This window comes from Phodopus roborovskii, unplaced genomic scaffold (assembly GCF_943737965.1).
Source record: "Phodopus roborovskii unplaced genomic scaffold, PHOROB, whole genome shotgun sequence".
NCBI classification, from domain to species: Eukaryota; Metazoa; Chordata; class Mammalia; order Rodentia; family Cricetidae; genus Phodopus; species Phodopus roborovskii.
Genome location: NW_026126470.1, coordinates 27334807 through 27477375, shown reverse-complemented (window position 1 = coordinate 27477375; position 142569 = coordinate 27334807). Strand labels below are relative to the sequence as shown.

Genomic DNA, 142569 nt, shown 5'->3' with positions numbered 1-142569 from the left:
ACCCTGATGGACTGGAGGCCCTCAGCCTGTGAGTCAGGAGGGGGATCGTCACAGCCGTCAACAAGGAACTAACCCAGCCTTTTCCTGGGAAGATGCAACACACACCTGACTTCTCACTCCACAAAGGGAAACTGTAACAGACCACAGTAACAATTACACCAGTAGCCCACCTGGCCAAACCAGTGAGTTGGTTTTGTTTTGGTTTTTGTTGGTTTGTTTGGTTTGGTTCAGTAGTTCAAGACAGGGTTTCTCTGTGTAGCCCTGGCTGTCCTGGAACTTGCTCTGTAGACCAGGCTGGCCTTGAACTCACAGAGATCCACCTGCCTCTGCCTCCTGAGTGCTGGGATTAAAGGCTCGTGCCATCTGGACCACCTGGCTACTAGTGAGTTTTTATTGGGGCTACTAACAGGAATAGGGGTGAAGGGCTACACACAGGGTATAGGGTTGACACAAAAGGACCTGTATCATGGGAAAGCCCCAGCCAGCACAGTGGCTGCAAACGCTGTATCGTAGGCGGAGAACGCTGTAACGTAGGCCATGCATTTGCAGGCAGCTTCACATGCTCAGTTGCTCACTGTTCTTTAGATGCTGGAGAGAGATGCCTGGAGCATCATCCAAGTTTCTGTTCTCCCACACACAAGGCCTCGCTTTAGCTCCCAAGCCTCCCCTCCCTCCTGAGGCCAGTCTGTCAGGGGAGGGACTACCCTCAATGGGACAACAAATTAGCAAGGCTCAAAGCTTGCCCTTGCTGCCTTCTGCCTGCTGGTCAGAGTAGCTCCTAGGCCTGGGGCTCTGGCATTTGTTCAGTTGTTTGAGGACCTGGACCCCCAGGATCCATGAGAAACCACAGTTTTCAGGACAGGAATAAGCAGGTGAAGCACTGGTTATGTGAGCCTGAGTTCAAGTCCCTGGAGCCCCATAAAGCCAGTGGTGGAGTGCATACACCTGTGGCATCAGTGCCCCTACAGAGGGGTGAGAGGCAGACCACAGGAAGCCTGGCCATCTAGACGGCAGGGGGAGGGAGGGGGAGGAAGAGAGAGAGAGAGACAAACAAGGTAGAAGGTAAGATGCCTATCTGAGGCTGTCCTTGACCTTTACATGAGTGACACAGCCACCCCCTCCCCAACACACACAGAGACCTTTTTAAAAGGTGGAGAAGAGGAAATGTTTGTTCATATACCATTGGTTAAACAATCCCTCAGTATAGTGTTATTGTCCTGTTTTCCTATATCTGACCCATTCCGGTCCTGGCCATTTTTTGGGGCCCTGGTCAAATGCTACCATTCAAATCCCAACCTTCCTGGCTGCTGAAGATATCCCCACCATCTCTAAAATGCATGTATTGTTTTGTTGCTCCATCCACATTTTTCACAATCAGCTTGGATAGAGTTCCTATTTATCTCCATGTCCTTTAAGTTTCCTTGTACAGTGCTTGTGTGTGTGTGTGTGTGTGTGTGTGTGTGTGTGTGCGTGTGCGTGCGCGTGCTCAGGGTTTGTGGATGGATGGATAGATGGGTGGATGGATGTGTAGATGGGTGGATGGACAGACAGATGAATAGATATCAAGGGTAAGATATTATTCTCTTAGGAATATTGTTACTCCATGTCCAAATGACTTTATGTCCATTTCTCTAGTACCATTGTGCTTTACCTTAGTGAGACCCTCCTCCATCCATCCGACTCCCCCCACACTTAGTGAGACCCTCCTCCATCCATCCGACTCCCCCCACACTTAGTGAGACCCTCCTCCATCCATCTGATTCCTCCCACACTGAGACCCTCCTCCATCCATCCGACTCCTCCCATAGTTAGTGAGTCCCTCCTCCATCCATCTGATTCCTCCCATACTTAGTGAACCCTCCTCCATCCATCCGACTCCCCCCACACTTAGTGAGACCCTCCTCCATCCGTCTGATTCCTCCCACACTGAGTGAGACCCTCCTCCATCCATCTGATTCCTCCCACACTGAGACCCTCCTCCATCCATCCAACTCCTCCCATACTTAGTGAGACCCTCCTCCATCCATCTGACTCCTCCCACACTGAGTGAGACCCTCCTCCATCCATCGACTCCTCCCACACTGAGACCCTCCTCCATCCATCCGACTCCCCCCATACTTAGTGAGACCCTCCTCCATCCATCGACTCCTCCCACACTGAGACCCTCCTCCATCCATCCGACTCCTCCCACACTGAGTGAACCCTCATTCGCTCTAAAGACTGGATGTTAGGTCACAAGAGTGGACCCTTGATGAACGGGGTTAGTAGCCAAAGAAGGCACTATGAGAACATGCCTAGAAGACTGGCTGTCTATGGGCCTAAATGTGCCCCTCTACCCCATCCGACATCGAATAGAAGGCTGGAGTCTCCATCTTAAATTTCCCTGTCTATAAAACACTAAGAAACACATTTGCTGTTCTTAAACCACCTAGTTTAGGACATGTTGTAGCAGCCCTAAATGGACTAAGCCATGGTTTAATGTACACAGATTTTTTTTTCCTGTTTATTTATTTTCTGGCTTCTAGCATTTAAAAAAACGAGTTAATGAGAGAGGAGAGACTTTTGGAACAATCACAATTTATACCAGCTGAGACACTTTTACCATAAGTAACAATCCATCAGGCCAAAGAGAGTGGAACAAATTGTGGATGTAAAAATATCGAGGCGCCTCCTCGGTCTGCCATTAATCCATCCAATTTCCTGCTAGAGTAGAATTTCTTCCATTTGTGTCTCTCCTTTGGGGTCAGTCTACAGCAGTAGTACCCTCAGTTTCTTCTGGAAATTTCCAGGCTACAGCCCCAAAGAGACAGGTTCTCTCCTGCTGTGTGGTTAATAAAACCGGTAGGCCAGCAGCTTCCTTCTGGTTGCCACGGAAACCACCAGGCCACTGGCCCTCTGGAATCGGAAAAGAACAGCAAGTGAGAGACCTCGAGACCACGCATTCCACCCTGGCTCGGCTTGCAGATTAAACCAGCTGTCAAGCCAGGGTCAAGGAGCAGTGGCCAAGGACAAGGAAGAGGTCCGCAGGCTGCGGGCAGGCGGGAGAGGCGAGGCCCTGCGGTGGAGCCGGAGCCGTGGAGCCCAGAGATGTAAGTAACGCCTCGCTCTGTTTACAGCGCCTTCAGGCTCTGGGCTGCTGGAGGGGCTCTATCAAGCGCGACCGCCACAGCCCCTGGATATGTCACCCGAGGGTGGTGGGCGCCGGCAAACACTTTTCGGGTTTCCGAGCAACTGACTAACTCTCTACCGTCCTCTGTGGTTGAAACCCTTTCCAGAACATTAAGCAAAGAATGGAACGGACATCTCGTTAGTCCCTAAATCTGAACTTCTATTTTTAAACATTTCGCGAGTCGCTTCTGTTAGTATTTTCTACCAAGTAAGTGAGTCGTCTCCTCTCTGTAGTGAATCGCAAGGAACACCAAGGGCTCGGAAGCCGATGGCCTAGAGGCTTTGCTTGTACCCTTTTGTGGTGTCTATAGCCACTCACATGCCAGGGTTTATGGCATTTACTCCTCAGGAAGCACAAAGTGAAAAAATTGGAAGCATACTTCTTAAATAAGCATTAAAAGACAGATTGGAAATCAAAACTTAAAAAAAAAATTTGGTGCTTTTATGCAAAAGTGGAAAAGTGTGATTAATGAACAACTAAGACAATTTGGGCGTTTTAATGCAATCCCATTGTCCATGCAGGCTCCTGCATCAACATTATTGTTTCATAAACAAGCTCTTGGCAGATTTTAGCAAAAAAAGTATGTTGATATATTGGGGGAGGAGAGGTTCAAGATTTGTATGTGATATTTATGGGGGGAAGGGTCCTTATAAAATACTGAAAACCCAGACTTCAATTGTTTGCAAACTTGTTTTGGATTTGTGTGTGTGTGTGTGTGTGTGTGTGTGTGTGTGTGTGTAAGGGTTATTCTTGAGAAGGTCTTAGTTTTTTTGTTTGTTTGTTTGTTTTTAAGATTGAATAATGCAGTATGTTTGGAGGCAAAACAAGTTTTTTTCATGACTTTTTTTTCTGACAGAAATAGGGCCGTTTCTGAGAATAACAGTTTCAGTGAAGTGTCTATGGAAATTAGTGCTTTTTAGCAGCTATTTTCCAACTGTCTTTTCCACACCAGATTTTGGTGCCTAAAACTGGCAAATGGTCGGTCAGCTTTGAAGACTCAGCTCCCAGCGCTGATGCCTTTGCCTTTAAGAGATGAATGAGGGGGGTCACCAGTGTGGACAGCAGTCAGTCTCAACAGCCCGACAGCGCCTGCCCAGTGGGCAGCTGGGCAACGCCATGGGTTCAAATGCGTGCATAAATTACCTGAGTTCATTCCGGCTCACTCCAGAGGGAGAGTTGAAGGTTTTGCTCATCGCCGCCAAATTTGCCGTGTCCGATGGCAGAAGAGGCAACCTCCTGTTTTAGTGAGGGGTTCCTGAGGCTATCACTGTTCTTTGCATCCTCTACAGTAGCTGAAGCGGGACTCCGCTAGCCTCCTTCTAATGATGAACTTGAAAGGGACTGTATCTTTTTACAGAGAAACACACCTGCTTCTTTTACAAAGAGTGTTTCCCACGTGTTTATATATAAGAGGATCCACTTAATTCATCTCATTAAACATAAGGTTTCCATAGACCGTTCGTTCAGTCAGAGGCCTCAGAGTCTGGCAGGGGTTAGGAGGTGTAGGACATCCTGGAGTCTGCTTATGACCTTGGGCTCAATAGCAGAGCTACATTCCCACTGTGGCTCTTTATGGAGGATTTGGCTGTCTGGTCTAAAGTCTGAGCCATTATTAACTAGATCTTGGCTCTTTGACAGGTTATCCAACCACCTTGTGTCTCCATTTTCTCATATGACAGTGGGGATTTACTACCTGTTTTTAGGGTTATTGCAAGTAGTCAGTGGCCTAAATATATACCCAGTATTTGGAACAGAACCTGGCACGTTCTATGTTAGTATTACTACGTAAAGCCAGATGTGGGCCTGGGGTGATGACTGATCCTGTAGAAGGTTCCATTGAGCTCAGGAGTTCAAGACCAGTCAGGGCAACATAGTGAGATCTGTTCTAAAATAAAAATTAACAATTTACTGAATACAAAATATAGAGTGCCTGACCAAATTGATCAAAAAAGGATAAAGTTTAAGCGTCCATTGCTTCCAATATTTGTATCTCAAGTCACCCAAGGAAAACTTCATTGTTGCTTTTAGAGACTGGGCCTCTCCATGCAGCGCTGGCTGTCCTGGGACTCGCTCTGTAGACCAGGCTGGCCTTCAGTTCCCAGAGATCCTCCTGCCTCTGCTTCTCCAGTGCTGCAGTTAAAGGCGTGCGCCATCATGCATGGCAGGATTTTGCTTTGTTGGAGCCAGAGCCTTGCTGTGATGCCCGATGGCTTGGCTGTTCCTGCTGCCTTAGCCTCTGGAGTTACTGACACGGCAGGTATGTGAAACCCTGCCTGGCCTGCTTACTGATTTGAAGGTGTGGTGCATTCCACCATTCTAGAGTATCAAAAACAAAAAGGAAACAAAGACCAAGCAGGTAGGTACATCTTTGCCTTAGCTGTGGTGGGAGAGCATTAGAATGAGGCTCCTGGCCATGGGTTCTGCACTAATGGCTGGACAACAGCTGTCAGCAGGAAAATCAGGGCTTTGTCACAGCAGAGCCTTGATGTCCACAGCACACCTGCCAGCATCTCCCAAAAACAAGCAAGTGGGGTCAAGTCAGCCTTAAGGGCTGGTTCTTTCTGGAAACACCCAGTAGGCTCTGTCTTTTGCCCATTTGGCCATTTGGTCCCCAGCTCAGGTTGCTATTTGGGAGACACTGTGGAATATTCAGGAGATGGGGATTAGCTTGCTGGGCACAGATCCTGACTCTGTGAACTTATATGTTACATTACCAGGGGCGGGGATAGAGGCACCTTCAGGGCCACTGTTCGGTCTGCGTATCATTGTGGTGGGAATAGGAGATCAGAAATTGTGTGTTGGAACTAGTGGAGTGGTTAACAGCACTTGCCGTCAAGGCTAACAAACAGAATTCAAAGCTGAGGAGACACACGGTAGAAAGAGAGAGAGAGAACCAAGTCTCCCAAGCTGCTCTCTGACCTCTGACCTCACCACTGCATGTGGACACCCCCACCCCATACACACTAAAGTCACTAAAGGTAATTTACAAATAATGAATTTTATTGGCATCCGTACTCCCGCAGTACCTTTAAATATTCCACGAACATCTGAATGAGCAGATACGGGAATGGACAATTAATTCCATCAATCTCCAGGTTAGCTCACTAGTAATTTCAGAACTCCCTACTTCCACAGTTGGTTGTAAATCTGAACTGACTTGTTACAGAGAAGTATGAGGTGAAGAGGGAGCTTCCCCCTGGACCTGGCCTCAATCAAACTGTTGGAACAAGATCAGTGAACACGCCACTTCCTTCTGACTTGAAGTGGCTTCTGAGCGTATGTTGGCAGGGCGTGCTGATAGAGTCCTGAGACCACTGGGAAACTTTACCGTTTGTGGACAGAGCTGAGCACCACGGATCTTACACGCACTTATAGCAGTGATAGTGCTCAGGACTAGGACCCTCCGAAGCATTTGTTTTGCCCTATTTCTAACCTGTGTGGTAAGATCATCATCCGGCACCACATAGATGGACACGGCAGTCAGAATGGCTCCCAGGCTGGCTCAGCCACCCACAGCGAGACGAATGTGAACAGCCACAAAGACATTTTAAATGGAGTTCGAGAATGACACAGATTGTATCCTGGAAGCTAGTTTTGCCAAAAATCCAAAATCTGAGACATAAATTCTGACTTTCCTCTTTTTCATACTAACAAGTTTGTGAGATGATAGCAAACAGTTTGCTAAATCAACCGACACGCTGACTGCGTCGGTGATGGCGTGTTTGGGTCCTGCCTCACTGTGAAGCACAGAGCGGTGACTTCAGTGCCTGGCACTTGGCAAGCCTTGTGAAAACGCGGTGGCTGCTGCAGAACGTGAGAAAGAAAGAAGGGCGGCACTCGTCACATGAAGGAGGCATCGGGAGAGCAAGGTCACTGGCCTTTCCACTCTGTGAGCTTTGAGAACCAAGGACATCGTCCCCTCTCATACCCTCCCCGTTCATCTCTCACGGCAGTGTATTCCTGGAACACACCCAAAGAAAGGTGCTAAAAACTCAAGAGGCCTTCCAAGATCCCACACTAAGACTTTGCCAATGTCCCCAGAGCTCCTCGCCTGCTGTTGCGTGAGCTTTCCCTGGGGAGACTTGTTCTTAGGACGCGTCAGCTACCTTCCTTAAACACAGACCTCTCCCCTTCTACAAACCTCAGCAGCCCACGTGCGCCTCCTTTAGAAAAGCTCCGAAGGCGTGTGAACGCTGAGGAAGACGCACAGGCCAAGCCAGGAGAGCAGACGGAGATACCAAAACTTTCATTTTCTTTTCTCAGATTTTTAAAATTCTGTTTGGGTACTGTTTACAATTAGATGACATGTGCATGGTTTTTGTAAACAAAGTGTCATGAGTATTTGGGAAGATTTTCCAAATTTTTTACTGATGAGACGACTTTAGACAAATTTGGAGAGCAAGCGGCTGTCAGAATAAGCCAGCAAAGTCCTGTCTAGACTTGTGTGTGTTCTTAGCTCATGGGCCCATGAGCTGACATGTGCTCTGAGCACTCCACACACATTGCATGTCTCTCCTGACCCAGCCCAAAGTCCGAACAGTGCAGCACACCCATGACACATCGTCCGCATCCTTAGCCTCCACCCATGACACTCCGTCCGCATCCTTAGCCTACACCAATGTACTGTGTCCACATCCTTAGCCTACACCCATGGCACTGTGTCCACAGCTGCTAACGGCTCATCTTCTCATTGGCTGCCTGGCTGCCGTTTCCGAAAGTGCATTGTCCGTGGGAAACATCGAGATCTGTGAAAGGCGTGCGGTACCTTCTTTCTTTCTGACTCCCATGACTAAAGTGTACTGCATTAGCCTGGGAGTGACTAAATTCTCTCTGAACATTGGTTCATCATTGTCTTTTGAGAGAAGAGGATCTAGTTGTAAACATTGGCACCACCAATCAGTGCCGTCTGCCCTGAGATTAGCACCTGCACGCAAACGTCCAAACACCTGTGGCTTACAGCATTACTGTTACATCACAGCCCAGTGACATTTAGGGAGGGGTGTGATCACTCCAAGTCATTCTGAGACTTAAGCTTTTCTTGGTAGTTTGACATCTAGGGCTCTCTGGTCTTCCTCAGAATTCTCTTCTCTATTCCATGGGTTGGAAATCAATTGCACAGCACCATACCATTCAAGGAAGCTTAGATATGAAGGCAAGCATGCTGGAGGGCTTCGGGGGGGGGGGGGGAGCTGGGGCACTGGTGGGAGAGGACGTTTCTGATATACCCAGGTCAGAAGGCAGATAACTGGAAGGATGACAAAAACTTAGTCTCAGCAAATCCGAGCCTTTCCCGCAACATGGTGAAAACTGTGTCCTTCGTGAGGTCTGTTTGCGGATAAGATTTCAAAGCCAGAGGTACTATTAAGATTTAGTTGAAGAACTCTGTATAGCAGCTAATAGGAGAGACAAGCCGTGTGAAGGCTAAGACTTTGAATTAAGTAGATACGGACACCAGTTGCTTCAGAACAAATTCCACAAAGATTCCTTCTCAATCTGGGGTTACACCCAGCATTTAGAGCGTGTTTATACTTAGCTCCAAAAGGACTGTCTTAAACTGGATGAATTACACTTGTAAGAAGAAATCCTGTCCAAGGGAGGAGAGCTTCTGGGCTTTGCATCCCAAACACAACTGGGATGCCGTAAATAATGATGTTTTGAATTCTGTAAACTCAATGACTACAGGGGACCAAAGAATGACTGGAGAAATGCAGTACTATTCTTCAAATCATTGCAACAATTAAAAAAAATCAAATGTGATTTAAAAGTTTAATTCATAGGTATATTTAAATTGAAGTCAGAAAGGGTTTTGATTCTAAAATGGAAAAGCAACTAAGGAAATGGCTGCAGGAAAGAAAAACAGAGAAAATGAAGAGGTGGAGGCTGGTGAGGGCCCCAGTAAGAAGTAAATGATTTCAGCCTGAGCTGTGGTACTGAGGGGAGGTAAGGGCAGGAAACAGGCGGGGCCCGGCACCCTAAGAAACACATTTTAAAGCTAGTACTTGGGGAGCTAGCAAAGAAGCCTGCCACAAACGCAGTCCCCCAGAGTGTTAATGCAAAAGTATTTGGATTCTGAGGAGGTGGGAACGAAGGGTCACTCAATAGAGAGGACACTAAATGAATCCCACAGTGTATATCAGTTTGTTTTCTGTTCCTGTAAGGAAATACCTGAGGCTGAGAGGCTTATGAAGAACAAAGGTTTCTTTACCTTACTCACAAACAGTACTGCACCAGCTCTTCTAAGGCCCCATGGCTGCTGGCGACACGGCGGAAGTTGTGGTGAGAAAGGAAGCCAGGCTCGTTCTTTTTTAAACAGGCTTCTCACCAGAACCAATCAGAATCCAACAAGAACTGCATTGCTGTCCGAGAGCAATTCCCTCAGTGGTCTAATGACCATCCAGTCAGGTCTGCCTCTGAAAGGCCCTTACCCCTGTCCCCACCACACTGGGACGCACTGAGACACGAACTCTTAGTGGCGAATCACAGAACGGAACATATTCCTGCATCGTGACACACATTTATCAGTGCTTGCTGAGAGCTTGAGTTACACATGAGTTTGAGGGCATAGAGGGTCTGTTACCTTGTCTTCCTCCCCCTCCCCCCAGTCTACTGCTTCTCCAGTCCCTTACCCTGCTCCTCAGTTCCAGGGTAGAGTGTCTGACTCAGGGAGACAACACATTTTTGTCTCTATCTATCGGGAAACTGGAAAGATAGTGGGGGGGGGGTGGCGTTTCTTCAACGTACAGTTTTCAAGGCTAAAGTACAAATTCCTCTGGAGGTTGCTCAGCTGGGGGGTGGGGTGGGAATCTGTCTCTAGCAAGACTCTCTTTTCTCTAGAAGGTATGAGCTTGTCGGAGAATCCAGCCCATGGAGGAGGAAGACTTAAGCTTGGTAACCTACCGTTCTGAGCAGCAAGACCAAGGCATGCTTAAAGTGCTTCCATGATTCTTCAGACAAGTAAACCCATTATTTTTGCTCCAGTAGTCTGAACTGGCTCCCTGTAGCTGGCATCTGCTGAGCTATGCTTTCCCACTCCATCAACAGAACTGGTTGAGTCCTTGCTAGAGGCTAAGCACCATCCTAAAACAAACACAAAGCCAAACAAGAGCGCCTTCATCGGGCAGCGGGGGCTTCTCTGCTAGAAAACACCTTTGGGTCAGCCATCAGTGGGCTGCCGCCATCCCCAAGTGACTGTCTGTACAGCATTTTAAGTCCGTGAGTAAGTACACCACAGGTGTGAAGATGTCAGGTGAGCTTCGCCGAGGAGGTGACAGTTGAGGAAGGGACTATTTCTTCTCTTCTTTCTAAAATGAAGCATACTATGTTTAATATTGCATATGTGTAACCCCCATAAATCTAAGAGAAGTCATTTTAAATGGTAGTGTTCTCCTAATCGAATTACGTTGCTTTGATAATTATACACAATGGCACATGCGTGTGCGTGCACGCACACACACACACACCACACGTTTTTACACACTTCCTCTGTCTCTTCCTACTCCCTCTGATTCTGAGGAGGGGAATATTTCTAAAGTGGGGGAAAAGGAAAAATACCCATAATATTAGCATAGAGTGACGAGAATTTGGAAAATCTCAGGGGACAGAGACGGAGACCGCAGTAGGAGTGTGGCATTGGGGAGGGAGAGCCAGGGGTCCCGTTGGGCTGGAAACCTCTTGTGACAAGACACCTCTTTTCCAGTGTCCCATGTCCTGCTGGCTCCACTGTGGAGCATCTGTCCACCCCTCCTCCGCTCCGCCACAGATGGACGGACTCCTCGTGCTACCATAAAGCACAGGTGATGTGGTTTAGCGTAGCATGGGTACAAGTTAGTGACCACGCAGTGAAACTGAGGTACTCACAGTCTGCATAGCAAGCATGCAGAGAGAAGTTCATGGCAAACTGAAGGAGAAAAATGTCGGAATGGGATGAATCGGCTAGCAGTACATTTGCCCCAACCTGTATGCCATTATGGAAGCTTCTAGCAACTGGCCTCCTCATCCTGGCCTCTGGGCTCCCTGGTGTCCAGTGGGCAGGGATTATCTGGGTGCCCAGTCAGGCCCTCACCATTGCAAACAGAGTCCCAAATCTCCTTGGAAACTTGTGTTGTCCATTTCCCAGCAAACCACCATGCTTTTCCCTAACTGTCCCTTCTCTTCCCGACATGCCCTGTACAGGGCCAGCAGCCAGCAAATGACAGCCAGGTTGTGGCTGATGCGCAGATGCCCTCTCACTACCCATGTCCCTGTCACGGTCTATTTTAGGCAGAGATCAGAGAGAGCCAGTGACAGTCACAGTATTCCCAGTGTTGTGAAGGCAAGGTTACTGGGGTGTGCAGTCCCAGAAACCTGGTAGAATCTGGGACAACTGCTCGTCTAAAAGTAATCTTGTAGCTGGTAAAATCCCTTCTGTCCCTTGCAAAGTGGGGCAGTCAGTCAGCTATGCCTACTGATGACACTTAAAACAGGCACGCCTCTTGCTCACAGAGCACACTGGCCCCAAGTTTATCAGCGCTCTTTACTCACAAATACAGCTTTTAATAAACTCTTCAAGAATCTCCCATGCCCGCTTCAGAATTAACTCAAGGCACTGCAAAGTTTACCCAGTCCTCCAGTAAAGTCAGCCCACCCCTCTGCTGTGCCTGTAGAGCCATCTTTGTTCTGTGGACATTCCCGGTTTGCCTCTGTTCATCTTCTCCCACCGAGAATAGCCTGGGAGGACAGCTCACACTTCCCGTGGATGTGGAGTTTTCTGCCGCTTGGCCTGGCTCGCGCCTGCCTGGCTCCTGACTTGGCGGTCCTCCTCGCTGCAGCTCTGGGTCCTCCCATGCGGGTCTGGCTTAGCCATGGGCTCTGATGTTACAGGGAAGGGTCTGGAATCAAGTTCACTGGAACAAAAGCTCCATGCAGGCAGGACCCCCCCGAAGGGCTGGCCGTGAGCGTGAACTGGCCGGAAGGCTGTGTCACGGCTGCTGCCAGCGTCTGTCCTTCAGGCCTCCACTTGGCTGAGCCCATCTCTGTCCTGCCTGAGACGTGTGCCTGTCTGTCCGAGCCCTGGTGTCTCCAGCTTTGCCTCCTTCAGTTTCTGGGTGCTTGCCGCCCCAGCGTGTCCCCTTCGGGCTGTCACCGTACTCTTTGGACATAGATCCAGCACCTCAGAGTGGCCTTCTCTGCCTCCTGTCCCTTCTTACGGCGGTCCTGCCCACAGCTCTGCCCTTCCCAGTCACAGATGCCAAGCCTTCCCCAGCCCCTACGGTGTCCAATAAGCACAGGTGTTTTTGCAAACCGAAATCTGACACCTTCTGCCACAATTCTTATTTTCCTATGGAGACATCGCAAGAAGGGACACTCATCAACTATATCCCTGGCCAGTCCGTCATTGTCCCCCAGTTACTCTTTAAAGTACAAATGTGTCCCAGTTTATTTTTCCGTGCTTATTTATTGCTTAGTTTGGGACCCCACAATAAATTATTTGACAAAATAAATTCATAAGATTTGTTATGGGATAGACGCAGATAACAGATTAAAATTGGCAACTGAAGCTGGGCAGTTGTGGCGCATGCCTTTAGTCCCAGCACTCGGAAGGCAGTGGTAGGTGGATCTCTGTGAGTTTGACGCCAGCCTGGTCTACAAAGCCACACAGAGAAACCCTGCCTCATAAAACAAAACAAACAAATGGCAGACTTAATCATAATTAACATAGTTACGGTTGACTCTGGTACACAAGTGCCCTGTAGGACCTGAGAAGGCATTATTGTGTTGGAGGAGATGGGGTTTGTAAGGAATTTTACCATTAAATGCTTAAAGGCTGTTCACATTGTGCTGGTTATCCAGGGTGCGTGCGTGGGTGGGCAGCCCGCGTGGGAGAAGAGCATGTGCTTGCTCTGGGCTATGCAGGCACAGGTAGGCAGTAACTGGTCGGTGGCAGGGTGTGCTCACTGCAGTAACCGGAGTCCCTGCAGTGAATAGCATGTGCTATCTACCCCTTGGCTGACGTCCATGCAGTGAATAGCATGTGCTATCTACCCCTTGGCTGACATCCCTGCAGTGGATAGCATGTGCTATCTACCCCCTTGGCTGACATCCATGCAGTGGATAGCATGTGCTATCCATCCCCCTGGCTGACATCCATGCAGTGGATAGCATGTGCTATCCATCCCCTTGGCTGACATCACCCCAGCTCCCCAGCATGTGAGTCTTGTTGTCAGCCTAACACTGGGAGCTTTATGCCTTGACTGAGCAGAGTTCAGAAGTCTGGCTGCTGCTTCTCAGGAATAAGAGCACTGCCTGTCTGGATGAACTGCAGGCAGCAAAGTTCCCGGCTGGTGGTTTGGAGTGGTTTTCCAGCAGGGTATGCACTTCTAAGCAGGCTGTGATAGTAAAGCACCGGGTTTCCTTTCAGGTGACTGACATCCAACGGACTGCCCCATGAAGGAGAAAAAGGAACACACCAGTCCATGCTGGACAAGAATGACACCACCTTCCAGCCTCTGCCTGCTTCTGCTCGGAGCCGTAGGCATCTTTGCACCGGGCCACTTCACGAAAGGTCAGAAGAACAGCACCCTGATTTTCACAAAGGGAAATGCCATTTGGAACTGCAGCTGCCCTGTAGACATCAGGGACTGTGACTACAGTTTGGCCAACTTGGTGTGCAGCTGTAAATCTGTTCTGCCTTTTGCCACGGAGCAGACCAGCTACCACGACGACCTGACCATCTGGTTCACAGATGCAGCCACACTGGGCCGGCTGCTGGAATTCACTCTGGTCCAAGACTTGAAGCTCTCCCTGTGCGGTTCCAACACTCTCCCCACCAAGTACCTGGCTCTCTGTGGGCTGAAAAGGCTTCGCATCAACGCTGAGGCCAAGCATCCCTCCCGGGAGCAGAGCTTGCTCATCCACAGCAGAAGGCAAGGCAGTTCCTCGTACAAAGGCTGCCAAGCATGTGTGTTCATCTCAGTCTTAGATATGGCTCTTTTCAACAGGGACTCGTCTTTAAAGTCATACAGTATTGACAACATTTCTAGCCTCGCCGGTGACTTCCCTGGTTTTCCCTACTTTAAAACTTCCCCAATGCCAAACAACAAAAGCTATGTTGTCACCATCATTTACTAGCTTCCCGTGTCCATCCAGCAGGAACCCTGGAAAAAAAAAAAAAATGATGGGACCATCTGAACAAGGAATCTGGGAATAAGGCCACGAGACAGGTGTCCCCTTTCCTTCTCGGCCTCCATTCACAACAAAGCCACACCCAAGAGCAGCCAGTTGCCTCTGCTCCACTCCCAAAGCTGGGGGCTATTTGATTCGTGAGATATGTCCTGAGGGCCAGCCAGTAGCTAGGTGTTTGCACCAGGCAGCCCGTGGAGCACTGTCCACTTAGAAGGGAGAGAGGAGCGCGCACCAGGAACTATTTATTGGAGCCCAGTGTAGGCATGGCCCCAAGGAAGGGATCCTCTTTCAGGATACAGTAATCCTTCCTTAGCTGTGTGTGTACGCTCCAAGACCCCAGGATGCCTGATTGAGCAAACAGTACTAAAACCTATGCATACTGTATTTTTCCTAAACAGAAGCTTACGACAAATCTAACTTATAAACTGAGACCACTGTGGGATTAACATTGTAACATACTGTAAGGAAGTTATGCAATCATGCTCACACACTATTCCACAGTACTCATTCTTTCTCTTTGGCATAGCCAAATTGCCAGCATCGCTGCTTTGCATGTGATGGCAATTGCAGAGTAAAACATGGGTTTCTTGGATACAATAGTCTGACAACAGAGGCAAGCCACTAGGTGCCTGATGGTTGGTAGTATGCAGAGTGTTTCTATGACAGGCGAGGGATGGTTCATGTCCCAGGTGGAATGAGGCAGGGCTACATTCTTCACACTCCTCAGAACAACTCAAAGATGGAAACTTCTGGCTTATAAATCAACCTACAGATCAGGGACCACTGTGCCTTGTTTTAGTTTTCATTTTGTGACAAAGCCTGGAATTCAGAGATGTGGGGAACCTAAGTTCCTCTAAATGGCAGACTTCCCAAATACTTGTTAAAAACAAATGCATTGAGGGGTTGGGATTTTAAAGGCGTGTTTATGGAGATTGGGAAGGAATGAAGGAGTGGGTGGAACCTTAACACTAATGAAGGCCTTGGGGTTCTAAGAGAGGGCACGCCTGTGAGAATACATGGACAGCCACGCACAGGGCACGCCTGTGAGTGAGAATACACCGACAGCCACGCACAGGGCACGCCTGTGAGTGAGAATACACCGACAGCCACGCACAGGGCACGCCTGTGAGTGAGAATACACCGACAGCCATGCACGTACTATCCTCAAGCTTCTGCACAAAGCCCAGTGCCAGGGCAGGGGCTCTTTTCTGGCCCCTCCCTCTCACAGAGCACGGTCTGGGCAAGGCTCTTCTGGTCCTTTCTTTCCATTTCCCCACTTTTGTTCACACATCTTTGTTCTCTCTATACGCCGAGCCGTCTCTTACCAATTGCCCTCCCATCCTTTGCCCTCTCGACCCAGAAATCAGAATCATTGTCAGTAGAATTGTTAAGCCACATTAGTGATAGCTTGGGAATGTAATAATCATTCCTAACTCAGGGCTCAAATTATAAAGACTTAATTTTAAAATGAATTTTGGGTCCTGAGTCCATCTGGAAGTTTAAGATGAGAAAGTTAAGACACTCCATATAAGACAGTATTTAAAAAATAATTAAACTGGTTCACAATTACACAAAGAAAAGTTCCCCTCATAGAGAACCAATTTACTATTAATTTTCAGCAGTTTTCAACCCCATGCCAGGATAGACGTGTGGTTCAAAGCCGAAGAGCACATGCTGCTTTCTCAGAGGCCAAGTCCAGTGTCTCCCCCCCTCCATCCCCCCGTCCAGTCCCCCCCATCCAGTCCCCCCCCACCTTATTTTTGGTTTGCTTACAGCCATCTGCAGCTCTGACTACACAGGGCCCAACACCTTTCTCTAGCTGCCACAGGGACCTGTACCTATGTGGCATGCACAAAAGTCACGTGAATAAAGACTAAAACTAGATATTTAAAATCCATGCCAGTTGCTGGGTGTTGGTGGCGCACACCTTTAATCCCAGCACTTGGGACGCAGAAACAGGTGGATCTCTGTGAGTCTGAGGCCAGCCTGGTCTACAGAGTGAGTTTCAGGACAGATAGGGTTACTCAGAGAAACTCTGTCTCAGGAAAAAACAAAAACAAAAAACCTTCCCGGTTGTCTAAACTTAGAATAAAACAAAGTTGGAACTTAACTGAATTCATGATAACAGAATGGTAAGAAATAGTTGTATTGTAAGATCATAGGTTTGTCACATTTATAATTTTTCCCATCTTAACCTTAATAATAAGGTAACTCAACCTGAAACTTCTACATTTGCATAATCGACAGGGGATTTGACCACTCAGACTAATTCACATGGGTCCATAATGTCGGCATTTAAATTAGGCCAAACAAAGTTTAAACTATGGATTTTAATAGAAAATGCAATGGCCTCGTTACTGATATAGTTCAGAGGCAACATTTAAGTGAGGAAAGACAGGGAGTTGGGGGAAAAGAGATGGCAAGAAAGATGTAAGCAAAATGCTAAATTACATCTATTGACCATCATTACCGACTGCATTACAGACTGAATTTAGATGGAGACCTATCAATAGTGTAAAAGAAGTGAAGTTAGAAATACGCGTGCCTGTAAATTCCTCCCATCTGGCAGCAGCTGCTGGTTCAAAACCCTTTCACAACTGTTTATATGACTCTTAGGAGGAACTGTGGGCCATGTGCTTGGGGCCAGCAGTTTGTCACCTGCAGCCAGCTGGTAAAAGTTTAGCCATCGTTTTGAGGAAGAGAAGGAAGATACATGTCTTCCTCGCACATTCAAGGGGGCATTAAATACTGTGCAGCAGGCAAGTAGAGGGTAGACAGCAGACGGTGCTGAGTTCATCCGAGGGAGAGCAAGTGCGTGGGCCGGCAGGAGTGGTGGGTTCGGGTCCCAGCTGCACTCATCAGGCAGGTGGCCCAAGCGGAGAGGCAGCGAGGAGGGTTATTAGAAGTCGTCTGGGCATCGGGAATGTGAGTGCCCACTGGGACACTGATGGGGCTAAGGATGAATGAAAGAATGTTCACGAGCGGCGCTGGGAGGAAATGCAGTTAGAGCGTAGCTAAGGTGTAAGCTGTGTACAGAATCGTCTCCGGTTTTAAAATGCGGCAATGTTTTCAGTTAGAAAAGGTTATTTAAAATTCCACTTCAGTTTTAATAAATTCCAAGTCCTATCTCACTCTCTCCCTATAATCACGCTATAACCTTACTGCATATTTATTACATAGCTTTGCTGGCTTCTGATAAAACTCAAAATATATATACACAAAAAGAAATATTGTGTTTTATACCCATATAGGATGTTTATAATCCTATTGTCTTAAAATTTTTATGCACTTTAAAATTCTCCCGCAGCGGCCTGTAATGTAGGCCATGGTGGGTTCTTAAGAAAGGATGCATTGATAATTTTACTTTTGCACTGGTCACACACGCATTTAAAGAAGGCATTATGAGTTAGAGTGTATTCAATATATTTAGACTATACTGAATATAATCCAAATCTAAATGATTCTAAAAGTAAACCTAACCCTAAAAGCATTCTGGTTCTGACTTAGGCTTTCCTGTACAGAGGGTGGGTATGTGAGGTTCTGACTGGGTAAGTGTAAGTACTGTCAACACTCATTTCCTACGAGACACTCTAGGAAAAGCTCTTCAGGAGGTGGCTACTCTGGAGTTACTGTGAACTGTTACACTGGACAAATGTCCTGTCTCTATCCTGGACATCCTTAAACACCTTCTAAGATACTTCATGGCCACTGGCACCTGTGTTCAGAGACTACATTTGCTAAAGGCTGGTCTCCATTCCAGGAGCTAAGGCTGAGTCAGCAAGTCAAACTGACTTACTATTTGACAGGATTTCTCAGTCAGTTAATTCATGTGAAATCACGATTTGGTGGGGGAAAACAACAGATTAACATTTTAAACAAAAGTTGATGTAGAAAGTTCTATAGAGACAATGTGATGGTGTAGTAATGAAACATTAGTACCCAAGTTAGTTGCTTGAACACTCAAAGTTCCCAGTGCTCTTTCAAGTAATTCCTTTCGATGTAAGGTATAGCAGCAGACGGGGGATTTGAACAGCTATTCAGTTTTCAGAACTTAATGTCCTCTAGTCTAGAGTCTGGGTGGGGGAACTTTGGCCGACTCTGGCAGCAAGATAACAGTGTTTAATTCTGCTGTTTACCACCTGAACAGGTGGAATGGTAAACTTACATCTTCCTTATCTTTAGTATTTAAAATGACAAGTTTTCCCTTCTACACACACCCAGTCCACAGTTTTACAATGTCTTTTTAAAGCTTCAGGATGATAGTTCAACACAGTCTGTCTTTCTCTTGATGTTCTGGGGAATCAACAGGGCCTTGCACACAGTAGGCCAGTGTCCTCACAGACATGATGTGTATAGGCCTTACAGGGCCTTGCACACAGTAGGCCAGTGTCCTCACAGACATGATGTGTACAGGCCTTACAGGGCCTTGCACACCTTTGCTGTCTCTATCCTACTGCAAATCTGTCTCAGGGTACAGGTGTCTGGGAGCTGACCAGGCACAATTTAAATCTTTTGTTATTGAAAATGGGAGTTCAGTTTCACCAAGGATGCTGTGACCAGAACTTTACCAATGCTCAACAGCCAGAACACAAGAACCCAGTGTAGTAGGAGTAGAGTAGAAGTCACGTGATACTAACTTTTCCTGATCACTGAGGAAAAGGGTGGGAGAGGATGCTTATAACTGCACATCTGGGTCCTAGGGCAGCAGATCTCAAGTCTAACTAAAGGGAACTGGAAAAAAAGAACCAGAGTATAGGAAACCAAAATTACTGGCAGACGTTGTGGAACCTTCTGCTGCAATGTCGAATTTAAATCTCATTGAAAATGGAGGGCGTGGTGCAGGCAAAAACACACAGTCATGTTTGCTGGTACAAGTACAAACCACACAAAACCACACAAGTTCTACACGGGGCCCTGGCAATTCTAATCTAGGATAACCTTGTGGATGTGACAATTTTTCAGAGCTCTTCAGGGTAGAGTTGACTATTACAGAATAAGGAGGAAGATTTCTAGTCTCAGAAGTTTCAATAATTGTGTATGTTAGAGGTGAGTCTCTTAGGTGATAAAAGTCATGTCGGAGCAGCCCATCTCAACAGGTGATGGGACCACCTGACACGGCACTCCTATGGCCTCTCTTGTGATGTAATGCTCCCTAGTTGATGCGATTCCCTGGGAGGAGACTTAGACAATTCTGTGTCCTTTTGGGAACTCTATCTTTAGGTTGAAAGGAGACTTCAGAGAAAGCCTCTCTCTGTGTTTCTTTTAATGGAGACAGTGTTTTTCAGAGGGGTGCCGGTTCTCCTTTAAAACACCCCACAAGCACAAAGCCCCATAGTTTGAGTTGTTTTTTCTGTGCTTTTTCTTTTTAATGACATTTTCAGCTCACAGGTAGTGATATACACCTTTAACCCCAGCACTCGGGAGGCAGAGAGGCAGGCGGCTCTCTCTGAGTTCCAGGACATCCAGGGCTGTACAGAGAAACGTCTGTAAAAAACAAATAAAAGCCATGTTTTCACGTATCTCAGGCTGGCCTTCAACTGGAGGGTAGATAAACACGAACTTCTGATTTTCCTGCCTCCACAGTGCTGGGATTACTTCCAAATAAGTATATATACTTTAAATGATTTTGTCTTATTCTCTGTGTGTTCTTGTCTTCATGCTTTTATGTGAACTGTATGTGTGGCTGGAAAGGATTTAGGTTCCCCTAGAACTGGAGTTATTCATAGTTATTCATAGTTGTATATGGTGGGTATGGGGAACCAGAACCAGGTCTTCTGCAAGAGCAGCAAAGAGCTCTTAACCGCCCCTAACTTGCATGTTTTAAATCAGTCTCCTTTTTATACAGACGGGATGTAAGGAAAGTGCTTCTAGCGTGCATGCAGGATGGCACGTATAGCTGGGCACCATGGGCCTGGATTAAGTAGTTGCGAGCTGCCCCGTGGGTATAGTTACTGCAGAGCCACGTCTCCACTGGTTTTATGGGTTCTGAAACAGGTAAATGGATGACAAACACATCTACCAGGATGTTTGTGGTTCTGTGAGGGAAAGACAAGATTCAGGCTTGGTGATGAACAGGAAAAGTGTGTTAGCTCAACTTCAGGCTTCAAGGCCTCCTAGGTTCATATTTTTCCTCTGTAACATAGCCTGAAAAAAAAAAATGTCAGATTTTCTTTCCATTTTTTTCCCTTAGGGTTTTTTATTGCTGTGAAGAGAAACCATGACCACAAACTCTCATAAAGGAAAACATTTGATTGGGGTGCCTTACAGCTTGGAGGTTCAGTCCATTGTCATCATGGTGGGACATGGCAGCGCGTTGACAGACTGGAGAAATAGTTGAGCATCCTAAATCTTTCAGCAACAGGAAGTCGACTGAGACACAGTGTGGTACCCTGAGCATAGGAAACCTCAAAGCCCGCCCTCGCAGTGACACACCTCCTCCCACAAGGCCACACCCACTCCAGCAAAGCCACACCTCCTCATAGTGCAACTCCTTATACAATTATGGGGTCAATTACATTCAAACTACCACAGATTCGTTTCCGAAATTCACCATGCTGGTGGGGGGGAGCAGTTGTACTGTTGCTAGTAAACTTGGCTTTTTTTTAATCAACTTTGCTTGCTTGGGAAGAATGGTTGTGGTAGCAAGAAAGGACATGGTCTGGTTTTTTTTTTTTTTTTTGTTTGTTTGTTTTGTATTTTTTTTTAAGACACGGGATATCTGTGTAACCACCCTGGCTGTCCTCGAACTCACAGAGATCCACCTGTTTCTGCCTCCTGGTGCTGGGATTAAAGGCGTGCGCCACCACCGCCCTCCCAGGCAGGGTGTCTGTACCTTCTTGATTTCTAGGGTTTAGGCCCCCGCCTCCTTGGTGTCTGTGTTTTATGCTTCGTGGGGCGCGATCGCCCTGGGGGCGTCTGTCACGGAAGAGAGGCGGCGGAGACAGGAAGTGGGAAGAGTTCCCGACGGCAGCAGCATCCCCTCCCGTTATCGGGAGGATCGGTAGCCATGGGAACGCGCTGGCTAACTGTCTGCCCCCTCCCCGCCCCGCCCCCAGGCCTCTGTCGCCCCACTTGCCGCGTGGGGGAGGCTCCCACACGTGAAGGCTCCGTGGGAGCGCGGCCAACGCACCGTGCGCAGCGCCATCCAGGGAGGCGACGGCGACACTCTCTCTCGCCCTCCTCTCGATGACCCTCTTTGTGACCCATGGAACAGCGCGGGAGTCGGAGGGTTCGGCGCCAACAGTCCTCCGGGCCGCCAGGGGGCGGCGCGGGGAGGCCCCGCCCGGGCGCGGGGCGGCGCATGCGCAGGCGGCCGTGCGTGGACGCCAGCGAGCGCCGCGCGGCCCCCGGCTGGAGCCCCGGCGAGCGCGCGTGCGCCGTGGCGGAGTCCGCGCTCCGCCGTCCTCGGAGCCTGCGAGCGGGTGTGCGGAGGCGCGGCGCCGGCGGCCGGGATGTTCCGCAAGGCCCGGCGGGTGAACGTGCGCAAGCGGAACGACTCGGAGGAGGAGGAGCGGGAGCGCGACGAGGAGCAGGAGCCGCCGCCGCTGCTGCCCGCGCCGCCGGCCTCAGGCGAGGAGCCGGGCCCTGGCGGTGGCGACCGGGCCCCCGCGGGGGAGTCGCTGCTGGGCCCCGGCCCGCCGCCGCCGCCGCCGGCCTCCGCTCACACCCCAGGCCCCGGCGCCGAGGCCGGAGGCGGCGGCCCCGGCGGCGCAGAGCCCGGCAACGGGCTGAAGCCGCGCAAGCGGCCTCGCGAGAACAAAGAGGCGCCCAGGGCCAGCCTGCTGAGCTTCCAGGACGAGGACGAAGGTGAGCCCGGGCTTCCCGGCCCCCGCGGCGGCTCCGCCCTGGCCCGCGCCTCTCCTGCCTCGCGTGTTGCAGACGCCCCGAGTCCCTCGGTTGTCGCCGGCTCCCAGGGCCCCGCAGGCCTCTGTGCCCGCCCCTTGGCCGGCTTCTGGGCTTAGGCATCCTCGGCCTTCCTTGGCCGGGCTGTTGGAGAAGGGGACCAAAACGGGGGCCCGGGACCCGTGTGGAGCTGCAGCCCCGCTGCCGCGTGACCTTGAGCCAAGCAGCCCCGCGTCGTGGGGCTCGGTCCTGGCGGGAGGAAAGGGGCGGAGCAGATAGATGTCCGCCGGAGCGTCGCCTCTCGCGCTCTCCATGCAGGAGAAGGGAGGTCGGGCTGCAGGGCGTTTAGGAATGATTTTACTTGAACCTCAGTGTCGAGCTAGGAAAAATGAGATGCGTTTCGAGAGGCTTGAGTCGAGGATCTGAAACGCTGGCGTGTTTTTACAAACATGCGTGATTTATCTTTGGCCTCGATGCTGTCGTGTTTGGAACGGAGGTGCAGGCCGGGTTTTGGCTTTGATGATGAGGGCGGTTTGGTGCAGTGTTTCTTTCTTTATTTTTTTTTTTTCTTGACTTGGATTTTCACATCAAAGGTGAGGAATAAATCACTCGGACTCAGTTTTGCAAAGTGATGTATCTGTATTGTTGAAATAACTCATTGTGATGAGAGTTACTCGGCTTGGGAGGACCTTGTAGGGATACGTTGTTTCGGCTTCCTTGATTTAACATTTTAAGGAAACATTCTGCTTATTTTTTTCACCTTGGATAGACGAAATAAGGCAAAAATTAACATTTTTGTGAAGTTCTTTATACCCAATAAGTTTTCAAATTTTCATTTAGTTTCTGGAGTGGGTATCAGTTTTCCTTTCTTTTCCTTCCTTTTCTTACTTCCTTTTTTGTTTTGTTTTTTTTTTTTGTGTGTGTGTTTTGTTTTTTTAAGACAGGGTTTCCCTCTATAGTCCTGGTTTTCCTGGAGCTTACTTTGTAGTCCAGGCTGGCCTCAAACTGAAGAGATTCACTGCCTCTGCCTCCCCAGTGCTGGGATCTAAGGTGTGCATCATCGAGATTGGCAATGCCAGTGTTTGAGACTATGGTGGATCGAAATAAATTTAAAATTTCTTAGTGATTTTTGCATGTGAATATATTTGGAAGAATTTGTGCAGCATGAAAATGTGGGAAAAGGGAAACATTTTCTATGTTTGTTTGCCTCAGACTTCCGTTTTTTTGTTTATTTTTTAAGAAAATGAAGAAGTCTTTAAAGTAAAGAAGTCAAGTTACAGCAAAAAGATAGTTAAATTGCTTAAGAAAGAATATAAAGAAGATCTCGAGAAATCGAAAATCAAGACAGAACTCAACACATCAGCTGACAGTAAGTACTAAATAATTCTTTCAAATCACTGGCAAATCAGAACTCTTTCCCACAGGGCTCTGCAGTGTGTTTTGTGAATTCACTCTGCTGACCAATGTCCACATTAACTTGCAGTCCTGTTCTTTGTTTTCACACATTAAAAAAAAAAGGTAGGCTGCTGTTCCCGAGTTCCTGCTAGTGTACACACATCAGGATGTTGTATGGAGAAGGGAGAAAGGTCTCCCATTTCAGCCCTAGAGACAGACTTACTCTGTTGAAAGTTTGAGTGCTGCTATTTTGCAGAGACAAACTTTAAATCCCTTTGGCTGTATTTCCATTGTAGATTTTACTCTTACAGTACTTTGTGGAAGTGCATAGGCTAATGGGATAATACCAGCCAGCACTCAGCAGCCTTACCTGACGCTAGACCAGACACCTGAGTTTCAATCTGCTCTCTCTCACCTCTCTCCTCTCTCTTGGAGGCAAACGTCATTAAGTCAGGCCCAAGGCTGAAAATGTTTCATGCACTTATTTTATATGATTAATGCGCGTAGTCACTATAATCTAACGTTTCAGAGAAGTCTTTATTCTGTAGAATTAAAGGGAATGTTTCCTAGATCCTCAGCTACAGGTGTGACACGAATAAGAATGCTGCCATATCTCAAACTTGTGATGTAGTTGTGGAGACAGTGTTATGTAAACATCTAACAGAAGTGTTAGCAAAATGTCCAATGAGTAGGCCAAAGGATGACTACATGGGGGGGGGGGCTCAGGAGGAGAAGGACACCTTCATAGCAAAGTAGGACATGAAGCTGGATAGTTGATGATAGAATTCCCCAAATAGGAGAAAGTATCTGAATATCACCAAGGATTAAGAAAGAGCAAGTACATCTGAGTGGTCATTTTTGAAGTAAATATTTTTTAGTGTTAGAATGTGAAAGACAAGTTGTTGACACATTGTAGAAGATGACTAAAACGCAGTAAGGGGTTTAGAGTTGCAGCATTTAGTGAATTGCCAAGATATGACATGATAAATAGCTTTTGAAACCATAACCTGGTAATACCAAGCATTATGGAGTGGTACAAGGAGAGATTGGAGGCCTAATAAATACATTGGCCAACTTTGATCCATTAACAGTGCCCTTAGTAAGTTGAGTAAGAGTGATATGTTTCATGGCTCTGGGAAGTTGTGGGTAGGTTCAAAATGTTTGCTGATGCTGGGTGATGGTGGTGCACGCTTTTGATCCCAGCCATTCAGGAGAGATAGGAAGGTGGATCTCTTGAGTTTGAGGCTAGCCTGGTCTACAGAGTGAATTCCAGGACAGCCAGGACTACACAGAGAAACCCTGTCTTGGAAAACCAGAACCAAAAACAAGCAAACAAAAAAGTGGTTGCTGTGGGTCTGGGAGATGTGGAAACTGGCTCATTGGAGAAGCATTCCTAGGAAAAATTGTTACACTCTGTATGCTTTTGCTGCTAGAAGAAGCACCCAAATAAAAGCTTTGTGCCAGGTGAATGAGAACTGTTGTGTATTGTGCTCTGATGTCAGGAATCCCACCAGGTGGAAAGAGAGTATTTTAGTAGAACTTAAATGTTTTGCATTTTGGAAACTGCTCCATTTTCCCCAGAGCCTCATGTATTGCCAGTGCACCGAAGGGCCTGGTGATGGTTGGCCACTTACTGTTGGGTTCAGAATTGTAGTAAACACGAACGTTTTAAGGCCATCTTTTGTAATTTTTCCAGTCTTCTGCCTTCACTGGGTTTGGATACTCATCGGAGTGTGATCATCTTGATTCTGCCTCCTTTCAGATGTGGTTCACCAAGCCCTAGGCCATGTGTTCCTGGGGTCAAACCTAGTGCTCCATGCACTCAAATAACTGAGCTGTACCCTCAGCTTTTTAGGTGGAGTCCTCAATGTTAATTTAACATTTCTATGCAGAGAGAATTGCTACAGGAACCACATAAGCACTAATGGAAGTGTTGAGTGTCACCATGCTTTGCCCTTGTAATTTGCTCAGTCATAATCTAGTACATGGGAACTTGGTGGAACCTTGAAATGTACAGAAATTCCCAAATTCCCTGAAGACAAATTTTGACTATGTTAACAAATTTCACTTGCTAATAAGCTTTATTCCTCATTTATTTTTCTTCTCTCTCCACCAGAATTTGCCCTTCATAGAACTCAACATATACATAATTTCGAGGTGTAGTATTGGAAGAAAAAATCCATATGTGCACACTGTATATATACTGTAGAGTAATTTTTCTTTTAACTGAGAACCAGCTGGGGTTTATTTACCCCGGTATACCCATGCCTGTTATTAAAAAAAAGAGAAAATAGCAAATGTTGATAATATAAAGAAATTTGAATATTTATGCACTGATGATGAGGAAGACAAACGACAAATATAGTATGATTTGGTTTCATAATACTTGATACTTAGAATAGTTAAAATTAATAGCTGGAATTGTTGCTGCCAGGGACTGGATAGAAGTAGAGATGGGTATATGAATAAACTAAAAGATCAGGAAGGCCACTTATAATCCACTGAAAAGAAGCCAAACCACATTCTTGAAGAGGGGGTTTTTTGAAGATGGTTTGTGTGCTAAAATTCATAGCAGTGACAACTGCTAGCACATGGGACAAACAGCATGTCCATCCACATATGAAGAACTTAGTTATATGTAGTGTGTGTGTGTACATGCACTGGGACGTGGAAGCTTGGGAAGGAAAGTCTGACACAGTCTATAATTGAATAAACTGGGGGACAGAGTACCAAAGCAACTATGGTCAACAGATGCAATGTGATTCCAGTTATGGAAGATAAAACAGTCAAAGATGGAATGGAGGCTTCCAGGGGCTGGACAGAAGCAGGTGGGGATGGACATCAGCTGTTATTGACTCATAGCGTGCATAGTTTCAGTTTAATAATACATGAAGAGTAATGGGAATGAGTAGTGATAGCTACACAGTATTGTGAATGTATGTAATACTGAACTGTACACTTAGAAATCTTTCAAGTTAAAATTATTTGAAGTATGTGGGTGCATGTCCACAAGGCACATCTGGAGATCAGGCTGACTTGTAGGAGTCATTCTCTCTCCCCACCATATGGGTAATGATGAGATTCAGGTCATCAGGCTCGCAGGACACTTCTCTGCTGAGCCATTGTCAGATATATTTCAAGTTATGTGTATTTTATTTTACCACAGTAATAAATTGTAAAAATGACACAAGGACATTAAAATATCTATAGAATCATTCATTATTTGAGTGCATCAGATCTATTTTCAATCTGAGAAGCCATTGGACTCAGAGGCGAAGGGAATAGGTAGACCAGAGCTCAAAATGGCTGAGTGGATAAAGGCAGTTGTTGCCACATGTGGCCAAACTTAGTTCAGTTCCTAGAAACCCACAAGTAGGAGAGAATTGACTCCTGCAGGTTGTACTTTAACTCTATATGTACACTGTGCTTGCTACCTTGTGCCCACATAAAAAAATAAATGTCAAAATAAAATTTTAAGTAAAAAGAAAGAGGTACTTCATCTAAGCATGTAATTGGTGAACTGCTAGTCTTGGCATTCACGGTGCACTTGGAAGGGGAGTCGGTGACTAGCAAGGTAGGCAGCGTGTTGAATTCATCACCATTCCAGGGCTGAAAGAGGATGATCGGAGTTTTTCTTGGCCAGGTTGCGCCGTGCATCTTTCCTTTTAGAATAAAGTATTGCTTTATTCTTTAATTTGTGTTCATTGCTTGCAGAATGAGTTTTTCAAGGTTAGTGGTCAAGTAAAAACACTTGGATTTTCTTCATTTTTGCCTAGAACAAGTGGTAATAGAGATTACGTTAGTTCTAAGTGTTATAAAGCAGAACAGTTTATCACAAAGATGAACTTAGAGTGGGTATGCAGCCTTAAATCAGCCTTCAGCTTAGACTAGAACTGATAACTCAGAAAACTGTCTATATTCCAGAGCTTACTCCCTGCTTTACATGTCATTATTTGTGGTGTCTCTGTTCAGTTTCCTGTCTCAATTCTGGGCTTTATGGTATATACACTGAGTTGTGACAGTTGGGTCAGGCTTACATAGTATAAATGTAATTGTTGGGGTCTTCTAGGTGAACAGTCATTTATGTGGTCACTCTCAACCATAAGATATTTTGTTCTCAACAGAAAAGTGTCTTGAATGGGTATCATTAGTGAGGAACTGATGTATAGTGGAAAATGAAATGATAAAATGTGTGAATAGGTACAGGAGAGCCGGCTCAGCACTTAAGAGCAAGCACTCACTGCTCTTGCTGAGGACTTGAATTCAGGTCTAGCGCCTACGGGTGACTTAAAATAGCCTGTAACTTCAATCCAGGGGATGTGATGCTTCTGGCCTCTGAGGGCACCTGTATTTGTGTACGTACCCACATGCAGACACACATACCTGCACATAAGTACATAGTTTAGAATAATAAAAGTAAATTATAAAGATACAAGTGTTGATAAGTTTCTCTCAAAATTAAAATGGCATTCTATCCCTGTTTCCTCTATATTTTGTATTACCCTTACCCACATGTCTGCTGTGTTATTTCATATTCATGCTTGAGTTTTTTAAGTACTAGAAATAATGTAAGTTTTAGTGGATTGAGCTCATGATTTAATTAAAAGTACCTTGATAATGATAGTTTCTGAGTTTCTGTTTTAAATAAATTTCAATCGCTCTTTTCAAAAACTCAGATGACCAGCCTGTGGACAAAGCTTGCCATGTTAAGGATACGAATCAAGACGATGGAGTTGTCATCAGTGAGCATGGTGAAGATGAAATGGACATGGAGAGTGAGAAGGAGGAGGAAAAACCCAAGGCTGGTGGCGCCTTCTCCAATGCTTTATCTTCTCTGAATGTTCTTCGTCCAGGTGTGTGTTTAAGTAACTCCTAGCTTCACCCTCAGGGTAACTATGATAGTAGAAGAGTTAAGTAAGTGTGTTTCTAATTGGGATGTCTTTTTAAGTAGACTCTATGCTTGCAAATGTAGAAAATAAAAGCAGAAGTTTTCCGGTTTCCCCAGTTTATTATTGCTTAAAAAATATCTATGTATGGGTCCATCCACATGAGTATGGATGCCTGAGGAGGCCAGGCCAGGGTGTTAGGGTTCTTTCCTTGGAGCTGGAATTACAGATGGTAACAAGCCACCTGATGTGGGCGACAGGAACCAAACTGAGGACCTCTGAAAGAGCAGCCATTTCTTCAGCCCCTCAAGTGAAACAAATGGGCTTAAGTAAATGCCAGATGCTAGATGGTCTTAAAGTCTTTATCTTAGGTGTTTTCTTCCCACCCCCCTCAGATAAAGACTTACTCAGCTACAAAAAACACTACTCACCACTGTCAGTTTTGTTTAGTTTCCTATAGGAAATAATTTGCAAATCAATACACTAGCTAATCTATTTTAAAATCAGTGCTTTAAGTAGCCAAATTGTTAAATTATGAAGAAATACCAATTATATTTATAGACAGTTAAGGATGCCTTTTGCTGGGCTGGGGACATTGTGACTCAGTCTGTTACTCAATTCATCAGTCGGATTGCATGTAGAGTTTAGGAAGGTGCACCAGTAAGCCAGTGTTAACTATTGGATTGTTTTACTACTCCCTGTTTTTAATAAAATAAGGTTCATATCCGGTACTCCATGTTTTATAATTGTTAACATTGTTTCCAGGGGAAATTCCAGATGCTGCTTTTATACATGCTGCAAGGAAAAAGCGACAAATGGCCAGGGAACTGGGAGATTTCACCCCTCATGATACTGAGCCTGGCAAAGGCCGCCTTGTCAGGGAGGATGAGAATGATGCCAGTGACGATGAAGACGATGACGAGAAGCGCCGCATAGTCTTTTCTGTGAAGGAAAAGTCACAAAGACAAAAGATCGCTGAGGAAATCGGTAACTGATGAACCTGATTGCAAGCATGCTGCATTGCTTTTAAATGTGACCTGAGAATTTACGTTTTTAACTGCTTTGCCTTAGAGGACTGTTCCACAGCTGATAGCTGTTCAGCGCTTCTTGGTTAACCAGTATTGCACATATTTTTATAATTCTTTTTTTATATTCTTAAGCCGTTGGTTTTGTGCTTCCCTTTGTAGAGTTGATGTCAAGATTAAGTTAAGAAACCAAAGATTGTAAACATAACATTAAATACTATTTTAGCTTTAACAAAGGGTGCTGTCATTAAAACAGGCAAGGTCAGGAGTGTCAAATAGATCAAAATGGATGAAGTAGCAAGGTTAGTGTTTGTGCTCAGCTCTTGTGAACAGAATAGGGTCTTTTCCTCCCAGCCGTTGGATGTTGATTTCTTTTGTTATGGTTGCAGGCATTGAGGGGAGTGACGATGATGCATTAGTAACTGGAGAGCAAGATGAAGAGCTTAGCCGGTGGGAACAGGAGCAGATTAGAAAAGGAATTAATATCCCTCAGGTAAGAAGACTTAAACTTTGAAAATGATAAGAGAAATAGATTGAGGGTTTTGTTGTTGTTGTTGTTAAAGTCTAAACATTGTCATATTGAGTCTTCGCTACCATTTGCATATCATAGTTAAAAATTGGCATATATTTATGTAGTCATACTATCTCTAGAAGAAAGAGCTTTATTTATTTTGTTTTTCTAAACAGGATTTCTCTGTAGCTTTGGAGGCTGACCTGGACCTCGCTCTATAGACCAGGCTGGCCTCGAACTCACAGAGATCTGCCTGCTTCTGCCTCTGCCTCCTGAGTGCTGGGACTAAAGGTGTGCGCCACCACCACCTGGCTGAAGAAACAGTTTTAAATTTAGCCTTTTGTAGTAAGAATGGTGGGAAAATGTCCAGCTTCTCCAGTTAGTCCTTAAGAATGGTGAACAAACATCCAGTTTTTTCAACTAGTCCTTCAGCAGCAGCAGCAGCAGCAGCATCTGAAAGCCCATTACAAAGATACAGTCTAAAGTCAGAAGTTGGGGGTTGGCCCAACACTCATTTAGTAAGTTCTGAACAAATGCTAAAGTTTGAGAATACTGCCTTATATCAAATATTGGGATTTTTGTTGTTGCTGCTGTCTTAATTTTGAAGATAGTTTCCTAGGTATGCAAACTAATGAGACTGACCAAAAATATCTTCCAAAGCAGTTCCAGTAATGTGTTTGTTGCAGTGTGGAGAAAGTTGCGTAATGTGAGTCTTTTCCATTGATGTGTTGGGTACTGTTGAGAGCAGACAATATGGAAAGCCTTGGATTAATTGCAAGAATCTCAGTCATAAACTCTCATTGCCTGCCTGTTCTCTGACCAGAGGCAAGTTGCTCACCCAGATAAAATGTTACCTGTATCATTCCATCTTTAAACCGAGGGTCTGTTTTTCTAAAATCGTTAGAAATAGAACTGGTGGTTTTTGTTAAGATCTAAGAATTTAAAGCCGGGTGTTGATGGTGTACTCCTTTAGTCCCAGCACTCTGGAGGCAGAGGCAGGCAGATCTCTGTGAGTTCGAGGCCAGCCTGGTCTATAGAGAATAGGCTCCAAAGCAATACAGAGAAACCCTGTCTCAAAACAACAACAACAAGATCTAAGAGTTTATACAACTCTTCATTTGATTTTGAAGAATTCTGCATTTAATTTTAATTTCTATGTGGGAGCTGGGTATAGTTTTGCTTTTGTTCTAATTTTGTTCTAAAGGGATTTTATATTTATCCATTTCTTTTCAGGTTCAAGCAAGTCAGCCCACTGAAGTGAATATGTACTACCAGAACACTTACCAGACAATGCCTTATGGTGCATCCTATGGCATACCTTATAGTTATACAGCCTATGGATCATCAGATGCCAAGTCTCAAAAAACAGATAATACAGTCCCTTTCAAAACTCCCAGTAATGAGATGGCTCCCGTTACTATTGATTTGGTAAAGAAACAGCTTAAAGACAGGTAGGGCAGATCAACTTCTTAAAGACCTGTCCGCTTGCTTTCTGGTCCCTCAGGCAACTTGTAGTCTGGGGTAGCAGATACAGAATGCCGGCAAAGAAGACTCACGGGCCCACCTTCAAAAGCTAAACAGAAGATGACTTCATGCTTTGCTCTGCTACCTTCTTGGATTACTTCTGTGGAAGCCGCAAAGTTATTAAAATGCCACTCCATGAGCTTGTCGAAGACAGTGCTGAGTTTGCACCTTTTGGACTCTGAAAGTGTAGTCAAGAAATGGGGGGAGACGCAAAGCAGGAATCTTTGGTTAGCCCTCCAAATAACTGTTTGAAGTCTGTAAACTGCCTTTTTAAATTCATTTTTTATTTTTATTTATTTTTTTATAAGAAAGCAGTACAGACGAAAAGACGCATTCCAAGTATTTTTATGTTCTAATAGTGGAACTAAAATGCATTATAATGTTGCAAGAGTCCTGACAACATTGAGTTCTAGATGTAAATGTGTTATATTTATCCTTCTGTGTTCTTAAGGTTGGACTCCATGAAAGAATTGCACAAAGCCAATCGACAGCAGCATGAGAAACACCTGCAAAGCCGAGCGGACTCCACCAGGGCTATTGAGAGATTAGAAGGGTCTTCTGGGGGTATTGGTGAACGGTATAAATTTTTGCAAGAAATGCGAGGGTATGTCCAAGACTTGCTTGAGTGTTTCAGTGAAAAGGTAAGAATGCAAAATTACTAATCTTTTTGAATAAGGCAAAAATAGGGAGGCCTAGATGAATTTTTGTAAAGCATCTTGTAATTCTTAGGAAATGATACACTCACTCAACCTTGTAAGTGCTGAAGCCGTGCTTCACTTTCTTTACTCCATTAGTTGAGGGCAGCACGGTGCCTTGTACAAATTAAAGAGAGCACCTTTTTGCCATGTTCGATCACTGGCCTGCCATGAATTGGTAGAATGAAGAGGGTTCGCTCAACAGTTTTTGTTTCTGTGGTTCGGGTCTGAGCATTTTTATCCTATTTTTTTCAGTAATTGGAAACAGTTATAACTTTTAGTAGTGCAATACATGACAGGCTTTGGCTAGTTTAACTTTTTTATGCTAGATATTTTGGTGCTGTTTCTGTTAGTAGTTTTCACTTAACTAAACCAGTGCTTGCTTCATTCCAGAAGCCATTCGTTATCATAAGTTTCTATTCATTGAACATTTCTCATTTCTTCTGGATTCATTGCTTTAGTATGGTAATTGATAGAATCTTTTGAATACATTTAAATAGCGCATATGCTAACTTCTCAAGTAAGTTCCTGTGTGTGTGTTTGTTCTCTTGTGTTTAAGGTAAATGTACTCCACACATGTCGTGCACAGGACATGTACATTAGTAATTAGTCATTTAAAAGGTGGGAGGGAGAGGGTAAGGCGGCCCCACAGGTAGGGACGCTTGCTGTTAAAGGAGAGAGCTGACTGTAGAGTGAGTTGCCCTGGGACCTCCACACATGCACCATGCATGTGTACACAGTAATGAATAACATTAAAGGAAGACTGATTTGTAAGTGTTCATGTCCTTCCCTTATGCTTGGAAAATACTAACATGGTCCTTAAATATTGTTTCTCAGAATCTGGGATAGGAAGGCGCGGTTTCCTTTATCTCTAACTAGGTTTTCTCTAGAATCTCATAAGTATAAAGTATACTTGGATGATTTTTTTTTTAATGTTCACTACAGTAAAATCAAGGGCTTTCAAAAGAACAGTTAGACTTGTCTCTCTGATGGATCTTAGTGGTTCATTTATGTGTAGTCAGATCTGGGACGGTAGCATCCATCATACCCTCTGTAGCACTTAGCATGGTTTGCTGAGTTTTTGGAGAAGCATCTGCAGTTGGGATAGTCCTTGTCACAAGTCAGTTGCTTGGGACCAGGAAGGAAACATGAGATCAGCTGTCTGCTGAGCAGGGGTTGGAGCAAGATTGGAAGTGGGACCTGCATGGCAGAGCCATCTAAGAGTAAGGACCTTTGCCAGGAGCAGGACTGCGTGTGTGGGAGTGGTCTCTTGCACCTGTCTTGACTTTTGCTTTAGAGAACTTATAAACTTAAGCATTCAGAGTTGCAGACATCATGCTAACATATATAAAGTTAGAGCCTGTCATCCCTAGATGAAGAAGAATTAGTAGGGCATAGTGTCTGTTATTGATTGATTAGTATGCCCTCTCCTGTATTACCACGTTCCTGGAAAAAGTCTACTTCAGGTAGTACTATGTGGCCACAGAGTCACTTAGATATTTTTGTAGCAGATCTGAAGTCTTACAGTGAATAAAATTTCAGTGAGAGGAGCAGATAGTCCTGAATCCTTCATTCCCACATCTTCATATGCATGCATCCAGTTGTGTGTGCTTCTGAATGAAATGTCATGAGTTGTCATCCTTAAAATATTGGAAGAGAAAAATGTAAAAATAGGGACAGTTGGATATGAATGCTATGTTTAGTTATGTTGTATAAATACTCTTTCAGAGTAAGTTAAACATTTTTGTTTGTTCCATAACTTAGTTTCCCCTCCAGTTATTTTGCTAGTTTTTTTTTTTTTTTAATCTTAAATTTGTTCCTAAATATAGTAATAATGATTAGTTTGGCGAGGATAAAGAAGCTGTCATGGTGCAAACTAATGAGATAAGTGGATGTTGTAAACCTCAGGAGAGATTAAAATCCAGTTTTAAGCTTTAGTTCCAGAGTTGTCTTCTGAGTTTAAAAAGAGACATTCCATGTAGCTAAGTCAGATAACGCCTTATGATGCCAACACAGGCTTGAGCTCTCATGATAGGGGATGCCTTATCTAAGAATAAAAGGATGCATCTTAGGTAACTTTGTCTTCTGCCTTACATGATTGTAAAAACGATATGGCAGTAACTGGGAACTAAAACATTCAGACAGTGACTTTAAACTACTGCATAATCATTGCTGACATGGGGACATGGTTGCCTATGGTGTGGCATCTTACAGAACAAAGTACCCCAATCAGTTTGACCTTTGTGTGAACATTTGCCCCTTTGACAACAGAAACCATACAAGAATATAAAACTGCTTTATTACAGACTCCTTTTTTTATTTTTCATTTACAGTCTGTTCAGTTCAGGAAGATGCTAGGAACACTTGTGCCAGTGTTCGCAAACTGTAAATAGCGTGTTTTCTAATTGTACTAACCACCATAGAATTTGGTTTCCTTAGGTATGTGTGGTGGTCCTTAGTGTTTTATGAAAGTTTCATAGCATTTGACTTCGAAAACTGGTAATTTATGTGGATTTTTATTGCAAAATAAAGAAAACAAACATTTGCTAGGAAAAGAGACATTTCATAGTTTTATTTCTGATTGGTTAGTGATAGCTAGAAATTTTATTCACCCTTTTAGTGTGATTGTGAAGTGTCCGATAAAGCTGCAGACTAGCCTGACATTATTATAGGACATTTGTGTATACGACTGAGTAGTGGGTCAGCGTAAAATCTGACGGTCAGACAGGTTCGTCATCTACCATAGATGGAGCCATTGTAGCAGCACAACAATCATTTAAGCCAGAGAAGTGTACCAAATGTGTGTGCCTGTAATTGCAGTACTCTGGAGGATGAGACAGGGACAGCTTGGGCTCATTGAGTTCTAGACCAGCTGAAGCTACAGAGCGAGACTTCATCTTCAAAAATAAACACAGAAAAAGAAACCTACAAAATTGCCATGTAGGTCCTCTTGCTGGAAAACTAAAACTATAAACTTAAACTTGTAAATACACACATTTTTTTTCCCGGAAGCTGAAGCACCAAAATTTGGCTTAGACTTTGCCTTAACTGTCTTGTTAACACAGAAGCGTTGTGTTTAAGTCACCTTGGCTGTGGTGACCAGACCCTGAACACACGGTTTTAAGAAGTGCTGCTTCCTCAGTCGCAGAGTGACTGTTGAGGATTCTGCTTGTCTTGTCCATAGAGTATGTGTTCAGAAAGCCGGAAATAGCATGGAACCCTCAGATGAGTGAGCAGCTGAGGAGTTGGGTGTTACGGAGTGTGTTGTATCTTCACAGGTGCCACTGATTAATGACCTTGAATCAGCAATGCATCAGCTGTACAAACAGCGAGCTTCCCGCCTTGTCCAAAGACGGCAAGATGATATTAAAGATGAATCTTCGGAGTTTTCAAGCCATTCAAGTCAGTCCATCTTGAAGGTTTTTATTTTTCATTAAACAACCTTGTTTACTTAGTGCAGCCTAATTGAAAATTAGATCTTTTTCTTTTAAAGAGCTTCCTTGTCCACTAGTTAGGTAGATCAAAAGTTGTAATGCATGGACTTGGATTATGTTTAAGACTCTGTATGACCTAACCAAGGAGCTGAAAAATATACTAATACTCTGTCAGTCTACTCTTTCCTGGATGTCCTTTAGAGCCTACAAATACATGATCAGTATTTACCTTAAAACCACTGACTCTGCCCACCCCTACTTCTGATTCCATTCTATTCCTGCCATTGGTGCAAATGCTGGTTCTGATCACAGTAGGAGATGCTGTGTTTAAGGACTTGGGAGCTCTGGGGGAAGGAAGAGGGAGGAGCCAAGTTGTGTGACACAGGATAGCTGCAGGAGTAGAGGAGTTTGGTGCTGCCCTTTGGGTAAAGCGAATGCTTTTGTATTTCTCTTAAAATGTGCTTTTTTTTCCAGTTTACTATATGTATATATTCTGTATTTCCTTTTTTAGTCAGCCAATGTCTACAGTTCTTGAAATTTTGCGGAAAATGTAGAAATTGGATTATGTTACATATGACATGAATTATTAAAAAAAAAAAAATTGGGAACCTTTTTAAATTTTTGAGGTTAAGATTCTTTAGCCAGATGCCTTTGAAAACCTTTTAATTCCGTTTTGCTCATTACACTCTGAATTCTTGGGTGTTTGGTGGCAGTTTTCTTAGTATGGGTTCTTCATGGTTTCTTTGTACCTGTGCTAGCAGTGTGTGTGTATCACAGTTACCTAACGTGCTCATTTAAAATGCAGATCTTCCGGTCCATACCTGGAGATTGTTCCCAGGTCCTTCCTATCCAGAAATCTGCATGTTAAACAACTGCTCCAAATGGTTCATAAAGGAGCCTAGTGCTGATTTTAGAACAAACATAACCCATCCGCCCAGTCAGGCCTTGGATCCATGGGAAACATCCTCCTGTGTGTCTGATGGGTGTTGGGCACCTAAATGACTAATGCGTCCCTCCCAGATTACATTTGATCCAGAGAGCCAGATTTCGGGGCAGACTGCAGGTAACCATTATACATCTAAAGGAAACAATTTCCTCCTAAGTTATATGGTGTGAGCTGTTTATCACATTAACTATCCTCACTGTTTATAATCTAGTCTTCATACTACAAGGCTACCTGGAATTTGAAGTGAGAGTTATGGGATTCATGTTAGACTGAAAACAGAAAGTATTACAAGAAAATGGAAATGTGAAAACACTATTTTTGAGGGGTATAATTGACAAAGATTACATGAGACATTAAGGAATCAATCCATTGTCCTTTTTTAAAGAATAGCATCAGGTCAGGTTTATTTTATCTGTTTAGATTATAAGCTCTTAGTTGCAGTTACTTTATATAGTTTTTACACAAATGAAGGAAGCCAAATCAGGATTCTTTGATTTCTCAACTAACTTGTAAGCTTTAGAGAATACTTCTAATGTCAGCTATTTTGAAGGAAGAATAAAAAACTCAGTGTAAAAAAAAAAAAAAGTCAACTTTTGGCAATAGTGAGCTCTAGAATAGTTTGGAGACATTGCAGAACAAAATTTACGGTTTCTTTTCCTGTTGCTCATTTAGTAGCAAAGATCTACATGAAAAAAATCTGCATGAGCTTTAAATGATGCCATTCATTACATGTGTGTCTGTCTGCCCACCGATCCCTTGTTTTGTTTGTTTTGCTTGTTTTGCTTTGCAATAACTCTTCTGTATTTTCCAGAATGTCTTAAGTAGAGATGAGGGAATTGCAGAAGACATTTTCCTTTCACCTCGTACTCTAAGCAAGTTTGTAGAGCCACTGGCGGAGTTGTCATTGCATCAGTGGCCTTGTGGAAGCACCTTAGTTCTCACATAGTTCACATAGAAGAGCTTCCGTTCTTGCTTTTCCTTTTTAGAAAAGATTTGTTTTTTAAATTACGTGGATTTGTATGTGTCTGTGCATGCATACGTGCACTGAGTGCAGGTGCCCTTGGAGGTCGGAGGCATAGAACTCCGTAGCTAGAGGTGGGCTGTTGTGAGCTCCCCAATGTGGGTACTGGAACCCAAACTTGGGTCTTCTGCAAGAGCAGTGTGCACTCACAATTGCTGGGCCATCTTTGCCGCCCCCTCTGTGTCTTCACATGGACAGGCACTATCACCAGAAAGGCCAGGACTAGTAATAGTTCAGAGAAGCGGGGGAAGCTGACTGCTGTTTACAATAGGGAACTTCAAAGCTAATTTATAGCTTCAGGGAGATACTTATGGGGTGTCCTCTTCTTTAGATATGCTGGGGATTGAATCTAGGACTTTGCCTCCAGGCAAGCTGCCTACCAGCTGACCTGTGTCCTTGACCTACATAATCTCTTAACAAAGGTTGGGATGCTGTGAAGGAAACTAAAATGATGATGTGGGAATATGAGCATATACAGTACCTTGGAGTTCTCAGGAGGGCTGGTTATTACTGAGAGGAATTTAAAAGTGACAAGGGATGCATGGTGTGGAAAGAGCGCTGAGCGAGAAAGTTCCTGGCTCAGGTGTCAGTCTACCGTGTTGCCTGCCCTAAGAGTGGTGTTGAGCAAACTCCCGAGGGCTAAAAGAGCACAAATTATTAAACCCTTGGACACAAATCTGCTACATCTTTCTACATGTTTCTTTGCTGTCATTTTATATCATTCAGCATCTTTCTTAAAAATACTGGTTTTTTTTTTTTTTCATTTTCATGGATAATGTAGATTTTTTGTTTGTTCATTGTTATAGGATAAGCTAGTCCTGTTCTTTAGACAGAAATAGTAAGCCCAGCTGTAATTGGCTCTTAGAAATCATAGTCTTAATTCTCCTACTCCCCCCCCCCCCATGGAAACTCAATAATTCCAAGATTTGTTCTATACTAAAAAACCTATCTAGTTCTATATTAAAAACCTATCTAGTCATTGCAGAATCTTGCTGTTGGGGTTAGCAAGCAGTCTTAACATAATGGCTTGTTCTGTGCAATTTCTTTCCTCATGATTGTTGAAGGAAGATTGTTAATTTTAACCATTTGTTGTTTTACAGATAAAGCTTTGATGGCACCAAATCTCGATTCCTTTGGACGTGATCGGGCACTTTATCAAGAACATGCAAAACGTCGGATTGCAGAGCGGGAGGCCAGGAGGTGATCTGAAAATATTTGCTGTGCATTGTTAAGGAAGCTGGATTTTTTTTTTTTTTTTTTTTTTTAAATCTAAATTCAAAAATCAATGATTGTTGTCTAGGACTCGACGAAGGCAAGCCAGAGAGCAAACTGGTAAGATGGCGGATCACCTTGAAGGCCTTTCCAGTGATGATGAGGAGACATCTACAGATATTACTAATTTCAATCTGGAGAAAGGTTAGACTTTTATTTGGAAATGACACTGACAAATTTTCCCTACTTGGTTGTGCTCTAAATTAATTTTTTCTTTTTGATGACATTTTTTTTAAAAATTGTGCTTAATTTGTGTGTATGGCTGCATTCCACCATGCGTTTGTAGATGTCAGGGCAAGTTGTCAGTCTTGAATCAGACTCAGGTTACCAGGCTTGGTGGTGTGCTGGAGTCATCTTGACGGTTTTTAATCGTGAAATGGATAGAATTTTTGTGTCTTCTGTAATAAGCCAGGTGCTGTTTTATATCTATTTTCTTTATATTGAATATTACAGTTCTCAGTGATAAGAGTTAAACAGTGTTAGGAGTTTTAATTAATACTTGTATACAAAATCATGTGTCAGAGCCTGTGGCCCAGTTATTGAAGCTGTCTGCTCTGAAAATGAAGGCTGGAGAGTGATGTTTTACTTCAACCAAGATTAGTAGTCATTTCTAGCACACTCTCTAAGTAATTTCTCTTACCTGTCATTGGCTGTAGTCATTTGGAATTATATTGACTATGAGCCATTAGAGAACATTAATGGCTGTGATTCCCTCCTACCCCCTCCATTTGGGTACTAGGGATTGAATTTAAGGTCTCACACTTGCTAGGCACTAGCTATAGTCTCAGCGTTTAAAAATAGATTGTGAGACAGTCTTGCTAAGTTACCTAGGCTGGCCTTGAACTTATGATCCTCTTGCTTCAGTGCCTTAGTGTTACCAGGCCCAATTTCTTTGGCTTGTGGTTTTTGAAATAGGTTCTCATAGCCTGTGTCCACCCTGAGTTTCTACTTGTTACCTAGTCAAGGGTGTTCTTGAAATCCTGGTCTTCCTGCCTCCACTCCCTAAATGCTGGGATTATGGATGAATGCTTTTATAGTGCACATTTCTGGACCTGTGGGAAATGTGAAAGAACGCTGGTACTCGAACTTGTGGCATCTGTTGGAAGATGCTGACCTTCACTGCTTTGCTTTACCTCTTGTGTGTTGGTGTATGTGTTGCCCATTTGGAAATGGCTCACTGTAAACATCATGACATTGAGAACATGTTTCAGTTCTCCTGTCTGTATGCTTGTTCTGAGGATTGTCTCCAGGTCTTTGGGCTTGGGGACGAGCTCCTTACCTGTGTGCTTTGACACTAAGTGGTATTCTGCTGCTTTCAAACTTGTTTCATTCTAGATCGCATCTTGAAAGAATCCAGCAAAGTTTTTGAAGATGTCCTTGAGAGTTTCTATTCAATTGACTGCATTAAGGCACAGTTTGAAGCATGGCGTTCAAAATACTACACGTCCTATAAGGACGCTTATATTGGTCTTTGTTTGCCAAAATTGTTCAACCCTCTCATCAGACTGCAGCTCCTCACCTGGACTCCTCTTGAGGTGGGTGGTTGCTATCACTGTTCAAAAGCAATGTGACCTAGGACTTGGATACTTTTTGCCTTAAAAGCTAGAAAGGGAGAGAGAGCATAGTCTATAAGCGATAGACCGTATCTGAGATTTATCTGTTTTTAAATAAAGTTTTTTAAAACCACTCCTCCAAAACTTTCTTTATGATTTCAGTTTATATATAAAATTTTATTCTTATTGAAAATTATATGTGTTAACACTGGGTTATGAGTATGAAGAGCAAGAAGCTAGTCTTTTTCATCCTAGGAGAACTTGGACCCTGATGGGAAAGTACAGTAGAGTAGTTGTAAGATGAGGATTTGAACTAAGTGGTTATGAAACAGTGAAAAATACGCAACAAGCTGGTCCTCACGTATGAGTTGGAGGAGTAGAACTACTTTGCCCCTGATTGTAACAGTTATGACTGAGTCTTTAAGTTACTGACATAGAGAATTTCAATACTGGATGGTTACTGAGTGAGGTGAGCTAACAATAAGGAAAAGGGGGCATTTGATGAACACTTTTAACCAGCTAAAAGGACTTGAGTTCCGGAAACTGCTTAGTTCTGGAGGTGCCTGGTGCAGTAGGATTTCATCCTGTGTGTGTGTGAGCTTCCGTAGACTGCAGAGCTCAAGGCTGTGTGCCCTGGAACCCTTTTTGTGTCTCTTCCTCTGACCACAGCCTTTAGCACCCATTATTGTCCCAGCTTCACAGAACTGCTGTGTCCCATGTGGGATTCAGCCCAGCCGAGTGCTTCATATGCTCCTTTTCTGTTTGTTTATGGTCCTGTGCCTCTTGCCTCTGAAAGCAGTGTTTTGTTTATTTTGCGCAGTGCTTGCTTGTTACAGCTGAAGGATACCTCTAGCATGGCTGAAAGTAGAAGTAGATATTATTTTAAATGTTGAATAACCTTTTTAATAATTGTAGGCAAAATGCTGTGACTTTGAATATATGCTCTGGTTTGAATCTCTGCTGTTCTATGGTTGTGAAGAGCGAGAACAGGAGAAGGATGATGTTGATGTTGCTCTGCTGCCCACCATCGTGGAGAAGGTGATTCTTCCCAAGCTGACAGGTAAATATCAGGGGTGGCCTCATTATACTGGGTTTCTCAGATGTACTTAGAGTCCTAGTCCACTGACCATCTCATCATTGATCTTATATAATCGATGTTAGTTATCAGCTGGATGGCCCAGGGATGTTAAAGATAGAAAATTCTTAGCCTGAGGCTTGAGGAGCTCTTTGCAGGAGACATAGAACATTGAGAGCAATAATTGATCAATAGGTTGGTTTCAGAGACTCAAGATTGCTTGATTGCAAACTGAATAGATATTTTAGGGAGTTATACACATCTTTTTTGTTCATTTTCTTGAAAGATTAGAAATTACTGTTAGAGAAACCTGTTTAATTGTTGAGAGGTTATCTGGTAGAGTTGTAAGTTTAAAAATTATTAACATAATTAAAAAATAATTTAAAATAAAGTTAGAACTTAATTAGAAACTTGGTTGTCTAAGTAAGATTTTTTGGGGTACAAGAGAATACAAAAGTAGATGCTTTTGTAGACGTAACGAAAGGACGATCTGACGTGGAGAGTGAGCTGCAGTCTTAACGTCTTGTCTCTTGTTTTGCAACAGTGATAGCTGAAAACATGTGGGATCCCTTCTCCACAACACAGACTTCAAGAATGGTCGCGACCACACTAAAATTAATAAATGGTTATCCGTCAGTAGTCAATGCAGAAAATAAAAACACACAGGTACTTTAGCTCCTATTCTTGGGAAGGGTTTTGTTTTTTTGAAAATGGGCCAGAGTTTAATGGTTATTCTGAGCCAGCCAGATCGGATTCTCCCGGTTGGGTGATCCAGGCTGTTAAAGCCTGGAGTAGATAGAGTGCAGATGCTAGTTTTCACTTTTACAAATCTCTGTGGCAGAAAGTATCACCAGCACAGCCCCTCCTAATTCCACTGGTCAAACACCCCTGTAAAAACTGTACTGTGAGGGAAAGTAGAAAGTAAAACCATTAGATAAGTTCATAATTGATGATTGGAACATAATTGATGATTGGAATACTTAAAAATGGCCGGATACTCTTAGAGATACCCCCAAATGTAAACTTGCTCTCACTGAGCTGACTGGAAAAGCCTTTCGTTGTCGAATTTCAATTAACCTCATTTTGATAATGGTCTATGTTGATTTTAAATCTTTAGTAGATTTGGAGCCAAAAAAATTTGTAAACTGGTTTATTGATTAGTAGCTGTTGAGTGGTTATCTAGTAGAGTTGTAAGAATTAAAATTATTTCACATAGTTCAAATGTAACTTTCCACTCTGTAGGTGTATCTTAAAGCACTTTTATTGAGGATGAGAAGAACTTTAGATGATGATGTGTTCATGCCCTTATATCCCAAAAAGTAAGTAATACTCGCAGACATGGAGCATAGCATTCATTCCATGTTTGCTTCAAGTATGAACTTTACCCGTGTGGCAGTGTAAGAATCCCTCAGAGAGACTGGAGGGATTGGTGTTTTGAACAGAATAAAGTAAATAATGCTCTTTGTTCTCTCTTAGTATTTCAAGAGTCAGTTTTGTTGTTTTGGTTCATTGCGTGTATTTGTTTTGTTTGGGCTATTTCTCTCAGACTTTGCCCGTCTTCTCTCCCTTTCCTCTCTCCCTCTCTGCTATTTCTCTCCTTTCTTTCTCTATCCCTGCCCCTTTCCCCTCTCTGTCTCCCTGCCCCCTCCTTCCTCTGTTCCTGTCCCTTTCTTTTCTCCCTCTTTATACCTCTGCCATGTGTTGCTTCTGGGATGAATGTTAAGCAATCACTGCCCTGAGCCTTGCCTGAGTTGCACACTCCTGAGTTCTGATCTTGTTTATTTGTAGACATTCTTATTCTTGTTGATAGAAATGAATGGTTATTGTATAAGCATTTACTTATACAACATTTGATTGTGTTTTATTTTCTCTTTTAGTGTCTTAGAAAACAAAAATTCTGGGCCTTACTTATTCTTTCAACGACAGTTTTGGTCCTCTGTCAAGGTATGCATTCATAGACCATCTAAAAATATATAATCTTTTGGACTTTAGTATATTTTGAAAGAATTTTTGTTTACCTCTGTAGGCTTGTGTTATTGACACACACACACACACACACACACACACACACACACACACACACACCCCTACCTACCTTTATTTTATAAGCAAATATTCTAAAAGTTTATTTCAGTTAATGTTCTCACAGGAGGTTTTGAAAGTAAGGCCCAGGCCGTCTCTCAGGTTGCTTAACTGGGGCACAGCACCGAATGCAAAGATAGCTGTGTTCAGCAGCTAGAACACTAGCTCTCTCCTGAGTTTCAGTGTGTAGCACTGGCCAAGCGTTTCTGTGGATTTGAAGTACACTTGGCAGGTAGAAGGCAGATGATTCCAGCTATGGTGTCAATGAGGGAAGTCCTAGGAGGTTCAGATGGACAATTCTGGTGACCTTGAGATTATAACACAAGAGGGTTAAATAGAATCCAGATAAAGGAGAGCTGGCTTTCATAACGATTGAAATAAGTACAGGATGGCCAGGGTTAGGAAAGCCGAAAGGTCATGTAAAGGCTGTCTTCATCCTGAAGATTATAAAAAACCATCAAATTCTGCCTCTGTCCATGGGTAATTTACAAACATTTGCTCTTCAGTACATAGATAGCTCCATGAGTCTTCATAAAATACCATTGTAGACTTGTCACCACTACCAAGATGAAAGACACAACTCCCCCAAACTCCCTTTTGTAGTGTGGTCCACTTCTGACCGCCTGCTGACCGGATTTTGGTCTGTGGCCGTCTTTGCAGGAATGCTTTGTCAGTGGAAGTGTCCTGTAGGGACCATCTACGTCTGGCTCTTCAGCAGGGTTTGAGATTCGTTTGCACTGTGTGTTATCTAGTTTGCTGTATTTTGCTGCTGAGTTGGATTCTGTAAGGTGCCGGGTTTAAGAGTTCTTGTTTCTGTTTAGTTCATTTCCTAACTAGGACAAATTGAAGTGGTTTCCAGTTGGAGTCAGTAGAGATAGAGTGTGTGTGCTCACTTCATTTCACTTGAGAGAAACAGCAGGAGGGCTCTTTGTGGTGTTTGTGTTCACCAACAGCACACGAAGAGATTCGGTTTACTCTTTACTCCATTTTGTGCATTGCTTAGTGTTGCTGAGCCTGGTTTCATGTACTTGCCTTCTGCTTGTTCTTAGGTGTATTCTCCTAAGTTGAGTGTGTCCTTACAGAGCTTAGAGCTCTGTACTCTGGAGGGAGCATAGGGAGATGGGGTTTCAGCCTTGTCTCTGGTCTGTCTTTTGACTTGACATTCAGACTTGCTGTGTAGCTAAGGGTGGCCCTGAATGCCTGTCCTCTCACCTCAGTGCTAGAGTCGGAGCCGCGCTCTGCCAGCTGAGCTAAATTCTCAGCACCATAGCTCCGATGTGTCTCCTTCTGTTAAGGTTGTTTGTGCTTCAGAAGCCATGCTTAGAAATCGTTTTCTAACAGTGGGCCGTGAAATTTCATAGTTGTGGGTTTTATATTAGCTGTGCCATCTGTTTACATTTTTATTTTTGGGGCTGGAGAGATGGCTCAGTGGTTCAGAGCCCTAAGGACCCAGATACCCCTGGTTCACAGCCACCCTCATGGAGCTCCTGTTGAAAGGGATGGATGGAGCTCCCTCTTCTGGTCTTCTCGGGCACTGCTCTCATGTGCACAGACACATGCAGGCTGAATACCCATATACATACGCAAAATTAGGTTTTATTGTAGATGTAAGGCCTGCACTGGATCGTTGTTCCAGTGCTTGTGTTGTAAAGACAGTCCTCTCCATGGAGTTGCTTTGCCTTAGTTGAAAATTGGTTGAGTGTAGATGTGAGTCAGGTTTTTAGTGTGGCCACTTTTAGAAAGTCTTCGAGCAGTGTGGAACTAAAGTGTGGAAGAAGGTTGAGAATGTGATAGTGGAAATTAGAACTCCTTTGTCATCTGTTTATTGTGTACAGCCTTTATGTTAAAGCCTCAGAATGTCTGTCAAGTAGACACTGGCTGTCTTTGTGTGGGCAGGGAGGCGCAGTCTTGTTCCATAGTAAGACAAGATGTGAGTCTTCTGCAGGCCAGTCTGTCTGCATAGCTTGTCCTCACAGGGTTCTGGGAGGGAGTTAATTCTGAATACCCTCAAGCCTCCATTGTGTAATGAGTATCCTCGTAAAGGGGGCTGAGCAGCTTTATGCTGTCCTTAAGGAAATTGAGTGGAGAGACTTGGGTCATTTCTATAGGTTTGTTTCTGTTCTGCAGCGCTGCCTGAGAAAAGGTACACTGGTATGCTTGCTGTAATCATTGGAGCAGTGTGGAATGGACAGTGGCTGACATTTGTGCAGTTAGAGAGCTGACAGGTTGGGTCGGGGTGGAGGCAAGTTACTTGACGAGTGGCTTCTGGCCTGTGTAGTTAGCTGCACAGTGCTGTTTAGGGGAGACTGGATGGGCTGGGCTGGGCTGGGCTGGGCTGGGCAGGGCAGGGCAGGGCAGGGCACTCACTTTATGACTATGTCCTTCATTTTATTCACATACCCAGCTGGAGCTGCTGCAGCTGTCAAGAGGGTGTGACTCAGTAAAGATGGGGAGGGTTGTCAGCCCTGCCGTGCTGGAGTCACATAAGGTCCTGCTAAGGGCCTACTGATCTGGGAATTAGCATGCCTGAGAGTACTTCCTGCACTGACAGGAAAAACATTCTCTGTGTATTAGCTACATGCTGCCATTCATGTTTTAGCTAATTAAAATAGGAAATTCAAGGTTTTTTTTTTTTTTTTTTTTTTTTTTTTTACAGCAGGTAACATTTAGATACTTGAGAAGTGTTTAGTAATACTTAGTCAAGGTGTCCGTCTTGTTTTATTTGGTGTTTTACTATGTAACTAGTTTACGTTGTACTTAATAATAACTCCTTGATATTGCCTCTCAATAACTCTTTCTTTCTTTTTAGCTATTGGGAAATTTCCTCCAGTGGTATGGCATTTTCTCAAACAAAACTCTTCAGGAGTTGTCAATAGATGGCTTGTTAAATAGATACATTCTCATGGCTTTTCAGAATTCGGAGTATGGAGATGACAGCATCAAAAAAGCCCAAAATGTGAGTTGGTGCTACACACTGTAGTGCTAAAGCACGCACATTGGAGCGCTTGAGTTTTCTGTATGTTTTTATAATCAAACTTCCGGTGACAGTTGAGCTTGTTATAAAGTTAACAGTGAAACTGTCCCAAGCACAGTACATTTTTAACTCAAAAAATGAGACAGTTGACCTTAACCAGGAAGCTAAAAAATGACATCTGAAAGTGTGTCTGTCTATATATGTTCCTAATGTGAGTGTTTTTGTAGAAACCAATTAAATTTTTATTTTAGGAGTAATTTTATGGTTGATAGTTGTTTTAAGCAGTTCAGAATAACTTCTTCTCACACTTAAATGATTTTAATAGTGTTGGGTTTTCTACTTATAGCTAAAGGTTATATATACAATTTGATGCTTTCAAAAATATGTATTTGTAATAATCATTAACAGTTACAACAATCATTAAATTACTAGAAATTGGCCAGTAACTGTATTTTTTAAATCTCAGACTAAATCTCTGACGTGTAACCTCACTACCTGGGAAACGCTTGTGTTTATTCCCTGCAGAGCTGAGTGTTACCCCTCATGGCAGACCAGAGCCATTAGTGTTAGAGTATTCACTCTGACACTTTACTGTTGGCTAATCTTAGTGACTTATTCTAGTGCCTTTTAGTAATGCAAAACATCTTCACTGGCAGAAGAGATTCCCAGCTTACAGTTAACAAGTCTTTAGTGTCCTTTAGTCAGGAGGACTGCTTCATTCTCCCTGACCTTTACAACCTCAACATCTCTGAAGGTGACAGGCAGTAATTTGTAATGTGCTTTTGGCGTGAGTTCATCTAAGATTGCTCCGTTAGATTCAGGTTCTACATCTTTGCCAAGGGTTGTTCCCTACTCCCTGAATGTGGTTGTCCCTGAGAGGTAGACTTCTTCAACCTGCAATCGTACAACTCGTTTTCCCTCTTTTTACTTTTTATTTATTCTTTGTGTCTTTCACATCATGCCTCCTGACCCTACCCATACCCCTCCCCTCCAATAAAACAAAGATTTGGGGGGCCTGGAAGGAAGGGGGGAAAAATGGAAGCTGTAGTGTGACACAGTGAGTCCTGCAGTAAACCCTTTATCCATACATTTTTTACATGTGGGGGCAGGGATGATGTCAGTCCTTCAGATCCAGGGCTGCAGGGTCTCCCCGACACGGGGCAGCAGTGGGTTGTCCATGAGGAGTCCTAGGGAGCGCCCAGTGTCAATGATGTAGCAGAGACCAAGGGCCTTGAACCAGATTGGTCCCAGTTCCCTCTCCCTCCCTCCCATGGCCCCCAACCACCCTCCCATCCCATTCCCCCCCCCCCCCACTCCACAGGGAGGGTGATGCCCTCCAAGAGGGGTCGTCTAAATCTGTCAAGTCATTTAGAGTAGGGACTCCTGCCTCTAGGTTAAGGGAGTATCCCTCCATGTGGAACGTGCTCCCAAAGTCCTTTTGTGCACCAGGATATAAACACTGAGCCAAACTGGAATCCAGATGCAGAGAGGGAGGACAGAAACCCACAGAGACAGCTGACCTTCTGAACAAGGAGGAGCTAATGGGCTCCTAGACTGATATCTGGGGATCCAGCATTGGACAGACTCAGACCCCATGAGCTTGGGTCTCAGTTAGAAGGCCTGGTCAGTCTAAGGGACCTCTGACAGTGGAACCAGACCAATGATTCTTATTGATAAACATGTCCCCTCTTTATGAGAGAGTGCTTTCTTTTTGGAACGAGATGTTTTGACTTATTTTATACTTGCTTGTGTTCCTGGAATAAGTCATTCCTTCAGTAATCCTTACTTAATAGTGGCCAGCCGTCTTTACCTGTTTGGATAACAGCTGCCCAAGTAGACTGTCCTTTTAAGCTGTCCACTGGGTTAAGGTCTTGCACTGTACTGTATCTCTGGTGTAGTCTTAATCTTACTTTGGGCTAACAGGTTCCTGCAGCCAACATGGATGCTGCTCACTGAAGTTTTGGGGAAGGAAGAGACTAGTATCATGTTTTTATACATGTGTTTTTATAAGGAGAACTTGGTTTGCTTAAGTCACAGTGATAACTGAAAAAAAAAAAAAGATAACCAGATATCAATTTTGTTTTTATTTAAATACTTGGCAAAGTATTATAAAAAATCAGACATTGGTATGTTCATGTAGGAAGTCAGGTTTTTAAGAAGATATCTTATACAGTAGTAAATAATAGCCATTATGTAGATTTAGCTTTTTGACATTTCATTGTTTTAACTATTTTATTTGCATCTTTTACATAGGTAATCAACTGTTTCCCCAAGCAGTGGTTTGTGAATCTGAAAGGAGAAAGAACCATTTCTCAGTTAGAAAATTTTTGCCGATATCTTGTACATTTAGCAGATACAATTTACAGAAATAGTATTGGGTGCTCCGATGTGGAGAAAAGAAATGCAAGGTAATTTATTTTTTTCAGTTAATGAAATGATAAGAGTTTCTTTAGTAGTCAGATTTAATATTAAATCAAGTGGAGTCATTTTAACTTGTTTCTTAATTTATTGATTAAATGATATCATTACATTGTGTATATATAAATGCACCCTGATCATATTTTCTTAAATTGTACATTTATTTACTGTTAAAAACCTACCAAAATACACAACTTTTTTTTTCCTACAGTTTTTGTCTTTTTTTTCAATTACATTAAATTTGGGTGGTTTTAGAGAAAACTTAGAGTAAGGGACATGCCTGGGGCAGTGGATAAACTTGTGTTATTGTCTGTTGTGAAGGATTGAGTAGCTTGAGAGTTTTAAGATACAGTGATCCTTAGCCTGTGAAGATGTAAAGCCTGGAAAGAATGGCCACTGACATGTGGGTTGTTTTAGGAGTATTTTAGAGCCTTCTTGCTCTCCTGAGTCATATAGACTAAAGGCCATTTCCTCATTGTTTTGGGAACAGTTTATTTCTAATTTTCATGAAAAATTTCTGGGACAGAGCCCAGCCTGAACACAAGCGTGAACCCCAGTTTACTTGTTAGGAGGCTGAGGCAGGAGAGTCTTAAGTTCACGGCTTGCCTGGGCTTCAGAGTGAGCTCAGGCTAGCCTAAGCACTTTGTAAACATAGGTACAATTGGAGCATGTTAGACATGTGTTCTGTTTTCTCTGTACTGAGGAGCCCTGGGCGAGACTCGGAGATGTGTATTTCCTCTCCTGTTAGGAATTCTGATGTTAATATCTCCGCCTTTCTTCATGATAAGGTGGGTTGACTTAAGGCAGGGCCGATAAGGAAAACAGGGCTAGGCTTTATTGAATCAATTTTAAAGGAGTTGAAGTGTGTCTCTTCATAGGGTGATAATGAAGACAAACGGATTTCTGTTTATGTAGCAATACATAGTACTCCACAAGAGCCTGGGCTCTCTGCTTTTCTTTTTAGACATTGATGAAAGTCATTTATGAAAATAAAATTGTTTGTGCTTAGAATGGTGAATTTCCTGGGCCAGCCCTTTAAACATAAGTTTTATTTGGATACGTAACAGATAATTTTTTCCCATTTATTTCTTCTGTTTTGAGAGTGGTGTACATACTGCCATGGTGCACATGTGGCAGACAGAGGGCAGCTTCCAGGGTTTGGCTCTTTCTTTACATCATGTGGATCTGGAGATGGCAAGCATCTTTATACTGTGAGCCATCTTGCCAGCCCTGCAGATGTTTTAAAACATGTAGCTTGCACGTGCCTTGTTCTTAGTACCTAAAACAATGGCTGGAAACGTTGTTTTACAGATTCTCTGAGGTAGTTGTAAAATCAAGAATAAATTTTATCTCAGTGTAACATGGTTCTTTCTTGTCTTTTAGAGAAAACATAAAGCAGATAGTGAGACTCCTTGCGAGTGTGCGGGCTGTGGACCACGCCGTGTCTGTTGCGAGTGATCACAACGTGAAAGAGCTCAAGTCCCTGATGGAAGGGAAATAAACCTGTGAGACCGAGAGCGTTTCCTTGGCACCATTCCCAGTGTGTAAATTTGTACATATGTAAAGTTTCTTAAACTGTAAGATAACCGATGGTTTAAATACAAAACATTATGTTAATGCTGTGTCCTTAAATGTGATTGCTTCAGATTATTTCTAGGAGTCTATGACTGTGTTCCTTACTGCCTGTCATACTTTGTTTATGGAAGTATTTTATGTCGTCATTAAGTTAACTTCATTTATGTGTCCTCGATAAATGATGTGTGTGCAGTGTAAATTGTGTTATTATGCACATATATGTATATATTTCTACCACCATGGATTTTCATGCTGGAAATTTGCAGTGTTTTTCTAGAGAGGAAGCTTTTTAACAACAGAAATGACCCAGTAGCAGTCGTCTTAGGGAAACACTGCCCGGCTGCAGCAGGAGTGCTGGCAGGTGATGGCCTTCACTCCCTCTCTGCCTAGCTCCTGCCTCTTGTGCTGTGCTGCCTTACAGTGAGAGCTGAGCTGTGGGACTCATAGTCCCGTAGAGTGAGTGTGGGACTTCTGTGAGTCAGCCTTGAAGGCCAGTGTGGGTTTAATAAGAGCTCTAGGTGGTGTATGCAGTACAGTTTGGGGTGGGACATCAGTTTCTCTTTTGACAATAAGCCCACAGACTAACTGCATGGTTTAGGCTGACTGTCCTTTCTCATTCATGATTTTACTCCCTGTCCAGCTTATGGATACATGAATTTCTATAGTCCATCATATTTTAAATCCCTCATATGTGAGTTATATATGCAATAAAGAATATGCCTTGCTGACTAGATATACCCAGGCAATTTACTATTGGTGGTCTTCTGTAATGTTTATACCACATTGTTAATACTCAGAGAAACTTGTTTTAAAGTTAATGCTTTCTGATTCTGTGGTTTTCAAAAGAGGAACTTTTTGCAAATTAAGGACTATTGTTTGATAATTATGTGTAATTAAGCTTTAGTCAAGCATTAAATTAATTTTTAAATACATCCTTTGTTGTCTTTTGCTGGTGACTGAGTCTGGACCATTTCAGAGTACAGTGAGGCTGTTAACAGGCCAGTGCATACTCTTACCTAGGACAGTGTCATGTCCTTCTTCCTCTGTTACTTGTTTATGTTTGCAGGATCAGGTCTTACCTCCAGAGTTCTTCTGGGTGGATTTTTTTGTTATAACTTTGTGGACTCCTGAGTGGAATTAAAATTTATAACACTCATCCTCAAAGTCAGTGAATTAAAACAAACACAAATAGGTATTTAGGCCTTAAACTATGTGTTTCCAAGCTGTCCTATAAGCCATTCTTCTTGTATGTTTTAAGTAACTCTTAGATAAGTCCTGAGACTTCTAGTTTCTGGGAAGAGGCTTGAACACTATCCCGAGACCCTGGTAACGGGTGAATGCAGCACAGAACTGCATTTAAAACAGTGGTCTTTGTGTCTCAACATGTTTGTCATTCCTAAATGAGTAAAGAACACTAAAAAGGGAATTCTTAGTTGCTGTAACAGTGTTATAGTTGAGTATCTTGAAATAGTTACTCTCCAGTGCTGAAGGCCAGAGATTGGAAATAGTGTTGCCAGGGCCGTTTGTCGTAGGAAGGTTCTCACCCTTGGCTTATCCTTTTCTAATCCGCCATTTGCCTCTTGCCACTTCATAAATATCTGATTCTCTTCTGCCTCCTTTGTAAGGGTACTTGTGATTTCCTGTAGGACTCCTGCATACTCACAGTCATCTACTGACTGTCCCAAACCACCTCCGGCTTCTTTGTCCAATCACCCACCATTTGTTGGCTTGTAAATATTAGTGTGAATATTTTGAGATGGTTTGTCACACGCCTCACTCATTGCTCATTTTCAAGAAGGCATTGGCTTCTCTGCAAACCTTTAGACTATTTCTGTACCTCTGAAGCGTTTTAAGATAGCCTACCATAAAGATACAGTTCACTAAAAAATGTACAGCTATTTGGGAATGCTGTAACAAAGTAATAAATATAAAAGGGACTACTTAAAGGTCACTGTGTTTTTCAAATCCTGGGCTTTTGTCGTATTTTGAAAGGATTTGGGAAAGCTTTCCAGTTTAATCTGAGAAATTGTGGCCTAGGCGTTTGAATCACCACCAATAGGCAGAGTGAAAGCTTGTTTAAATAGAGCCTAATACCATGATTGCCCTCGAGGAAGGGCTATGGTGTAAGTTCCACTGGATAGTGATTTCAGTGTCAAAAAATTGTACATCCCTGGGCCTGAGGGTACCCTCACTTTGTAAAATGCCTGTCTGGTATGCCTGAAGTCCTGGGTTCAATCCTTGCTACACCAGCCTGTGCTCAGTCAAAAAAAATAAATGTCACCTCCAGGGTACTGCAGTTCACTCCTGAGCCCTTTTTTGTTGGTGCATATTGTTGACAGGTATGTTCCCACCCACTCCTATTTTTTTTTACTTCAAGGATTGTTCCCCAACTGAAATGGACACTTCTTGAAAGGAAAATGTCTAATTACAGTCTACTACGCATTTTTAATTATCAATGTAAGCTTGTTACTGTAACCACAGCAAACAACAAACGTTTTTCTAAGGAGAGTAAGTGAAAAGATCAAGTGGCTTGTGGATTAGTATTTTGAAACCAGGGTGGATTTGTCTTCGATAAAATGGAGAAATGTTGAGTCACATGATAGAGCCTGTTAGAGGAAATAATTTCGTGCAACGCATCATAAATTGTGCTTAGAGAAGAATGCAAAAAAGGGGAAGAGAGTAGGATAAAGCAAGTGGAAGTACAAATGTTGGGTTCCTCGGGTTTTCAGTTCCCTTTCAAAGCCCTATTAACTACATCTTTCTTCCATTTTGGTCTCTTAATGGAAGCAGGATTCTAATTCTGCCGCACACAAAATCATAGGCATGATGCGTTGAGGGGGCTAAAAATGGTATGAGAGCAGTGTAAACCCCCACGGCTGGCAGCCGCTCCATCACTAAGTGACAGCCACGCTCTGCTAACTGCCTTGAGCTCCTGGCTGCGGATGCCCTGCGTCCGTCCTCGCTGCAGGGCGTTCAGCTGAGCCCTGCGGGCCCGACGCCCGGCACCATGGACAGCTCTGCAGGCACCGCGGCGCGCGGCTGGCTCGCAGCCCTCCCTCCTCGGCCCCGGCCCCGGCTCAGCCCTTCCCGCACTCCCTCCGCGTCGCCCGCGCGCTCGGGCCGCTCCAGGCGAGGAGCCCGGGCCCCGTGTGCCGGCTTCCCCGGCCGTGCGGCCCGCCCGCTCCCGCCTCGTAAGGCGTCACCGACCCGGGTCGCGGCGGCCGCAGCACCAGGGTGGCCTCGCGCGGGCGGAAGCGGCCCCGCCCCTTCACCCCGAGGGGCGGGCCTTCCGCCCCCGGCAGCGGCGCAATGCGGAAGAGCCGGGCCTGCTGGAGCGGAAGTGACGCCTCGGGCGGCTGGAGCGGCGGCGGCGGCGGCGGCGGCTGCGGGAGGAGGAGGAGCCGGAGGGAGAGGTGAGGCGGCGGCGGCGGCGGGGCGGCGGCGGGGCGGGGGCGGCCGGGCGGGGCGGGGGCGGCCACATCCCCGGCCGGCAGGGCGGGCGGACGCTTCCTGAGCGGCGGCGGCCGGGGCGCGAGCGGTGAGAGGCGGCGGCCGCGGGGCGCGAGCGGCGGGTGGCGGCGCTGACAGCGGCTGTCACCGCGCGGGCGGGAAGGCACGCGGGCCGCGCAGGCTCCCGGGCGGCTCCCGGGGCGCGCAGGGGAGGCGCCGGGCTGTGCGGTGCCCCCGTTTCCCCGGCTACGCCGGAACCCGAGCCGCGGCGGGCGCCTTGGTCACCGTGGCCCGCGGCACCTGCGAGGCTCCCGCCCCTGCCCGCCCTCCCCCAGGCAGATCGGGGATAGACAGATGAGCAGCTAGGTAGGTAGAGCAGCCTCGGTGCCCCAGCGGTTCCCTTCACTGGTGACAGATCGGGAAGCAGGAAGCCGATCGACAGCCCCAACCGAGAACCGAGGACGCACTCCACGTTTTCCCTGTGCGTAAACATAAATGGGAAATCCACCTTAACCCACGCCAGGACCAGCCCTGCCTCGCCTGGCCCTAGCTTGAGAATTGGAAGCCGTTTCCTTTTGCCTTTTGGTGAAAATTTGGCGACGCCTTATCTTTTGGAATGAATGGTTCACCCCTGGTTTCTCTCTTCCTCCACCCCCCCACCCCCATCAAACTTGGCAGGGAGGGACCGCTGGGTGTCTGGCAGGCCATCGGCTTGACTTGGCTTGGCTTCACAGGGCTGCCTCTGAAGAAAGGAGAATGGCGTTCAGCAAAGGGTTCCGCATCTACCACAAACTGGATCCCCCACCCTTCAGCCTCATAGTGGAAACTCGGCATAAGGAAGAATGTCTCATGTTCGAGTCTGGGGCTGTGGCTGTGCTCTGTAAGTCACGTGTTTTAACCTAACTGATTATGATCTGTTTTGGTTTGTAACTCTCAAGAGTTCTCATATGTATATATATCCATGGAAGCCTTACTGAATTTTATCTGATGGATTTATTCTTTTACTTAATTTGGATGAACCCTTATTTCCTGTAAACTCAGACTTAGGTTTTGTTTGGGAGACGGTGGTTCGGGAGGTGCAGATTTTGCTGACAGGATTTTGTTTCCCCTGTATTCTGCTCTAGAAGTGTACCTTTTTGTAAAATGTTGTTGCATTTATGTCTTACTATATTAACCCAATAAGACAGCTTGCTTGACATCTGTAATGCGTAGAATTTTGCATAATAACGATATTATGTTATAGGTTTTTGTGTATCTTATCAAGTTGAACCCTTATTTTTGTTGTTGTTTACATATACAGACAAAGACACACACAGACACACAGACACACACAGACACACACACACACACACACGAAGTTTGGGTTAATTTGTGGGAAATGGATGAAAATAAAAAATACTAATTAACATTATGCTTTATTCTTTAATTTTTACATTTAATTATTTACTTGTGTGTAAGTGGGGGTAGGTACATGTGGAGGTCAGAGGTCAGCTTGTGGGCGTAGGTTCTCTCCTCCTACTATATGTGTTCAGGGATAGAACCCAGGTCTTGGGGCTTCATGGTAAATGCTTTTTACCTGCAGAGACATCTCAATGTACCCCATGCTTCAGATGACCAGTTTGGGGTCATCTCAAGTGTAATGTTTCTCAAACAGATTTTCTGTTATAACCCGAGCCCCCATGATGTAGCCAACGCCATTGAACTACAGATGCCCCTAGCTGCATACCCTGAGTGCTGGGAATACAGGCAGGCACTACCGTGCTAGGTTTGTGCAGTGGTGGGGCTAGAACTCAGGGCTTCATGCAAGTACTTCCACAGCTGAGCACCCTAGCTTCTGGGTTACACTTCCCTTGGGTTGTTTATTGAGCAGTCTTGTTTGGGCTGGAGATGCTCGCACAGGGGCTTTGTGTGGTTCCCATCACCCTCACGAAGGCCTGGAGCTTTCAGGTCAGATCGTGTATCAGTTCTTAGGCAAAGAGTCTGTCTCAAAAATAATATGGAGAGCAACAAAGGAAAATGCCTTATATCAACCTCGGCCTCCGTGCATTCTCACATGCATACTCATATATATGTATACAGATATGTGTGTATGTGTGTGTGCATTGTATAATGCATATTATATATTACTATGTGTGTATACATATATAAACACACATGTATACACACAATAATGTTTGAAAAACATTCATTATAAGCCATAAATATTTTAAATACTACTCTTTCTTTAGACTCAATAAGTAAAGAGCATAATGTCCTGACCTATGCATATATGATTTTCATATTGGTTCAGGTGTAACCTGAGTAAAATTTTATACTGGTAGGGAAAATAATAGTGACATAATGAACAACTCTTAAGCAAAGGTTAATACAAAACATACATATGTTCATATATATATATATGTTTATATGTGTATATGTATTTATACATATATATTTTTTCTTGTACATACAGTAACATGGCTTGAAGGGAGAGGCAAGGGACTAGATACATTCCAAGAAAAAGGTTAAGTAATATTCAGTATGAACATCATTGCTCGAAATTGGTTTTTATGGTTTTGGGTTTTGTTTTTTTGTTTTGTTTTTGTTTTTTGTTTTGTTTTGTTTTTTTGAGACAGGGTTTGTCTGTATAATAGCCCTAGATGTTCTGGAACTAGCTCTGTAGACCAGGCAGGCCTTGAACTCACAGAAATCCATCTGCCTCTGCCTCCCGAGTGTTGGGATGTGCAGGCGTGTGCCACTACCGCCTGGTGGTTTTATGATTTAATAAAGTGAAAAGGCCATGCTCCAGTGTTCACCCACACAGCATACGGTTTCATACCGTAGATGCACTTACACTAATGAACCCTGACAGAAAAGCATGAGAACAGAGAGCTCTGCTTAGTGCACTCTGAATACTACAAACCCAGAGACCCTCAAGGTGAAGATAGAAAAACAAAGCAGCCAGCCACTAGCTCTCACTCTACCTGAGACTGAAAGGGCGATCCTGTCCCCACGAGTCCTCAGTGTGCTGGAGAGTGAATGCTTACGACTAAATACTAAATACCCGCCTGAGACCCTGAGCTCCTTCTTATAGCTCTCTCTAGTGCTGGGATTAAAGGTGTACACCACCACCGCCCAGCCTCTATGGCTAACTAGTGTGGTTGCTGGGATAAAGGTGTGTACCATCACTGCCTGGCCCCTATGGCTGTGGTTGGCTTTGCATTCTGACTTTCAAGCAAGCTTTATTAGATCATAAACAATGTATCGCTTCAGGTTAGTAATTTAAAATGTTTTGGTTGACATTACCTGAGTTATTAATGCCTAAGTTCTAGTATATTTTTAAATTGTGGTTACTCATAATTGCAAAGGGAAGTCACTGTGGAGCTTTCAAATTATAAATTATCTGTAGTTTTTCAAGTTATTGCTATAAGTTAAGGCTAGAAAATTGAAGAATAATCATACTTCTAAAACCTCTAGTAGTTATCTTTTATTCCAAATAATGGTTTTTAAAAGACTGAAACATCTATTTGGGGCATTAGTTATGAGGTAGAATAATATTAAAGTATTATCTTAACTATATATTTTTACTGCTGGGAATTGAAAGTAAGTACTGCATACTAAGGCAAACTAACATTTGTAGCTTAATTGTTTCTTAATTTTGTCTTCTTTGGATTTAAGGTATGTAAGTAATTCTCAGAGGACAGGGAAGTTTGAATACTTCTCTCTGTAAAGCTAACATAAATGGATACAAACTTTCTTGGATGTGTTATCTTTTATATGAACTCTACAATAACACTTAAAATGTATTTTGAGTTTTAATTGATATAGAGAAACATAACAGTTACACATGTAGCTACATCACATGATGTTTCAACACATTTATACATTGTATAATGTTGGACATTTGCCATTATGGTGAAGACATGCAAAACCCTTTCTTCTAATTCTTATAGAACATTGTTACCTGTAGGTACCCTACTATGTAATAATAAAATATTAATCTCTAGGAGCTAACTTTATTCTTTCTATATAAATTGCCTTATAAAATTCATTAAGTGCTAGTGTTAATGTTACATATCTGTAACCCCAGCACTCAGGAGGCAGACGCAGAAATATCTTGATTTTGAGACTCTCCTGGGCTATGTAGTAATGGCCTGTCACACAAGTTTAATTCCACATTTGGTCTGGAGTAGTATGAAGATAGATGTTGTCCTGTATAACATTTGGCTTTTAGAACAACCTGCAGAATTTTGAATGCCTGCTGCATTCGGGGAACTGACCCAAAGATCTGGGTGTGTTCTCTTCACATTTACCTAAGTTCCCAGCCTCTGGATTTCAGGACATCCTGCCCATCAATCTGCAAGAAATGTCTTCTGCAGTCATTTTTATAGTACATCAAAGAGTGGTCCTGTTTTCTTAAGCTACAATTTCATGTCCTCAGCCTGTTCCTTAAGGTCTTCCTGAACCTCACTCCACACTGTGTATAAGTGGTGATCTCCTTCCGGGAGATGTCAGTGCCCTCCCAAGTACTAGGATCTACCATTCCTCATCGTGTTCTTATAGGCTCATACCAACCTAACCAGTCATGGATGGTTTGGGTTGTTTGTTTGTTGTTTCAGGTTTTTTTCTGACAGAGTCTCTCATAGCTTAGGCTAGTCTCAAACTTGCTTTGTAGCTGAAGATGACCTAGAACGTCTGACCCTCCCAAGTGCTAAGCCAGTGTGTCCTAGTCTGAGCCAATGGTTTTCTAAGTCTTGGCTGCACAACGTAGTCATCTGGGAAGATACCTTGGACAGTATAAGTAGCAAGTATGGGTGGTTGGTCTGTTACAGTAGTACATGTTTTTCTGTAGATGAATTCATTAATAAGAGACCAATGCTTTTTGTGTGGTTCAATGTTTTTAGTGTGCGTGAGTGACACACATACCCCCCAACACACACCCAAAAAAGAATTTCATAGGAGGACAAGCTGTCAGGTAGACATGCCTTAAATTTGCAACCTTGTGGTTTGTCGTCCATCTCATACTTCAGTAAATAAATAATCAATTTCACAACTATTTTTTAAATAGATTATGAAGGAGAAAGGTCATTTGGTGTGTGTGAAGTCTTGAATTCACAACATTGTAAAAACATAAACACTAAATATAAAGCAAGCAAACAAAACCCAATGTGATGATATCCATTGTAACTCTTAAAAGTAAAGCCCTTGCTCCTTCTGATATCTCATGCTAGTACAATGGCAAAGTTAAGTCACTTTTTGATCTTTCCAGTGGTATAATTTTCAGCTTTTTAGAATAGCATAATTTGGGTCATTTCTTGGCTCAAGTCATGTGCTTATTAGATAGCAAAGCCATAGCACTTAATTCTGGACCTAGTTTTACTCCAAGATATGCATCTGAATTCCTTTCTACCTCATTCTTCATAATTATAGAGGTGAGAATCATATTACTTCAAGCCAATAGTATACCCTACATACCTTTGCCGAATGTAAACTGTCCTGATTCTGTGGACCTGCAGTCTGAGGAAAAATGATAGTGCAAAAATAATTTACTTACTAGTTTACTCTGCCATCAAAATATTAAGCTCTGGATTTGTAAACTTGGTTGTTCCATGGTACCTTCATGTCTTATTGTATTGTAGAATATCTGAGAAATCTGTTTATTAAATATACCCCAGCAGTAAGACTTTTTGAAAAGGGATTTCACTCTACCTTGAGGCTGGCCTCAAACTCATAACAGTCCTCCAGCCTCAGACCCAAGTGCCAAGATTACAATAAACATTTAAATCCCAATAACTTCAGCAACTGGTCAAGCAATAAAGCAAACAATTAGAAATATTTGGTTTTCTTAATAAATCGCCACAGTTACTAATGGGGTGAGCATGCTTGTTGAGTCCCAGGCAGCTTCACCCCTTGGGAGCAGCTGCTGTGTCGCTGTTCTCATTCCTGTTTCATAGAGATTTGACAACAATGTGTCGCTTACCACAGGAACTACTTTCGCCAAGACAGGGCTAATGGAATAGATACACAGCAGTCATGTGTTAAGCTCTGATAGTTTACCTGATAGGCAACACGTGTTGAAACCTTTGGCGTTTTCTTCAGTTTAAAATACCCTGCAGATGCCAGGAGGCATCTCTTCATGTAATTCAGGGGATGCAGCAGTCACGTGCTGTATTCCTTCAAGCTTGTGAGTCATGCTCTGTCCATGTTTTCCATATGTGGAAAGTGTGACTTTAAACAACAAATCTCCCAGGGAGGTGGAGGCACGTGCCTTTAAATCCCCGCACTCCTGCAGGAGGCAGAGGCTTAGGCAGATGGAGTTCAAGGTCAGCCTGGTCTACAGAGCGAGTTCTAGGACGGCCAGGCCTACACAGAGAAACCCTGCCTCAGATAACCAAAATTCCAGAGAATCCTTTCCATGTGGTTATTTTTCAGTGTGATTGTTTCTGCTGTTGAGGGGAGATGGCTCTTAGTTTTCTGAGTAGGAAATGAGCAAGGAAGAGCAGGGACTACAGAGAGTCAAGGAGCTCTGTCCTAAGTTAGGAGCACTGGCTGCTTTTTCCAACAGACCTCGCTTCAGTTCCCAGCAGCCACAGGGCAGATTACAACCGTCTGTGACTATACCTGTAGGGGATCTGAGAGCCTCTTCTGCCCTCCAGGGCAGCAGGCATGAACAACTGGCATGACGTCTATGGAGGTACAACCCTCAGACACATAAAAATAAACTTAAAAAATTAAATGTCCCTTCTCAAAAAAGAAAGGAAGCCTGTAGTTAAAAGTGGAGCTGGCAGTGTTTTCTAGTGAGAGAATTAATACATTTGCATTTTTGCCTATAAACTATTACTCTGTTAGTATATAGAAGTATGGTTAGATTTTAAAGTGTGGCCATTAAGAACCTAATTGTTTTGCTGGGCCAGATTGAATGTCAGCTTGTAGAGTTTGGGTGATAAGTGTAATAAGCAGCAATGATAAGCAGTGCATGCTTTTAAACCGCCAGATGCTGTCAGTCAGCACGGTTGCCCTTTAGATAAGTTGCAGTATCCTATTTTTTAAGAACAGATACAGGAAGAAGTGACTTAAGAGTTGACTTTTTAAGTATAAAATGAAATTTAGACTTGCTATCTTATGTTAAAATTGTGAAGTTCTTTTTATAAATAAAACAAATAGAATGTACATATTTAGGAGAAAGCAAAAAGTGCCATTAACATCTACTTAAAAAAAGAAAAAAGAAAAAAAAAAAAAAATGGGCCCAGGCCCTGGGTCTGAAGCAGTAGCAGGAAGCATGTGCAGGGGCAAGTCAGCGGGCCCACTTGCCTTCATTTCCTCCCACTGTGCTGTGCGCAAATAAAGAAGGAAGACGGAGCCTCTCCCCGAACAGAAGAGCCCCATTCCGGGGCGTTTGGCTACACCATCTTGGCTCTGTCAGATTCTAACTTGGCCTGAAACACTGATAGCCCAGAAATACTGCTGGGGTAGAGGGACCGGAGTTCGCCTGTCTGAGGGCAGCAACAGCAAACTAAAGGACATGCACAGAATGGTTTTCACACGGGAAGTGAGTCAGATCAAATACTTAAGAGGGCATTCCTTCATTAATGGAGCAAAGTAGCTCTAGGCTAAATCTTTCTTGGGTCCTACCTAATACAGTTAAGACCCCAAAGGGTCTGCCAGTGTTTCCCAAATTGCTCTTTCTAGTAATTTAAGTTTCAAATAACTGTTCTCAGAAGTTTAAGAAATGCCAGGGTGTGTATATATCTATATGGAGATAAGCACACACACACATAAAACAAAATTTGTGTTACATGATCCATGCGTATCATTCAGCCCATCTCACATTGAAAGCTAATATACATGCAAAAAAGTAGAAAATATACTTCATAATGAGAAGAAAAGCCAATCTGTAGAAACAGATGTTAATGTTGGTAAGGAACATTGAAACAGTTTTGAAAAACATATTCCATATGTTCAAGAAGTAAACTATGAGCATATTAAAGACATGAAAAACATGACTCATCTGTTATTCAACATGAAAATAATATCTAAGGCTGGAGAGATGGCTCAGCAGTTAAGAGCACTGCCTATTCTTCCAAAAGACCCAGGTTCTATTCCCAACACCCACATGGAAGCTCACAACTGTCTGTAATTCTAACTCTAGAAGATCTGACACTCTTAACACAGACATCTATGCAGGCAGAATACCAATTTACATAAAAATAATTAAATTATTTAAAAAAGAAAGTAACAATATCTAATGGCATTGTACACTGATAGGAACTGTGTATTTAACACTACGGAAGGGATAGATGGTAAGCTTAAAGACCCAGAGATAGAAGTTACCTAGAGGAAATGCACAGAGGGAAAAAGGCCAGTGAAAATAGGTTGCATGGGTGACTTGTGGGACAGTTTCAGGTGACCTGACGTATGTGTGTGATTGGAAGGAAGAGGGAAGGAAAATGTCTGAAGAAATAACAGCTGGTAATTTCCCAAAGTGGGTGGAAACTGTAAATCTATACATCTAAGAGGTTAAATGAATGCCAGATGGAAGAAACATGAAAAAAATTACACCATGATGCAAAATCAGAAGCCTATTAATCAATTCAGGTATAGAGAAAAATCTTTACAGCAAATCAGAGAAAGGGTTACCCATGCAAACAAAAACTAACAGACAAGAATGATCTTGTGCTTTACCTTAGAAGCAGTCCAAGCAAGAGGACATAGAGAAACAGCATGTCCTGAAAGGGAAAGCTATGACAGAGCCAGATGACCCACTTGGGGCCCGTGGAACCCTGAAGAAAAGAATGGGCTCCCTACACAATCAGAAGCTGGGGAAATCTGAGCTCTGTGTGGTGGGCAGCAGAGAAGCCGAGTTGAGGTGCTTTTGCTTTCAGACGGTCTACTGCCGTGGGGTGTGAAGCAGTGCACTGCGTTCTGAAAGATTCACTGGGAGAGAGAGACACTACAGTTTTAATGGGCTGTCACACTCTGTAGCCATGTAACTGGGATACTCAAGAGAGGCATGGTTTGACACATTGCACATTGTATTTTGATTTGCTTATTTGAATTTATACGGCTATTAATAAGAACGTGTGTTGGTTTGTTTGCGATGTGGGGTGTCATACTGTAGTCCAGACTGGTCTCATCTGTAACTCATTGTGCTAATTTGTGGTAATTCTCCTGCCTCAGCTTCCTGAGTGCTGGACTTAAAGCATGAATTCCCATATCTGGCTTGTGTTTTATTTTTTGCCAGCTAAAATTGAAGTAGACTACTGTAAAGAAAAACAAACACATTTCCTATTAAGCTATTCTCTGTTAGAATTCCTGTACATTAAATGTTACACTCTTTAATGTTCTTTATCTATAGTCTTCATGTATCTTGTAAATCTAAATGTATAAAGTGTGTTCCTTGTAGAAACTAGTTCTTAATTGTAAGAATTTATTATGGATTGTGTGTTACCCTGTTCTCTAGTAACCATAGTATTGCTGTAGTCTGTTGAATTGCTTTATTGAAATATAGACTAACAGTCTTTTAATGTCCTGTGGACCACGTGTGAAGTATAGACAGGATTGATCTTATACTAAGTGGATTGTGGCTCTTGTTCACTAGTGCTCGTTAGTGGTTTGTGTCTGGTCGACATTGAAAAATGTGTCTTGACCTATCTTATTTAATGACTCTCATGGAAGATGTGGTCCACAGCCTGGTTACCAGGCTCATAGTTGTGGAGAAGCTGCATGGGATTGGTACAGAGCTGATTGTGTGGGGTGACACTGCTGGATCCAGGGTGTCAATGCTTCAGTAATGAATTAGAACTCCATTAGGGCTAGTTTGTTGTTGTGGGGACTGAGCCCAGGGCCATGGGCATCTACCGTTGAAATATATCCGCACTCCTTTTACATTTTTATTCTGAAGCAGGTTCTTGCTAAATTGCCCACACCTACCTTGAACCTGTGACCCTTCAGTCTTAGGCTGCTGCTGAAGAAACTGCTGATGGGCATTGCTTCCATGCCTAGCAGTCTGCTAGGCTTTAGCATTGCCTGGCTATATAATGCCTGCCTTCCTCATCTGTCCTATCAGGAACCTAGAATCTTGCCAAGGGCCTGCTACATAGTAGACTCTCACTGAATGAACTTTGAGTGAATATAGGAGAGTGATTTGTTTCATGTCTTTCATGTGTGGTTTTTTTTTTTTTAATTTTAACTTAATTTTGATTTGTTAATGTAATTTAAAAAGTCCCTACCTTATAATTTTTTGTTGTTGTTGTTGTTTTATATGTGATGAAAATGGCAATGGGCTCTCCTAGCTAGTCACGTGATCTTGGATGACTTAGAGAGTTGCTGGTCCTTGTCTTCTGAAAATGCGGAGCTTGGACTGCATGATCTCTAGAACCTCTGGATGGATGCTCTATACCCAAGTGCTGTTTGCATGCAGTAGGCTAACCACAAACTGCCACCCATGCAACCACAGGCAAATTGTGACTCTAGGAGTAGCATTCTAATTTGCAACTCCAATGCCCTGCCTTTTTGCGAGTGAATCTTGATATGTAGCACGGAACTTTGTAAGTGGCCCTGCTGGCCTTGAACTCACAATCCTCCTCTCGCCTTCAAGAGTGTTAGAATTGCAGGCACTTGATGCCAGGCTCTGTGCTGTACTGACCCACGGTCTTTTGCTTGATCCTCTGGCTCAGTTGGGGAATTGCGGTCTGAACCCAGTCTGGAAGGGTTGAGCCATGAGGATGTTCACATGGGGTAGTCTGTTAGTCTGCTTCTTGAGTAGCTTTATTATCTAGTTTGAATTATTGTAATTTACTGAAGGTAGAGAAGCTTACAATTAATTCAGTCTTTCAAATGCTTTTTAATTTGATACAAGTAACTTAGCGTTTTGGTCTAAGGTAACATACCAATTTTGTTATTTGCTGTTTAGACAATAAAGTTACGCTGAAGGTGTGAATTTTATGCATCATAAATATTTGTGGTTTTTTTTAAAGGGATGGGCTGAGTTTTTGTTATTAGTGGCTCTTCTGTGGTAAAGCCTTACTTGTCTTGAACTGTCCATGAGCCTCCTGCCTCAGCCTCTTGAGGCTAGGGGAGCAGGGTGCACCATGAGATCTCTGTCCATTTATTAAACCTAATTATGTCATTATCAGGACATCTGAAAAGTTAACAATGGTTTTCTAAAACTATCAAATGTGTAGTCAGCATTCAGATTGCCCAAGTGCCTCAAAGCTATTTTCATGAGAGTGTTTATTGTACTTACCTTGTTTAAAATTCTGTTCTATGACCTTATTGATATGACGTTCTCTAGTAGGGGAGGTCTGAAAGCCTTCAGATATTTATTAGTGTTAGTGATAGGAAGATACATTTGAAATGTAGATGTAAAAAGTAATGAAAAACAGAGGAGCTAGATTTATTCATAAGGTGGCTCTATGTGCTTGAAGCCCACGAAAAGCATTTGAACCCAAATGAATGATAAAGCTAATTGTGGCATAGGAAAAAGAGTTGTTCCCTTTGAATAAGTCCTTGTGGGATTTAGTTACTGTCTATACCTCGTATATGGTGCCAGTCATAACTTAGAAGCCACGACTCGATTTTGCTTAAGTGTTTTTTAAACATGTGAACTACAAAGGCACAGGCCTGGTTACCTTAGCTGAACTGCTGAAAATCTTGATCGCTCAGAGTCCGTCCTAAAACAATGGCTTCTTGGACATCCAGACCCACAGTGGTTAGAAATCAGTAACTCATAAAAGAAAGGGTTGTTTTTTCTAGCGTTTTGTTTGTAGAAGGGGGAATGCGAACTTGTACGGGAAGACATTTTCTCCTCTCTGGGAAGACACAGTGGGCGCTGGGGCCGGAAAGCCAGCTGTGTCTCCCTGCCGCCCCCTCCCTGCTTAGGCTCTCCCTTGTCTCCTCTCTGCCTAAGCTGTTTAACAGTCCTGTGCTCTCCACACCCACCTTCCTGCGCCCACCCTCCCTCACACACTGGAGGCTTCAAGACCTCATAAGGGTGGTTAAATGCCATCTTCCACAATGAGTACACTGGGATTCTTTCCTGGAAGAGAAAGCTTTTCGTAAAATGTATTGTTATCAAGTTAGCAAAACATGCCCTTTTGTGTGGTAATGTCTAGGTTTGCTTTTGCCTGTGCTGTGGTGTTAAGTGTCTGTTAGGTTGGCATCACACTGAGGCAGGAGAAAATCAAACTGGCTTTGGTTGCCATTAGTATACACTTGACTGAAATACAGAATGAAAGGCAAGATTCCTTTTCATTGAGTGATAAGGGCAAACTCCAGGAAGTGGCATGCTGTTTGGAGCATGAGGGATGGGTGATATTTGAAAATAGGAAGATGACTAGAGGCCGTTCCAGATGGAGAGGACACTGTGAACAGAGGAAGGGAAGAGAATGCTGGACAAGTGGCAGCAGATGACTCACTTGGCTGAAGCCTGGTGTGCCAAGAGGTGGTAAGAAGGAAAGGCAGATCGGGAGGCCATACATAGACCCTTAACATGGTGTAAATGTTCTTATTTCAGATCCTCTCTGTGAGTTTCTAAAATGGATTGTCAGGGAAGTGGGGCGGTGGTCACCATTACCCCTTTATTGTCTGTCTTGGAGGGTCACAAAATAAGGCAATCTCCCACTTAGAAACAGTGTACGGCCATGGTGGCTCACCCCCCTGTCAGTGCGCCGGGGCAGGTAATGAGGAAATCTGGGCTACACAGTGAGATTGTCTTCTGGAAAAAAGAAAAAAAAAAAAGTATTTATAAAGGGAGATAGGCTATTGTAAGAATTGATCTCATTAATGCCTGTTTAGAGAGTTTATCTAAATTTAGGAAGATGAAACAATTTTAGACAGAAAACTTGGAGTTCAGTAAAAAATGTTTTTCCTAGGCATCCTCGTACAGGTATGCAGGGTACTGGCCGTTGCCAATGCTCAGGCACTGTTCCACTTTGACCAACACCAGCAAAGCTTTTTGTCACGCAAAGACCCAGTTGAGACAGGAACAGTAGTCAGGTCTTAGCCTCCTCCACCCCAGGAGAGCTGGCCGTCTCTGACGCTGAGGACCTTCTGCACTGCACTGGGAAGGAAAGGCAGGGACACTGCAGTTGGAAGGGTGCCTCCCCTTGCTGTGGGCTACTTCCGCTGTCCTATCCTTCCGCAGTGCAGTGTCCTACTGTCTTCCTACTGTGGCCATTCACTGGATAACCGGTAAAGGGAGCGGCCGCCAAGCATGCATTACAGGCTTTCCTCCCTTCATGAAGATTTTGAGGACTTTGAGACTATAAAAACACCCATTTCCTTGTGGAACATCTAGTCTATAAGCCTGTTCGGGGAGTAGTAACATATTAATGTTCCCTTTGTTGCTTGTGTTCTACATTTCCCCGTAAAATTGGACATGTAGCCATGGAACCCATTCTCAGTCCAGGTATTTTTTTTACAGGGTCCTGCAATGTCACCCTGGCTGGCCTGGGACTCTGCAAATCCATCTGGGTGACCTGCCTCTGCCTCCCCAGTGTAGGGATTAAAGTATGAGTCACCACATCTGCTCCCTTCTCTCTGATGCTGGCTGCCCAGGCTTAGACAAATTAGTAGCCAATTTAACCCAGTTCCCTCACAGGCCAAACGGAAATTGTAGCTTTGTTCTTCAGGCTATTGTGAAAATTGAATACTGCATATACACACCTGACTTGGTCCTATTTATTGTTATGATGATTAGAGAGAATAAACAAGTAGTTCAGCTGCAATACCATTTTAACGCTTCTGGTAATAACTTCATAGGAAAACAAAACCCCTGGCAGAAAAAAATGCAATCGCCTCTATTCCTTTTCTTTTAGTCTAAGTGTGTGTGTGTGTGCGTGCGCAGTCTGAGAAGATAAATCCAAAGTACAGATAACTAAAGAGCTTGGCATTTGCTTGCATATTTGAGCTAGATGACACTGTAATAGAAAGATTGTCATTGGGCCTGAGTTATTTATTTGGTGTGCAATTGAGGAAAAGGTAGTACTTATTATAGAGAGTATTTCATGATAATTTAAGTTACAGAAAGACTATTCATATGGGAAGGGAATGACTTAATATTAAATTACATTTTCTTTTTAACACTTGCTGACTGCTGTCATTGAGCCAAATGATGGTTGCTGCTGACATGAATACATCAGTAATTCCTACATTACCATCTCAGCAGTGGTATCTTAAATTCACATAGCACATAGCCTGTGGAACTCTGTAGAGCTGCCTGACCTGGAAACCGCAAATTCTGCCATGAGAAATAGAGCAAGTGCTTTGAACACTTGCTTTTGTGTATGTAGTATATACATACTTTAAAAAACATAGCATCAGGCAGTGGTGGTGTACACTTGTAACCTCAGCACTTAAGAAGCAGAGGAAGGACTGCGACTTTGTCCAGAAGAGCGTGGAGTCCAAGAGGCAGGGAGTGCTAGGTAAAGGTGGGCTGCACAGGTGGGCTGCACAGGTGGGCTGCGGGGCCACTAGCCTGCTTGCTTTGCTAGAGCAGCACATGAGCCCCGCCTTTGTGTAGTGGACAGTGAGGGAGAAGGGTGAGTGTGGTCATGACGGGTCAGCAGTGTGACCTAGCAAGCCAGGATGAGCTGGAGAGAGGCGGGAGGAGGAGAAGGGCAGCGGGGAGGATGGGAACCTGGGTGGATTTCTTTATGAATTTCACGTTTTAGAATGTGTTATTTGGAATTTTTTGAAATACTAGGTGGTTTGTTTTTCTTTGGTTCTTTGATACATTGTAAGTGTGTATCTGCTGAGTGCTAGTCAGTAGACTAACCTTAGTAGCCTGCTCTGGGGAAATAATTGTCTGAATTGTATGTATTAACAAGATAACACCAGCTTAGGAAGTAAGGCAAAGGTCAGTAAAGACTGCCCACTGCTGTGCTAAACTTTGTGGTCAGGCAGTGGCTTGCTGCATTGTACCCGTTTACTGTTCTAAGTGTTAAGTGTAAGAGAGTGAAAAGACAGATCATAAGTAGAAAAAAATGGATTAATTAGATGGTTGTAAATTAGTTAACACCAGCAAGAACACTCTGTTACTACTTGGAGAAAAAAACCTAATGTAATACCCATTGCTGAAGACAACACGTATATTGAACATGGAGATGTGGAGCTGGTGCCAACACAGAGCCTTCATCCCTATGTTCCAGCATCCCCAATACAGAAAGATACTGTGCACGTTATCAAAAGAGCCACAATGGAGTAGGCTGCAAGAGATGCCAGGGCAATGATGGCGCAAAGCTTGTGGGAGCGGTCAACCAATCACTGATCTGACTTAAGGTCCATTCCACAAGATGTAACCCAGACCCAACACTGCTTGGGTGACCCCGAACCTGAGACTAGATAGCTCAGGGACACAAGGGAAAACCAAATAATACTTGTCTTTAAAAAAGCGAGAAAAGAGAAAAAATAAAAAGGAATATCACATTTTGGAATTTTTGTTTCAAATTCTGGCTTTATAATTAAATAGATTCTGATGTTTTCATTTTTTTTTTTTCTCACAGCATCTGCAGAAAAGGAAGCAATTAAAGGTGCATATACCAAAGTACTGGATGCATATGGACTTTTGGGAGTTTTACGATTAAATCTTGGTAAGTGTTATTCAGTGTGGCTCATCTACTTTTCATTTCTCTTTTATAACTCTGAGAATTTCAGAGACTACCTATGTATTATTTCACATGCAGTATCTGAGCTTTAAATGTTATGTATCTTTTAAATACTAATCAAGCTAATCTGTTTTTTTCCCTTTGCTACTCACCTTATTGCTTGTCGTTGCCTGTTACAGCCTGCAGATACACACTCACTAGACATTGCTTTCACAATGATTTCTTTTCCCCTTTTAAATCTTAGATGTGAGGGGCTAATCTTTTTAAAATAATGTTTTTATTAAAAATAATATTTTTTTAACGATGAGAATTTTAGGTAATGTACTTTGATCATATTCAGCCCCCTAACTCCTTCCGAATCTACCCCCATATCACCACCCAGCCAACTTTCTGTGTCCCTTCCTCCCCTCTTTCTCCTCCCCCTCCCCTCTCAAACTTACCAGTTTGTGTTGGTTAACTGCTCTTGGATGTGGGGTCTACCCTAGAGTGTGGTCACACCATCAAAGAGAATGGACTGTGCCTTTCCCAGCGGCTGTCTGACTCAGTGGTTAAGAGCCATGCAGAGAAAACACTCCTGCACATACAATAAAAATAGTTAGGTTAATCTTATATGTTTCTTTCCTAGAAAGACATGCAACAGTTTTAAAATCAGCGGGCAGTGTCCTGTTGAAACACAGTAGCGGAAAATGAGAACAACCTCTTTTGTCTTCTTCCAGCACATTAAGGAACACACCGATTCCCCCAGTATATCATAGAAAAGGGCATCTGTTTTAGATGCAGAAATGTCTGCTATTTAATGTTCTTTTGTAACTTAAAGTCATTTTATATGTGTGTGAGTGTTTGATGATGTCATGGATGCCTGTGAACGGTGTGCATGTAGCCTGCTGAGTCGAGAACAGGGTGTCAGACCCCCTAGCCCTGGAGTTCAGACAGTCACCTGTGAGCCACACCATGCGGGTGCTGGTAATCGAACTCAGGTCTTCTGAAAGGGCAGTGCTCTAAACTACTGAGCCACCTCTCCAGCCCTGACCTAATGTTACCACGCTCCTCAGGATAACTTTTATGATGAGCCGTTTGTCTATAAAGGTATGCCTTGAGGTGTGGTCCAGAGACCACACTGGTCTGTGTGAGAAAGTAAGCTTGCACTCTGCGTGGTTTTCTTCCTCGATGGCGTCTGTGAAACTGAAAGAGAAGATAGTAAACTCGTGTGGGGTTGATTGTGAGGGTCATTAGTATGATGCAGGTGTCTCCCTTACCTCCCTCCCTTACTGTGCTGCCCGCCAGAAGCTGACACGTTTGTCATTGTGCAGGACTGCTCAGTGTCATCGTCTACCCAGATGATGAGGGAGTGCTTTGATCCCCTCTCCTAAGTGACTATAGTCTAGGCCGGCCATGCTAACACATCATTTCCATGGGGACAACAGTGCGTGGCCCTGATTGGGAGCGGTCTCTGCTTGTGCCACTGGCTCTAATACCAGGCGTTTGCTGTAATTATGTGAAAAAAAAAAAAACAAAACCTCCTGCTGTTCAGGAGTTAAGACCTTGGAGTAAACCCCAGGACCATCCCTTCTGCTGCACTAAAGGAAGAAGGGAAACCACAGGAAGTCTCTGAAAGGTCTCACGAACCAGCTTGCTTTATAAATCGTCAGTAAAGCCTTATTCCCGCGTGCTGTCATCTTCAGCGCTCAGGGTTATGTGCCATTTTAAAACTCTACCTTTTCCAACGATGCTGAACATGCATTATCTTATCCCAGCTTCCTGTTCATGGTAAGGTTTGTAGTCTCAGTGTGGAAATAACTTTGTAAATGTGACATTATCTTATTAATGTTTTAGTACTTGACATACTGAGTGCATTTAGACAAGCATTTTTTTTCCCTGAAAAAATATCTGTAGTTGTAAATTTAAACATGTTCACGGTAAGTTTAGGATAGTCACAATGATCTGGCATGGAGGTACACATGTGTAATCCCTACATACAGAGGCCCGAGGACTGGGATTTCCAGGCCAGTTTATGCAGCGTGTATATTAAGACTTTAAAGATGGAAGCACACGAAGAAGTCGGAGGAAACTATAGAGCTCGAAAGCGTTGGTGTTCTATCCTGTAAAATGTTTGGTTTTTACAGGTGATACCATGTTGCATTATCTGGTCCTAGTCACGGGATGCATGTCTGTTGGGAAAATCCAAGAATCTGAAGTTTTCCGAGTTACTTCCACTGAGTTTATATCACTCCGAGTTGATGCTTCTGATGAGGACCGCATTTCAGAAGTCCGAAAGGTTCTGAACTCGGGAAACTTCTACTTTGCATGGTCTGCCTCTGGGGTCAGCTTAGATCTGAGTCTGAATGCTCATCGCAGCATGCAGGAGCACTCAACCGACAACAGATTCTTCTGGTGAGTCTGTGTTCTCTCTCTTCCTTTGTAATGATGTACTGGGTGATAGTACAGAAATTGGAAACAACAGCTGTCTGTGGAGGAAGCAGATGATGGACGTGGTTGATTGAGTGGGCACTTTTTCCTTCCCCAAGCCCACAACAGAGGCCGGCAGCGTTAGATGGACAGGGAAAAACTTTCCCACTACATTGGAAATTCAAGCAGAGGCCGTTTTGTTTGCAAAGTTTAATTAGTAGGAATAATTCTTTTTCTTTTTAGTTAAAGGTGGAGATCAGGGCATGTTTAGGTCACAGCCTGAGTGGGTGGGTTTGTCCAGTGGTTGTTGAACTTGTGTTTTGCTAAAGATCAAAAAACTTGAGTTTAATTTTACCTAGAAAAATGGAAGTTTTTAGATTTCACATCCTTGTAGCTTTGTTTTGTGTGTGTGTGTGTGTTTTGTTTGTTTGTTTTGTTTTTGTTTTTGTTTTTTTTTTTTTAAGACGTAGTAAGCTTTGTAGCCAGCCTGCCAAATAACCCTCAGAAAAGTTGTAGTTTTATTCCCTGGAGATTTTAGTAGTGCTGCTGTTACTCAAGCCTTGGCACAGATGTGAATAGAGTAAAGCAGCGATGCATCTACAGTAAAGGGCAGTGTGAACTGACCGCTAACAGGAGCTCTGCCTGCTCATAGTGAGTGCCTCCGGTTCAGGCTCCGTTTAAATGAGGACCAATGCACCACTCGGCTGCTCCATGGCATGGCGCTCCGCTGTGATCTCTCATGCTGTGATTGATCTGTTGAGGTTTGCCTCGGATCAGGGTAAATCATAGTAAAGTATGAGAGCATGAGTCATGGTATCAGCGAGAGAGCAGTGGCCATTGCACCTCACATTATCCCAGTGGTCTCGTCACTCGGTCACTCGGTGCACTGCGCTCTTGTTACTGTTGTTAGGGGCCCTGGGTGTCCATGGGGCACTGTGTCACCTCTGTCACCTCTGTGTGAAATACCAGGGCAGTGTAGAACACTTGCAGTCCATTGGAATGGTCAAAGTCTTCAACTGTAATATTGAAAAGTAACTTCTGAATTGATGGAGTCGTTTGCCAAATGGCATGTTTTTTTAGTAGGTTTGCTAGAAGATTCCACAGAATCTTGCACGTGTTCTGAGGAAAACCAAGGTTCCTCTATAGAGCCCTGAGGCATAGCCTGCAGGGTGAGAAGACTAAGTTGGTCATTGAAACTCTGAATATCTTTATTTTTTGTTTCTTCATCACTGGGCTGTGTTTGCTTGAATACAACATCTTTTTCCTTCGGGTTTGTAAACCAGGCCCTATCAGATACCTACAGGACTCCAGTATTTAGGCGGGCCTGTGGGTGTGCCTAGTGATAGAGCCCTTACGTAGTATGAGCGAGGCCCTGGATTCCATGACCAAGACTGAAAAAAGAATGTTGGAGACTTAGGAAGCACTGTGCCTTACATTGTGTGGTACGTAGCTACTAGCTATGCTGGCTCTTTAAACTTAATTAAAATATAGCCTTACATGAGTCTTATATGTAAACCTCTTTAAAGTAGGATGTGTTTGTATAACCCGTTTCAGAACAAATTAGGTTGTGTGCATGTTCTGTGAAGGTAGACTAGAAATGTTTTACAAATACTAAAATCACAAGTTTTTAGCATAGTAGGTCACCTGATTAAGAATCTTCATTTCATTTTATAGCCTTGTCTTTAGCATAGCAAATGTAAATAAATTGCATACTTGGGGAGCCTTTTAATAATATTACATTAATGTTTAAAATGTTATGTACTTAGCAACCTAACCCAGTGTCTCCTTTTGCCCTTAGGAATCAGTCTTTGCATTTGCATCTCAAGCACTACGGTGTGAATTGTGATGACTGGCTATTACGCCTCATGTGTGGAGGAGTAGAAATCAGGACAATTTATGCTGCCCATAAGCAAGCAAAAGCCTGCCTCATCTCAAGACTGAGCTGTGAACGAGCTGGGACAAGGTTTAATGTCCGAGGGACAAATGACGATGGCCACGTTGCCAATTTTGTAGAAACAGAGCAGGTACATGGTGTTTTATATTTCTTACCACATGTAAGAGAGAGACAGGAAATACTAGAGTAACAGACTAGTGAGAGAGAGGGGGGGGAAATACTAGAGTAACAGACTAGTGTGAGAGAGAGAGAGAGAGAGGAAATACTAGAGTAACAGACTAGTGAGAGAGAGGGGGGGGGAATACTAGAGTAACAGACTAGTGTGAGAGAGAGAGAGAGAGAGGAAATACTAGAGTAACAGACTAGTGTGAGAGAGAGAGAGAGAGGAAATACTAGAGTAACAGACTAGTGAGAGAGAGAGACACAGGAAATACTGGATTAATAGACTTGTCATGCATTATGTTGATATTTCTGGCAACTTATTGGCCTTAAGAAAGGTGTCTCTAGAACAAACAAATAGTTGTGTGATACTAATTAAATAATGTGATATAGTCAGTGCTATACATTGACAATGAATTTTAAAATCTTCAATTATAGAGCAAGATGGCTTCATAAAATATTTTTATAAATGTAACTCTTAATAGATATGTACTACCTAAAATTTTAAAGTTACAACGTTTGGCTGTGGAACTATGTAATTATAAATTTTAGGCTGTAACACAGCTCAACTCAGCTCTTCAAACAAGGTTTTAGGAAAAATAAAAAGCTGAGGGACACAGTACAGGAAATAGTTTTCTTGGTCAGCATTATCACTAACTGACAAACCGTGATGACTTGGGTCAGGACAGTCCGCATATGAGCGGTCACCACAGCTTGTGCCGCATCTCCGCAGCATCTTTCCAGTGCAGAGCTAACAGGCTTTTCCCCTTGGAATTCTTTCTTTTTTGTAGGTTATATACTTAGATGACTGTGTTTCTTCCTTCATACAAATCCGTGGATCTGTCCCGTTGTTCTGGGAGCAACCAGGGTTGCAGGTATGTGCCCGACATCCCATTTGTTTGTTTGGTTTTTTCCTCTTTGAAAATTTACATTTTGTCCAAATTTTCAACATAGTTCTTCGGGTCTCCTGGCCATTCTGTGTGCGATGCTAGGCTGAGCATCCCCTTTCCGTGCTGTCAGTTGCTTTCACGTATTACTAAGTGAGTTATCCCAATTTCACAAAGAGAAGTTTTATTTTGGTTCATTAATTTTAGAGATTAGAAGTCAAGATTGGACAGGCCCATTGGTTTGGCAGCTGTGTAGCAATGTGACACTTGATGACATTACCATGGGTTTATACGGAAGAAAGAGAGCACACCTTTAAAAGAAGACAAAGAAAGCGTGTGATGTGTTCAGCTCCGCTTCCCTATCCTAGGCTTTCTTAAGAGTGGCCAATAGGAAGCCAGCATTCCCTCCACAGGGTGTGTCCCCAGGAATCTCCAGACTCCCATGAGGCCTCACAGCTCCACACCATCACTAACACAGCCAAAGTGTGAAGGCTTCACAGACAGGACACTTTCAGACCATACACATAGCTGTAGCAACTCAGGCCTGTTTAATTATTAAATTTCAAGAATATTTTTAAGTTTTCATTATTTTAGAGTAAAATGACTTAGTTTCTCTAAGCAGAAGAATTTGGTAGCTTAAAAAAACAACCCTGTTCCCAGACTCTACACCCTTATTCTATCATTACTAGGAAGGTGATCGTGGGCAAGCGATTGAATTCCTTTTTTTGTCTCAGTCTCCTCATCCGTAAAATGATAATAGTGTCTCCTCGTGGGGCTGTTGGGAGGACCGAATGAGAACCACTTGTGTCTGGCATACAGCCGTACATCAGAGTTAGCCATTCCTGGCTTTGGTGACATTCTGTGCCTGGACTATGGCTTTGTAATCTGTGATGTCCTATCATCTTGAGGATGGATATTCCTGGTAGTTTCTAATTTCATTTATAAAAATATAATTGTCTCACCTTTACCAAACATTTTAAAGTATAAGGTTGTGATATAAATTATTTCCAGAAGTATAACCTTACATTAATTGTAAGGAGAAGTGCTTAGGCCCTAAAGTGCCATTTTGTAGGCTTCTAGTGTGGTCATTTGGGGGAGTATGTCTCAGTTAGTGTTGTGAAACAGTACAGAAAAAGAAGTCTTGTCTCCCCTTTTGCTGCTAGATCTTTCTTACATTCTAAGCGGGTCACTGGGGGCCTCTGGAGGTTTTCAGTGTTATGGTCTAGTTAAGGTAGGCCAACCAACGACCAACGACAGGATGAGTTATTGTGCTTCTAACACACTTAGTTCTTGTCAAGACTGGCTGGACGGGTGTGGGCTCTTTTTGGAGGGCGATGTCTTTTTGTTTGTTTCTGATTTTGTGTAGTGCTGGCTGGCCTGGATCTCTGTATGGCCTGGAACTCTCGGAGATCCACCTACCTCTGCCTCCTGAGTGCTGCTTTTAAAGTGCACCACACCCAGCCAGGTGGAGACTTTCTGTTTTACACAGGGCAGCTTGACTCAGAAAACTCTGACCCAGCCTCACTTTCTTAAGCTTTTATGGTCTTTGCTGGGGAGTCAAGTGTTTGCTTTAAGGACAGCCTTGAAAGGGCTGGTGAGATGGCTCAGTGGTTAAGACCCTGGTAACTCTTGCAGAGGTCCTGGGCAGGCAAAATACCAATGCACATAAGTTAAAAATTAAAGATGAAAACAAAACAAAACCCCCCAAAACATCCCTGAAACCCCAACATGATGCAAGGTGAAGCTTCTGTTTGGGGACAGACTAAAGAGGCCCTGCGTTGTGCTGATTCTGTGACACTTTTCCGTGAAGTTCAGAATCACAGTGTTTGATGAGTTGGTATGTCTGGGTTCTGAATAGCTAGCCACATTAAAGGATCCTCCTTGGGTTGGCCTTTCCTCACAGGGAATCTTGCTGCTTAATGTCCTCTGTCTAGCTGTGGGCTGAAATCTCTGGTGTCGTAAACCCTTCTCGTTTCCTCATAGAGATAGTGCATTTACAGCCAATGAAATGTCTAAGAAGTCTACCAAATCATCACTTAGCCGGCCTGTTGTGGACTGGTCAAGAGAAGGGGGTACCTGAGTCTTTTCCACAGTATTTAGTTAATAGTTTCTAAAAATCAACTTCCCTTTGCATAAGAACAATTGATCTTTGTTTTTGTTTTGAGAACGTTCTTGCAACAAAAGTCTGGCTATATATCCTAGGCTGGCCTTGAATGCATGATGGTTATCCTACCTCAGCCTCCTGAGAATGGATTCCCTCCCTCCCTCCTTCCTACCCACCCAACTTTCCTACCTTCCTTTTTTTTTTTTTTTTTTTGAAACAGCGTTTCTCTATGTGACTCTGGCTGTCCTGGAACTCTCTCTGTAGACCAGACTGGCCTTGAATTCACAGATATCCACCTGCCTCTGCCTCCTAAATACTGGGATTAAAGGCGTGCGCCACCGCCCGGTGAGAATAGATTCTTTTTGTGAATATATTTTGTACTAAAAAGTTTCCTCCACTGTTCTAAAGCAGTGGTAATAAAGGAATGAAAATATTTGATTTATTTTTAAGAAAGTATAAAAATAGATAATTGATTTTCCAAAAGTAAAAATAACATAGTTAGGATTAACTATTTTGTGGAATCAAACTAGGAGTCTTGCTTTGGGAGTGGTGTGAGTGGTTGTTACATGTTTTTTGCATTCACAGGAGAAAAATTTATTTTAGGGATCCAATTTGTTTGTTCATTTGCTTATGGTGATTTGCTGTCTAGAGCTTTGTCTGGGGCTTGCAATGTTCTTGTCTTTGTCCCCTGAGCACTGGTTTACAATGCTGATACTGTGGATTGAACTGTGGGCTTGAACGAGCTTAGCACAGCTTATTTCTGTTTGTCTTATTTCCTTGTCAGACTGCATGATGGTGTGACAGCTCTTTCCCTCGACCCCTGTAACAGGACACTCTGCCCACACGTCAGCAGGGGAGAGCTCTACCCTCAGAGAAACTTCACCTGTTAGGTCTTCCCAGTCCCCCGCTTGCCTGTTTGAAAGAAAGAAATATAACCCATGTTAGGTAGATTCTTCCCATCCTCCCCCCACTACCCCCCATCCCCCAGCACAACATTGTTAATTCTGCAAACTGGGCTGTGGTTATGGTAGTGAGGTCAGCCTGGGAGATGTGTGTTTGAAGAAGGGCTAACTTTCTTTGCACATCACTCGAACCCAGATCCCTCTCTGAGACTGCAGCTGCAGGCATTTGGGAGCTCCCAGGCATGGGTACCGGAGCTGGACACAGGCCCTGTGGCAGGGCAGCAGGGCCGCTCAAGCACTGAGCCACCTTCCCAGCTGCAGGGAGGGAGGGTTTACTTTGGTTTGGCTTTTAGTGCACTTGGAGTCTTTACCATAATAGAGGAGAAAGACACGTGAACGTCGTAGTGGTAGGCTGCTTGAAAAAGTAGAAATTTTGGTCAGGAAATATAAATATCTCATCTGAATCCCCCTGTTTTTAATTAGTTGCATGTCTTAAACACAATATGTTTTTGTTTGAAATAAGGCAAACAGTACGTTTGTAAGCACTCAAAAATCTTTTCCTTCAAAAAAATTGCTATTAATGAGTATTTCTTAGTGGGTGTAGCTTGTTCTTATTTTCCCTTTGGTCATTTACAGCATGCATGATACTACAGTCATGTCACAGGTCCTTTACGCATTACTTAACTGTGCACTAACAGTATATTGACATTTAAGAAATAGGACACATTAAACACGCCCTTTGTAAAAATCATTCTTTTTCAATATATTTTTTTCTAGTTTGTTTCACACATGATTAACTTAGATACCAAATTGTAAATAAAACTATGAACTCTTAAGGGCCTAAAAGTATATACAGACTTTAGCGTTTGAAAAAAGTACTCCATTTGAGTTGATAAATTACTTGCACAATTTGTGGTGATAATCAAATGCCTATCACAGAGTTGGCTCTCCCTGTCCCCCAGCATCACCAGCAGTCAGCTTCTATTTACCTTGGTAACGGTGTCCTCTTTCAGAAGTCAGACTGTTGGGCTGGAGAGAACATCAAGACGCTAAGAGCACTCGCTGTTGTAGAGGGCCTACATTAGGGGCCCAACATCCACATGGTGGGTGGCTCTGCCTCTGTCTCCAGTTTCCCGGTGGGATGCTCGCTTCTGACCTCATGCACATGCGGCACACATGCATGCTGTCGCTCACACATACACAAAACATGCTTTTGTAAAATAGTCAGAATGGTAAAACAGCAAGTGTAAAAGTGTAAGTGTGATTTTGTTTGGTTTAGGTTTTTTGTTTGTTTGTTTTTGTTTTTGTTTTTGTTTTCCTTTCTTAAGCAGAGTTACCTCTGTTGTCTGTGTGGCCCAGGCAGAACTTGAGTTCAGGATTCATCTGTGTTACTTTGTAGCAGCTTGATTTACAGACATGAACTGTTGTATTTGGCCGAAAGCTGAGATTTATAAAGCAGCAGAGAAGATGCTTACTTAAACATTGTTTAATTTCATTAAAGCCACTTAAGGTTGGGGCTGGAGAAATGACTCAGCAGTTACAAGCATATGCACTAGTCTGCTAGAGAGCCCCAGCACGCATGCCTGATGGCCCACAACCACCTGTAACTGCAGCGCCAGCACTCCCGTAAGCCACACAGGGACACACATGCGTGATTCAAACACAGTCAGTATTTCTAAAAGCACTTCAGTGTATAGGAGCAATAGAAATGCAGAAGAGTGAATGCTTGTGCTGTCATTTAGATGTTATCTAGCAAAATTAAAAGTTTAAGAAATAATAACATCTGATTATACTCAATATTACTTTTATAAAAAAATTCCACTGTGATTCCATATTATGAAAAGAATCAATACTATCCTAAGTTTTCTAGACCTTAGTTCTGAACTGTTAAATGGTTTGATGAGTTAAAACGTTAGGAATAACACCAGGTGTTTGTGGTGCACACCGTTACTCCCAGCACTCGGGAGGCAGAGGCAGGCAGATCTCTGTGAGTTTGAGGCCAGCCTGGTCTACAGAGTGAGTTCCAGGACAGGCTCCAAAGCCACAGAGAAACCCTGTCTTCAAAAACAAAATTAAAAAACCCTCCAAAAAGAATAAAAAGAATGATACATTGGACCAGCACAATGGCTCAGCAGATAACGATGCTTGCATGATAAGCCCCAGAACCCACAGTGAAAGAAAGAGGAAACCAACTTCATAGAGTTGCCCTCTGACCTGCACATATGGACTGTGGCATGTGTTGTGCCACACACACACACACACATCATACATACACATGATAGTGGCAAAAATTTATTTTAAGAAGCTAAAAATTTCAGACATATTTCTCTAATGTATGAAATCTTTAATGACTGGAAGTCTTTACTCCTACAGAAATATTGTGTCTGCTGAAACACACCATCTATCCAGTGGTTAAATAATCACTCAAGATGTATTAAGTAAATCATCTTTGTTACTTTTTGTTATTGTTATTTTGGTTTTATTATTTATTAGCATTGTTTTTGTTTTGTTTTTATGTTTTTGAGAGAGGGTCTCTCTACATGGTCCTAGCTGTCCTGAACTCACTATGTAGATCAGGCTATCCTCAAACTCACAGAGATCTGTCTGCCTCTGCCTCTCAAGTGCTAGAATCAAACGTGTGCACCATGCCCAGATGTTTTGTAGCCCTGGCCTGGGTCTTGCTATGTAAACTAGTTTTGAATACGATGGCATTTTTCCTATCTGGATCCTGAGTGCTGGAATTGACAGGGTACCATTATGCCCAGCTTCCTTTAATGTCATGGAAATAAAAAGAAATTTGCATGTTGGCTGTTTCCGTTTATATGTATTTTTATTTCTATCTTTATTAGGCCTTATAAGTTAAAAACTTAGAAAAAAACCTTCTCTGCTAATATGATAAATTTCAATGGTTCACACAACAAATATTAGCCAAGCTCAGATATTACTTTTAAAGTTTCTTTTGCTTTTCAGTCAGTAGAGTGTTGGTATTAAGGCCTGGCCATTGTTCTTTTCACATGAGTTTCATCGTAAAACTAGGAGTAGGGGGCCCCTAGAACTAATTATCTAAACAGATTATCATGAGTGAAGCCCAGGCATTTCGTCTACTTTGTTCACGAGATGAATTGCTTGGATGCAGTAGTGATGTTTCTTTTGTCTTGACAGTGGTTCGGGTAGTGATTAAATCTTTTTCTTGCCTAAGGTGGGATCCCATCGTGTCCGTATGTCGAGGGGATATGAAGCGAATGCACCTGCTTTTGACAGGTAAAACTGATGATATTTGAGTAGTACTATATGTGGCTCATATTATATTTGCTTTGTGTGGTGTTGCTGTATATAGCAGAACCTTTTATTATCTTTCCTTTTCTTTGGTTTTTTTTTTTTTTTTTTTTTTTTTTTTTTTTTTTCATTTTCTCGAGATGAGATGGGGTTTTTCTGTAGCTTTGGAGACTGTCCTGGAACTTGCTCCATAGACCAGGCTGGCCTCGAACTCACAGAGATCTGCCTGCCTCTACCTCTCAAGTGGTAGGATTAAAGGCGTGCGCCACCACTGCCTGGCTTTCTTGTTTTTTAATTGTCCCCCCCCCCACAGGTACATTTTATCCGTATGGATGCACAGGTTGCAATACCACACCACCATATACTGAAGTGTTTCTCGAACATACATAAATATGTTAAAGTTTAATTTATAGATTAGACACAGTGTGAGAGGTGAACAAGAACAAATTGTATTATATGCATTTATGAACTTGTCAATAAATAAAAACTAAAAAAAGAGAATTATAATAGTATACTGCATTAAAATGAATGTATGATGTAGCTCTGTCCAGAAAGATTAAGTACAGATGTTAGCATCTTTGGACCCTGATTGAGCTCAAGGTAACAGAGTCTGTGGGGAGCAGAGCCACAGACAAAGGGAGCCGGCAAAGGCGAGAGCTGGCCAGGCAGCCCTTTTGAGTACTCCTCAAGTACGTGGTCGCCAGAAGGGTCTGGTGGCTGTGCCACCAGCTCTGCAATGGAAAGTAAGCTGGAGGCTGGCCAGCTCCGGGGCTCTAGCCAAGGTGAGAGTCAGAGGGGAAATTGTACTTACTGAATGTTACAAATTCAAGGGTTTGAGGACACATAGAATGGATTTGTATCCAATTTAGCAAATTTTGTGAGTTTCTTGTTTTCTGGGGGGGGGGAGGCTATAATTTTACTATGCTGTTTCTTTTGTCAATAGGCATTTCCGGACACTTAAGGATTTGTATGGTAAACAAATAGTAGTAAACTTACTTGGATCTAAGGAAGGAGAACATATGCTAAGTAAGGCTTTCCAGGTGAGTGTGGCTGCCTTACCTTCTGTTCTGGCCCATAGTCTCCTAGAATGGAAATAAAGACAAAGTGACCAGACTCCCAGGAAGAAAAGCACCTAGACAAAAGTTAGCTACTGTGATGCCTTCAACTCTCTGAGGCTGTTAGAAAATAGCATGAGCCAAATTCTTACTTAAATCAATGACGGACCCATGTAAATTATGTTGTATAAAATGTAGAATAACTAGAAACCATTTTCTAAGGTTTAAATTAGGCAGTCTGGTTAAGTGGGAAAATAACCTATTTCTTAAGATTGCAAGAAAATAATTGTAACTAAACACTGTTCTTTTGAGAGTGATATTTTAATGGTAAACATAGAAATATACATACGTATTGAATGAAGGCATAAAAAGATGAGTCTTTTAATCTCTGATTAGACTTTGTTACAAATTAAACTGCTTTATTTTAGATTCCGTAATAGGTAAAAGTACTTACTAAATTTGTTCCTAACAATAAAACACTGGTGTTTGGAAACTATTACAACTTCTAAACCAAACTAAAGAATTAGTTATGCCACTCAGTCTCTCGGGGATAGCATATGGAGTTTTAGACAATAAATGCCATTAGGTATCAAAAAAGAATTGTCCTCTTTGCTTCCACTGTTGGTGAAAGCTTTTGGGGGATTAGTAAAATTTCAAATAACGCTGTTGCAGCTTGGAATATAAGTGCTTCTGCAGTGCTGTAGCAATAGGCCATTTAACTCACAGCTACATGAGCATTTGCTTTCACTTTCAGAGTCATTTGAAAGCTTCTGAGCACGCGTCCGATACCCTCATGGTGTCTTTTGACTATCACCAAATGGTTAAAGGAGGGAAGGCAGAGAGACTACACAGTGTTCTCAAACCTCAAGTCCAGAAGTTTCTAGATTATGGATTTTTTTATTTCGATGGCAGTGAAGTTCAAAGGTTTGACAGTTCTATTTCTCTTTTCTTTAAACTGGAACTTTCCTATAACGTAAAAATCATTCTTAACATTAAACTTTTGAATTTTCTTTTTTATATTGAGCCTTTGCTTATTGCCTGCGTTGATGTAACTGGAACCCTTAGTTTTTGCATATGTAACAAGAAAAAAGTAAATTGAAAGGTTTAAGCTCAGATTATAGATTGGACAAAGCTCAAAGTTACTGGCTTTTATCAGATTGTATTTTCTATGTCATAGTGGCTTATGGGGCAGTGAAGAGAAAGAGCTTGTTATTGTTGTTTTTATAAATAATCATTCCCAAAATTCTTACTATTTTGTAGAAAGAACTATAGGATTATAAACGTAGCTATATTTAGCTCCTAACTACAGGCCTAATAAAAATAAATCTGTGGTAGATATGTGGTAAAAATGCAATGCAAAACATTAACAGATGTAGAATCTAGGTGTGTGTGTGTGCGGGTGTGTGCTATATTTTCATTGTTATTTTGTGCCTGAATATGATGATGATATAAAGTTGGAACTAGAAAGGTACTCAGTTTTAATCATCTCTGTTGCTGTTAGTTCATTTATGCTTTATTTGTATTGTAAACTAGCCATGTAACTTTCTTGAAATTGTTGCAGGTGCCAGAGTGGTACAGTTCGAACGAACTGCTTGGATTGTCTTGATAGAACAAACAGCGTGCAGGCATTCCTTGGATTAGAGGTAAAACTATTATGCCTGTGCCGTACGCATCCTGAGCACGTTTGTAACCCTGTTTCTCAGTCGCATGAAGTATTGACGCTAGGCCTTGCTGGAGACTTTTGTTTGTTCACTTCTTGCCTTTCCCTCTCTCAAACCCCTTGTGATTTAACCATTCCCTTCTCCGCTCTTCATATGTTCCGATAGCTGCCGCCTGTTTCCTGCTGTGGTTTCTTACACTTCTTGTAGAATACACTCCAATGTGTATTGGAGTGACCAATGCTGGTTGGCCTTTCTCTTGAAACAGTATGCATGGATTTGAACTTTATGTTAACATTTTCAAGATTTTATTTTAGGATGTTGAAAGTCTGTTTTTACCTGTACTTTCCTAAAGGGTTATATTTTTGATAGTTTATAACTCAGTCCAAGTGGGCATTATGAAGTCAGTTGCTTCAAAAATCTGATTCATTAATTAGGAATCATGAAATGCCATAGCTAGCCAAATTAAAAAATGACCAGGTTTTCCTTTAAGGTCTTTAAAAGCTTATTTATTTATTAGGTTTCTTTTACTGTTATTCACAAGCTCAGTCTAGTACAGACACACACGGTCTCAGCTACTCAGTAAACTGGGACACCCCCATCCTCCCTGGGTCACAAGGACGTCGTGGATTCGCTTTGCATTAGGTAGGACTTAGTTTTCAAACACTCTAAAGAGTCTCTAGTTAATGATCTGTGCATTAGTTAATTAATTACAGAAACTCAGTTTCTGTCTCAAGTCAAGGTCCAATTGTATAAAATTCTCTGAGGCACAGACATTATATATAAGTAAATACATTTTTCTGTTTTGACTTTTTTTTTTAAACCTATCATTGACATTTATCTTATTTTTCTTAAAATATGACACATGAGATGTGAAGAAGACAGATCATAATGAGATGAATTCATATGGCTCAGGTCTGTCTGAAACCCTGGCTGTTGCTGAGTAGACACATTTACTGCGTCTGCCCAAGCCTAGTGACACTCTTAGACCTAAGGTATCAAGGGTTCATGTCTAGTTGTCTTAGCTGACTCTCGCTTCTGGAAGTGTGGCGTGTGTGTATGGCCCTCTCACATTTGGTTAACTTATTGCTAAATTAGAGTTAGACAGACTAATAATGAAGTGAACTTTGTCTTTCTGCTCCTTCAAAGAGTGAAAGGAGACCAAGCCCAGGGCTGTTTTATGCCCACATGAGCATAGAACTCTAGCGTAACCCACCTGAATGATAAAATGAGGGGCTTTCATTCGTACGGTTCTATATTCTGTAATTGTAGATAACACGACACCAAACAGATACGCAGGAAACATAAATAGAAAGGAATTCAGTAAAAGTGCATGAGTCAGTAAGAGGAACAGACATTGTCTCCATGCTGCTGGAGCCCAGGCTAGAGTTCATGCAGAGCAAAGATCAGTGGCTGGGGGCTGCTTGTGCCGCCTTCTGGGGTGGAGGGCCTGTTAACCCTGAAACTGAGACTTGGCTCCCCACAGCTCTTTTATGCACGCCATCAGTGTGGACTGCATCCACGAACAGCTGCATGGCTTTTCATTGACCCTGCTCTCTTGCTCACCTCACCCCAATTAGCAAGTTTCCAGAATGAAGTCCAGAGTATAAAGTGCATATGCTTGGGTGAGCTCCGTGCGAACTTCCCTGTTCTCCTGCACACTGTGGGTTAGCTAGACTCTCAGGGAGCGAGGCAAGCTGGTCTAACTGCAGGGGCGCCAGCAAGATTAACTGAGGGATGTTACTTCTTTGGTTTCCAAATTCATGAATCTACTGAAATGATAGTTTACCTTAAAAAAAAAACTACCAGTTTAACCTTAAAAATTAAAATGTGGTAAACAAAGCCCAATAAAGTATTACTACTTTCAGAGTCCTGTGTTTATAAATTGTAAGTTTGATACTAATAGTTGTAAACAGTCACATTACAGTGAATGTACGTTTAAATATAAATACAGTATTTATATACAATTATATTTAAATATACAGTTACCTTAAATATCCTCATTTCTCCTTTCAGATGCTAACTAAACAGCTGGAAGCTCTGGGCTTGGCTGAAAAGCCTCAGCTGGTGACTCGCTTTCAAGAAGTTTTCCGGTCCATGTGGTCTGTGAATGGCGACTCCATCAGTAAGATATACGCCGGCACCGGAGCCTTGGAAGGGAAGGCCAAGGTAGACCTGCAGCCGTCACAGCGAGCTCTCATCTCTGTCCTCTCTAGAGAGCCTCGATGACTTTTACACAGTAGGGTTTAAGTTAACAGGCATTTTTAGGATTGCTTTCCTAGGTTTGCATGTCCTCTCCGATACAATTTGCCACAGTAGTAGATTCTGATGATTAAGTTCAACATAGGTAATTCTCTAGTCCCAAGGATTAAGTGTGCTTTTGGAGATAATTTTATATGTATATATAGTTTTATAGTTTTATGTGGCTTAATGTTGTGTATCTCTCTTCTTACATTGTTTATATTGATTTTAAATAAGATTTTTAAAAATCCGTAGTCCTGATCACGCATCCTGTCTCCCTGGCTTGTGTGTCTGCTACACCTGGCCCATTGCCTCCACTGGGGGTGTCACAAGTAGTGGATGGGCACTCAGTCCGTCACCAACTTGTGCAAGCCGTGCACCGGGCCGTCATTGCAGGAGAGGGTGGGGTGGACTCAGTTATGATGGCGAGTCTCATCAGGACCTCATCAGCTGCTTGTGTTATTTTCACACATTTCCTGTTTGGAATGTTTTATGACTCTGTGTACTTAAATATTGTTTAACTCTTTAAGAGGCCCTTAATTTAATTTATCCAAAATCTCTACAGTTTCTCAAATTATTTCTGGATAAAGGTGAGAACACTCACCTATAATCCCAGTGCTGGAGAGGTCGGCACAGGAGTCGGCACAGGAGGGCTGCCACAAGTTGGATCTGGGCTGTGTATCAAGTGCTAGGGCTGACAGAATCCAGTTTACAACAAAGCAAAGCAACCCACCAAAACAGTCAACAAAAAGAGGAAACATTAACATTGTGGTCCCATGAGCAGCAAGCAGCTGCGGCTGCGGGAAGCTTCCTCATCATGTCTGGACCACGTTCAGTCTGCCTCACCTGCAGAGCGCCTTGTTCATCCCTTGGGAATGCCACAAACCCTCACTCCCAACACTGCTTTCCTTTGAGGCCTAGAAATTGCTTCACGGTCACTTATTCCTTTTAAATAGCATAACCCTTGTTATTGAAATCTGATTCCAACTGCTGCTTTAAAATATTCCTTTGTGTGCTTCTGCCTTTTGTTTCTGCTGTGACTAAGACAATAGATGTACAGAAGCTGCATCTATTTTCAGTATTCTTATCTTTAACCTAAGGTTTAGATACGAAATCTTTATATATTAATATTAAATATACTAGTCTGAATTAAGCTAAAATCTAGCACCTGAACTGCTCTTTCTTTTCCTTTCTCCCGGCTCCTTTTGATTAATTGCCTGATAATGTGAATGGTGAGTGCTATTTTTCAGTAACATCATTTTGTATATTACATGACAAAAATAATGATTTAATGCCATATTACATTTAGTGGCACGTAAGAAAATTGACTCCTTATTCTGAAAAGAAGCCTGTAATTACTGTTATTTTTCAAAGGGATGAAAGAAAATTATACATTCCAAACCAAAGTTATTTTTGACAGTCAGAAGTCTATACAATCAAAATAAATACTGTTTGATAATATGCCTAAGTGAAATACCTGGTCACTAAAAGTTGTAATCAATCCTCTCAGTATTGGAATGGGTATTTATTTTTTTAGACTTATAATTGTTTGGGCAACAAAATGTCTTTAATATGTAAACTAAAATTTATGTATTTATATTTATGAGTTGTAGTTACAAATTAATTTTTTAACTGATTTTAGGTTCAACTTTGTTTTTAACTAGCATTAAATTACTGGGGAGCAATTTCACTTTTATACTGTCATAGTACTTGGAAGGTTTTCTAGGAGTTCTAAGTTCAGAGTACCATTCTTTGTCCCTATTGCTTTTCCCCATGCAGCCCATCCCCACATTTAAAAGTTAGAATGTAGGAAGGGATCTTCTTAATTCAAGTAAATAGGTATTTACTGCTCAATGTGTTAGTTGATGGAGTTGTGTTTAGTTTATTATTTTCTTTCTGCAGACTATAAGGGAGCAGCTACATTTTAAGGCCTTTATGAACTGGATTTAAAATTGCGAATGTACACTGAGTAAAATCAGCAGTATTTTGAGCAGGGTCCATGTTCCTTTCTCCCCCCCCCCCCCCAACAGGCTGGGAAGTTAAAAGATGGTGCTCGCTCTGTCACCAGAACCATTCAGAACAACTTCTTCGACAGCTCCAAGCAAGAAGCCATTGATGTCCTGCTCCTGGGAAACACTCTCAACAGTGACCTAGCTGACAAAGCCCGGGCGCTCCTAACCACTGGGAGTTTGCGTGGTATGCACACTTAACTCGTTACTCAGCTCCCCTTCCATAGTCCTGAGAAGCCCAGAAAAGTAAATCGGAACTTACTAGCATGAGTAGTTCCTAGGCTGTTGTGGATTTAAATCCTTTTGGAAGGAATTTCTGTACAAGTGGTTATTTTGAAATAGCATTCTCCAGTTAAGTTTCTCTCTTGTCAAGTGTTAACGCTGTGGGTGGTACTTAGGTACAAACTATCTGGGTTTTCTTCTGCAGATTGTGACTGGAGGCTACATGTGCTGCTAATGATATGAGGAAGGTTTCTAGAGACTAAACTAGCACTTAGCGCGCTCAGAACCAGTTATGTAGGCATGCTTTATTGAGAACACCTTTTATCTGTATCGGTTAATGTTTCTGTAAGCACGCCTTAACTTCAGTTGTTACTGTTTGAATCAGCTTACGTCACAGTAACAGTATAAAGCAGTGTTAATTATTGGCCACTAACTGCTTTTTCCTGTTTTAATATTTGACATAAATACATAGCTTTCAAAGTAGCCTTTCCCCAAGGTAGCTTTTCGCCTTTTATTATATGAATTTGTTTTTAATGGCAAAAAAATTGAACTTTTTGTGTTAATGAGTACCTAAAAGCAGTATTATGAGGGAATTCAGCGTTCTTTGTGCGTGTAATTGTTAGACCCCCTGCCCTCCCCAGCTTCATTGCAGGGTAGCTGACAAGGTCAGTTAGATTTCTAGTTCCAGTCTCCCCTACAACTTTATAGCAGCCCTGTGGGCTTCTTTTCCTGTTAGCCCCAAACCTTCCCACACATCCTCTCCACACAGGGAATTTCCTGTAATTTTCGGAATGTCCTCTTGAGACTTGCCTTACAGGTCGTTGTAGACTGTCAGCTTCTCAGGAATGGGTAACCAGGCGTGGGGGCCGGACCTACTCAAACTTAAAAAAGAAAGTCTGATGCTTACCGGACCGTCAGACTCAGGCTTCCTCCTGGCTTCCGAAGTAGAGCCTGACTGGCTTGTGTTCTGTCACCTCTTTCCTGTGCCTGCCCTGATGGTGGAGGCATTAATAAGCAGCACGTGGAAGTAAGTGTGGAGGAAGAGGCGAAGCCAACAGCCTCAGTCACTCCCAGGCTAAGCGTCAGGCGTCTAGGTGCCTGCACACCTCACCATGTGTAAAATGCCTCTCAAGAGTAGTCGGCTGCCCTGCCATGCCTGGCTGAGACTGAGAGTTTGTTCCACTGTGATTGATACGTTAGGTAATGATACAAACACGATGCTAATTTTGCATGAGCTTATTCGTGATTCTGCTGGCAAGCAACATTAGGCAAATGCAGAAAATACCCAACAGAACCAGTGTGGATACGGATGTATAAAACATACATAGCCATATGCACACACCTTAAACATCTTCCCTTACGCAGTTCAACATGTGTTTTGAGCCATGCCCGCCCACATCTGATGTTTCAACTTCCCACCCATTTTCTAGTAACCGTCTGTTATCATTCACAATGCTATGTCCTTGTGATGACCATTTCTACAAGCCAGCTTCATATGTTTAAAGGCATGGTGCCTTATATTGTACAGTCGGTCATGCATTTCATAACCATTCAGCACACATAATACTCCGCTGCTTTTAAATTCAGGTTCCTTCCTTCTTTGGTGTGTCACTTTTGACGTTTTTATGTGTGATGCCCCAAACCCCATTTTTCCTGTAAGCCTTTACAGCCACAGGACCTTTGCACAGTTTTATATAGTGTAGCTGCTGGCTTTAGAATGCACTTTCTTGTTTTAGCTGAACTGGTGATACTTATCAACTGGTGAGTCCCAGAAAAAGAGTGTTTAGACTTATATTTCCATGTCTTTGATGTCCTTCAGCCTCTTAGATTTACACACACACACACACACACACACACACACACACACACGTACGTACATACCTGGAAGAGGAGGACCTTCACGTTATGAAGCAATGGACATCACTGAGTCAGTGCAGACATGGGTTTGTATCAGTTACTGCTATTTATTGTTGTTGGTGTTACAGCTTCAAAAAACACGTTCAAGTTGTCAACAAACAAGAAATGAGTAAGGTCATCTCAGGATGTTCTTCAGGTGACACACTAGGCTTTAAATGTTACTTGTTGTTTTACTAATGATTCTTTGTTTTCTTCTTGATGCATCCATAGTTTCTGAACAGACATTACAGTCAGGTACAGTATAGAAAAACCGATATATAAATAAAACCAACCTTTTCGTTATATTTCTAAAGCTGATGTTGTGCACATACAGATATAATTTTATCTTCATGATATTTCAGGATAAATTAATGTTTTGTTTTACTCTGAATAAAAATTTTAAGTTTGCAGAAATCAAGTATTTTATTCAGGGAAGAAATGTACATGATCCTTTATCTTCCTGCATCATAGGCATATGCCAGTGAAAGATAATTCAGCTAGATTAAATTCACTCTGTGTTTCCTTGAACGTTCTCGTTGTTAGGCCCTGCTCTTCATCGGCTGCAGGGGAAGGTCTAATAGGACTATCTTGCATTGATTCAGATAGTGCCCATGCTGTTTATGGCCACTCAGCCTTCATGTTCTCACTCTGTGGGTGACTTGTTTAACTACAGACCTGCAGTAGAACAAGGTCTAACCGCTGTTCACTTAGGACAGCAGCAGTGTTGTTCAGCAAGTCAGAGCAGGTGCATCGGAAGGACTTAACAGAGCTCCTCTTTTTCCTGCCTGCGTATTCATAGGCATCTCGTCCCTTCATTCTCTCTGGGCCACGGTCTTGTCTTTAAGGTTAATCTGTAGCAAACAGGACAAAGCAAAGGCCTTGCCAGAAATTTAGCCGGAAGCGCTATCTTCTCTTCCCCTTCCCAGGATGTTTGCCTGTTAGCATGTGACTCCTTTTTGTTTTAAAGGAGAGTGGGGAGAGAGCAGGGGTTAGGGTTATATAATGAACACCGTTTCTGTAAGGGAGTGGTACTTACATACAGACATCTGAGGGTTTAGCAGACTCATTTCCTTAAGCACATTAAGGTGCCAGAACATGTTAAGAATAAACTAGGATTATGCTTTACCTTCTTATTCTATTTATAAAGTGATTTGACCTTATTAATTCAAGCAAGATGGCAGCAAGATGCAGTCACAGAATTGAGTGGATTTTAAATGGTGTTTTCATAGTGACAAATGACTTTAACGTTTGTAATAATAGAGAATGGTAGCTGTATTGACAAGAAAGAATAAATGGTCTGCTTTTGTTATCACTCAATCACCTCTATAAATAATCAAATCAGCTAGGAAGAGGTTTAGAAATGTACACATCTGCTCTCAAGATAATGGGCTGTGACAGAGTCTTTCTCTGTTCTGCCTTCCAGCTCCCAAATAATGGCACAGAGGCTTACTGTTAATTATAAAAGCTCAGCCCTAGCTCATGCTCGTCCCGCTAGCTTTCCTAACTTAGATGAACTCACTTGTACTAATCTGTGTTTTACCGTGTGGCTTTTTACCGTATCTCTGCTTCCTCCATGCATCTCGCTTCTCCTGAATGCCTGGTTCCTCCTCCTCTTTCTCTTTCTGCCTGGAAGTCCTGTCTGTACCTTCTGCCTACCTATGGGACATTCAGATCTTCAGTAAACCAGTCACAGTGTACAAATACCCCACAGCAGTGGGGACATGGTTATCATCCAAATAAATCTTTGGTTCCTTCAGGGGGCTCAGAGGTCAAAACTGTATTCATGATACTAATGTCTTACCTTCCCCAATCCCAATTTCTCAGAATACTGCTAATTTTGGATATCATAAAATAACATAGTAAAGTGATGTTATTTGGTAAAATGTGAGAGATTACATGAAAATAAGCCAGCGAGGACAGTGGTCCCTAAAGGCATAGTGCAGTCTTCACTACGGGGATGGAGGAGCCTTGTTGAACAGTAAAGAGCTGGAGGAGACGAGGGCGGCGGTGCAGGCTGTGGGAAGTGCGGTCTGGCAGCTGTGTCAGAGGAGCGAGCCTGGCTGAGTGGTGAGTGAGCAGAGGGGCCAGAGAGAGCCCGCAGGCTGTAGACACACTTGCCCCTCTCGGTAAGAGGAGCAGTCAGCAGGGCTTCACCTCAGCGCCTCACTTCCTTCCCTAATGCTCATTTGTGTGAGGGAGCCATTGTTCTTCAAGCCACCTGTCAATAATTTGAATCTTAAATGAGATGTTTTTAAGTATTTTTGTTTAGGGAGGAAAAAAAATTTATATTTCACCATACTCTTAACAAAATTGTAAGTCAATTGCTGTGTTCCTAAAAAAAAAAAAATATGGCGTTTTGGTTTTATGTATTATAAATCGGCATTTATATATATAAACCACAGAACCAGAACTGTTCCTCCCGCATGCTTTATGTTGCTGCAGTCATTCTGTGATAGTTTTTATGTCCCAGCTTTAGTTTCATTGATTCAGTGTGGTTAACGCCTCCGGCTGGGCTGGCCATTTAACGCTGGTGTCTTCCTTGTGCCTGCGCATGCCCTTTACTTCTGCTTGTGACAGTAATTGAAAATGGTTTACTGCAGCTAATGTTCTCTTGCATCTTATTTTCAATTAGCATCTTCCAAAGTCTTAAAGAACATGTGTGAGAACTTCTACAAATACTCAAAACCCAAGAAGATTCGAGTGTGTGTTGGAACCTGGAATGTGAATGGTGGGAAGCAGTTCCGCAGCATCGCGTTTAAGAACCAGACGCTCACGGACTGGCTTCTGGATGCTCCCAAGTTAGCTGGCATCCAGGAGTTCCAAGGTTGGATTCCTGTAACAGGGGTTAATTAAGTCCGCAATGCGACACTTTACCAATTTAGAAAGAAACTTGGTCTTCTTTAGTTTGAAAGCCAACATCTTAGGATGGATGGATGGATGGATGGATGGATGGATGGATGGATAGATAGATAGATAGATAGATAGATAGATAGATAGATAGATAGATGATAGATAGATAGATGATAGATAGATGATAGATAGATAGATGATAGATAGATAGATAGATGATAGGTAGATAGATGTTAGATAGATGATAGATAGATAGATGATAGATAGATAGATAGATAGAGTCTTACCTCACTTTTTATTTCTAGACATTTTCTACTTAGTAACTAAACAATGGTGGAGCTGGGTTTGGTGGCTTACATCTGTAATTGAGTACTCTGGAGACCGAGGCAGGAGGATCGCTCTAAGTTCTAGGGGAGCCTAGACTTCACAATAAAACTTTGATTCCTAAAACAAAACAAACAAAAGCAAAAATAACAGAAAGTTTTGATTTGGGGGGGGGGCATTTGTTGCTCATAAAATCAGGATCCATGTATAAGTAGACATCTTTAAAGGCAGCCACACATACAAGAGAAACTACTTCTGTTTTCATTTGAATAGACAATAACCAAGATTATTTTGTAGTTGATTACTTGTGTTTTATTTTTCAAACCCAGAACATTCTTTTCCAGGATCGGTCATGAGCAGTTTTATAGAAATTGTAATAACTTGGTTGTGGGGTCCTAGAGAAGTGGTTCAGGGAGAAAAGAGATTCCTGCTCTTCCTGAACGGGGCATTTCTCTGCACAGATGTGGTACACATCAATCCACGCAGGCACATAAGGAATAGATTAAAAAATAGTCCTGGGTTGTTACTGTGGATACTCCGCCACCATGCTATTCCCAACAGCCTTCCAACGTTATTAGAATCAGGGACTTAAGAATCAGCTCAAACTACTTTTAAAAATGGTGTATCATTACCAATATGAAAGGAAATTGTATGAGGTACAGGAAATTGTATGAGGTACAAATTTGCCTTTTTAAATAATTTTTAATCAATCATGTCTTAGCTTTTGGAATTTCCCCAGAATATTTTATTAAAATTGGGCCTTTTTCAGTACATTAATCCAAGTTAGAAATAATAATAGAATGATTAATAATGATAAAAACATTATGGTAGTTGTAGTTTTCACACATTTTATTCTCATAGCAGACCCATTACATTGAGGCTATTATTCCAGTCTCACAGAGGAAGAGCCTAAAACAGAAAGGTCCTGCAGCCAGCATGGCAAATGCAGGAGCTGAGCCCTGTCGATTGCCTTCCAGCATCTGTGTGCCAGGCTGCATCTTACGTGAACTCAGACAAGTTACCTAGGTTGCGTAAGCTCCAGCCTGCCACTGTAAACAAAGGGCAAGAACTGTTTTACACACCACATGCTGTATGACGATGAGAAGCTGTGGGTTTGAGTCTTGACCACAATCCCAGCCAGGAAATGCTTCCCAGTCCTCAGTCAGTTTTGAGAGTCAGTCCTTTAACTGCAGGCTTGATTCACTCCACCTCTGAGAAGGGGCTGTTCCTGCTTTCAGTAGTGCATATCTTAACTTGTTTTTAAGTGACTTAATTTAGTTCTTAAGAATCTTCAAAATAATGTTAAACAGACGTATTTTAGTGGAAAGTAAAGTTAAAGTGATGTAACTCACTGGTGAGTTTTTACTTTTAATACATATTTGGTTAAACTGAAAACACAAAAGGATTCTTACGTGATCTGACATTATGATTTATTGGGTAAGGTTGCCATTTGACTAATGCTATATTTAAAGGTATTTTTGGATACTTAATTATAGATAAGAGAAGTAAACCAACCGATATATTTGCAATTGGCTTTGAAGAAATGGTGGAGTTGAATGCTGGGAACATTGTGAATGCAAGGTAAGCTGGCTTGATAACAGCATTGGAAGATGTAATGAGTTGAGTTGTCACTAAGTGTTGATACTGAGGAAATACATAGAAAGGACCTTTAAAACTGTAAGTAGTATGTTTCTAACTGAAACTGATACTATATTAGAAATTAAGACTGAAAATTATAGATGTTATTTAGAAAGAACAAGAATAATCAAGATGGCTTTTCTGCAAACCCGATAACCTGAGTTTGATCTTTGGAACCGTTATAAAAGTAGAAGGAGAGAGAGACCAGCTCTGCGAGTTGTCTTGTGACCCCTACGTGTGCATGCATGCCCACACATACAAAGAGTAACTTAAAGTGAGAACAGAAACAATGGAGACCCCATTGCAATTAACAACAATGTCTCCTTCCTTCTTCTTTCTTAACATTTATAAATCTGAAGTTGGAATCATGGCATTGTTTTATGGTAGTAGCCTCTTAAAGATTAGCTGGCAGTCTGAAACCTTGTTGTGTCTATTTGTATGTGTGTGAGTGTTTTGCCTGCATGTGTGTAAGTGTCCCACATGCAGGGACTGCCTGCACCAGGTCAGAAGGAGGCATCAGACTCTCATAAAACTGACTTGCCAGTGGTTGGGAGCCGCCTCTGGGTGCTGGGAACTGCATGCGCATGCCCGAGCTGCCTCTCCAGCACTGGTGAGTGAGCTTCTTGTGAGTGAGCATCTGTCAGTCTTTTGCCATGGGGTGATCTTACACTTTCTAGGTCTTCTAGTTCTGACACTTCCTGAGCGGTGTGAATGTACTGTTTTGGTTGGAATCAATTACTATTTCATCAAAATCTTTAAATATTGGGAAATGGCAAAGATAACAGTAGCTGATACAAATTTTATAAAATTTTAACTTTTGCTTGAAAATATGAATTTGGGGCTGAACAGGTAAGGAAGGATATTTGCCACCAAGCCTGATCCTTGGAACCTACATGGTAGAAAAGCAGCTCCTCAAGTGATCTTCAGATCTTCTCTCTCTCTCTCTCTCTCTCTCTCTCTCTCACTCAGGCATACTACATCCATGTAAACAAATAACTTTTTTACATATGTAGAAGAAAATTCCAAGTTTTATCCTTTTTGTTTTGGATTTTTGAGTCTTTTTCAGACAGGGTGTTAGTCTGGCCCCAACCCAGCCATGTCGTTGAGGACGCCCTTACACTTCTGATTCTTCTGCCTTCTTCCCATTTTTACCCGCTGATGGGGACTGAGCCCAGGGCTTCATGCATGCTAGACAAACAGTGCTGGGTGAGCTGCACCCCCTGTTTTGAAATTATTACTAGAAACTAATAGTGTTTGTTAGTATCCTTGTAACAGACAGGACTGGTGGAAGAAATAACTGCCCCAATAACTTTAGTCTGAGTAGTTCTTTCAAGGATGGTGTGCTGTGAGAGGTGGCAGTTAGCTGGGAGCCCAGAGTGCATGCTGCTCCCTCTGCAGGTGGTCGCACGTGGTGTGGAGACATGTGCACTGAGCGTAGGAACAGCCGGCAGCTCCAAGGTGGAGCGTGAGGTTAGCAATGCTCACTACTTCCTCGGAGACAGCTCTAAGCTCTGGGTACCTTACAGGTTAATTTGAAACAGTTCTCATAGAAAATTCACAGAATAAAGTGAACTGTTGATTGTGGAAAGCTTTACATTCATTATTCCTAAAGGAAGTCTTTCCTAAAGAGTTCTCTTTAATAGAGTGGTGATTTCTTTCATTTGTTTAAGCAGTATCTGTGGATAATGTTACTCTAGATGCTACAGATACATCTGAGCGAGTGAGAAGGGCAACACCCTGGTCTTCTACTGAGAAGACACAGGAAGTACCAGTAGCTCAGTGAGTAAATGGGAGAGCGTGTTAGAAATGCGCTATGGAAAACAGTTAACAACAAGGGAAGTCTGGGGGTGGGAGAACTTGAAGTGTGGTATGGGTCATTGTAGAGGTGACTTGAGGAGTGGCCCAAAGCAAATCATAAAGATGTCTTTTAGTTCCAGAACTTGCACTGTAGTGTTGGCCTTACGGTGGCCATGAGTTCTGTCTGCAGACCGTGTGGTACAGGACCTAGGATAGGTCAGTGTGAGCTCATACTCCTGTGCAGTGTTTATGTGACCCGGAAAATGAGAACAAGCAGCACTCTCCTCTCAGTTGGGGGCTCTGAGGTTCAGACTCACTACTCTGAAATACCCCATCTTTTCTCTCTGACTACTCTGAAGAATAATTGAATAGTTGATGCCAGCTCTTCCTGAAACTTAACTACAACAGCCTGTGTTGTGCATCTTCCTAAAGGCCCCTCTTTCATGCTTTGCTAGCACAACTAACCAGAAGCTGTGGGCAGTGGAGCTGCAGAAGACGCTCTCCAGAGACAACAAGTATGTGCTGCTGGCATCCGAGCAGCTGGTGGGCGTCTGCCTGTTTGTCTTTATCAGACCGCAGCATGCCCCTTTTATCAGGTCAGTCACACGGTTCTGTGCGCTTCGCGCTGAGTGACAGGAAAAGTGCACTGTGTGGCATCAGCTCCTCTTTGTAATTGTGCTTTAAAGGGACGTTGCGGTCGACACCGTGAAGACTGGGATGGGAGGCGCGGCTGGAAATAAGGGGGCCGTCGCGATTCGGATGCTCGTGCACACCACCAGCCTGTGCTTTGTCTGCAGCCACTTTGCCGCAGGGCAGTCACAAGTGAAAGAGAGAAATGAAGACTTCGTAGAAATAGCACGGAAGTTGAGTTTTCCCATGGTAAGCTTCTGCTGTTTCTGCTTTCAGACAGACCTTTGCTTGTATTTCATTTATCCTGCATTTTATGTCAGCCAGTTTTGAAGATTTAAAGCAGTTCCCAGACCTATCTACTTTGTCTTCTTACCGTTGGTTCAAGAAACAGCTGATAGAGGCAAGCACGCCTGAAGCAGAGTGAACACATTAAAATACTGTTGTGAACTTCACATGCCGTCTCATGTTTCCAGGGAAGGATGCTGTTTTCCCATGACTATGTGTTTTGGTGTGGTGATTTCAACTATCGAATTGATCTTCCTAATGAAGAAGTTAAAGAGCTCATAAGACAGCAAAATTGGGATTCTCTTATAGCGGGGGATCAACTCATCAATCAGAAAAATGCAGGGCAGGTAAGTACTTACTGGGAAGACGGTTGTGCTACAAAGGGAACTTTTGGAGAGATGGCTCAGCAGTGAGTGCACTTGCTCTTGCAGAAGACCCAGGTTCAGTCCCCAGTGCCCACACATTGAGCAGCTCAAACCACCGGAATATCCAGCCCCAAGGATCCAGCGTCGTCTTCTCTGGCCTTTGCAGACTCCTGCACATTACGCAATGCTCGTATAGTCACGTAGCATAAACACACACAGATAAAAAGAGTGAGAAGACTTTTCTTAAACAAAAAAGAAAGAAAATAAGAGGATTTGGGAGCCAGGGAGTTGGGTAGGGTATTTAATCGCTTCTATGCAACCCTGACGCTCTAAGTTTGATGCAAACCCTGGTGCAAGGGCAAGCACCTGTAATCTTCAGGTAGATAGGAGATGGACAGACAGACAGCCTGCCCGCCCCAGGTGCAAACCCTGGTGCAAGGGCAAGCACCTGTAATCCGAAGATAGATAGGAGGTAGACAGACAGACAGACACAACAGAATCATCCAACTGTCAAGGTTGTGGGGCAGCCAGCCAGGGTGTGCTGCACGGGGAATCAAGGTAAACCCTGCCTCACTGAGTGCAGGGCGAGAACCCACTCCTAACCGTTGTTCTCTGACTGGTGGGGCGCACATGCACATGCCCTCCTCACTCAGCATACTTACACATAGAATAATAAATACACATAGAATAATAAAACATGCAGTTGTTCTCTGACCCGTGGGGCGCACATGCACATGCCCTCCTCTCTCAGCATACTTACACATAGAATAATAAATACACATAGAATAATAAAACATGCAGTTGTTCTCTGACCCGTGGGGCGCACATGCACATACCCTCCTCTCTCAGCATACTTACACATAGAATAATAAATACACATAGAATAATAAAACATGCAGTTGTTCTCTGACCCGTGGGGCGCACATGCCCTCCTCTCTCAGCATACTTACACATAGAATAATAAATACACATAGAATAATAAAACATGCAGTTGTTCTCTGACTGGTGGGGCGCACATGCCCTCCTCACTCAGCATACTTACACATAGAATAATAAAACATGCAGTCAACAAAAATTGTAAAAGGAGGGTATGAATTTTGACAATAACATGTTTTCTTATTTATTAGGAGCTATTTATATATACCTATGGATAAACATACAGAATTATTTTTTTTTCTTGAAAGAATGAAAGATTAGGAATAAGGAAGGAAGGGGAAGAGAGAATTTTTAAAAGTACGTAATTCTTCTGTAAAGGAAAATACATTAATGTGTCTGTAAGATGGCTTTAGGGGATAGCTATAATGTGGACTCTCAGATGAATTAGAAGTGGTGGGAGGCCCCTGGTGTGTATTACCTGGGGTCATCATGTTTGATTTCTTATACCCTGGTGACCACTTCACCTTTTTTAATACCAGCTCCATTATTGGAGGGTGGTATCAGGCTACATCTATATGATTCCCAAGATCTCGTATCTTCTACTTTTTTGAAAGATGGGGCTAGACTGGGAATTGAACCCAAGTCCTCGTGCTTTCATGCTTTCGAGGCAAGTGCTCTCCTCGTCAGCTACAATTCCAGTCCTTCGTAGAGTCCTGAATGTGTCATGGAGCAGGGTGACTTCCTTTATTCGTGTTTTTAACGCTTCATTAGTGGAAGGTTAGGCGATAGGGAAAGGTCACATGCTTGGTTTGGGTGTGGGTGTTGTTACTCAGCTCTATTAGAATGTTCACTGGATAGGTAGGTATTTTGTAGGAGACTATCCAGCACATAAGAATAACAGTATAGGACTAGTGGTCAAGGACATTTGCTGCTCTGTCAGATGACCCTGGATCCAAAGCCCAATTCTGGCCTCATGGATGCTCGTGTGCACACATGTGCACATGTACACACACACACACACTCACACTCACAGGTCAGCTCAGTTTCTGGCACCAACAGACTTAGGTTGCTCTCATCCTTGATCAAAGGGGCTACTTCTTGTAGAGTCAGCAGTCAGTGGAGAGATGCCCAACTGCCAGAGTGCTGAGCAGACACTGAGTGGTCAGCCCTGCATCGTACATCCAGGAGCATCTCAGAGAGACTGAAGGGCCGCAGCAGCATGGGTGCTGTGACAACATGGCTGCCAGGAACCCACCCAGCATTTAGATAAGACAAGCCAGTCAGCATTGCAGCGCCGATGGCGTGGATGATCTCTGGGCTCCACACCTTATGGGGAGCCATTGACAGTTTAGGTGCGGGGGGGGGGCATTATTATTTTGAGGCTGTGGTGTGGCCACTGGTAGGTTTGCCATTCTCTAGTGCAGTGGTTTTCAATCTTTGCGTCATGACCTTTTTATTGGGGTCACTGAGAAACACAGATATTTACATTATAATTTATAGCTGTAGCAAAATTACAATTATGAAGTAGCAACATAAACAATTTATGGTTGGGTCATCACAACATGAAGAACCACTGTCCTGGTGGATGGCCTCACAGGCATGCACATATGTACAGCACCGATCGGACTTTATGAGTTATCAGAAGAGGATGCTGGGAGGGAGGGGGAATAGAGGGCGAATACGGTCATATTTCATTGCTTACATAGTCTCCAAAATCAAGACTTAAAGTAAAAACCTGAACATCTTATTGCTTTGGAATAACCCTGTGTATGTTTATTTTAGATTTTTAGAGGATTTTTAGAGGGAAAAGTGACATTTGCTCCAACCTATAAATATGACTTGTTTTCTGAAGACTATGACACCAGTGAGAAGTGCCGCACCCCTGCGTGGACAGACCGGGTCCTCTGGAGGAGGAGGAAGTGGCCGTTTGACAGATCAGGTGAGGGGTGCACTTTTCCATTTAGGCGAATTCATGTGGACTTTGGGATGGGGAGATGATGAGCATGAAGCTTTCAGTGACACGATTTCATGTACAGCGAAGCGAGGAAACGTCTGTTTTGTAAAACTGCTGCTTGCAGTTGTGAAAGTGAGGGGCTTGAGCTTCTATGAATCAGGGTTTGTTCCTACCCAGGTCCCAGTAGTCTTCGAAGTGGGCAACATTTCCTCTCCCCCGTAAAGAGGAAAATAACGTGGCAGACATGTCTCTATAAGATCTCTGGGCTGTCTGCTTCCGGAGTTTTGGCATGTCCGCCTCAGACTGCTGAAGGCTCTCCAAGGAAGTGACACCTGTTTGTGTCATGTGACCTCTCCTACTCATGTGGCCTCTCTTGAATTATCTTTTATTCTGATTGCAGCTGAAGATTTGGATCTTCTGAATGCTAGTTTCCAAGATGAAAGCAAAATCCTTTACACATGGACCCCGGGCACTTTGCTGCACTATGGGAGAGCCGAGCTGAAGACTTCTGACCATAGGTTTAAACAGCCTCAGTTTTTAATGATGCTTGAAGTTTGTTTGAAATACACCCTTTAGAAACGTTTCTAATGCATCTCCTTTGTGCCTTAAGGCCTGTCGTTGCCCTGATTGATATAGATATATTTGAAGTTGAAGCTGAAGAGAGACAAAAAGTTTATAAAGAAGTCATTGCAGCCCAGGGCCCACCAGATGGCACAGTACTGGTGTCGATCAAAAGCTCTGCACAAGAAAATACTTTCTTTGACGATGCTTTGATTGACGAGCTCCTGCAGCACTTCGCACACTTTGGTGAAGTCATACTCATCAGGTGAGAGAGGCGTCCGACCCAGTTTCTACACCAGAAACCCTAATCCAGGGACTGTCTAGTGTGTAAGTGTGACATTTCCAAACTAGAGAACTCCACTTGGGGTGTTACTCAAGAGCTCCTAGGTTTTGAGTTATCTACTTAGGAAATGTAAAGTGAACTGTGAAGCTTTCCACGAACAATTGGAAACAAAGGCATGTTTGAGTTCAGGAAGGACCTCATCAAGGTTCCTGTACAGGAACAGTGTAGAGCGAGCTCTGTGAGGGTGAAGCTGTGGTTGGTAACTTTAGTGTTTAAGAGAGAGAAAAGTAAAGGGACCAGTACCCCAGGATTCAAGAGGTTGAGGTAGGACGATCATGAGGTCAAGGCCAGCAGACTACATAGAGAATATGTAAATAACTACCTGTAGTAAATAAATAACCCGGCGGGATTTGTTGTTATTCCTGAGGTTAAGAAAGGTGATGTTTAAGGTCGCTATAAATAGTAACAGAGATGTGAATTGTAGGAGCCGTCTGTTCCAGGCTCAGCTCCCTGTTGGCTAACCATGTGCTGTCTGCAGAACTACAACCTCTCGTTTTAAGGGTGTTTTCTTTCACATGTGCAACAATTGAATTCCATGGGGAAAGGAGCACTACTCATTTCCTTTGTAGTTCATTGGCTTCTGGCATGTTTTATGTGTGTTCAAACCTCCATATGAGATACTGTAGAAGAGCAGAGGAGACCTCAAAGACATGGCATGTGCTTATCATGTGCTTGGGAAAGTCCCTGTAGTGGCTTCTCCAGGTCCATAGGATGAAGATGGGGAGTCTCTGTGGAGTGAAACTCGTGCCTTAGCCACACAAGGGCCTTTCAGGGAGCAGAGGGACAAATGGAGAGAAATTGTGTTTAGACTTCAGATCCTTTGATTTTCTTACTCTGTCCCCCACATCTTGGAGAGCAGTCTATTTTAAGTCTTCAGAATCTTTATAAAATCTGTGCCTGAGAGATGGCTTGGTGAGTGAAGGCACTACCTGAGCTCCATCCCTGGGATCCATTTGAGGATGGAAGTGGAAATCAGCTCCACAGATTTGTCCCCTGACCTCCACATGCATGGCTCGGCAATAATGAATTAATTAGCTTCTAAAAGATGGGCAAACTGAGGACAGCTCTAGAAAGTACACTGTATAGTCTCCAGGTTTACAGATGACAGGAATGTCAGACCACCGGAAACATCTGAACTGTGTGAGTGGCCAGCAAGTAGCTTCCTGAGCAAATGTAAAATACAGCATTGACCTGGAAGACTCTAAATGGTGGCAGAGAGAGACTTGGAAAGGAGCAGGGACTTGCATCTTTTTAAGTCACTGGGTTCCTTCTGGTTCAGAGTGGAAGCTAAGAACTTTGCTCAGAGTATTGTCAACATCAGGGAAATGACTGGTAAGAAAACCGGGTGTTAAGTGATAGAAAGCCATGGGACACCCAGCCGATAAAGGAAAGCAGATACTAAAAGTAAAGTAGAGGTGTGTGGGGGGGGGGGGGAGGACAGCTGTGGCCATAGTGCACTTACCGAAGAGCAATCAGTCATGTTTGGAGCCCTGACACGGGCACATCTAAGGACAGTCCCGCAGAGGCTAGGTGTCCCCAGACCAACCATTTGGTAGGATTTAAGTAAGAATGCATCCCTGTGTGTTTCAAATGGCAGCATTCTTGTAACTTAAAACTTCATGCCAGAGAAGCTCCGTCAGTTATCCTGGCCCTGCCTGAGTGATTATAAGATGTGGTCCAGGGTTACTGAACTTCAGTAGCATAGTCTGGCACACTTTTATTTCATAGAATCCATAATCTTTTAGACTCTAAGCATGAGACAAAGAGGTTTTCTCCATACAGTTGGGGAAATTCAGTTTGCAGAATTTCTTTTGTAAATAAGACAGATAAACTTTGCTTTATTCTTTGGTGATAAACGTCATTATATAATTAGTGACTCTTCAACATGTGTCCTTTGTTTAATTTTTTTCCAAAGTATAAACTAGGAGTCGTAGCAAAGGCCCAGAGAGTTGTTTGTCTTGTGCAGATAAACACCCACCTGAAACTCCTGTGACCGTTAGTTGGGTTGTTTGGAAGGAAATGGCCTGCAGGAAAGTCATGGAAACAGTGCAAATGTGCACAGCCAGGAGATGCAGCTTCTAACCCAAGGCTCACCCTGAATGAGGCCCTCTAATGTGTCCCATTTCTTTTTCTTAAAGATTCGTAGAAGATAAAATGTGGGTTACATTTTTGGAGGGCAGCTCTGCCTTGAATGTTCTGAGCCTAAATGGGAAAGAGGTAAGATAGATTTGATGACTCTGAACCATTTGAAATGCCTCAGATTGTATTTTTACAAACATGCTATCAGAGTGTCTAAATGTACTTCCAGTTAAGGAAAATTGAAGACTCAACTGCGTGAGGGTTACTTAATATTTTTATGAAGATTAGTTGTCTGCCTAACTATTTAGTTTACCCTTCCAGAAGTTACACATTTCTAAACCCATAATGTGTTGCTTTTGTTAGAACCACTAATTTAACCCAAGTGAGTAGCTTCTGACCTCTGTGCCTTCAGGAGTCCCGAGAGCAGCAATACTTGGAGCTGGAATATGTCCACGGTGTGCCATCTGTGTACACTGACACAGTGTGTCAGTGTCAGCCATAGCTACACAGGTCATTTATAAATACTGTAAAAGTTTGAGTCTTTTTCCGGCCAAGGAACCCTTCAAACAAAAGGAATGTAACGGTATAAAAGAGCTTATAACTAGGAGGCTGGTCTGTTGTATGGTGTGGACTTCTAAGTGAGAGCTTCCCCTGTATGTCATCTTCATGTCTTATGCCCAACAACTAAGTTTTAAAGAGTTTAAAAAATAAAGAGAGACATTGTAACTTGATCATAACATATTGGTGGTTTTAGTAAATCATATTTATGTCTAAAAGTCACTTAAATGTATAAGGAAAGCTGAAGGCTTGCTTTACAAGTTTCAGCCATTCTATTTCCAGAACAGTTAATTCTTATGTAAGACTTAACATAATCTTCACACAACATTCTTCCGACATTTGAGATGATGGAACCATAGGTTAGCGCGTAGCAGCATAGTGCGGGGTGGCTCTCAGGACCGTCATACCAAACTAGAGAGGACCAAATGTCAGCGAGTGCATGCAAGGCTTTCTGCTCATCCACAGTTGGTTCAATGTAGGAGCACTTGTTTAATTTATGTACCCAAACCGGAATTACATAACAGACTATCAGTGGTTTGTGTTTGCCCAGGAGGAGATGCTGGCTAGAGAAAAGGAACCCTAACTACCTTTGTTTGGCATCATACACATTTAAAGGCAGAATAGTGAACAGCCTGCACGTGGGAAATTTTAGTGTGTGTGGAAGAATTTTGACTAGAATCCAAGTTTACTGTTGATGCCACTGCATAAGGTAACATAAGCACCCTACTCCTACATTAGTTTCTGTGTTAATAAAGTTTTCTTCTGTGTCTTTTTTTATACCAACTAGTTATTAAATCGGACTATAACAATTACTTTAAAAAGCCCAGACTGGATCAAGAATTTGGAAGAAGAGATGAGTTTACAGAAAATCGGTGCCACGTTGCCTTCGTCAACAAGCTCCACCCTGCTTGGGGAGGATGCAGAGGTTGCAGCGGATTTCGACATGGAAGGTTTGTATGTTGAGCAGACTTTATCTGCATGTTGTCTGCTTCCTCCCAGCATTAACGACTTTGTATCCCAATTATCTCTCTCCTGAACACAGTGTTAAGAATGGCTTGTTTATCTGATTACATTAGACTTGGCAATTTATATGCTATTTTATCATTTAGTAGTAAATACACTTGCATATTTCAGTTTATATTGTATGATAAAAGCACAGAGTGGTATTTTGAATGTGTCAGTTTGTGCCAGTAATTATAGTTAAGCAGAAGTTCCAAATGATTCTTTTTACTGCCAAAATGATCTCATAATAATTACTACAAAAGAAGAAATGTTCCAGAGAAATTCAGAAAGTCCAAGAGACTCACTTGGAATACATACATGAGAACCTTAACCCATGCATATAAAGATATCTACTTCAGTTGAACTTTTGAGACAAATTAGCTGGGTATTGCAGTTTTCCTAAACATTATTTGAAATTACATTTGCTTTCTAATACTATGTGTGTGAGCATTGTTTTCCTTAGGGTATACTTTGTGATAGAGTGATTACTGAGTGTGTGTCAGGCCCTGGGTTCCATCACACACAGAAATGTGTACCTGACTCTACATTGCTAGAGTAACACATCTAAGCTAAACATCTTTTAGGATAATCACTAGCTTTTATATTGCTCATTTACTTGATCCACACATAAATATGTAACTTTTGGATGCCAAGTTGTGTTGATTCCTTTTCTAGTTCTGGCCAGATACCTTCAGAAACAAGTTAAGGAGAGGGTGTTTATTTTGTCTCATCATTTTAGAGGTTCAGTCCAGGTTGATTGGTCCATACATTGGGAGGCGCATCATGGAGGCAGGAACAGATGGTGGAAGCTGGTCTTCTCTTGTTAGCAGACAAGGGGGCACGCACACGAGAAGGGGTCAGGGCAGGAAATGGACCCAGACAAGCTCCTGCTGAACTAGTCCCTCCAACTTTTTAACACTTCCCGACAGTGCCATTTTCCCATGCATCCATGGGGCATTGGCCCCTTCATTGTGTCAGAGCTAATTGCCTCTGGTGCTCTCACAGACACATCTGGAGGCTGGCTTCACTGCTCTCCCAGCTACTTAGCCCAGCAAGTTGAATCAAAATTAATCATCATAGAGGTGCATGCCCAAGAAGCTGCAAATTTTGTAACCATAGTCTTTGTTAGCTCCTTCTAGAGCTCACTGTTTGCTGTTTTACACAAGTGTGCAGGCAATCATAGTAAGTGATATCGATGTAATGATGAATGCTAGTTAGTACGGTACCTCACGAGAAAGTTTGTAGTTAAAAAATAAAATCAAGGGGCTGGAGAGAAGGCTCAGTGGTGAATCTGTAACTCCAGTTCCAAGGGATCTGATGCCTCTTGTGGCCTCTTCAGGCACTGCACTGTGTTAAACGTACATACGTGCAAGCAAAACTCTCATGCACATAAAAATAAAGACATTTTTAAAGACAAGAAGAGAGAGTATAAACAGAAAGGAATGGTCCATGATATCTCATACGTCAGAGAGATGAGTAAAAAAAAATAAGGACAGGAACTTGTCTGATTTAGGGAACGGTGCTATTAGTGACTTTTGTAAGAGTAATTTTGTGGTGTGGTGAAACCGGATGGTGAAATTGCTCTGGGTGGAAGGTCAGGAAGTAGGGGTGCAGAGCAGCTGATTTGAAGTGAGAGACCCTGAGAATGCTAGCTAACGGGGCTGGCACGGAGGCGGAGGCCGATGTTGTGAGGGCGCTGACAGAAGACACGCACGGCCTCTGAGGAAGGTGGGGTGTGCTGGGCCTCCTCTGTTGTCTCCATCCATGCCTGCGTATCAGCTGTGTGGTGACGTGCAGCTCGCAGGAGGTACTTGGTGAAGGAGGCTCTATCTCCACACTTCTCTTCATTATGAACTTGAGGAACTCACATTATTGTAGGAATGGGACAATCCTCAGTCTCAGGAGACTTGAGACGCTGTGAGGTAGTGTTTGTGTGTGAGAGAAATAACAAACAAGAAATGAGAACTTTGAGACAACTGGGGGACCCAGGGGAGACGCTGAGGTCTGTGTGCTTTTCTTCAGGAAGGGGCGCGCACCAACCAGGGCGCTGTGGGAAGTCTGATGAAGGAGGGGTTTGTCGGCCAGGGCAGTGGGAGAACCCTGCGGCTGGGGTGGATACGTGAAGAGCTGCCTGGAGCTAAACACAGAAGAGAGCACATTGCACGGGGCTGCAAGAGCTAGGGCGCAAGCCGGGATCTTGGGGAAGGGAAAGAAAGGAGCCGAAGGCCCAAAGAAAGTGACCAGAGAGAGGTGTTGCGGGCTAGTCAGGGCCCCGTCGCCGTGCAGTCTGCGGTGTGCTGTCACAGTGTGGACAGTCCTGTCAGTGAGGACAGTGCCGGGCGCTCAGGTTGTTCCGCTTGCTGTCCATAGGACTTTGGTGTGTGCAGAGAGGGCTGTGACTCCTGTTGCCCAGGGCACCTGACCCCACTTCGCAGCCCTTAGGCAGGTGCCGATGAAAAAGCTGGAGGCTGGAGACTTCTGGTTACGACAGCAGTCCTCAGCCTGTGGGTCACGACCCCTTTGCGTCTTTTAGCCGTGGGAAGCCTAATCTGAAGTTCAAACGTTGGTGTCGTTGCTGGCCTTGCTTTTGGTAGGTGACGTCGATGACTATAGTGCTGAAGTAGAGGAGCTTCTTCCTCAGCATCTACAGCCATCGTCCAGTTCTGGCCTTGGCACTTCCCCAAGTTCCTCACCCCGGACCAGTCCCTGCCAGTCTCCTACAGTGCCAGAGTACTGCGCACCGTCTCTTCCCGTCAGACCAAGCCGCGCACCATCGAGAGCTCCAGGCCCTCCGGGTTCACAGGGTACGTACTTCACTTTAAATGTCTGGGACTCTGTCTAGCCAGCTTGTTTGAACTTTGGAGAACTGTTGTATCCTAGTTTTATTTCTTTTGCTGTGATAAAAACACTGACCAAAACAAGCTTGGGGAAGGAAGGATTTATTTGGCTTACAGGTTCATTAAGGGAATCCAAGGACAGGCGCTCAAAGCAGGAATCTGGGGTCAGGAGCTGAGGCAGATGCCATAGAAGAAGATTATGCTCCCTGGCTTGCCCCCTATGCCAGCTCAGCCCACTCTCCTGTCCCGCCTGGACCACCTGCCCAAGGGTGACACCACCCACAATGGTCTGGGCCTTCCCACACCAGCCATTAATCAAGGAAATTGGCCCTCGGGCCTATCTGATGGAGGCAAAGAATTCCTCAGTTGAGTTTACTTCCTCCGCTGACTCTCACACGTATCAAGTTGACAAGAGCTAGCCAGTAAGCACTGTTGAGCTTTTCAGCCCATGCACTGAGTGCCCTGTAGACAAGAGGCAGCTTTCCCCGACCATAGATAACTTAGTGGGCACACTTTCATCATCGCTCACTAAATGAGAATCCTATTGATGTGCTTAAGATTGTGTTTCACAACCTGTGATTTTCTATCTTACGATAAGAATGCTCGACTATTAGGGCTCTCCGCCCCCCCCCCCTTTCTTTGATGGCCAGCAAGCTGTGTATGACTTAATTCAAACAGTAAATTTTGTTCCTTAATGGAACTCCTCAGCAAATCACTTTCAGCATCTTTGCCATATAAGAGGTCAGCGTAGGGTAGCACCATGGTGCTCATGGTTCCAGAAGGTAGTTCCATGTAGACGGTCACTTTGTCCCATCCACGCTGAATATGGTTTACTTTGTTTAGTGCACACACGTGTTAGAGGAGACAATCGGGGCATTGTTGGTTGCATGTGCCCATCCCTTCCCACCAGCCCCTGTCGGCGCCTAACATGACCTGCTCACTTTGTAGGTTCCCCGGTTGACAGTCAGCCAGCACCCCAGAAGGACTCTTCCCAGACCTTAGAGCCCAAGAGGCCACCGCCTCCCCGCCCAGGCGCTCCTCCAGCACGTCCTGCCCCGCCGCAGAGACCGCCTCCACCTTCAGGTAACCAGTTACTTAGGGTGCCTGCCTAACTTAATCCTCCTCCTCCTCGGAAGAGCATTGTGTGTGTTTGTGCCGCTATTCTCCGGGATTGTGTGTGTGTTATGATCATTGTCATTCCTTAAGCTTTCCTGAAGGACTCTAAGGAGCAACAGGACAGTGTGTCATGTCCGGCTGCCTCTCTGCCTGTGCACTGGAGAAGCTTGTCTGGGTCTTGCTAATTTGATATGCTTAGGCATGTATGATGTTCTTGGATTAAACTGGGTTTAATTTTTTAAATTCCTCATCTGAAGCTTTATAGACAATTAACATTTATTAATTTATGGAAACTTTATTTTAGAACTGAAGAGCATACATGTTTTTAATATGTTTTGCATGTCTTTAAATGTTCTCTTAGCTACATACAGTGTTTACTTCCTGTGAGCATAAGCATTGAATGATAGTTTTGTGTATTGTCTAGATTTTACATAGTCATACATGATATGTGCTATCATGACTGTTGGAGCAGATCTTGACATTTCAACTCTTTATTTAATGTCATTTCCTTTCTGCTGCCTTATTTCTTATGAACTATAAGGGGCTAGGAGTCCTGCACCTGCTAGAAAAGAATTTGGAGGTAACCGTTTACATTTGCTATCCATTGTGAATGCTGGTTTATTACTGTTTTGGATTTGGAACTCTATAACTCAGGAGACAACCTTAGGCCTGTTTGGCAAGGGTCAGAATGATTGACATTTATACTCCAGGGTATAAAGTTCCAAACATTAATATTTCTGTTAACATATTAGAGCTTAGTTTTATCTGTGAGTAGAACTAATAAACTTTATCTTATTTTTCATTTTGAATAACTCATCAAATTGTTGTTTCATTTGTTTATATAAAACTATGATTTTTCTTTTCAGTGAGGGAAACTTTATTCAGTACTGGATGCTTTTATTTAGAAATTAATGTATGCTGGGCAATGGTGGCACACACCTATAATCCCAGCACGTGGGTAGCAGAGGCAGTGGATCTCTGTGAGTTCAAGGCCAGCCTGGTCTAAGAGTGAGTGCCAGGACTGCCAGAACTGTAACACAGAGAGACCCTGTCTCGAAAAATCAAAAAAAGTAATAATAATATGAAAACTGAAAGAAAGTAGGGCTGGGAATGTACCAAGTGTGCTTACCTGACATGTGCAAGCCATGGATTCAGTCCACAGCACTTATGCACACACAGAGGTGAGACTGGCAGCTCATTCTGAAGGGCCTGTTACCCAGAACATTTCCTCATAGGTAGGTAGGTAGGTAGATAGATATTAGATAGTTAGATGATAGGTAGGTAGATGATAGATAGATAGATAGATAGATAGATAGTAGATAAATAATAGATAGATGATTGATAGATATTAGATAGATATTAGATAGTAGATAGTTAGATGATAGGTAGATAGATAGATAGATATTAGATAGATAATAGATAGATAGATGATAGATAGATAGTAGATAGGTGATAGATGATAGATAGATATTAGATAGATGATGGATAGATAGATGATAGATAATAGATATAGTAGATAGATATTAGATAGATGGATAGATATTAGATAGATGATAGATAGGTAGATAGATAGATAGTAGATAGATAGTAGATAGGTGATAGATGATAGACAATAGATGATAGATAGGTGATAGATGATAGATATACAGATTCTTCTCAGAGCTTAGCAGCTCCAGCATTCATGCTCCTAAAGGCCTTGTCAGGACAGAGTTGATATCTTCAGCTACCTGTCATTGTTGGTGAACTGAGATTTAGGGTCAGTTGTAGCCAGCTAACACTGCTTAGGTAAAGATTTTGGTGACTTTGTAATAAGGATATCTACATGATTTGAACAGTGTAACTGTTAGGAAACATTTTTTTTTTCATTTCAGAATTCCATTTTACTAGGAAACCAATCTATAGAAAATAAATTTTTAAATGAGTGTGTGAAAACTTGTATCATATATTAGCAAACCAGTAGCTTATTTAGAAATGTGTTTCCATTTTAAAATGCCTCTGTTCATAATTCTTCTAGAGTTTATCTTATTCTGCAACTAGTAACCCTCTGAGACAGTAAGTCCAGAGAATACATCAGGTACTAACTCCTAAGAGTTATGCCTCTTCATAGACATGTAAGATGGACTTGAAACTTCATTTGTGATTATTTTCCTTTTGACTGTGGAATAATGTATTAGTAATCTAGATTTAAGAAATGATATGATTATAAAGTTTTGCATTAGACATTTTGGTTCCTCGCTGCTGGTGATTTCAGATGTGCAAAGGGAGCTGTGGCCCTTGCTTCTGCTCTTCCATTTGAAGAGTCAGTTTTGAGATGAAGTCGCTTTGATGACTTCCAAAGATGTCAACCATGAGGGACCCTTCATGAGAACAGCTGTGTGCCTGCCTTTCATCCTGGGCTCTGAACAATATATAGCTTTTGTTCTTTCTCTAAAAAGGTGTTGGAGCCCCTCCCAGTCCTGGGGTAGCTAGGAGAGAGATGGAAGGTAACAAGACTTTTGCATTATAGATATGGTTCTTGTTCTAAGTGTCAGCCCCTCCAGTGTTTCATTCATGGCTTACTAAGTCTTACCAAAGTCGACCTCTCCTGTCCTTACACACCTTGTGTTTTCTCTTTCCCGTGTGTGTTATATGTATATTTAGTTTCCAATGGTTATCCATTTAATGTCGCATCCCTGACTATGAAATTACTGTTGCGAGAAGAATGATTTCATTTTCTTTTCTTGAATAAGTCACATGTTTACCAATGCTCTTGATTAACCTGAAGGTTCATAAACTAGTAACTGTAAGGTCCTAGAATCTAGTATTTTTATAGATTTTCTTCTTTAAAAGGTGTTTCTAAATACTGTGGTACTGGACTAGATTTGCTTAAAGGGCCACTAAAATTGGGGCCATTTGTTAAGGCTACAATTATTTATGGACTGCTGTATTTGGTATAACCATTGTACTCGAATTACTTCCCAAGATGGCAAATCAAAGATAACGCTTGGTGGTGTCTTTTACTCTTCCTGTCCCCCAGAGTAATTTTCACTTTATCCTTAGGCCACCTCCCTGAGTTTGAACCATACTGTAACTGTATATAAATATGTGTGCACCTGTCTTCTGTCTTGACCCTGATAGTCTATTATAGATTCCAAAAGACCTCACCCTTAGATAACTTTACCCACAGTCATCCTGTACTATGACAGGCAAAGCTGTTAGAACTGTGGCTCAGGAGTCATTTGACATCCACGCTGTAAGGAGCAGCTGACCGGGTCTTCAAGGTTCATGGAGAGAGGTCTGCGAAGACTGTCTGTCACCTTAGTGTGACTTCCTGTGTCTCCCATGCAGGTTTCTCTAATACTCCAGTTTCTGTCTTGACACAAAGCTAAATGCTTGTTTTGTTACCGTCTTGTGCCTTTGTCTCTGCTGGCAATGAGCAGTGCAGCCAGGCGATGTTTTGTTGTTTACTTATGGCTGATTCTTTTTCCTTTCTGCTTCAAAGCACCCAAAAGCCCGGGAACAACACGGAAAGATACTATAGGTAAACATATTTGAATGTAGTTACTTCCCCTTAAAACTGGACCATGCACTAGACACTTGGAATAGAAGTACATGATTTCTTACTTCTCTTTACCTTTTTTTTTTTTTTTTTTTTAACTTACTTAAATTTACACAATGTGATGTCTTTGTTTCAGGGCGTAATCAGCCTTCACCTCAAGCAGGACTTGCAGGCCCAGGACCTGCTGGATATGCCGCTGCCAGACCGGTAAGTAACACCAGGCCTGAGTTCCAGTTACAGCTAATCTGTTTGTAACCTTGGAGAGAATCAAGAGACTTTGTATCCAAAAAAAAAAAAAGTACTAAAGAAAGACTTTAATTTATAATACACTACTTAAACTGGTTCTAAAGATAAAAATAGGAAGGCAGATGGCTTACAAGATTTTTTCTGTACTTTATAAATCTATAGCTTTCTGTTTAGCCTATGTTCCGTTATATATGTACAGTTTCTATCCTTCACTCAAATGACATTTCTCTGATCTCTAACAGTTATTCAGAAAGAAAAAGATAGGGCCACAGGGATGGCTCTGTGGGGTGAGGGCTTGCTGTGCAGGCCTGATGGTCTGAGCACCTGGTATCTTATTTCTATAACCCAGCTTTTAGATGGTAGAGGCAAGAAAAGTGCTATTGTGAGCCAAGGCCACCCTCATCTACTTATTAAGTTCCAGAGCAGCCTGAGACCACATTGTGAGACCTAACCTCAAAAAACCCAGACCCAAACCAAAGGAAGTAACTTTGGCTTTAAATAACTATTATGGGCAAACATACAGGGACAGAAACAGTTTTCGCCAACGTGTCTTCTGGCTTGTTTATTTAGACACTTAAGAATGATATTTCATGTCTTAAAAACCAGGGAGGGCAGAGATGGCCCGGTGGGTGAGAGCACAGGCTGCCCTCCCAGAGGACCCGGGTTCAGTTCCCAGCACCCACATGGCAGCTCACAGCTGTCCGAGACCCCATGTCCAGGGGATCTGACACCCTCGCACAGACACATGCAGGCAAGCACCAGAGCACACTTTTAAAAACGCCTGGGAGAGGTTGACTCTGAAGTCTTTTAGTGGGGGAGGTTTGTCTCCATCTTGTGTGCTCCCAAACTTCTTCACTCCTCATGACGTCAACCCTGCCTGTGGTCAGGTCCCTGCCCTGCATTGCAGCCAGCCAGGCACGTATTTATAGCCTAATAGTCTCCCCTGTGCGCATGTCTTTATCTTAATTTAAAGTATAGATGACACAATCACAAATGGAGTTCATGTCACTAGTATGTTCCCATCTCTAGACTATTCCAGCACGGGCTGGAGTGATCAGTGCTCCTCAGAGCCAGGCCCGGGCATCTGCCGGAAGGCTAACTCCTGAAGCTCAGAGCAAGCCCCCAGAGACATCGAAAGGTAGGCATGCTGGGCGCATGCTCTGTGCCACGCCCCTTTTCCACTTTCTCTTCCCACCATGCATAAGATCTAACTTACTCAAAAGGGGGGTCTTCCCCCTTGTGCCCCTGGAAATGAGGCTGTTGCCATGGAGAAGGGAAACAACTAGAAGCCATGGCTTTCAACACACTGCTGACGTGACAATCCTTGGTGTTTCAGGTCCAGCTGTCCTTCCAGAGCCACTGAAGCCTCAGACTGCGTTTCCTCTGCAGCCTCCACTGCCTCCACCTGCTCAAAAAATGCAGGAGCCTCTGGTCCCCATGGTGGCACCCATGCCTCCTTCTGGCGCCCAGCCGAATCTGGAAACCCCACCACAGCCCCCACCTCGGAGTAGGTCCTCTCACAGCTTGCCTGCAGACTCCTCGCCTCAGCTGCAAGTAAGTGTCACTGCTGAGCAAAGTGTCTCTGCACAGCTGTATAGAATAGAGGACAGTGTCTGCACAGCTGTATAGCGTAGAGCACACAGTGTGTCTGCACAGCTGTATAGAGTAGAGCACACAGTGTGTCTGCACAGCTGTATAGTGTAGAGCACACAGTGTGTCTGCACAGCTGTATAGAGTAGAGCACACAGTGTCTGCACAGCTGTATAGAGTAGAGCACACAGTGTGTCTGCACAGCTGTATAGAGTAGAGCACACAGTGTGTCTGCACAGCTATATAGAGTAGAGCACACAGTGTCTGCACAGCTGTATAGTGTAGAGCACACAGTGTGTCTGCACAGCTGTATAGAGTAGAGCACACAGTGTGTCTGCACAGCTGTATAGTGTAGAGCACACAGTGTGTCTGCACAGCTGTATAGAGTAGAGCACACAGTGTGTCTGCACAGCTGTATAGAGTAGAGCACACAGTGTCTGCACAGCTGTATAGAGTAGAGCACACAGTGTGTCTGCACAGCTGTATAGAGTAGAGCACACAGTGTCTGCACAGCTGTATAGAGTAGAGCACACAGTGTCTGCACAGCTGTATAGTGTAGAGCACACAGTGTGTCTGCACAGCTGTATAGAGTAGAGCACACAGTGTGTCTGCACAGCTGTATAGAGTAGAGCACACACTGTGTCTGCACATCTGTATAGTGTATGTAGCACAGTGTGTCTGCACAGCTGTATAGAGTAGAGCACACACTGTGTCTGCACATCTGTATAGTGTATGTAGCACAGTGTGTCTGCACAGCTATATAGTGTAAAGCACACAGTCCTGCACAGCTGTATAGCTTAGAGCACAGTGTCTGCATAGCATAGCATAGACCACGATTACCTTAATGACCAGGGTTTTAAGAGTAAACATGACCTGAAAATTTATTTTTTCCCACTTGAAGTAATAGCACCTTGAGATGACTTTAGTATCATTTGATTCCTTAAATGAATCGCATGCTAGTGGCTCTTTGAGAATTTTAAGGATGTTCTTGTTTGTTCATATGTGTTGCTTAAAAAAGAAAATCTCAGAGATCTTCAGGAGTGCTCAAGAAGTAATCCCAGGTTAGAAGGCAGAGGCAAAAGATCACACATTCAAGGCCAGCCTGATCAACAAAGTGAGCTCAGGCAGATCCCCTGATACAAGAGCCGGGTCCTTTAGGAAAGCCCAAGTGGCTCCTCATTTGTAACTTTTTAAACACTTTGTTTGCTTTAGGCAGGCACCTAATTATATGAGCAATAATATTATAGTCCTCTTATTGCTGAGCTGATGATTTAGTTTGGAGAGAGTCAAAATGTCCGTGTTTAGACATGGGCAGGGCGGTCAGCTTCCTGCAGACATGCCGTGGTTTGTCACTGCCCCCAATGCAAGCAGTAGCTCTTCTCTGTTGAGCTGCAATAGGTTTCTGAGGTTGCTGCCGTCACAGGAGTGCTCACACAGAAACCGAGGTGAGCACACCCTTCCATTGGCATCGCGCAGAAATGGCCCCGTGGCCCTGGCGTGAAGTCATGGGCACGCCTGTTGTCTCTCATCAGCAACGCTTCCAGGGTTAGATGATTGCTTCATGCTTGATCACTACGCATGAGTTAAGTGTTCTGTAGTTACATTCTGGGTTAGTTTGGTTGTATGCACGTAAGTAAAGTGGATAAAATTAAGAAGTACATTTTGCTGGATCACCATATACAAATTCTTTACTTGAAAATGCCATCAAAGCCAAAGTGATGTATAAATTTTTAGAAGTCCATAATTTGATTTAATCTGAAATATTGTATATTGCCAATAGCCTTTGAACATATATTATGAGTAGTAACTTGCATTTGTTTTACAGATAGATGGGTATATTGACCTAATTGGCAGACCAATTCTAATATAGATCTCTACTGCAAAGCAGAGACTAAAATAGCTAAGACTCATATTAGTTACTAGCAGTTGGTACTTGCTAGGCTGTTGCTAAAGAAAGCAATCGAAAAAATTAAGTGTTCTCAGCTGATGAATACTAAAAGTTAGTTTTTTTTAGGTTAAAGTGGAGGTGCTGAAGAGAATAAATATCTACTATTCTTTTCCCTCTTCCTCCAATCTTAAAGACTTATTTTTGTACTATCTACTACTCTTTAGAAAATTAGCAGGAAGGCAGACATCTTCGAAAGTAGCCAATTTGAATACTGTCAACACAGTTTTAAGGCATCTGTTTCAGAGCAGAAGTAGCTTGCTCTACCCACTCTGTAATGTCTGTGTCTCAGGTCCAGTTGGTACTGATTACAGTGCCTTGGACCTTTAATGTAAGCCTGCCCTTACCCTCCTGTCCCATCCCAACTGTTGCGTGTGACTCTAGAGTCATCAAGATGATGACAACTGAAGTTACAGATCGCCTGCTTGTGGGTCAGTGGCAGGACACTGACCTCACGGGCACATCCCCGGTTATCCCCAGCGCTGGGGGGGAAAGGAGGAGGTAAGGGAGTCAAGAGATAATAAGGTATGTCATACATTTAGGGTAGCATCTCTAAATTGCCAAATTTTGTTTATTACTTCTTATACATTTCACTGTTTACAAATAAGTTTCTGTGTTAGGAGATTCAGTATCTTAAGAATATCAGATTTTTTTAAATGCAGCCAGATTTATGTTAAAAGATTGTGATTTCAGTTTTAAACAGCAAAATTGGTTTCTTACCTTGTTGTACCTTCAAACTAATAAACAGTAAGAGAACTGGTTTTCTAAGTCTTTCAGAAAACTTGAGCAACAAGGCAAGGCTGGTCCTGACGTTTTTTAGACGATTGTTTGGCTGTGCTTCTGCAATGTGGAATTGTGTACACGTCTCTAAAACAGTGATAACAGAACTGGAGCTGCCTAGTGCTCAGCCTTGGCACTGCTAAGCTCACAGCCTAAGGCCCCAGAGAGGCAGGGGTATGTCTGCTCTGACAGTATCACCTGCAAGGGCTGCCCTCTTGCCCCTCATGTGACCTAGAGCCACAAGCTTCCCGAGGACCAACTGGGTGGGGCTGCGGCTGGTCTGGAGTTGTCCTAACTCACTTCTCTGATGTCTGTGTTCCTTTTCCCAAAGCAGGAGCAACCATCAGGGTAACAGGTACTGAGTGTTTATCACCTTCCATGTGCTGTCCATCTGTCTCCCCAGCACTAGATGCATGAGGCTCTCATCTCATACATCTAAAGTTCCACCCATTTTAAAGCCACTCCCCCACATTAATAAACTCTGTTACCATACCATAAACTCATATCTGCTTTTTTTTTTTTCCTAGCATTTTGGATTTTTAGGAACTGTTTTAGTTCTTGCTAATGCCTTACCTTTTTTTTTTTTTTTTTTTTTTTTTTTTGCTTTGTTTTCTATGCAAATTAACAAAACTAAAAAGTATAATTTCAAAAAGGCAAACAATTTGATATGAAAGCCTGCTTGGCTAACCCACTTTGGTTCTTGATTTCAACAATGGCATAATTATACCAATGCAAAATCCAGTTTTTTTTTTATTAGGTTTCTTTTGGGGGAAGTCTCCCCCCCCCCAGATAATTTTAGAAGCCAGATTCTGGTAAGAAAGAGTTGGTGATTTAGATTAAAATTAATATTTAATATTAATATTTAAGAAGCCCTTCCAACACCTTTCTCTGTAAAAGCACCCCTGATGTCATCACAAATTCCCAAACCCTGCGTAGATCACACGTTAACTACATTGCAGTAGATGGCGGTGTGGGTCTTGCTGTGTTTCCAAGCTGCTATCATCTGGGCCCTGCTGGGTCCGGGCCCAGCCAGGTCTGGGTGGGTGGTCAAGGGATGTAGGAGGAGCTGCAGTCTTTGTGGCTGTGAAGTTGACCCTGAGCACTCTTCTCTGGCTCTCAGCTCAGGGCACAGCTTCCTTTTGATTTTACAGTTTTTAGAAAGTGGAGTGCCCCCTCCATATAAAGAATCCTTGCCTTTATTGTCTTGCTTGATAGGATGAGGAAGGTCCATTAAGGAAAAATGTAGCATTCAGTGAGTAAGTCTACAGAGGCCAGCTAGTATTAAAAAACAAAGAACCTTTGAAAATTTACTTTTCCAAACAGAGAAGCTCCATCTATAGTTTTAGAATTTATGAATATGTTCATAAATTAGTTTTTATTCATAAAATTGAATTTATATAGGGAATTCAGGTGAAAATATAGCCTCATAGATGGGTGTTGGAAGTTTATTATGCATATTTACCAAAAGCTCTTCTCATATTAAGCTTAAGTTTGTGTTAAAATTTAAAAGAATAGGATGTGAACAAACTGATTATGTTATACAATTCTCTTTCTTACCATTATTGAATGCAAGAATTTATTCCATCACATTTCTTTGAGATTTAAAACATGGATTTAATAAAAGGATTGATTTGGTTATAAATTCTTCAAGAACATAATCTTAACCTATTTCATCCTATTTATTAAACCACCAAAGTGAAGACCTATAGTTACTTTTTAGTTTCTAAATTTGTATAGTTGCTCAAGAAAAGGAGAAATAAAAAATAAGAGAAGTATTAGTAAGAACCAGCCACTCAGCATTCACTCTTTTACAGGTAAAAACAAATGGAGTTTCTGGTGTCAAGCAAGAGCCAGCGTTGAAGAGTGACCCATTTGAAGCTCTCTCCCTTAGTCTGCTTGCTGTATCAAAGGCTCAGCTGTCTGCTCAGATGTCACCTGTTCTAACCCCAGACCCAAAGATTCAGTTGCCTTCTGCATCGCAAAGTAGTGTTAACTCTTTGAGTTCTGTAAGCTGCATGCCAGCCATGTCTCCAGTTCCAGCACGGAGCAAGTCACAGGGGAGTATGGGGAGCTCTGCGAACCCGGTCCCCAGCCTGCCCAGCAGGAACCCTTTCACAGACATGACTGCTGCCCCTGGAAATCCATTCCGAGTTCAGTCTCAAGAGTCGGAGGTAACTTCTTGGCTCTCCAAGGAAGAGCCTGCTCCTGACAGCCCTTTCCCCCCTCTCATGCCTCTCAGTCGGGGCACCAGCAAGCCGTCAACTTCACTTGATGGTTTTGAGGACAATTTTGACCTGCAGAGCCAGCCTACAGCAAAAACAAGCAACCCCAAAGGATGGGTAACCTTTGAGGAAGATGACAACTTTCCTACAGCAGGGAAGTCAAAGTCAGTTTGTTCAGACACACTGGGTAACGCACCAGCTTCATTTGATGATGACTGGAATAAAGGTACAAGTGTTTCTTTCTGTGTGTTGCCAGCCAGAAGACCACCACCTCCTCCTGTCCCTCTGCTCCCGCCCAGCACGAGCTCATCCTCTGCAGGACCTTCCACAACCCTGGCGTCTAAGGCGTCTCCCACACTGGACTTCACAGAAAGATAGTTATCTGATGGGAAGGGAGTTTGTGCTGGTTTGGTTTGGCTGTTTGTTCTGTTCCGTTGAGGTAGAGCAGAGAGAATGGGGCATTAGTTATTCTTTATGTGCAATAAGTGATCATTAAGTGCACTGATAGCTGTGTAAACATCACTAGAGGGTGTGGCAGAGCTGGAGTTTGTGTATACTGGAAATAACAAAGACACCCTCTTAGTAACTGGAGTTCTGGTCTTTCTGTTCAGATGAATAGGAGAGAGCAGGAGCCATTTTAAAAAGTGCTTAAAACTACTTTAAAAATAATCCTTACTCAAAAAGTCACATAAAATCACAGAGAGCCAACACAACTGTAGCTGACATTGCTGCCAGCCCGCTGTGCTCGTGACCATTGGTATTCATGCGTATTTACCAAAGAGCTTCCAGAGTCACAGGGGAACAGTTCTGAAGGCCTGTGTGTGTATACATTGTATGCATATGTTTGTATACACACAGACATACGTGTACACATTTACGTATTAATAACACCTAAGTCTTGAGATACGATTCAGATCTAACTTACCCAGCAGTTCTGACAATGCCGTTTTCAGGGTCCCCTTATCGAAAGGATGGCTGCCTCCCAGGTGCTTAGACACCTTTACTAATTTTAAATCCCAGAGCAGAATAACAGCTTTAGAGAACTGCCATCCTTTATTGTCATATACTCCAGCCCTTCAGATTCACCCTCAGCACCTCCCTCCCCTGCACCTCTGCTCTGCCTTTCTCTGGGGGAGGGTATACGGCAGTGTAGACACATGCCACCAAGCTACACTGCTCTCTGCTGCGTGGCCCTCTCCCTCCCCCCCCCCTTCTGTCTGCTGCTTTGCCCTGGAGCGTTGCTTCCCTCCGGGAAAGCAGCTGTTGAGTGCTCTGACCTGGGAACATAGCCCATTGGCGTTCTCTCCCATGTAAGGCGCCATAACACATCTATGATGCTGCTTTAAGGGTTTAGAGGCTATACCTCACATTTGCTGTGGATTTTGTCTCCTGCACTGCCGGTATGCAACCAGTCTTGCTTTTATTTTGTGAAGAAGTACACAGAATTTTTACAAAAATCAAAACATAGTATTTTGCTATTAAGTAAGCCAGTTGGGAAACTCCCTAAGGTGGTGTTGGGTTGGTTGCCAGTTGAAGTTGAAATCATAGTTACCCATTAAGACTTAATGTTCTTTTTACATAAAGTTACATGCGTACATGCAAGTTCCTACGTCCACATGAACCTTTAAAGACCTGTATTTGTGAGGCTAGAGACAGTTTACGGCTGCCGTCACTTCCATGTAAAAGCACAGCGCACCGCGTAGAGCAATGTTAGGACAGAGCACCTTTGCAAACAAATGCTCAGTGTTATCAAATACTGTATGTATAGAAGCAATCCCCTGCTGCAGCCACAGTTGCTGTCAGCGGTCACCCCCCCTGAGTTTTATATTGTGCTTGTTGGGTTCTAATCATTTCAGCCGTAGTAGCTTTTCAACTGCACTGTTACTATAGCAGTGTGCTTCAACATGTGACTTGACTTGTTGAGACTGTGGCTGTGACACCTGTGTGACTCGTGTGTATGGTATCCACTCCCCATCAGCAAGCTGAGCCACCATTAGGAAACCGAAGCAGTGTGACCCTCAGGTGTAAAGCCACTGTAAAGTCTGTAGAGTAGCCGCTCAGCCCTGTCCACACTGCTGAAAACGCACAGAGAAGTGAAAGCTTGCTACAAAAAAACAAGGACATTGTGTGTGAACATTTACCAGCTCTGGTCAACACAGAGCAGGAAATAGACACTAAGAATCTCTGTGAATGTCTGTTCTCTATAGTAGATTGCTGTTTATATGTATGTAAGAGTTTTATTGCTTATGTGGCAAACAATATTTATAACTATATACTTCATAGAAGTACAGTATTAAAGTCAGTGGTATACATTCTGTACATATCCTGTGAAATGTGCTGTCATATGAAATAAATATATCTGTCTTTACCACTAGCTGCTTTACTCAAGGGGAGTTTTTTCTCGGCCATTTTTTTTTTTTTTTTTTTTTTTTTTTTTGTATTTTACATATGCAAAGTTCATGACATTTGGAGAAAGTCAGTGCTCTTTTCTTTCGTGTGTGTGTGTGTGTGTGTGTGTGTGTGTGTGTGTGTGTGTACATCATACATTCTTCAATAAGTAGTTTATTCTGGAGTCAAATTTGAATGAGCATGGCAGATTTAGATTACCACAAACTCCATGTTGTACCCTGGAAAGCAGTTTCATGAAGTTTTATACTCTATAGACATAAGGCATGGCGAGTTTCAGATACATCAGAGAGGCAGCTCCAGAATGATGCAGGAAGTTTTTCTGTGGTCATCGATGATATTTGATGACATTTTTAACTTTTGGTTATAGATTTTGCAGTGTTTCGGGATGTTACTTCTGCCAGGCGAGAGGCAGTGGTTAGCCGCTCTGGTGCAAAGGCTAGCAGAGGCAGGGAATCAGCCTGGGCAGCTGCAACATTCCATCGTTCCCACATCACTGCTGCATAATCAGCTGCTGAGGCCGCTTCCTTTTTCCACCTACAAGTAATAAATAATATAAAGCACCAAAACACAAAACTATGAGTTTGGAATCATTTCAAGGATACATAGCAATTACCCTCTATGTATTCCTCTATTTGAACTTCCTCTGTCCGTTTGTTTTGTTTCCTCTTTAACACGCGTAAAGCATCAAGGGAGCCCCGAGCTCCCTGAAAACCAGCGCTGCGCCTGCTTGCCCTTGGTGATACTGTGGGGATCAGGCTTGGCTGATCTGAAGCAGAAGGCATTTCCGGGGGGCGATCAGTGCCTGCGCGGAATGGAGTCCTTCTCAACCCGGAAGCCGCGGTGCTCCGCCAGCTCATCTGCGCAGTCTCCCGACAGTCCGCACACCCTCTGGCGGCTTGGCTTGGCTTCCGGTTGCCCGGGCAACCGCCACTTCCGCTGTGCAGCGTCGCAGCCTTCCCCGCGCGGGTTCCGGCGGGGCGCTGCCGGCCCGGCAGGCTCAGCGTGTGACTGTCGCTCCTGGCAACAGCCACTTCCGCCAGCGTGCGCCGTTCTTTCTTCTCCCCCGGCGGACGCGCAAGCCCGAGTTGCGGGGTTCCGCCGCCGAGCAGCAGTTGGGCTCGCCGCCGTGCGCTCAGACCGTTCTCTCGGGCCTGCGGGCCGCGTGTGCCCTGCCTGCCGCCCCGACGCCTCGGCGGGGCCGTCGGCGCAGCCATGGTGGTGCTGCACGTGAAGAGGGGCGACGAGAGCCAGTTCCTGCTGCAGGCGCCCGGGAGCACCGAGCTGGAGGAGCTCACGGCGCAGGTGACCCGCGTCTACAACGGGCGGCTGAAGGTGCAGCGGCTCTGCACAGGTCCTGCAGGGCGGGGTGCAGGGCGGGGTGCAGGGCGGGGTGCAGGGCGGGGTGCAGGGCGGGGTGCAGGGCGGGGTGCAGGGCGGGGGCCCGGGCTTGTGGGGGCTCGGGGAGGTCTGCAAAGCTTGCAGCGGGGCGCCCGCGCCGAGCCTGGATTTGGCGTCCCAGGAAGTGCGAGTGGTCGAGGTCGAAGGGCAGTGGGAGAGGCCAGAAAGATCCGGAGGGACGGGGAAGGTAGCTAGGGTGAGGGTGTCGTGCTAGCCGCGGGGAGGGGGTAACTTTGAGGGCTAAGTCCTGGCTTTGAGACGGCCCATCAAAAGTGAGAGACGCTGGGAGGCCTTGGTGTTGCTTTCTGTCTCCTAGGAAACACGAGTTGTATTTGCATTGTAGAGAACGCCTTAAGACCCGTTATATTTTCCCCTAAGTATACCACGGCTTTCAAAACAGACTGTATGTTAGATGGCGTTTTAAAAAGTAAAGCATTTCGGGAACGAAAACTCCCGGTCTTCTTTAACATTGTAAGTTGAAGCTGTGGTAAGGATGTGAGAGTTGTGAGGGTGAATTTAGAGCCCATGGGTGTGCTGTGTCACACACTAACTTCCCACAGTTCTTAGTGTCTTCCTCAGAGGAAGGCAAAGAAGAAAGAGGAAAGGAAGGCAAGCAACATAGCAAGGCTCAAATTACGTGTGTGTGTGTGTGTGTGTGTGTGTGTGTGTGTGTTTATGCTGGTGTAGGTTTGAACACGTACGAGATAGGAATAATAGAAAACAAAACCATGCATTTGAATAGTAAACATGAAGTGAATTTTCTCACTTTTCAGGGATAGTTGCTGTCCCGGGCACTTTAAATGTTCAAACCTGTCTAAAATACCTGTCATGTGACTAGGGTTCCTGTAAAATCAAACAAGTTAACGGCTTTCTTATTCCGGGAGGGAAGAGCGGCAACACTGGACTCAAAGCCCGGTGCTGTGGAGCTGTGTAGGCTCTGCTCTGCCATCCCGAGCACCCGGACCGTGTCATAGGCCAAGGCTGGCTGCTGCTGTCACCCCATGGCCCTGACATGTCCAAACTGCTGGGAGACCCACAGGCTGCACCTTCACCAATGGCACCCATTGCCTCCTGGCCTCTCTTCAGGGTCCCTGTCCCTGCCACATGATCCCTTCAGTCCTGGGGTTCCTGCAACTGAAGCTGCACCTTCCGCCAACAGCCCTCCCTGGCCTCTTACTGCGCCCGGCCTCTACCTTTCTCCATGACCCCTTCATGTCGCCCCAGAACTAGGACCATGTGGGAGGTGCTTATGCATGACAAGTTTGGCTGCAGGCAGGAGATCAGCGTTGGCAGCCTTAGGACCTCAGCTTCTGTCCGCTGACCCCACGGAAGCATTTCCCAGAAGAGCATTTTGCCTCGATGCTGTTGCTATCTTCTCATCCACGGCTGACTGGTGTGACGTCTCAGCTCCAGCAAGGTGGTTCCAGCCTCTTGTTAATCAGCTCCAGCTGGCCAGAACCACAGATTCTTAATGCAGAAAATCTCGTGAATGGTGTTCTGACTTTGTTTCCCTCTGTCATGAGCCAGACCTCCATCATCTGCATTGCTCACACAACAGCCCGTTAAGCGATGAGCACTCGATGGCGTTTTCCAGCACAGAGTTCCAAACACTCACACAATTGTCCCCAGAACATGGCCAAGTCTGTCATGCTCCAGGATCCTAATGCCAGTTTCTGTCTTTGGTAGCTTTCTGTGGCTGTGGGGGGAGGGGGACAAACAATTTGGGGAGGAATGAGTTTATTTCTTTTTTAATGGTTTAGTCAGGTCAAGATCTCAGCAGTAACCTGGAGGCAGGAGCTGAAGCAGAGGCCACGGAGGAAGACTCCTTCACTGGGCTTGTTTTGTCTGCCACTTGACACCAGCTGCCCATGGGTGGCGCCCCCAAACTGTGCTGGGCCCTCCCATCAATCAATCTAACAGGCATCTTCTCACTTGAAGCCCCCCTCTGCCTAGATTTGTGTATGCTTGTGCCAAGTTGACAAAAAACCAACCAGGACAGTTCCCTCAAATCCTTCCGAGTGATTTGTCTAAGTTGTTTGTCAAGAGTTTGTGTAAAGTTTTATGAGAGGATGTGTGTGTGAGAGAGAGACTTGGGTGTTGTGTGACCTTGGCTTTTTGTTTTGTTCAAGGCTGGTAACAAAGCTGGCTGTGAGCAAGCCCCAGGGATGCCCAGGTCTCTCCCCACCCCCAGTATGACGGAGCTAAGCGCTTTATTACATGGGTTCTGGGATCCAAGTCTGTGCCTTACACAGCAAGCATTTTACCAAGTGAGCCTCCATGTAAGGTCCTCATGAAGCATTAGCCTCAGATCACAGCACTGTAAGTTAGGAAGGCGGGGAAGTTTAAGCAACTGCCATGCCTCTCTCACAAGGTGTCATTAAATGGGGCCATCTGAGATTCTCCTTGGAAATGGCAAGGCTGTGTGGGTAGGCTGTGTGGTAGACTGTGGATAGGCTGTGTGGATAGACTGTGTGGTAGACTGTGGATAGGAAGGAGGCTGTGTGGATAAGCTGTGTGGGTAGGCTGTATGGATAAGATAATGGATAGGATGTGTGGATAGGAAGTGTGGTAGACTGTGGATAGGAGGCTGTGTGGATAAGATGGTAGATAGACTGTGGATAGGATGTGTGTGTAGGCTGTGTGGATAAGATGGTGGATAGACTGGATAGGATGTGTGTGTAGGCTGTATGGATAAGATGATGGATAGACTGTGTGGATAGGCTGTGTGGGTAGGCTGGTCTTTAAGTGAGCGTTAACCTTACAGCTTCTGAGCACAGAGCCTTAGACTGTAGACTTTGGGGGTGGGGTGCAGCACCTGGAGCTCGCTGTGCTTCCGCTGGCTGAGGGTGAGTCGGTGACTTTGTCTTGAGTGCCTCTGGTACAATACTTTACGTGCGCTCCTGTGGAGTCGAGGTGTGAGTGGTCACAGCTCAGGAGTGTGCCGTCCCCTCGCCCGCCTCCGTTTTTCAGAGATGGAAGATCTGGCGGCGCACGGCGTGTTCCTCCCCCCGAACATGCAGGGGCTGACCGATGAGCAGATCCAAGAGCTGAAGCTGAAGGACGAGTGGGGGGCGACATGCGTGCCCAGTGGGGGCTCCGTTTTCGAGAAGGACGACATTGGACGGAGGAATGGGCAAGGTAAGAGGCGCTCTCCCGCCTTTGCACAGGGAGGCAGCTCTTTACGCTGAGAACTTGGAGCCAGCAGGATGGCTCTGTAGATAAGAATGCTTGCATATAACCCTGATGACTGAGTCTGGTGCCCAGCTTCCATGACGGAAGGAGAGAACCAACTCCACAGAGCCCACATGTGCCCCCTGCACACTGGAGCATGCCCACACGTCATACAGAAAAAAAAATTAGTGTGGTCTCATCATTTCTTTGCAAACTTAGAGCATATTGCACCGTGAAACTCCTGTGCTAAAACCCCAGTCCAGGATGAGTCACGCAGAGGACCCCTCGAGAGGCCAGCTGGCACCGCCTGAACTGTCCCCTCTATGGGGTAGACAAGCCATGCGATTGCCATTCCTGTGGGTCAGAATGGGCCAGTGCTGTACGAGTCTCCCTGACTTCAGGGACTCTGAACCCACTGTGCTTAGTTTTAAGCTTGGGAGTTATGATTTGGTGTTGTGTGCCACATTTGGACAGTTATCAGGTAAAGGTATGTGGTCAGGCAGGCACACATGTGTAATCCTAGCACTCAGGAGTGTAAGACAAGAAGATCAGGGCTACATGGAGAGACCGTGACTCAAAACAAGTGTGTGCATGCATACATACATGCCTACATACATACATGAAGTTCTGTTGCCTTCAGCCCATCGCTTACTGCCCGTGTTTGCTTTTAAGCCGCTGTGACAGGGTTGAGTCACAGCGTTAAAGCCTCAGGGGCCCAGCGTATTTTCCCGTCATTTGCTGGTGCTACCCTCTCGGTGACTACTCTGGCCTGTTTTCGTAGCTTTCCCCAAACTGCATAAAAGCCACTGCGGACCTCTCCCTGGTGTGGGGTCTGCCTAGCTTCCCGCGTCTCTTTCCTGTGTCTCCTTACGCCCTGCTTGTCCATTCCAGACTCGCAGGCTCGCTTCTCCTGGCTCGGCAGGATTTTTAAAAACCCTGTGTTTGACAGCTGTCTCCTGTCCTTTTTGTTTGTTTGTTTGTTTGTTTGTTTTTGTTTTTTATTTTTCTTTTTTCAATAGCTCCGAATGAGAAGATGAAGCAGGTTTTGAAGAAGACGGTAGAAGAAGCCAAAGCGATAGTGTCTAAGGTCAGCTCCTCAGTGGGACGGATGTGGGACGGATGTGGACGGATGTGGGACGGATGTGGACGGATGCCCCTCTGTCTTTGAACGGTTGCGGTTAGCTGCCAGCCCACGCCTCGTCCCCTCGGCTCTCTGCTCCCCACCTTCCTGTTGCTCTCTTTCCTGTTGCTCTCTGGTCTTTCTCTGCCTTCCAGGGGCAAAGCAGATAAGCGTAATTGAGGAGGGCCCTGGCTTTCCGTCTTCATGGTGATGACAGTTCCCGCTGCGCACCAGAGGGTTTTGTTGTCTGTGGGAGTGAAGGTCTCAGCCATCACCTGTACTCTTCCGACTCTTCTTGTTCTCTGAAGAGAGCTCAGGGAGCTAAGGAGGGAGTGTGGTGTAGCCCGTAGATGCAGGGTTGGTAGACGCTTACGGTAATGTGCCCTGTGATCGTCTCCAGAGCTAACACAAACCCTGTTCACACATTCTTGGCACTTACTGCTCTTAAGGGCTTCTGGCATGCTGAGAATCAGGGACAGACATTGGATACAGTCTTTAATGGAAGGCCTCTCGAGTCTCTTCAAGGCCTTCTGGCCGATGTCCCTGCAACTCCATATCGTACCCCTGCAGACCCTTGGGACCCATTTCCTGGCTCTTGGTGGGCTCTGGTTGTCCCTTTCCACTGCCACCGCCCAGGGCTGTACCTGTGTGGGACACCCTGCTCCGTCTCCCCCCTCGCTCCCTCCTCGCAACTGCTGCTCGGTGTGGTGTGGGTCTGCCCCCAGCACTGCAGACCTCGCTGGAGCCACTCACCTGGGCCACGGTGTCCTCAGCTCAGCCCCGAGGTAGACATCAGTCGCCTGGAGAGCAGCAGCTGTGGCTGTGTGGCAGAGCCTCTGAGGGTCTTATGTGGGGACCTGTTGACAGTGATGCCTGGTCAACTTTCAGAAACAAGTGGAAGCTGGAGTCTTTGTTACCATGGAGATGGTGAAAGATGCCCTGGACCAGCTTCGAGGTGCAGTCATGATCGTTTACCCCATGGGGCTGCCACCGTACGATCCCATCCGCATGGAGTTTGAAAATAAAGAAGATCTGTCAGGAACGCAGGTGTGCACAGAGATGTGGGGAAAACAGGGTGCTGTGACCCGCCCCCCCCCCCGCGTGCAGCGTGCAGGGCCTCCAGCCAGGCTCCGGGGGCCGGGTGGGATGCGGGGGCCTCTCCTCTTCAAGCTGTTCATGTAGTTGTACGTTGACCCCAGGCAGCACTGGAGGTCATTCAGGAGTCAGAGGCGCAGCTGTGGTGGGCTGCCAAGGAGCTGCGAAGAACGAAGAAGCTTTCTGATTATGTGGGCAAGAACGAGAAAACCAAAATCATCGTGAAGATCCAGCAGGTGAGCGAGCGCTTCTGCATCGCCAGTCGGTGCTGTGTTCACCTTCGTTTTGATGAAGTTTCACACAGAGGCCAGCCATTTTTAAACCCGTGCATACTTTTAGCCCTTGTTGACCCCCAGTTTAAAGTAGAAATCTCCTTTTTGTATGATCTCAACCAAAGAAGCAGGTCCACTTGCAAACACGTTCTAGTGATGAAAACTTCAGCCAGGACGGGTTATAGGGTGTTTGAGGCTGCTGGCGTTCTGTGCTGAGGAGGGCTGGAGGTGTGGGGAGCCATCCACCTGTGTAATTGTGGGAATAAGACTGTAGGTTTCTGTCTCCCGGGCTGTGGCTCTGAGTGTCCTCCCGTGGACGCAGTGGATCACTCGGGAATGGCCGTGTTAGAGATGGCGTCCACTACAGGTCCAGCGCCCCTACAGCATTGTTTCCCTGACCCCATGTGGCTTATCAGCTTGCTGTCTTCGCTGTTGGTGGAGACAGTTATAAAATAAGCACCTGTTAGGCTCTGATGTCCCCTGCAAGGGTATCTCTGTCCCCAGTTTACTCTGCTTTTGCCTTTTCAGAAGGGGCAGGGGGCACCAGCCCGAGAGCCGATCATTAGCAGCGAGGAGCAGAAGCAGCTCATGCTGTTCTACCATAAGAGACAGGAGGAGCTCAAGGTAACCATTGGGTGAGGGCGGGTGGCAGAGCAGGGGGGACAGATATTCAGGGAGGGCAGCAAAGCCAGGGCCACAGCCTGTACCCCGGGCCTCACCCGTGGGTGGGATCCTGTGAGGACCAGACAATATAGGGATGGGCTTTCCGTGCTCTCCAAGGCTGTCACCAGCCCTAGACCCTGGAGGCTCCTGCTGGTGTTGGGGGTGAGTGGCAGGACGTGACCCAGACTCTTTCCTTGGTCTGTGTGAATCTCCTTCCTGAAACGCTGTCTGTTTCCAGAAACTGGAAGAAAATGACGATGACTCCTGCTTAAACTCGCCATGGGCTGATAACACCGCATTGAAAAGACACTTTCATGGGGTAAAAGACATAAAGTGGCGGCCCAGATGAGGCCCGCCACTTAACGAGGCCATCAGAGCCACTGGCCCGCCTTCCTTGAGCAAAATAATTCTAACCTATACAAGACATGGAGGTCTCTATTTTCCTGGTTTCTTTTAGTTTGAATTTTTGAAATAAGTCTTTCATCATTTTAGAACTTAATAAATATATGCTCAAAAGAAAGTGTGCACATGGTTCTGAGTCTAGGGCATCTGTGTTTAGGGATGTCCCTGCAGCCTTGTCCTGGGAACTGAACGCAGTTCCCAGGATTTGCGTTCAGAGGACTTGAGTTTCCATAGCAGGATGGGTTCCGCCGTGGCCACTAGAGGCCGCCAGCTGCAGGCTTGCCTTCCAGGTCAATGGGGTGGAGTCATTTTAAGGCACTGGGGTGGGGCTTCCACCTGTGGGGACATGTCAGATGCTTACGTTACTATTCATAACAGTAGCAATGAAATGATTTCATGGTGGGGTCCCCACAGCGTGAGGAGCCGTGTTAAAGGGTCACAGCATTAGGACGGTTGAGACCCACTGTTCTAGGGCACCTACTTACAGATACGCCCGGGTTAGGCGTGGCTCCCGGTCGGTGCCGGCCCCCATAGGGTCTTATCTGCCAGGAGGAGAGGCCAGCTGTGATGGAGGGTGGTGGCCAGCTAGGCTAACCTGGAGTCTTGATTCTGTAGTTAACCTTTGAAGTCTCCTTCACCAAAACAGGGGAAAGCACCATTCCTGGCACAGCCAGGCCAACTCGGGGCTCAGCGTCCTCTGACCCCGTGCTGCCGATTATGTCCTCGGAACTGATGACGCCAGGTCTTGGCAGCTAGCTTGGCTCTGTGACCACGTGCGGAACATACCTGTTCACTGGTTTTTTTTTTTTTTTTTAAACTCACTGTTCCCCAAGCCACTAACCCACCCCACCCTCACCCCCGAACCTATCCACAAATGAAGTGCACCCCAGACTTCTCCTGTGGTTACATGTGTCCTAGAGACACACTCACCCTTGACCTTGGCCTCCAGGATGCTGGCCCAGTTTAGAGGAAATTGTTCATGCTCCCTGTGAGGGAGAGGGGACACTACTGTTCCCTGCCCTGGCCTTCCTGTTCCACCATCCCTCCCACACGGGTACCCAGGCTTAACCACACCCTTGGAAGGGGTTGTGGGAGCCAGTGGGACAGGTTCCGCCTACTCAAAGGCCACCTTCCCTGGAGCCGGCATCCCTCGCCTTCCCTGGAGTCGGCATCCCTCCTGTGGCGAGAACACAGCCCCCTGTTCTGTCTGTCCTGTCTGGCTGCATCGTTAGAACATGCTGGCTCACACAGCATCATTTATCTAGATGTCCCCACCCCACTTGGGAGACCTTGGGCTTCTGGGAAGAGCCCTGGGCTGAGCCCCAAACCTGGAAGCTCTCCCAGAGGCATTGGCCTCCACCCCCTCTTCACCCTCTTGGGTGGCTGCTCAGAGCGGTCCCCCGCTGTGCTGCTCCCCAAAGCCAGATGTAGCTGGCCATACGCTATGCTTCTGCTATTTTGATTGATCAAATTCTGTGGGAAAAAAAAAAGAGTTTCTATTTCCTCTAACTTTGATTATAATTTTTAAGTTTCTCCTTGAAATGTTTTGGCCTTGGATGACATTTGCTCTTAGAGCCTGTAGTTGTATCTGGGGAGCCGGCTGCTTTGCCTACGCATAGTATGTGTGTAGAACATTCATGCTCAGAATTTCATCAAGAGTGAGTCAAGGCGTATGGTCAAAGCAGAGCTCCTTAGGGACTATGTCAGGGTTGCTAGGAACTGGGGTGCTGTCGCTGGCCCAGACATTGGCTCTGTGTAAGAAGCAGAACTCACCCTCCCGAGCCGCACTTCTCGCGCTGAGGAAATAATGAGCTGATGCAGGAGGCCTGGCATCCCACCGCCCTCCTCTGGGGTACTCGGTACAAATCACTCTCTCACCCTGCCTGTTTCACACTCCGCTGAGAGCCAGAGGCTCCCAGAGCTGTGCCCCTCACTGGCAGTCACCTCACTATTGGGGGTGTGGTATTGTTGGAGGAAGGTGTCACTGACTCTGAGGCCTATGCTCAGGACACCGCCCAGTGTGTTATTCGACTTCCTGTTGCCTGCAAGATGTAGGACTCTCAGCTGCTTCTCCAGCGCCACTGTCTGCCTGCAGCTCCCTGCCGAGATCATAGTGGACTGAACCTCTGAAACTGTTAAGGGGGCCGCCACAATTAAATGTTTCCAGGGACGACCGCTATCTCTGGCCTCCACGGGCACCTGTGCATATGTGGTATACATGCGCATGCGCGCACACATGCGTGTGCAAACACACACACACACACTTTTAGATTTTCAAGGTATTTGAATGGGTTCTTCTTTTGTAATTCCTAATACCTAGAACGTGTGTAATGGCGGGAAACTCCAGCAGTCATCTTGAACCGAGCTGGGTGAATGGCAGAGCAATAACAGGAAAAGCCCGGAGCCACAGCACTCAGGGCCACCTTTGTTCAGCCTTCCTGGAACAGCAGGCAGCCCGTCTCCCTCTGAGCATGCTGTGCCCATCCCTGACATGCCTAGCAAGGAAAGGGAGCAAAGCCAGAAGGGAACGGATACAACTGTGTAGGACTCTAGAAAACCAACATGGGCCACTTCCGCCATGTTATCCTCAAGCTCTGCAAGACCAGAGAGGGGTAGGTACTTCAGACGCATGCAGCTCTGGAGAAGTGGACCCTCTCCACATCGCCATGTTATCAGATTGACAGCTGGGGTGGCTCATCATCCCAGGACCAGTTTCTCAGCTGGCGCTGGCAGACCTGATGTGCTATCTTTACTCCAAGCACGGCCCAACCATCAACACCAGGAGAAGAGACAGCCAGCGTCTTAGTTTCTTTTCTGTTGATGTGATAAAATACTCTGGCAGAAGCGACTTAATGGAGAAAGAGCTCATTTCCAGGTTATGTCCATCGTGTGGGGAGTCACATGTGGACAGCTGGTCACGCATCCACAACCAGAAAAAGAGCAATCGATGCATCACAGTTTACACAGCCCCAGGACCCCCTGCCTAGGGAATGGTACCGCCCTCGGTGGGTGGGTCTTCCAGAGACTTCCTCTGAGGCCCACCTTTCAGATGATTGTAGGTTTATTGACAACACTAACCATCACAGGCTAGGATTGTAGCTCAGAGGTAGAGCACTTGGCTAAGCGTGTGCAATGGCCCAAAGCCAGGAGGAAAAAAAAAAAATCAGACTAATGAACGCTATCCAAAATAAAGAACTTTTAAAATGCAACAATAAGAAATAGCTCAAATTTAAAAATGATCTAAGTAAGGAGTTGTTCGAGTGAAAATAATATGTTGGTTAGCATTTACTATGCTAGATCTCCTCCAGGACCTTGATGAAAGGCCAATGAGAGAAAGAAAGCCCTGTTCACAAGGTTCTGGCAGAATCCCCTGTGAGAGGAGCAGATGGTGTTGTCTCCGTGACAAAGAGAAGGGCCAGAATTTGAAGGTGTTGATGGGACCCTCTCACATCAGAGTGCCCAGCATGACATCCACACACCACCTGAGGCTTGAATTATGGGGAGCTGACAAACGACAGCTGCACTTGGAAAGGAACACGTACTAGCACACCCCGTATATGTTCAGATGATGGCGGGAACCCGCGGTTCACTACGGGAGAAGCCACATTGTGATGGGAGCAGATGGGAAGCTTTCCAGCGCCCAGGTAGCCGTCTCAGAGTTTAGTGGGCCAGGAGGTCCTACTACCCGCACACTCTCCTTGATCTCTCTAGGGCCACATTCCTAGGACACCAAACATGTCAACCTAACATCATCTTCAGCCATCCAAGCACAGAAAAGGGCATTATCCTTGCCGACAAGGCACATGTCACATCTCACACTTGACTTTCAAGACCTTGAATGAATTTTGCTGAAATAAATGTTCACCTCTGGGTTCAGTCCAAGTGTGTGAGGTTTTGGTCCCTACAGTGCTTTTCTTTCTTTCTTTCTTTTAAAAGAATATTAAGAGTGGCTGAAAAGAGGGATTTAGAATGAATGGCATTATTCACCATGTCTCATAAAACGGGAGGGGTGGGTGCTATAGTATTTCTTAGGGAGATGGATTTAAGGAAAACGAGATTTAGAGCCCAGGGCCATTTATTGCAATGTGACATCAATGTCCTTGCGGGTCTCCCTGTTCAGGCCTGAGCAAGCAGGAGGTGGCCACCCGGGACTTCCCAGGACTGGTCCTCATTCTTGGCACTCGAGAGCTTGGGTTGTAGAAGAGCCCCCCCCACACCCCAATGATCTGTGAGTCCCAGTCACCCTAGTGGGGCGATGATAGCCCGGGGAACCTGCCAGGTCAGGGGACCACATTTCCTAGTAACCATCTTCACATGGTATCAACATCATGCCCTGGATCAAGTACGGAATCCAGGGGTGAGAGGCTGAGACAGGTGCCGTATGGCCCCAGGAGACCTTGGCAGCTCTAGATGGCTGTGGCCACTCAAGTGCACAACCGTGCAAGCCGCGTTTCTCCCTAGAACTGTGAGCTAGGGACCCCCTTTCTCCTCTAAGCTGTTTTTATCACAGCATCAGAAATGAAGCCAAGACACCCTGTAGGGTCAGATTCTGAATGGACAAGGATGAGGGGAGGTGCCCATCCCCAGACTGCTGTTCTCTAAGGACTTGCAGCAGAGGGCCAGCTGTCTGGCACCGGCACCGCTGAGCAAAGGTGTCTGCGGCACGCCTGCCCGGCTTTTCTGGTTAGCCCATGGGTAAACAGCGGCTCTCCTAGGCAGTCAGTTCATGCCCCTCCACCCCCACCCTCCCACGCCCGCCCGCCCGCAGCCAATAGGTCACCTTGCTCTCCAGTGAGGCAGCGCATCTGAAGTGTACACTCACCGTGGTGACCACTCTCTTCCTTGTACGACTTAACAAGTCACTGCCCATTTACATGCAGCTCCCGCCAAAGCTCCCAGGACCCCGCTGACACGGAGACCTGTGTCAGCCCGCGACAGCCTGGCTGTGTGGAGAATGATACCTTGTCCCTGTCAAAGCCAGCTATGCTTTCCTGTCCTTCATTCCTGTCCCACAGGGAAGCCACAGGTATTCACCTCCTCCTTCCTGTAGCTCCAGGGGCTCAGAGGGATGGGTGCAGTCCACAGCCCCTGGAGTTACTTGGGACAGGAAAGCCACCCCCCCAGCTTAGGTGTGGTAGGTGTGTACTGGGCTCTCCACTTGCTGTCCAAGTGGGAGTTAGAAGCAGAGAGAGGGGGGCAGGTGGCCAGGAGTGGAAGACCTACCAGATACCACTTAGAACCAAACACCCCACTGCAGAATAAGCCCACATACCCAGCAGGTGGTGCTGGGCTTCTGGAAGCCCAGGTGGGAGGCAGGCAGGGCTCTAGCCGCTGTTCATGGACCCCCCCAAAGCTAACGCTGAAGATGTAGCTCCACAGGACCCACGCCCCAAAGGTACATCTCAGCACCTTTTGCATGAAATGATGTCTAACCATGTTACCCAGTTGTTTCCAAACTTGTAGACCCATGTTATGTGTGCTCCTGCTTCAGCCTCCAGAGAAGCTGGGATCACGAGCATGGTCAGGAATCACGAGCATGGTCAGGACCGTGACGCTCAGGAATCTCAGAGACCAGGGTAGGAGTTGTCCAGTCTATCTTCTTAGGCATCCTAAACCAGTATTGGAAAGCTCCGAGAAGAGGCTACAAGTGTACACCACCAAAGGCCATGTGGGACTTAGCCCCTCAGGGATGACCTAGTTGGATGCTTCCAGAAGCCCGCTCTCGCCTCAGCATGCCCCAGAAGCCAGTGTGCTGTCTCTCTGTGTCCTCTTCCATAAACTAGGCTGTGTGCTGGTGTCTGCTCGCACAGCTGGTGAGAAGGTGAGGCGGGCATGGATGGAGGGTAAAAGACAGGAACCCAGAGGCCAGGAGAATGACTCGGGAGCAGCTGTAAGCCATGTCTCGGGAGCTTATCTTGGGCCCCAGCCACCCTCATCCCCAGCCAGCCTCTGCCATTGTCCAGGCCTGGCCATGCTTTTGCAAGGTAGCATCCACAGCCCTCCCATAGGCTTAGCTTCAGACTTCCTTGGCGGGAGTTCCTGGGAGCTGAGGGTGCCCTGGCTGTCTGACTCACTGTGTTTCTGAAGTGTGAAATGGAGGAGTCAAGTGCAGGGAATCAGGACCAGCTCTCAAATGACAGCGGGGGTGGGGGGAGGTCTCAAGGGTACCGAAACATGTCAGATTCATCTCCTGACTGAAACGCGGGCACACCAGCAGCCTCTTCCTTCCATGTGTTCTCACTGATGCTGCTCCGAAGTGATTGGTTAATGTTGCTCCGATGTGTGAGTTTAAAGGCAACGCCGAGCGTGGTCCCCTGCCATTCTAACCCTGTGCTGTGTAGCCTGACACCCACGTTCTGAGAACAGAATTTCACAGTGCTGCTGACTCTGATCTGACCTGCACGGGCGACCACAACTTTCCTCCTCTATATGAGCCGACCCAGAACGGAGCCTTGGGGTGGCGGTTCCCCGTGGTGATGCTGTGGTGGGTGAGTGAAAGACAAGCCAGTTCTGAAGGGTTTGAGGCGGGAGTGATGCCGAGATGGGGTTGCTGAGGAGGTTGGGGTAAGGGCAAGATGGAGGCTCGGTGATGCTGAGGTTGGGGTGAGATCGAGATGGAGACAGGTGGAGTAGATGCTGAAGTGGTCTGGTGATGTTGAGTAGAGGCAGGTGGAATGGTCCCTCTCTCTCTCTCCCTCCCTCTTCCTGCTTTCCCTCCAGCCAGCAACTGAAGTCAGACTCCCTGGGTGAGTCTCCCTACAGTGCCCGGCCTTTCCTCCGCTCACTATGACAGTGCCCTCTCTCTTCCCAGGTGCTAAGCACAATGCCTAACGTGACCGGAACTTGGTGATCAGTAGAACGAGCAAACGACTAACAAAGACGTAAATTGACATAGACAAGGGACCAGCCAGTCCTAGGTCTGAAGCGTGGAGGGGGAGGGGCTAGGAAAGAACCATTAATCCAAGAGCTCATCACTTGGGTTTGTACCCACCAGATTTAGCACATGATGCTAAGTACCAGGCATGAAAAAAGATTTAAAAAAAAGTTGATAGAAAACAGGGTAATGGGGGATGGTTGGGTTTCAAGAGCACATGGCAAGTGAAGAACTGGCTGTGATTGGGGCCAGAATGGTAACAGCAGGACCCTTGCTGAATGTGTTCAAGGCTCTGTGTTCAAGCCTTCGTGCCCCACTCAAGAAAACAATAAGGCAGACGTGATAGGTAGCTCACAGCTTTGATCCAGGAGGCAGAAACACGCAGGTCTCTATGAATGCAAGGTCGGCCAGACCTGCATAGTGAGAGCCTGTCTTGAAAACCAAACAAGGACTAGAGAGTCGCGTCAATGGTAGAGAGCGTGTGCTGCTCTTTCAGAGCTCCTGTGTTTGGGCCCTAGCACCCACGTGGTAGCTCCAGCCATTTGTAGCTCCAGATCCAAGAGACTCGACTCCTTCTTCTGACCTCCATGGGCACCAGGCATACACTTGGTACATAGACATACATCTGAGCAAAACACTCCTATGTTATAAGATAAAATAGCCCTTTTTAACATTAAAAAAACACCAACAAAATCACCTTTAGCTATTCTGAGTTCAGGCATTGTGGCAAACATGCACTCACACACACACACACACACACACACACACACACACACACACACACACCCCTGTAGCAAGTCCCACTGCAAAGTTGTATCACATTCCCTCTGTAGTAGCTCAGTGTAGGCAGTGTAGGGCTCCACAGAATGGCACAGGCCCTGTCTTTAGGGGCTTTGTAAGGGGCTCTCCACACCTCTGCCTCTGAAGCAACTATTTGTGTAACTGTTGAAAAACTACTTATGCAAAACGTCACTTAAAAGTCACTGGAAATTGCCCTGAGGGTGTATAGTAAATGGGAAAAAAATAAAAATAAAAACATTTCCAAGAAAAAAAAAACCAACAATAACAACAACAAAACCCCCACTGATCTCAGTAGGGACAGGGTGAACCCGTAGCACGGGTCACTGATGACCTCCCAATACCCTATCACTGGAGCTGCATCCTGGGCAGCTGCAACCAGGTAGATGGGGGGGGGCCTGCTCCCCCAGGCCCCAGCCTAGGGCTGTAGTTTCATTCTACTGGGAACCTTATAGCTCCATGTCCTAGAAATGCTGCACTGGATGAGCACAGCTGAAAAACCAGGGCTCTCGCCACCCCCAACCTCTTTCAGGCTCTGGGCTATGCTCCTGAGGTCTCTGTCGCCCTCAGGCTGGCTCCGCTGGAAGCAGGGGTTGCAGACAGGAGTGAAAAGGCTCAGGACCGCCTTCCCAGCCCTCCAGCACTCTCTCCCAGTCCTGTCTCTGTTCCTGGACACTGGAGAGAACTTCTGCTCTAGACAGAGGCAGTCCTGCTCGTTCTACTGGAGGGGGCTGACTTCATTTGGAACAGATCCTAGCAACGTGCATGCTTCAGGGCACCCGTGAACCGTGGCGATGGAATAATGAAGCAATCCAGGGCTAGCAACTCCAAGACACTAGTAGCAACAAGTGGGGCTGTAGCCCCGCCAGAACTCAGAGGATCATGGGAAAGGACAGCTAAGAAGGGGCCCCTAGGGAGTTCATCCATCTCAAGGGGCAGAAACCTGTGCACAGGTCCTGGGCTGCACCCCATAGCACTCAGGAGCTACCCCATAATGGTCTGCGTATTATTACTTGGCAGCCTCTACTTCTATCTCCTATAAAAGCACAGCACAATGAGTCCTTATCATTTTTTCTTCCCAGTACATCTAATAAGTTACCCGAGAGCCAGTGAGGCGGCTCCGCGGGCAAGGGCAGTTGATGATCCCAGGACCCCACATGTTGGAAGAAGAGAACTGATTCCTGCAAGTTGACCTCTGACCTCCACACGCACACACAAAATAACTGACGAGTAACTTTTTAACTGAAGAAGAAAGGGGGGGGGGGGAGACATTCTCCGTGTACTAGCTGGGCTGGGTGATAGGAAGGAGATCCAGAGGAAAACTGGTTGGCTCATGTGACTCACCCTCAGCTGACTTGCACCCACCTGACTTTCCCAGGGTCCGGCAGCTCTGGACCAGAGGTCAAGTTCCTAGGAAGGAAGTTTGGGAGCTCCAAGCAGGGAGGCAACTCACTGGCCTTGCAAATTCTTCCTAGATTAGTGAACACATTTTCTCTCGAGTTCATTGTTAGCTCGGAGAGAGCATTTTCCTTTCCGTGAGGTAGTGGCATTTGTTCACACATGCCCCTAATTGGACTCCCTCCCTTCCGCAGAAAGGACACTGAGTCTTTTCCAGGCCAGATCCGTGCTTAGTCATCTGAACACAATCCCATTCCAAGTCCCTTCATCTTTCCTGGGCTGCACTGTCTTTGAGACGATAGGAAATGACAGCCTCTATTTTTCTTTTCTTGAAAGCACTCAGTTCATGGAGCCAAGGGCGCGCAACAGGCAAAGCATGGTGGATTCATGGGTACCATACAGTCGGAAGTGACCAGCCTTCCTCTCTTTGTTCTGCTGGGTCTAAGTCGTGACAGCGCATGCAGCTCCCTTAAAAGCAGGAAGACAGTATTTCTACCTCCAGATATGTCCTCAATTGGATTTTCTGCTGAAGAGATTTGAAGGCAATGCAATTAGGCTGTGAGCAGCCCTCAAGGAAGGACTGGGACCTTTTTAAAAGGGGCCTCTTCTGGAAAGAGTGTGTCAGGCCCCGATGTGCTTTGCGCAGGTGAGACACTAATTGTGTCTTAAAGCGTTCGCAGGTCCCAGGCAACAGCTCTCTAAGAAAGTCATCAACAGCTCCCCCCCCCCACCCCCAGACAGAATTGAGCTGCAGTTTGGCAATTTCCAGGATATCAAGATTAAGCAAATAGTGACTGGCAATCTTTATTATTACTATTAATTATTAAATAACCCTGCAGGGCAGGTATGGTGGTACTTGCTTCTGTTGGGGTACTTCAGAAGCTAAGGCAGGGGGATTACAGGTTCTGGGAAGCCTGGACTGCAGATGAAATGTTTCTGCCCCATAGATTAGAAGCAGCAGCTATGACGCTTATGGACGCGGTGCCTTGAGATGTCCTTCTCCAATACGACAGCCTCATGGCGCGAGCATGGGACATCCTTTCTTCTTTCTGCTTGAGACACAGCCGTAGCTCACTCCAGTCCCGCTACAACTGCCTTTCCCACCCCTCCCATTCTCCCTGGCCTCTCTGATAAGCCACTCTTCTGTTCCCAGCCTGTCTGAGAGCAACATTTCACAGAGGAACAAGATAGTATAGTATTTGCATACTGGTTTATTGACTAAAACTAGCCAGGGTGGCTTTTCCCAGAGCAGCAGCCATGCGCCCGGGCTACAAAGCCCACTCTCTTCCCTCGCTTACTCAGAAGAGTATAAGTCCTTCTTTTTCTTCACTGTCTCTTTTTCCTTTTTTCAGATACTTGTCAAAGCCTAGCCATGCTTTCTTGGACACTGTGGGCCGCTTTCTATCGAGTTACACCCCAACCCCAGCTTTGGCCATGCGGCCACTCGCTACCTGCATGTTTCACCCTCTGAATTCTCTGTCTTCACCCTCCTGGCCACAGCTGAGAGTCACAAGCTGCCTGCCCTGTGATTTTTTTCTTTTAAACGCCTTAAAATTGTTCTCAAGTTTAAAATAAATCAGTAAATAGTCAGAGGCCAGTGTTTTCGGTCAAACTCACCATCTAGCTCTGGGTCTTTTATGCTGCCAGAACATTCTTTCATCTCCAGAAGATGGTGGGCCTCTCTGGCCTGTCCCCAGGTTCTCGTGGATTTTCACCATCTTCTCAGGGGACACAGGAAGGGAGGAGACAGCAGCAGTGATGGCCCAGAAAATGTTGTCATAGCAGCTGCCACAGGAGACGTCGGGGAGTTACAAGGCTGCAGTGGCTGGGACGGGAAGGGACCTCCTCCCTGAGGCCATGACTCTGGGGGGAACGGTTTCCAGGAAGGCGAGCCTGTAGCATCACCATGCCAGGTGCCACTGCACCAGCTCCGGTGCAGGGTGCTTCTATGGATTTTACGTCTGACCACACCCTCGGTTGCTGAGGCTGGAGAACTATCTGTGACACATGGGCAGGTGTCTCTCTGTGTCTAAGCTAATACAGTAGAATGGCTTTATCCAGTGGAGCTGTTGGTACCACCCAACGCTGCTGTGTAACTACGAGCACTGTGTCATTATTTGGAAACTGGCAGACCAAAGAAAGTATGACTAACGTCAATCCCTTCACAGAGTGAAACCTCTGTGGTCTAAATGCTTCCTTAAGGGTCCCTGCCATCTCTCACAATGGTACAGAGGTGGCGAAAATAGCCATGGCCCCCCAACGCCTGAGCAGTTTTTCATCTTTCCTTTAAAAACATCTCAAGTCTCTGCTCTAAACAAATAACGTTGAGAATTAAAAATCATCGGTGGGCCAGGCGTGATAGCATATGACTGTAACCTGGCTGTCCTCCAAGAACTCAAGAGGCTGAGGCAATCAGATCTTGGATCACAAATTCAAAGCCAACCTGGAATACACAGAGTGATTCTGCCTCAAAAGTAAATTCATTAGCTAATTTATTAGTTATAAAATACCTGGTAGGTTCCTGTATCGAGGTTAAATAAGGATCAGGATGAACAAGTCATCCAACATTCCTGTTTCCTTCCCTATCAGTATAATTAAAGTTTTGCTATGTTTGTTTGTGTGTGTTTGTGTGTGTGTGTGTGTATGTGTGTCTGCATGTAGGGGTGTGTGTGAGTGTGTGTGTGCATGCAGGTGTGTGTGTGTGCATGCAGGTGTGTGTGTGCGCATGCAGGTGTATGTGTGCATGTAGGTGTGTGTGTGTGTGCAGGTGTATATGTGTGTGCATGCAGGTGTGTGTGTATGTGTGTGTGCGTGCGTGCAGGTGTGTGTGTGCATGTAGGTGTGTGTGTTCATGCAGGTGTATATGTGTGTGCATGCAGGTGTGCAGGTGTGTGTGTGTGCATGCAGGTGTGTGTGTGCATGTGTGTGTGTATGTGTGTCTGCATGTAGGGGTGTGTGTGAGTGTGTGAGTGTGTATGTTCATGCAGGTGTGTGTGTGCGTGTGTGTGTGTGCATGCAGGTGTGTGTGTGCGTGTGTGTGTGTGCATGCAGGTGTGTGTGTGCATGCAGGTGTGTGTATACATGCAGGTGTGTGTGTGCATGCAGGTGTGTGTATACATGCAGGTGTATGTGT

At 44.4% G+C, this 142569-nt stretch overlaps 4 protein-coding genes across 23 annotated transcripts; all 4 read left to right on the top strand.

The window, feature by feature from the left end:
• The first annotated feature begins 13615 nt into the window (after window positions 1-13615).
• On the top strand, window positions 13616-14286 carry CUNH21orf62 (chromosome unknown C21orf62 homolog). Its single transcript, XM_051191867.1, has one exon. It carries the CDS (start codon window positions 13634-13636, stop codon window positions 14273-14275), a length of 642 nt encoding a protein of 213 aa, XP_051047824.1. The 5' UTR covers window positions 13616-13633; the 3' UTR covers window positions 14276-14286.
• Window positions 14287-21714: 7428 nt separating this feature from the next.
• Paxbp1 (PAX3 and PAX7 binding protein 1) lies at window positions 21715-51489 on the top strand. The gene is made up of 18 exons (XM_051191863.1): window positions 21715-22135; window positions 23412-23540; window positions 28243-28419; window positions 29218-29439; window positions 29867-29970; window positions 31222-31439; window positions 31964-32153; window positions 35486-35609; window positions 38709-38808; window positions 38909-39024; window positions 40216-40415; window positions 41349-41493; window positions 42053-42174; window positions 42751-42827; window positions 43386-43452; window positions 46400-46546; window positions 48818-48972; window positions 50366-51489. The coding sequence occupies exons 1-18, from the start codon at window positions 21781-21783 to the stop codon at window positions 50481-50483; spliced, it is 2766 nt and encodes a 921-aa protein (XP_051047820.1). The 5' UTR covers window positions 21715-21780; the 3' UTR covers window positions 50484-51489.
• Window positions 51490-54077: 2588 nt separating this feature from the next.
• On the top strand, window positions 54078-122210 carry Synj1 (synaptojanin 1). Of its 19 annotated transcripts, none has more exons than XM_051191856.1 (33): window positions 54078-54095; window positions 54742-54887; window positions 69490-69576; window positions 71715-71982; window positions 73796-74021; window positions 74842-74925; window positions 81143-81204; window positions 82163-82259; window positions 83029-83198; window positions 83836-83917; window positions 85949-86101; window positions 88213-88369; window positions 90532-90555; window positions 92933-93124; window positions 94971-95055; window positions 97365-97505; window positions 97596-97788; window positions 98013-98171; window positions 100848-101004; window positions 101420-101537; window positions 101630-101845; window positions 104062-104140; window positions 105348-105510; window positions 108157-108366; window positions 109348-109482; window positions 110057-110095; window positions 111951-111998; window positions 112997-113035; window positions 113190-113260; window positions 114329-114437; window positions 114636-114853; window positions 117946-117969; window positions 119429-119574. In XM_051191856.1, exons 2-32 carry the CDS (start codon window positions 54764-54766, stop codon window positions 117964-117966), a joined length of 3927 nt encoding a protein of 1308 aa, XP_051047813.1. In that variant the 5' UTR covers window positions 54078-54095; window positions 54742-54763; the 3' UTR covers window positions 117967-117969; window positions 119429-119574. The 19 variants fall into 19 exon arrangements, with proteins under 19 accessions (XP_051047813.1, XP_051047811.1, XP_051047801.1 ...); XM_051191854.1 differs by having other exon boundaries at window positions 88204-88369; XM_051191844.1 differs by lacking the exon at window positions 117946-117969 and having other exon boundaries at window positions 119429-122210.
• Window positions 122211-123324: 1114 nt separating this feature from the next.
• Window positions 123325-130478, top strand: Cfap298 (cilia and flagella associated protein 298). Of its 2 annotated transcripts, XM_051191865.1 has the most exons (7): window positions 123325-123596; window positions 126614-126781; window positions 127834-127901; window positions 128823-128981; window positions 129134-129265; window positions 129830-129925; window positions 130203-130478. In XM_051191865.1, exons 1-7 carry the CDS (start codon window positions 123458-123460, stop codon window positions 130311-130313), a joined length of 873 nt encoding a protein of 290 aa, XP_051047822.1. In that variant the 5' UTR covers window positions 123325-123457; the 3' UTR covers window positions 130314-130478. The 2 variants fall into 2 exon arrangements, with proteins under 2 accessions (XP_051047822.1, XP_051047823.1); XM_051191866.1 differs by lacking the exon at window positions 129830-129925.
• The last annotated feature ends 12091 nt before the right edge of the window (window positions 130479-142569 follow it).

Coding starts and splice junctions, on each gene's coding strand:
- Synj1 (XM_051191843.1), top strand. CDS start 54,764: ATGGCGTTCAGCAAAGGGTTCCGCATCTACCACAAACTGGATCCCCCA. Junction 81,205..82,162: donor AATGCACCTGCTTTTGACAG/GTAAAACTGATG, acceptor TTTTGTCAATAG/GCATTTCCGGACACTTAAGG. Junction 101,005..101,419: donor GTGGCCGTTTGACAGATCAG/GTGAGGGGTGCA, acceptor TTCTGATTGCAG/CTGAAGATTTGGATCTTCTG.
- Paxbp1 (XM_051191863.1), top strand. CDS start 21,781: ATGTTCCGCAAGGCCCGGCGGGTGAACGTGCGCAAGCGGAACGACTCG. Junction 35,610..38,708: donor GGAGTTTTCAAGCCATTCAA/GTCAGTCCATCT, acceptor GTTGTTTTACAG/ATAAAGCTTTGATGGCACCA. Junction 38,809..38,908: donor GCAGAGCGGGAGGCCAGGAG/GTGATCTGAAAA, acceptor ATTGTTGTCTAG/GACTCGACGAAGGCAAGCCA.
- Cfap298 (XM_051191865.1), top strand. CDS start 123,458: ATGGTGGTGCTGCACGTGAAGAGGGGCGACGAGAGCCAGTTCCTGCTG. Junction 128,982..129,133: donor AAGATCTGTCAGGAACGCAG/GTGTGCACAGAG, acceptor CGTTGACCCCAG/GCAGCACTGGAGGTCATTCA. Junction 129,926..130,202: donor AGAGACAGGAGGAGCTCAAG/GTAACCATTGGG, acceptor GTCTGTTTCCAG/AAACTGGAAGAAAATGACGA.
- CUNH21orf62 (XM_051191867.1), top strand. CDS start 13,634: ATGACACCACCTTCCAGCCTCTGCCTGCTTCTGCTCGGAGCCGTAGGC.